Source organism: Jaculus jaculus, chromosome 20 (genome assembly GCF_020740685.1).
Source record: "Jaculus jaculus isolate mJacJac1 chromosome 20, mJacJac1.mat.Y.cur, whole genome shotgun sequence".
NCBI lineage: Eukaryota > Metazoa > Chordata > Mammalia > Rodentia > Dipodidae > Jaculus > Jaculus jaculus.
This window is the reverse complement of record NC_059121.1, coordinates 3,642,528-3,786,270: the sequence shown is the minus strand read 5'-3', so window position 1 is coordinate 3,786,270 and position 143,743 is coordinate 3,642,528. Positions and strand designations below refer to the sequence as shown.

The following is a 143,743-nucleotide window of genomic DNA, read 5'->3' as shown; positions in this document are numbered from 1 at the left end:
CTTCGGTTTAACTATGCTCTCATTCGATGGCTATATTTGAAATATGACTGGTAGTCGAGCGATGGGCCGCCTTTGACCCCCACCCCCCAAAGAAGGATGCAGTGGCTAAATTGTTTTTGGTTTATTATTTATTTATTTGAGAGTGACAGACAGAGAAAGAGGCAGAGAGAGAGAGAATGGGTGTGCCAGGGCTTCCAGCCACTGCAAACGAACTCCAGACACATGCGCCCCTTGGTGCATCTGGCTAACGTGGGTCCTGGGGAACCGAGCCTCGAACCAGCTTCCTTAGGCTTCACAGGCAAGTGCTTAACCGCTAAGCCATCTCTCCAGCCCAAGCCCCTGCTTTTCCAGATGGATTCTCCTCTGTGCTTGGTCTGCTCGCTCCTCATAGGACCCACGGCATTTACCCTGGACTCTCTTGACTGTCCTGTGGCCTCTTCCCTCCCTAGAGGTCACTCTAGAAAGTTTCTGTGGCTCAGTGTTCTTCTGGAAGCCCCCAGAGTTCTACCTCCTTCTTTCCCTACTGTCCTGGGAAAGGGCACCAGAGCCATGAAGTTGGTTTCTTATTGTTGCTATGTTAAATTAAAATAAACTTAGTGGCTAAAACCCAACATGGGCTGGGGGACCGTAGCTCAGTGGATGTGGATAAAGTGATCGCTGCTCAAGCCTGAATGCCTGAATCTGATCTCCAGCCCCTCACTTTAAAAATAAAAGGCTAGACTCTGGGATAGAGACGAGGCTTAGTGGTTAAGGCACTTGCCGGCAAGGCCAAAGGACCCAGGTTCCATTCCGCAGCACCCACGTAAGCCAGATGCACAAGGTGGTGCATACATCTTGAGTTTGTTTGCAGTGGCTGGTGCACCCATTCTCTCTCTCTGTCTCTCCCTCTCTCAAATAAATAAATAAATAACATATTAAAACAAAGTTATATTTCGTGTAGCTTCTGTAATCCCAACAAGCTGATTGTGAGATGGGAGGTAGAAACAAAAAAACAGTTCTATTTTCTCTTCTTTCTTTTTTTTTCCTCCGAGGTAGGGTCTCACTCTAGCTCAGGCTGACCTGAAATTCACTCTGTAGTCTCAGGGAACTCATGGCGATCCTCCTACCTCTGCCTCCCGAGTGCTGGGACTGAACATCCCATTTTCTGAAAGGTTGCAGCAAGCACAAGGAACAAAGCAAGATCCAGAGAGAAAAAGCCTGTCTCAAAGGAGGGGTGTGATGAAAAACAGCTCCTGAGACGTTGCCCTCTGACGTCCCCACATGTGCTTTGGCACATATGTTCCTGCCTTCACACAAACACACACACATCACACAATACATATGCACAGAAAAATGAAACACAAATTATTGTTTTACAGCTTTAGAGGTCAGAGGTATCCCTGGGCTAAAATCAAATTGCAATGAAGGTGTCCTACTTTTGGGGGATGCAAAGAGAAATTTTTTTCTAGCTTGAAATTTTTTTAAGGTATTTCTTTTTTATTTTATTTTTTGTTTATTTTTATTTATTTGAGAGCAACAGATGGAGGGAGAGAGAGAGAATGGGCATGCCAGGGCCTCCACCACTGCAAACAAACTCCAGACACGTGCGCCCCTTGTGCACCTGGCTGACGTGGGTCCTGGGGAATCAGCCTCAAACTGGGGTCCTTAGGCTTCACAGGCAAGTGCTTAACTGCTAAGCCATCTCTCCAGCCCTATGGCTGGGTTTTAATTTATTTTTATGTTTATTTGAGACAGAGAGAGAAAGAGAGAGAGGCGTGGTGGCTTGATTCGGGTGTCCCATATAAACGTAGGTGTTCTGAATGCTAGGCTCCCAGCTGATGGAGATTTGGGAATTAACGCCTCCTGGATGGAGTGTATTGTTGGGGGAGGGCTTATGGGTGTTATAGCCAGTGTCCCCATGCCAGTGTTTGGCACACTCTCCTGCTGCTATTGACCACCTGATGTGGGCCAGGGGGTGATGTCCACCCTCTTCTCATGCCACCGGTTTCTCTGCCATCATGGAGCTTCCCCTCTAGCCTGTAAGCCAAAATAAACCTCTTTTTCCCACAAGCTGCTCTTGGTTGGGTGATTTCTACCAACAATGCAAACCTGACTGCAACAAGAGGAGAGAGCATGGACATGTAAGGGCCTCTAGCCACTGCAAACGAACTCCAGACACATGTGTCCCCTTGTGCATCTGGCTTACATGGGATCTGGAGCATTGAACTTGGGTCCTTAGGCTTTGCAGGCATGTGCTTTAATGCCTAAGCCATCTCTTCTCCAGCCCTGTGTATATCTTTTTATTTATTTATATGTGAGCATAGAGAGATAGCAAGAAGAAAGAAAGACAGAATGGGCGTGGTAGGGCCTCCAGGTGCTGCAAACAAACTCCAGATGCATGTGCCACCCTGCACATCTGGCTTTACACAGGTACTGGGGAACGGAACCTGAGTCGTTAGGTTTTGCAGGCAAGCGCCTTCTCTACAGCCCTGACGGTCACACTTTTGCTTAAGCGAGTTTGAAGAGCGTTTCTGCTCTCTGAAATGGTAAATGTTCTCTCCGTCCCCACTTTTCTGACTGGCTCATGTGCCAGTGTAGAGACATCCTTTCTCTTCTCAGAGACACCTTCCCATATAAAGCAAGCTCTGGCTTTCCCAAGTGGGAACTCCAGCCCCATTTGCTGACCCGAGTGATGGTAACTCCTTCATGTGTGAAATTCCTGGCTGAAGTAATATTGTACCTCTTTCCCATTTCCTAAGAAGCAAGGGTCGTGGTGCAAGGATTACAAAATGCTCCTCTCTGATTATAACCCTGAACTACTACATACAGGCAAACAAAAACAAATGATCAGTGAACAGAAGTTGAAACAGATAGACTGGATATTGATTAGCATCGTGACTTGCACAAGAGAGAATGGCCCTTGCTTTTCTCCACTCCAGTGCTCTTTCTAGGTAACTCGTGGCCTTCTTGAATTCTCCAAGCATGAGTTTGGTCCTTTGGAAAGAAAGACCTAAGGTTTTGTGGGTTTCCCCCTGTAGAGATGACAGCTGTGCGTGGACTCATGTACAGTCTCTCACTTGTCCTCTGTAGGAGTCAGAGAGGAGGCCTGTAGGAGGCCACTGCTTGGAAAGAGGTCAGTGCCTGTGGCCATGGAATCGGACCACCATGCAGGTCCACTGAGGGTCAAACCGCCACCACTGACCTCAGCTCCGGGCCTTAACCAACGGTGCCAAATTCAGACTATCGCCCAGGCAGAGTTGACCACAGTTTGATCTGACCTGAGCTGATCCCTCTGTTCCCCACAAATCCCAACATGCGATTCCTCAGAACTCCCTGAATTGACCAAGCGGGGGCGTCCAAACTTAGAACTGGTCAGTGGCTGGGAGGTGGAAGCCTCGGGATTTCTTCAGCTTTGACCACAACTGTGAGTCAGTGGATAAAAAAGTGAGTTGTCTCCAAAAAGTCCTTCTGGTACCAGGGCAGGAATTCAGGATGCTCTTTTTAGGGGGGGAGGGGGGATAAGATCATACTTCACTGAGCACAGAAAGTCAGTTTCCTGAAAGAAGTCAGCTTCCAGAAAGCCCATTCTTCACTGACCACTTTTATTTATCCAAAACAACACATGTGCGCATCCTACGTGAACGTGGGGAGTTGTCATAGACAACGGTGAGGCTCAGTTTCTTAGTCCTGATGGCTTCCGGCGCAAAGACGTTTGAAATTTCTTTATCTAATAGACCAAGGCTGGAATATGTTCCAAAAGGTTGTAGTTCTTCGTGTTGTGTTCTAATAGCACGTGACTTGGGTTAAAAGAACTAGGGTGCCATTGACAGTATTTCTTGGAAAAAAAAAATCTTATTTTATTTATTAGAGAGAGAGAGGTAGAGAGAGAGAGAGAACAGGCACACCAGGGTCCCCAGCCACTGCAAACAAACTCCGGACACATGTGCCACCTTGTGTATCTGGCTTACGTGGGTACTGAGGAATCAAACCTGAAGCCTTAGGCTTTGCAGGCAAGCACCTTAACCGTTAAGCCATCTCTCCAGCCCTATTGATGGTATTTCTTGAAACTGCGGTTCTCCCTTATTTCTTTTGTTCCTTCATTGTTGCCCTCCCTTCAGTCCTCTCTTCTACCCCCTCAGCAATGTCAGTCTCTTCCCTCCCTACCTCTACCCCACACCTATTCAATACTTCTTTGGAAGGCATGGTCCGGGGCCAGCTACATCAAGGAGCTCGGTAGTTCAGCAGAACTTCAGGCCACACCCCATACCGCCTGAACATAAATCTGCACTTTAACAAGATGTCCAAACAAAGCCAGGTGTGGTGGCACACATCTTTAATCCCAGCACTCAGGAGGCAGAGGTAGGAGGATCGCCATGAGTTCGAGGCCACCCTGAGACTCCATAGTGAATTCCAGGTCAGCCTGAGCTACAGTGAAACCCTGCCTCAAAAAAAAAAAAAAAGCAAGATGTCCAAACAAGATTTCTAATGTACACTGTGGCTTGGGAAGCTCTGTCAAAGAAAGGAACATCAGTTGGCTACACAATTTCAACTCATAGTCCCCCCCAGTAGGGCTAAAGGGCAGAAATTAAGCAGCTCATACTGCTTTTTCGTGTGGCAAATGAGGGAAGGAAGAGATTCTAGGGCAATAGGTCAAGAAGCAAGGATGAGAAAATATCTACGAAGTTACCAACAGTTACCAAGGACTTAGAGGTATATACATTTGTGCCTGAATTTTTGTTCAATTCTTCATTTTCAGCTCCCTTAGGAAGGCTACAGTAAAATGATCATTTAATACAAAAGAATATTACCCTACCCTTATTCAATGCCTCTTGCTCTACTTCTGAGCTCTCCTGTATGGTTTCACAGCCTATGCCGACTCACATCCTCAAAGTCCACACGTAGATGTCATCACTGCACAGTGACACCACAGATGATTGTCATATTTTACTTCCTTTTATCTATTGAAACAAATGGTCTCAGGTAATTTACTACTTTGATGATGATCATTATTCACACATAAACTAAAAATAAACAGCCCTTAAAAAAAAGAGCTGGAAAGGTGGCCCAGCAGTTAAAGATACTTGTTTGCAAAGCCTAAAGGCCTGGGTTCAACTCTCCAGTGCCCACAGAGAAAGCCAGATGCACAAAGTGATGCATGCACCTGGGGTTTCTTTATAGTGGAAAGAAGCTTTGAAGCACCCATTCTCTCTCTCTGTGTCTCAAATAAATAAATAAAAATATTCAAGAAATAAAGATTAAAAGTTGAGTTCTCCATAGGGAAGAGAACATGAAATTCTTTTGTCCTTCTGGTCCTGGGCTACCTCATTCACTATAACCTTTTCCTGCTCCATTCATTTTCCTGAAAATAATCAGAAGTTCATTTTTTGGTTTCCAGCCCTTTATCTTTTTTATTAGAATAAAAAATATTTAACAACACTTGCCATTCAACTGAGATTTTATATGAATAATTCAGTGGCATCATGTATAGCAATGATATTTTATACCCAGCAACACTATCTATGTCCAGAATTTCGACATCTCCCAGATGGAAACCCAGTACCTATTAAACATGAATGTTCTGTTACCCCTATGCCCTAAACCCTAGTAAATCTCTATATATTTATATCTCTTGTTCACTTGTTTCCAATGGCCTTATTCTTTGATAAGTACTATACACATTATTCTACTCTTTTGCTGAGCCAAGAAATGATATTTGTTTTTCTGTTGCTGTCAGAACAAAGAACCACCACCTTAGTGGTTTAAATGACACAAATGTATTATCTTACAGTTCTCTGCTGCCAAAGTCTGATATGGGTCTCACTTGGCTGACACTGGTATTAAAGTTGCTACATTCTTTTCTGGGCTCAGGAAAGAATTCTGTCTGTGGTCTTTCCCAGAAGTCAGAGGCTGTTCTCAGTCCTTGACCCCTCGCCTCAATTGTCAACATCAGCCCTATGTAGCGTCATGCTGATTCTCCTGTTCTTGTCACGGCTTTTCTGTGGCTCTCCCAGAGAAAAGCTTCCCTTAGTCAGTTTGGACCATCTTTGTGAAGATACTGGGTCTACCCAGATAATTTCCCTATTTTAAGGTCAGCAGATTAGTTATATTTTTTTTTCAAGGTAAGGTCTTCCTCTAACCCAGGATGACCTGGAATTCACTAGGTGGTCTCAGGATGGTCTCAGACTCACAGCCTTCCTCCTACCTCTGCCTCCATAGTACAGGGATTAAAGGTGTGCACACAACAACCAGTTAACCAATTATTTTATTTATTTTTATTTATTTATTTGCAAGTAGACAGACAGAAACACACACACACACAAGGGCCTTTAGCCACTACAAATGAACTCCAGATGCATGTGCCACTTTGTATATCTGGCTTTTCATGGGTACTGGGGAATTGAACCCAGGTTGTTAGACTTTGCAGGCAAGTGCCTTAACCACTGAGCCATCTCCCCAGCCCCCTCAGATTAGTAGCTTTTATTCCATCTGCAGCCATACTTCTCCTTTGTTATATGACAACGTAGTCACTTCTCTGGGGACTGGGATGTGGACACCTTTTAGGGAGCCATTATTTTCTCCATCAGTTTCTAAATAATGTTGCTCAAGTATATTATAAAGAGATATAAAATTGTCAAGGTTAATTAGTTGGGATGATGCTGCAGTTGATATTCAGACAGTTGCTTTTCTTTTAGTGGCCGCAGAACTTTCTTGCCTGTGCATTTGAAGGTCTTTTTTGAAGTAGATTTGTCTGTCGTTCTTTTGGAAACACGCCACGCTAAGATGGGTTCTAGGAGCCCAGTGTTGCGCACAGGTTCACATTGCTGCCAGAAAACGTTTGACCAGGAGCAGCTTGTGGGAGGAAAGGGTTTATTCTGCCTTAAAGGCTCGGGGGGAAGCTCCATGATGGCCGAAGAAAATGTGACGTGAGTGGAGCCTAAGTATCACCTCCTGGCAGAGATCAGGTGGACAACAGCAACAGGAGGCTGTGCCAAACACTGGCAAGGGGGAGCTGGCTGCAACACCCATAAGCCCTCCCTCAATGAGATATGGCATCCAGGAGGGGCTGGGGGCCTAGCATTCAGAACACATAAGTTTATGGGGGGGGCACCCAAATCCACCCCCACAGCCAGCTTTATGCTTCTTGCAAGCGAATGGGCAAGTAGACGCTGCCTTCCTGGTCAGGGCCCACGTTGACTCTGGTCGGCAGTTACGCTTCGGAAGCCTTGTTCTCTGAGGCGGCAGCTGAGAGGAAGGCCAGAATGTTCCACAGCAGCCCAGAGGGGCGTTCAAAGCAGAGCTCTAGGTCCTGTGCTGAAAGGAGCTGGGCCCCAAGAGCAAGGAAACATCTGTGCTGAGGAGGAAGGCTGTATGAGGGCAAGAAAGTGGCCCCGACCCTTGACAGCAAACAAGATGGCAGTTCTTAGGCCCAGCGTGGTGGCACACGCCTTTAATCCCAGCCCATGGGAGGCAGAGGTAGGAGGATCGCCATGAGTTCGAGGCCACCCTGAGACTCCATAGTAAATTCCAGGTCAGCCTGGGCCAGAGTGAGACTCTACCTCAGAAAAAGAACAACAATCACAAAAAAAAAAAAAAAAAAAAACCATGTGGTAGTGTTGAGCGTAAAGTGTGTCGTGTGTAACGGACGTGTTTGGCCACAGGCTGCCTCTCCCTTTACAGCTGGACCTCTGACAAAAGTGCTGCTATTGGCCAGGCGTGGTGGCGCATGCTTTTAGTCCCAGCTCTTGGGAGGCAGAGGTAGGGGGATCGCCGTAAGTTCGAGGCCACCCTGAGGCTACATAGTGAATTCCAGGTCAGCCTGAGCTAGAGTGAGACCCTACCTCAAAAAAGAAAAAAAATAAAACACATGCTGCTATTGACTGCATACATTTGGCATTTCAATAAAACCCAAAGGACATTAAAAATATTTTATTTATTTATTTGAAGTAAAGTGACATAAAAAGAGACAGACAGACACAGAGAGAGAGAGAATGGCCATGTGCAGGCCTCTAGCCACTGCAAAGAACTCCAGATGCATGCACCACCATGTGCATCTGGCTTTAGGTGGGTGATGGGGAATCAAACGTGAGTTCTCAGGCTCTGCAGGAAGTGCCTTAATGGCTGAGCCATCTCTCCAGCCCTTAAAGTACATTTATTTATCTATTTTCTTTTTGACAATTTGAAAGAAATAGCCATCTTTTGAGAAAAGTTTCCCTTGGAAATAAAAAAAAAATAAAAAAAAAAACACAGAGAAGCACAAGTCAGATCCTACAAAAGAGGGAAAGAAATGCCTGGCTGATTAACGACGTCAAAAGATTCTTAAAACTGATTTCCTTATGAGGCCTTGAGGCAAAGTGATCCTTCATTTCGTGCGCCATGACTGAGTTTTTGCAGGGCTATTCTGATTTAATTATAATAGGCCTTTCTCAATGTGTCTTCATTTGTAAAATTCATGCTTTCCTATTCCAAAGACAATTACGAAAAAGTGGTAAAAGCATACGTAAGCAACGGCAGGATTGGGGAAAGAAATGCTCATTTTCTGACATGACTACTTTTAAGAATACATTGAATAAAAAAGTGTGTATTGGGCTGGAGAGATGGCTTAGCGGTTAAGCGCTTGCCTATGAAGCCTAAGGACCCCGATTTGAGGCTCGATTCCCCAGGACCCACGTTAGCCAGATGCACAAGGGGGCGCACGCGTCTGGAGTTCATTTGCAGTGGCTGGAGACCCTGGTGCGCCCATCCTCTCTCTGTCTCTCTATCTGCCTCTTTCTCTGTCTGTCACTTTCAAATAAACAAAAAATAAATAAATAAAATTTTTTAAAAAAATTTAAAAAGTGTGTGTTCAAATGGGTTCACTCACTTTAAAAATGTTCAGAGCTTCCCTGGGCTTTATTGCAAATTCATGAGCACACCGATCACAGGCAGTGCGGAGCTGTGGGATGACCATGAGCCGGAGTGAAAGGTCCTCTTCTTTCGCTCACTGTCAAGATGAGGTTTTACGGCTTTTCTGTTTCAGATGGTCCTTGATCATATTTACTGTGCCTAGGATTTATCTCAACAATAATGTCAAGGGAACACAGAGGAGTTACATAGTATAATGTGTCCTGGGTCCTGCAGGCCTTGGCTAGAGGTATTTTTCTCTGGGGTCCAGGAGAAAAGTAGAAGGGGTGGGTTGAACCATAATATTGCAATAAAGGAAGTTTTTTTTTTTTTAATTATTTATTTGCAAGTAGAGAGAGAGAAAGAGAGAAAGAGGGAGAGATAGTGAGCACACCAGAGCCTCTAGCCGCTGCAAACAAACTCCAGATGCATGCATCACTTTGTGATGTGAAATCTGCCTTTATGTGGGTACTGGGGAATTGAACCTGGGTTGTTAGGCTTTGCAGTCGAGTGCCTTAACCACTGAGCTATCTCACCAGCCTAGTAATGAGGGAGTCTTAAAGAGCATGTGAGAACTATTGCTCTGTGGACGGCAACTTATTTCAATGGATTGCAACAACTTAATCCCACACATGATTGTCTTTTTCCTATTGGAGATGGGTGTGGTAGTATCACCACAGATACCTCAGTCATTATAATACATCTTCCTGAAGTCTAAAGAGGGCAAAAATACTTCACAGAGACATGAGGTTATTGGCGTAATGTCATACAATCCAAGTAGAAGAAACTTGAAGACATAATACTGACACTTCAGACTATTTTGGGCGCCTAAGAATGTAAATAGACAAAAGTTTCAAATGGAAACATCCCCAACCTTCCGATATCAAAAATAACAACCTTGCAACAGGCAGCGTATCTGGGATCTCTTCCTGGCAACAAAGGATTTCAGGGTAGGATCACAGACTATAGTGATGAAATACAGACCCAAAATAACAGCTTCCACTATTTTTAGAACTCTTTTCTCCTAAGGAGGTCAGCATAATAAAGATGTTTGATCATTTTTCCAGGCCTGGCTGGCCTTGAGAAGGAAGTGTAGACAGGATTGGGTCAGAGTAGGGTGGGGAAGTGATTACTTGATGAACAAGTTTTTTCTTTTTCTTTTTTTTTTTTTTCTTTTTGTTGCATGGCTGTTGTGTGTAGGGCACAGTTCCTTGGTTAAGTAAAGACATTAATCCACCAGCTCCACTGCTCTCTACCCTCAAATGACCTACTGTTTCCCTGAACTGCTTCCTTAACATCACAGAGGATAATGGCAGGATCTGCCTTACAGGGTTGCTGTGAGAATTGATTAAAGCCCTTAGTGATGCAGGTGCCCCCAGAGGCTGGCTCTAGGACCCCTTTGGATAACAAAGGCCCCACTCAAGTCCCTCACAGGCACTGCGGAGCTGCGTTGCATAGACAGCTGTCCTCCTCCTGTATATTTAAATCCTCTCCGAATCACTTACAGTATCGAATACCATAGCAGTTGTATTCGGGGGGGGCGGGGGGAGCAATAAGAAAAAGTGTCCGCTGACATATTTATTTATTTGTTTCCCAAATAGTTTCAGTCTGTGAGTGGCTGGGTCCTCAGGTGAACAGCGCACAGGTTCGATGGGCGGCTGAAAGTGACATGGAACAGACACTCAATTGAACGGTAACCCACCGGCTGTGGTGGGACACGCCTTGAACCCCAGCACTCAGGAGGCTGAGCCAGGAGGTCCCCGTGAACTTGTAGCCAGCCTGGGCTGCAGAATGAGTTCAGGTCAGCCTGGGCTATAGTGATAGCCAGCTTCAAATGGTACCAACTTGACTGTATACACTGAACAAAATTAATAATTTAAAAAAAATAAAGATGCCCTCCTCAATAATATTTACTGAAAGTGTTGATCACCCACCCCATTTTTAATCTTCCCTTGTTTGTTTCCTATCATCTCCCTAAGGCAACAATTTATTGTCTTTCTGTAATTATAGATTCGCTTTCATTCATAATTGTTTCGATAGTCTTCAAAGTTGTGGAAAAGAGTCACTTATTTCTTTTTATTGCCAAATCAATGGCATGGGTAAAATACATGACAACTAAGATTGTTTCTAGTGACAAACTAAGATATTTTGAGTTGTTACTAAAAAAAAGTTTCTGTTAGTATTCATGCCAAAAAAAACAATATAATGATGTATTTCTGGGCTGGAGAGATGGCTTAGTGGTTAAGCGTTTGCCTGTGAAGCCTAAGGACCCTGGTTCAAGGCTCGATTCCCCACGACCCACGTTACCCAGATGCACAGGGGGGCCGTACATGTTTGGAGTTTGTTTGATGTCTGGAGTTTGTTTGCACTGGCCGGAGGCCCTGGTGTGCCCGTTTTCTCTCTATCTGACTCTTTCTCTATGTCTCTTGCTCTTAAAGAAATAAATAAATAATGTATTTCTAGCACAGCGTTGTGACGAAACTCATACAATGGTTTCACTGATTCATGTAGCCAAATACTGAGTCTATAGGTTTCTCTATAACTGGCACAAGGTGAATAGACAGCCTTAACTTTCCATTAGTTTTATGGGATTAAAGTCATGGCTTCTTGCTTTAAAGATGTGTATGTGTGGTGGCGCACGCCTTTAATCCCAGCACTCGGGAGGCAGAGGTAGGAGGATCGCCATGAGTTCGAGGCCACCCTGAGACTCCATAGTGAATTCCAGGTCAGCCTGGGCTAGAGTGAGATCCTACCTCGGGGGTGGGGGGGGGGGAGATGTGCATATATAAACTTGTGTATATAACACAAGTTTAAATTCCTCCAGTGACTTATGACTTGATATGATCACCTTTGCTTCCAAAAACAAGTTTAAGTAAATAACAAAGAAGTGGGAAAAACAACAACCACTAAAAAAATACCACCACAGCTTCAGGTAGAAGAACAACTGTAAAAACAGGCGGTGTGGACATCAAATGGGATGGTTGCAAGGGCGAAGGAAGAGACAGAGCTGTCAGGTAGAGTGGAAGAATTCCCCCCAGAAGGAGCAGGGTGTGATGGAGCCCTGACACAGGAATGGGCAGAGGCAGTGTCAGAGATCACGTGAGCAAGATGCCCTAAAGAAACCCTTCTGGCTTGGGTAGTGGGTTCTGCTGTGGCTCTCACCATCTTCCCGCCCCCTCTCCTGTGGCAGGTGGGTTTTTTTTTTTTAATTTTTTTATTTTTTAATTTTTTTATTTTTTTTTAATTTGAGAGTGACAGACACAGAGAGAAAGACAGATAGAGAGAGAGAGAGAGAGAGAGAGAGAGAGAGAGAGGGAGAGAATGGGCGCGCCAGGGCTTCCAGCCTCTGCAAACGAACTCCAGACGCGTGCGCCCCCTTGTGCATCTGGCTAACGTGGGACCTGGGGAACCGAGCCTCGAACCGGGGTTCTTAGGCTTCACAGGCAAGCGCTTAACCGCTAAGCCATCTCTCCAGCCCTTTTTATTTTTTTGTTTGTTTTTATTTATTTATTTGAGAGTGACAGACAGAGAGAAAAAGAGACAGAGAGACAGGAAGAGAATGGGCACTAAGCCATCTCTCCAGCCCGGCAGGTGAGATTTATTTATTTATTTGACAGAGAAAGAGGGAGAGAGGGAGAGAGAATGGGCACACAGAGCCTCCAGCCACTCCAGACACATGTGCCCCCTTATGTACCTGGCTAACATGGGTCCTGGGGAATCAAACCTGGGTCCTTTGGCTTTGCAGGCAAATACCTTAACCATTAAGCAAACTCTCCAGCCCCCAGCAGGAGAGTTTTAAGCCTACTTTAGTGATAAGCTCTTAGGAGCCTCTGGATCTGTGCTTTGGTGTGTGTTGAGTGTCCTCATGGTCTGATTTCTGTGCCCTGGAGCTTATTGTCAGGCTCACCGTAGGAGCAGCTCTCTTGCTCGTCTTTTGGATCTTCATGCGCTGGGCTCTACCCACCCAGACCCCCAAATCTGCTGCTTCTTGAGAGGTGGAGCTCATCAAGCAGATGGGCGACCACCTGACCAATCTGCACCGACTGGCCAGCCCTTGGCCAACCTGGGAGAGCGTCTCACCCTGAGGCACGACTGGATCCTGCTCAGCCTCCCAGGGGCCCCTCTGCCTCAAGCACCCTCGGGACCTCCTCCGCCCCAGCCACTAGGCAGCTTGGGGCCACCCACATCCCCTCCAAACCTTGGACCAAATGAAATAAAAGTCTCTCGTGCAGCAACTCAAAGAAAAAGAAAAAAAAAAGAACCCTCCCTCTTTGAAAAACAACAATCATAGAAGAAACATCAATAATGTCTTTCAGGACACTGGACTCCAAAAGCTCCCCTAAAGCATGACATGCAGACCTGAGTGGACGGAAGGCTGCTGAACGACTCAGCAGAACAGCCAAGGACAATGAAGAGTCTGCACAGAAACTCCCAAAGTAAGCCAGCTTGCCGGTTGGGATCTGAAAAGGAGCCAAAATTGGTGCAATTCGGTACTAAAATTATGAGAAGAGATGGGGGGTGTGGGGGAGGCTGGAAAAGGTGAGGGATGGTCAATGATGACGGAACAATGACTGAGGCTCACCCTGACCCTGCGCGGTCAGGAGAGGAATACTTTCAAGAGAACCAAATTCCCTTGTCATCTCTTATTTATTTATTTATTTTTTCTTTTCAGGAAACTATTGGAGGATGCACTGGCCAAAATAGGAGATGAACTAAGGAAGAGGAAGAGAAGGATTGTAGGCAACGGGACAGCACACAGGACGGAGGTGAAGGGAAACCCTAGGATGACCGCAAGGGGACTTCCCACAGCTGTAGAGTACAAATAAAGAGGTGACCCAACGTGGGGCCGGAGAGAAGGTTCTAGAAAGACACTGAGTCTTAGTTACTGATGAGCCTGAAGATGTGGAAGGTTTTGTTGAAAGTCATTATACATCACCTTTCAAGAACATGGTATCAATTTTATTAAAAACCAAAGAAAGCCGGGCGTGGTGGCGCACGCCTTTAATCCCAGCACTCGGGAGGCAGAGGTAGGAGGATCGCCGTGAGTTCGAGGCCACCCTGAGACTCCATAGTGAATTCCAGGTCAGCCTGGGCTAGAGTGAGACCCTACCTCAAAAAAAAAAAAAAAAAACAAAAAACCCAAAATCAAAGAAACTTTAAAATTAGGTAATAACTAGATACAGGAAGAAAAAATATATATATGGAAATATAAGCAACCATTGGCTTAGAAGTGAACTGTTACCATGGATAATGGAAACAGAGAATACAGATGTGATCAAATCATGATAATTATGTTGAAGGAATATGGGAGCTAAATTGTTTATCTACCAGAGTGAAAACGTCACAACTATAAACCAAGAAATATTATTTAGAATTTAGTGGTAAATATGCAAAGATACACCTCAAAATACTGAAGGTAGATGGCTCTGAAGAGGAGGACAGTGAGGTGTGTGTATGTGTGTGTGTATGTTTGTGAGTGTGTGTGTGTGTGTGTGTGTGTGTATATGTTTTGTGAGTGTGTGTGTGTGTGTGTGTGTGTGTGTGTGTGTGTGTTTGGAACCTGCAACTTATTTCATTCTAAGATTCCTAAGTTTCATTGTAAACTTTCCTGAAGCAAAAGGCCATAATGTTAAGTGTGTTGATTCTAAAGAAGAAAATAAAAGAGAGCAAGGTCAAATTCTATTGCCACTGCTAACAAGCTCTATGACCTTGGGAGAGTCTCTGGATCCCTGTGACCATCAGGGCAAGGCAGGCGACATGAACAGAGCAAGTCTCAGGGCTGTGCTGAGTTAAATGAGATAATCCTTGTAAAATCCTTAGTTTGAGGTCTTTCATGAAGGAAGCACTCTGGAAATCTTAGTCACTATTATTTCCCTTTAAAAAACAAAATCACGCTTGGGGCTGGAGAGATGGCTTCGTAGTTAAGGCACTTGCCTGTGAAGCCTAAGGACCCAAGTTCGATTCTCCAGGTCCCACATAAGCCAGATGCGCAATGGTGGCACATGCATCTGGAGGTCTTTTGCAGTGGCTGGAGGCCCTGGTGCACCCATTCTCTCTCTGTTTCTCTCCCCCTCTGTGTCTCAAATAAATAAATTAAAAATGAAACCTTTAAAATGTATTTAAAAAATCACGCTTGAGTATTACTTTAAGAAAGAAATAATAATAAAGAAAAAATTTAAATAAGAGCAGAGAGCAAACAGAGGTTCTTGACCAAGAAGCATTTGGGAACCCTCCTACCCAGATGCTCCATCCTGTGGTCAGTAAAGGACTCCAAATGAGTGTGGCTTCTTCTGAACTCAGAGGAAGGTAAGGATGGTGAGAGTGTGTGTATGTGTGTGTGTGTGTGTGAAAGTGAGTGTGTGAGTGTGTGTGTGTGTGTGTATAAGTGAGTGCTTGTATGTTTGAGTGGGAAAGGGAGGGAATGAAGCTTTCTCGTTAGTATCATTATTAAAAACAGATTGGGGGAGCGCTAGAGAGATGGCTTAACGCTTGCCTACAAAGCCAAAGGACCCAGGTTTGATTCCTTAGGACCCATATAAGCCAGATGTACAAGATGTTTGCAGTGGCTGGATACCCTAGCGTGTACCCATTCTCTCTCTCTCTGTCTCTCCCTCTTTCTTAAATAAATAGATAAACAAAATATTTTTTAAGTCAGACTTGGGGACTGGAAAGATGGCTCTGGGTTTAAGGTGTTTAACCACAAAGCCTAACCGCCTAGGTTCAATTCCCCAGTGCCCATGTAAAGCCAAATGCACAAAATGGTGTATATGTCTGCAGTGGCTACAGTCCCTGGAGTGCCTGTTCGTTCTCCCTTTCTCTCTCTCTGCTTGCAAATAAATAAAAATATTTATTAAAAAAAAAAAAAAAACAGAATTAGGTTTGGGAACATGACTCGGCAGTTAAAGGTACTTGCTTGCAAAGCCTGACAACCTGGGCTCGATTCCCCAGTACGCACATAAAGCCAGATGCACAAAGCGGGGCACGCGGCTGGAGTTCATCAGCAGTGGCGGGAGGCCCTGGCGAACCCATTCTCTTCCTCCTCCTCCCACTCTCTGTATGACAAATAAATAAATGAATATTTTTTGAAACAACAGATTTAGGCTGGAGAGAAGGCTTAGCAGTTAAGCGCTTGCCTGTGAAGCCTAAAGACCCCGGTTCGAGGCTCGATTCCCCAGGACCCACAGTAGCCAGATGCACAAGGGGGCACACGTGTCTGGAGTTCATTTGCAATGGCCGGAGGCCTTGGTGCGCTGTTCTCTCTCTCCCTCTCTCTATCTGCCTCTCTCTCTCTCTCTCAGTCACTCTCAAATAAATAAGTAAAAATGAACAAAAAAAAATAAAAATTAAAACAGATTTAGACAGAAGAGATAACTTAGCAGTTAAAGCATTTGCCTGCAAAACCAGAGGACCCAGGTTTGACTCCCCAGGACCCACGTAAAGGCAGATGCACAAGGTGGCACAAACGTCTGGAGTTTGTTTGCATCGGCTGGAGGCCCTGGTGTGCCCATTCTCTCTCTCTCTCTTTCTCTTGCTCTCTCGAAAACAAACAAATAAATAAATATTTTTAAAAGCAGATTTGTTGCAGTATTAATTTATCATCTCTGTTCCCCCACCCTGCAATCGATGACGTACAAGGAATCCTTCTCCAGACCCTGCATCCCCTGGCGTGGGGGGGTTGTGTGCGCAGGAGGGAGCGTTTTCCTGATGACTCACGGCTTGTCCTGTTCTGCCTGGCTTTGGCCTGGGGTGGGGGGGGGTGCGCAGGTGGGCTTTGAATTTTCCGGCTCAGGATGGGGTGGTCTCCTGCAGCTCTGCCTCTCCACACGCCCCGGTGAGGACAAACGACCAGTTTAGCTGGGAAGCAGCCTGCGCTCCCTCGGGTTGCTGCTTTCACTGCTATTAATCAAAGCGGCTAATTGGTACCTTTCCCAACTCACACTGGGTGCAGCCAGCCGATCCAGCTGGAACCTGGCTCAGAGCTCCCCCAGACAGGTCTCCCCGCGGGCTCCTGATAGAAGCAAATAGCATCGCTGGCTCACTCGGTTCCTCAGCTTTCCAAGCCAGCACCTTGCTCCACAGGCTGTCCACATGGGGCCTGCTGAGCTCTGTGCGTCTGGAGACCAGCTTCTTTGACTCTCTACCCCTGGGGGAAAGGAAAAGTCCATCAGTGCAGGGTGTGGTGGCGCACGCCTTTAATCCCAGCACTCGGGAGGCAGAGGTAGGAGGATCGCCGTGAGTTCGAGGCCACCCTGAGAGTAAAGAGTGAATTCCAGGTCAGCCTGGGCCAGAACAAGACCCTAGCTTGACAAAAAAAGAAAGAAAAAAAGAAAGAAAGAAAGAAAGAAAGGAAGGAAGGAAGGAAGGAAGGAAGGAAGGAAGGAAGGAAGGAAGGAAGGAAGGGAGGGAAGAAAGAAAGAGAGAGAAAGGGAAAGAGGGAGGGAGAAAGGAAGGAAGAAAGGAAGGAAGGAAGGGGAAAAAGGAAGAAAGAAAGAAAAAAATGGCCACTGGTGTCCCTGAAATGTCACTACCTTCACAAAACTATATCCCCAATCAATCACTGGAAACTTGACTTAGAACCTCAGGTTCTGCCCCTTCTATTTCTAACCCAGACACCCACTTAGCCTGGCTCCTCACTCTGAACACTTACTTATGCCCGAATTGGGTAAATTCTTTCTTTTCTATCCATCAGTCCATGGTTATTTGAGGCTTGGTGACCTAGGTTGCGGATGACTTAAAATGTGAATATCCAAGGGTCACAGTTGGCAGTGCTTTCAAATTCTTTGGGCAGTGAAATTGTTAGCAGTGGTTATGTCTCGAATGGTTCTCTTCCTCTCTCTCTCTGTCTCTCTCTCTCTGTCTCTCTCTCTCTCTCTCTGAAATTCACTTTAAAATCAGAATCTGGATGCAGTGGTATTCAGAAGTGAGGCCTCCAGCAGGCAATTAGGTCTTAAGGGTCCACACTTATGAATAGGTTGGGCCTTATATTAAAAAGAAAGACTTGCGGGCTGGAGGGATGGTTCAGTGGTTAAGGCGCTTGTCTGCAAAGCCAAAGGAGCTCAGTTCAATTCCCCAGGACTCACATTAGCCAGACGCACAAGGGGGCACACACGTCTGGAATTCACTTGCAGTGGCTGGAGGTCCTGGGGAGCCTATTTTCACTCTCACTCTTTCTCTGTCTGCTTCTCTCTCTGACTCTAATAAATAAATAAAATTTTAAAAAAGACTTGAGGGATTGGAAAGATTGCCTAGTGGTTATGGTGCTTGCCTGTAGCACCAAAGTATGGAGGTTCGATTCCCCGTTACCCATGTAAAGCTAGATGCACAAGGTGGCGCATGCGTCTGGAGTTCATTTGCAGTGGCTAGAGGTCCTGGTGTGCCCATTCCTTCCTTCCCTCTCTGTCTCCCTCTCTCTCTGTCTGTCTCTCAAATAAATACAAATAAAATATTTAAAAAGAGCTTGAAAAAAGACTTGAGGGAGTATGTTTTCTCTTTCTGCCCTGAGAGGACACTAGCTGCACTGTCCAGGAGAGAGGGGGTGATGTCCAACTGCGGAATAAGCCAGGATTTTGCTATTGGACTTTCAGTTTCCAGAAATGTAATGCAGTCATTTCCATTTCTGTGACTTGCTCTATGGTCCCATAGCAGTCCAAGCAGGGGAATCCCATTCCTGCATTGTTTTTGTTGTTTTAAGAAATCTCCGTTTTTATTTATGAGGTGGGGAGGGAGAGATAGAGAGTTGGCGGGGAGAATGAGCACGTTGGGGAAGGATTCCAGACTCACGCAACACTTTGTGCATCCAGCTTTACGGGGGTTCCAGGGTCAGCAGGCTTTGCATGCAAGCACCTTTAACGGCTGAGCATCCTCCCTGCCCCGTTCCTGCCTCTGTATGTCAGGAAAGAAGTAGAGAATTTGAAAGCTCAACTAGCGTTTGGGAAGGTGGGGCAAATATCCAGAGTTTTGGCAAGAGAGCCACAGGCGCTAGGCAGCATGTTGACAGGTGAAGGGTGGGGAATGTGCCACCGTCATCAGCACACAACGCTGTTGGCATCCGTGGATGGGCTGGTAAAGAGGCTTCCCTGCTCACCCACTGACCTTTGGCAAGACACTTATGCTATGGTCTTTTGAGGTCCTCATTTTTTTAGTCTTTTTATTATTTATTTTGAGAGAGATAGAGAGAATGGGCATGCCAGGGTCTCCAGCCATTACTGCAAAGGAACTCCAGATGCATGTGCCACCTTGTACATCTGGCTTACGTGGGTCCTGGGGAATTGAACCTTGGTCCTTGGGCTTTGCAGGCAAGCGCCTTAACCACTGAGCCATCTCTCCAGTCCTGTTGTCCTCATTTAAAAATTATTATTTATTTATTATGGACATAGTATGTACACATGATGTGTTGGTACCTTTTCTTCCCTTGTCCCTGCCTCCATTCTGTTGGAGACCCTCCTCAGTGGGGTCGCAGATATTCCCCATGGGGTTATAGTTTAGGCATTGTAGGAGCAGCAGTGATTTTGGGGGGAGGCAGTGCCTCTGGGCATGATGTCCGAACCTGTGGCTCTTACCATCTTTCCGTCCCCTCTTCCGCAACACTCCCTGAGCCTTGGTGGGTGCGTTTGAAGTCTTCTTCAGTGATGAGCTCTTAGGAGCCTCTGGATCCTGCCTTGGCGTGTGATGAGTGTCTTCAGGGTCTCTCTCCTGCATCCCGTCACCGATTGTCAGGCTCACCATGGAAGCTGCTTCTTGCTCATCTCCCTCTGTGGCTTCAGCTGGGTCTTGGCATTTTGAAGTGATAATAACGTTAGAAAAGGGTGAGAATTATAAAAGACCCCAGAATTGCCTAGAAGAGCCTTGAAGAAATGAGAGCCCTTGGTAGCACTGTATTACTGAGGGGGTGAGAGGGATAAACAAGAGGTCACGAACACCAGCGTCACTAGCGGTCAGGTGCCTTTCAGTGGCCCGTCCTGGAGACTGGAAATCAAGGCAGAGGGAAGGTGACAAGGGAAGATGATCAGCTAAGACGTTCAGCCAGAGACTGGAGTGGGTTTGAGCATCGCTAACGTCAAAGGCAATGGCCACCTCGCCCCCTTTTGGGGCACAGGAAGCAGCCTTCTGACCGCTGCTGTGTGAGCATCCTGTTCTGCTGCCACAAATTAAAACAACACAAATCTGTCATCTGGTGCTACAAGCTAAAACCAGCGTCCTGGCAGAGCTATGTTCATCGCCGTAGGAGGTTGTAGGGAACTGTTTCCTGTTTCTTTTCTATATTTTGGGGTCTCCTGAGACTTTGCTTTGCGGGACCCCCCCTCTCATTGCTCCAACTTTTACTTTTTTCAGCTGTGTTCCTCTGCGTTTTTTGCATCAGTATTCACTCGTTTTAAAAAATACTTTATTTGTTTATTTAAGAGAGATAAAGAGACAGACAGACCGTGAGAATCGGCACGTCAGGGCCTCCAGCCACTGCAAATGAACTCCAGACTCGTACGCCACCTGTGCATCTGACTTTACATGGGTACTGGGGAATCGAACCCAAGTCCTTAGGTTCTGCAGGCAAGCACCTTAACCTTTGAGCCGTCTCTCCAGCCCCAATACTTGCATTTGCAACTACACCATCCCCTTCTGAAATAATGGCACGGGCGTGATCACTAAGTACATCGGTATCCCACAATTCACAAACTGTGAACAAACTAGTTTGCGTTACTGTCATCAGGACTCTGCCGTTCGTTCGCAGGGTTGTGGTCTCATTGAAAGCCAGATAAGCCAGATAACCAGTAATCTATTGTGTCCATTTCAGTCTTTCACAATGTCCCTGACACCTCCTACAACTGAAAATTTGCCATTGGCACTCAGAGGAATAGTCTCTCTGCTTCCCAGACCACTCAGCCTTGAAAGCGGCTCTCTATCCATCCTCAATGCAATGCCTTGAGTTCTCCCCACCCCACCTTTATATTCTCTGGGCCAGCAGCGTCCTTGATGTTCATGCACAATGACCAGGAAAAGTCTTGAAATCGATACACTCCTCCAAGAGAGCAAAACACGCATGAATCAAAACATTGTGCTGTTGAAAAGGTGGGCAGCGGTTTCCACTCTTGCTAGAACCGCCCGGGAACGCTTTGTTTTCAAATACCGGCGCTAAGGTCCAGCCCTATACTAACTGTAGAGCAGTCTCATGGGAAACCGTAGATGAGTCCCTGGGGTGTGCTTCTCACAGCGGTCTCGAGTTCAGTGCATGAGCAACCTCTGGGACCTTGCTCAGGCCTGCCTGGACTTTCTGAACCTGACCCTGAACAAGACCTGGGGTACTTCGCATGTCCGTCAAAGCTAGAGGAACACACATCCTTGCAGAGGGAGCGGTGGTGGCCAAACTGGCCAAGCCACCTGGGTGACCCCCTGTGACATAGGTGACTGGGTCCCGCCTCAAAGTCTGAGCGTCTGATTTGATAGCTCTCAAGCGAGTCCTGGAATCTACCTACCAAGTTCCTAGGGAGCCACTTCTGGAACACCCCTGAGGTAGAACATTAGGGATCGGGGAGAACTTTCGGGGAGCCATACTTCCATCGTGCCTTCTCCACTGCACAAGGTATGTGCTCACCTGAAATACATAACAACTGGCCTCCATACTGAAATCTCTTTGGCCATCTCAAATCAGCTGCTTTTAGCTCTGCGTGGTGGCACATGCTTTCAAAACCAGCAATCAGGAGGCAGAGGTAGGAGGACTGCCGAGAGTTTGAGGCCACCCTGATACTCCATAGTGAATTCCAGGTCAGCCTGGGCTAGAATGAGTCCCTACCTCAAAACACCAAAATAAAAAAATTAAAAAAAAAAAAGCTGCTTTTAGCTATTCAGGGAGATCATCGTGTGAGTATATAGCACATAAACAAGCCAGCACCCCTCTATAGACTGTCAGGACCTCTCATTCTTTTTAATTTTTAAAACATATTTTATTTATTGGAAAGCAAAAGATGCAAGTAGAGAGAGTGAGTGTGCCAGGATCTCCAGCCACTGTGAACGAACTCCAAATGCATGGGCCATCTTGTGTATCTGGTTTTATGTGGGTCCTGGGGACTCAAACCTGCATCCTTAGGCTTTGCAGGCAAACACCGTAACTGCTAAGCCATCTTGCCAGCCCAGAGCAGATTTGATGAACTTTATTTTTGGTTGTGGCATCCACTGCTAACTTACTTACTCAGAATTACTGGACAGGTAGATGCTGAGACCTGGTTACTAATCACACATGCATCTGTCCATTCAGGCTTGCTTGCTTCAGATTTTCTTTTGGGAGAAAGTGCTACTGAGGTGAGTGGAAAGGGACAAGCTAGGATGTGGTCCCCAGTGGGCAGGGAAGGATGGAAAGGGTCTGGTTCTTGCCTTTTAAGAAGGATCCTTCATTACCCCTGCAGGTGGATCTTCAGCCCTGTATAAGAAAGTGTGGTTGGGGCTGGAGAGATGGCTTAGTGGTTAAGTGCTTGCCTGTGAAGCCTAAGAATCCCAGTTCGAGGCTCGATTCCCCAGGACCCACGTTAGCCAGATGCACAAGGGGGCGCACGCGTCTGGAGTTTGTTTGCAGTGTGGCTGGAGGCCCTAGCGTGTCCATTCTCTCTCTCTCTCTCTTCCTCTTTCTCCCTCAAATAAATTTAAAAAAATATGTATGTATATGAGCAGGACTAGGGTTACTTTCTCAGGGTAGTTGGGGGGACAAATGCTTTTCTTTCTGTGACTCAAAGGAGTTAAATGTATCACGTTGGCCAGGCACTCTCCTTCTTGCTCTCATCATTTTGTCTACTTCCCTTCTACCTGCAGGCTGCTCCCTCCTGTCTTTCCCTAGCAATGGCCAGTATTATTCTCCAGTGGTCTGATTCAGCCATCTCTCAATATGGCATGCCCAGGATAACTTTTTTTAAAATTATTTATTTGACAGAGAAAGGGGAGAGAGAGAGAGAGAAAGAGAGAGAGATAATGAGCGCACCAGGACCTCCAGCCACTGCAGATGAACTCCAGACGCGTGCGCCCCTTGTGCATCTGGCTTATGCGGGTCCTGCGGAATCGAACCTGGTCCTTTGGCTTTGCAGGCAAATGCCTTAACCATTAAGCCAAACCTCTGGCACAGGATGAAGAAGGCCATAGGACTCTCTTCCTTCGTGGTGAATACTGGCTGCACTCCCTGAGATTGGTTCTTATCCATGTCTAGAATTTAGTGGGCACTTTCTGTCCATTAGGCACTGTGCTGACGTCTAACCAGAGTCCTTTCCCATTACCCCTCTATGAAGCAAGTAAGATCGCCATTTTAGAGATGAGGAAACTGAGTCATGGAGAAGTGAGAGTTTGCTGTTACAACTCACGGCTTTCTAGAATGATATAGCTGACTCCCACTGAGGGCATGTCAAGGGCAAGTCACTCCAGACCCTGATATGGTCAATTTTCACACTGCTGGTTTGAGGTGTGAGGGGGCCGAAAGAGAAGACACTCGGGGTTACCTGTCAGCGGGGTGACGGGCGCGGGAGAGCATGCCAGGGAGCCCACGGTGCCCAGCCACGGCCTCGGCTGCGCTGTCAGCTCTGAGAACTTCTTTTGCTTTCTTACTCTGCAAAGAGCAACGGGCGGGCTATCGTGCTTCCAACAATTCTAATTGTTTTTTTTTCTTTTTAATTATGTATTTGTGAGTGGAGAGATAGAGGCACACCATGGTCTCTTGTCACTACAGACAGACTCCAAGTGCGTGCGCCACTTTGTGCATTTGGCTTCATGTGGGTACTGGGGATTCGATCTGCCACATCAGACTTTGCAAGCTAGTGCCTTTAACTGCTGAGCCATCTCGCCAGCCCCCAGGAATTCTGTTTCTTAAGTATTCTTTTAATATATTTTATTTATTTATTTGAGATAGAGAAAGAGGGAGAGAGAGAGAGAATGGGCACACCAGGGCCTCCAGCCACTGCAAATGGACTCCAGATACATGCACCACCTTGTGCATCTGGCTTATGTGAGTCCTGGGGAATTGAACAGGGATCCTTTGGCTTTGCAGACAAATGCCTTAACCACTAAGCCATCTCTCCAGCCCCTATTTTTTTTAAAAAAATTTTTTATTGATTGATTGAGAGAGAGAAAGAGAGAGAGGAAGGGAGACAGAGAGAAAGAGAGAGGAAGAAGCAGATATATAGAGAGAATGGGCACGCCAGGGCCTCCAGCCATTGCAAACAAACTGCAGATGCATGCACCACCTTGTGCCTCTGCCTTAGCGGAATTGAACCTGTGTCCTTAGGCTTCCTAATTGCTAAGCTATCTCTCCAACCCAAGAAGTCTATTTTGACTGTGGTAAGTATGCAATTATCCAAAGACAACATGTTTTAGAAAAGCTAAAAGCCAGTTTGGCCTTAGCCGCCTGCTGTTCCTTGTACACATGGCAGCGCTCCTATCCGTAAGACAAGAGGATGACTGGGGTCAACTTGGACAGCCCGGGGCACTTCGCCTGGGACTTGCTACCACGATGCTGGATCTCAGCCACAAAGGGATGGCTGGACTTCTTTATCGCCAGCCATACGGCTATTTTAAATCTCGTTTGCTTGTCCTGCAGTCAGGAATGGCTTAGAGCTCTCCTGTGCTCCTTCCGACGTGGTCCATGCGGGATAAATTTGTCTCACTTCCCAAGGCAGAAAAGCTGCTGCCTCCTAACCAGGCAGTTAAGAGAGTGGGGGGTTGGGGGTGGGGTCTGAGCTCCTAAAACAAGAGATCTGGAAGTGGAGGTCTACTGGAAGAAGGCTTCGGTGGCAGGGGTGAGGGGAAGACTGAGAAAGAAGGAAGAGACATGGCAAGTGTGAGCGTTTTCTACTCAAAAACTTTCTACCTGAACCTTGACTCCAACTGGCTGGAAAGTTCTAGAAACGTGGGAGAGCGGCACACCAAGGGTGTAACTGGGAGGTAAACATCATCTGGAAACATCAGCTGCCCCTCATTGCTTTAAAATCTTTGCTCTTTTTTTAAAAAAAATTTTTATTTATTTATTTATTTGAGAGCGACAGACACAGAGAGAAAGACAGATAGAGGGAGAGAAAGAGAATGGGCGCGCCAGGGCTTCCAGCCTCTGCAAACGAACTCCAGACGCGTGCGCCCCCTTGTGCATCTGGCTAACGTGGGACCTGGGGAACCGAGCCTCGAACCGGGGTCCTTAGGCTTCACAGGCGAGCGCTTAACCGCTAAGCCATCTCTCCAGCCCTTTTTTTTTTTTTTTTTTGAGAGAGAGAGAAATGAAGATGGTCAGCGGAGATTACATAGGTTTTAAGGATGAATAGAAGAATTCCAGTCTGGCGAAATCATGTAGATCTCCTTCCTCTAAACCACAAAACGTGGCTCTCAAGCTTGGGACAACCTTGGCACTGAGACGGTGGCTGTCTCTGACCCAGTGACAGGCCCGGGTTCGAAGCTGGCATTAACTTCCATGCCACTCAGTCTTAGTGGCAGCTAGGCCAGTGGCTCACTGTTCTGCACAGGCAACGAAATGAGAACCCCGTGGGTGCCTTCCTCATGCCCCACTGGCATAGTGGAGGCCCGCCGTAGACAGCATCCCAAAGCAGAAATCAGATGGCAAGAAACTGGGCAGTCCCAAGCAGTATTAGAGACATGCTTTGGGCCACGTGGCCTTGTCTCCGAGGCTGTATTTCATCTGTAAATGTAGATTCTGATCCTTAATCCCCTCCTTTCATCCAGGGTGGTCATGTGCACCAACTTAAATAGTAAATACCGAGATAATGAGCATGCTGCAGACTAACGACTGGTGGCTTTAAATAGCTAGGGACACGTGCCATGCCACAATGTTTCAAAAGGTCAGGAATTAAGGGAAGTTTAGCTGAGTGATCCAAGTTCAAGAACTCTCGTGGAGTGCGTCATCAGAAGGTTTAATTGGGGCTGGAGGATCTGCTCCTAAGATGGTGGGCAAGTCGATGCTGGCTTTTGTCAGGAGGCCTTAGTTCCCCATCACGCGGACCTCAACCCAGGACTGTTTCAGGGTTCTTGTGACTTACAGCCAACCATGCTCCCGGCACGCCTTCCCTATGAAGCATCAATCGATTCTGTACTGTGTGGAAGGGACTGTATACAGGAACATGAACACCAGGAGCCAAGGATCGTTAGGGACATCTGTGAGGCCACTACCTAAGCCTTACTGTGTCTGTCATCAGATTTATTGTATCTTTTGGAGATTGTTGTAAATTGGAACTATTCTTGGCTTAAGTGATGACTTTGGCTAACATGCAGGCTGTCTCCCCGCCCAGCATCTCTTTCTATCCTCTAAACTTGTGACTCCAAAAAGCTCTTTTTGAAAAAAAAAAAAATTTATTTATCTGAGACAGAGAGGAGAGAGGGAAGCAGAGAGAGAAAGAGAGAGAGAGAATGGGTGGGCCAGGGCTTCTAGCCCCTGCAAACAAACTCCAGGTGCGTGTGCCACCTTGTGCATCTGTCTTACGTGAGTCCTGGGGAATCGAACCTGCTAGATCCTTTGGCTTTGTAGACAAGGGCCTTAACCACTATGCCATCTCCCCAGCTCCAAAATGTCTTTTCTAAGGGTCCTCTGGGAGTGGACGGGAGAGTAAGGATGAGTGCAGATGCCAGCTAGGACAAGGCCAGGGAATGTGGATATTTTGAAGTGGCAGGAGAAAGGATCGGTTGAAGGACTTACAATGGCTTTGGGGCCTTAAGCCAAGTGTCATGCTCAGCCTTCACTGTTGTTGCTGGGAGGAAGCTGAAGTAAGGGCTCCGAGGCCTTTCCAGCATCAGAGACGACTGTAGCCAATAGCATCGCATTTCCACCCTCGCTGAACTGCCCTCTGCCTTGCCAACCAAAAGCAAATGCAAGCTTTGCATCCTGTGCCTTTTCCTGTCCAGTTTCTGTTAGGGGTCAGCCACGCTAGCCATGGTTGGAATAGGCGGCCAAGGCAAAGTGTGGGCCTACACCGGTCCCTCTTCCATCACAAGCAAGCTTTTGTGGAGTTCCATAAAGTTTTTTCTTTAGTGTGTGTCTGCAACTAGATCTTATAAAATAGTGTCAGGAGAAACAACTGCATTTCTATGGTTTTTTTGTTTGTTTGTTTGTTTCATGGTAGGGTCTCACTCTAGTTTTGGCTGATCTGCAATTCACTAGTCTCAGGGTGGACTTGAACTCATGGCGATCCTCCTACCTCTGCCTCCAGAGCACTGTGATTAAAGGCATGCACCACCACGCCTGGCTTGGGTATGCTTTTTTTTTTTTTTTTTTGCTTTAGAGGTAGGGTCTCACTCTAGCTCAGGCTGACCTGGAATTCACTATGTAGTCTCAGGGTGGCCTTGAACTCACGGCGATCCTTCTATCTCTGCTTCCAGAGTGCTAGGATTAAAGGCGTGCGCCACCACGCCCGGCTGGTATGTGTTCCTTAAAAAATATTTTATGTATTTATTTATTTGAGAGAGAAAGAGAGAAAGAAAGAGGCAGACAGAGATAGAATGGGTGCACCAGGGCTCTAGCCACTGCAAATGAACTCGAGATGCATCCAGGCGCGCCCATTCTCTCTATATATATGTCTGCCTCTTTCTCGCTCTATTTGTTGCTCTCAAATAAATAAATAAACAGGAACAAAAAAAAAAACCCCACAAAAAATAGAATTTTCATTCACACACGCGAACCGTAATACTAATGGATTTTTAGATGGTATTTCCACACATGGACACAGTGTGTACTGATGAAATCCAGCCTTCCTTTCCTCATCCCGTTCTTCCTCTTCCTGGTCTCTAGCAGGAAATATTCTACCTTCAGGTCAACAATTTTTAGCTTTTACATGTAAGAGAGAGTGTGTGGCTCTCATCTCTCTGTGTCTGCCTTGTTTAATTTAGCACAATCTCCTTTGCTTCCATCTCCTTTGCTGTCATCTCCTTTGCTGTTTATGGGTGAATGCCCTGTGGTTTATGTGGAGCACTTTTTCTTCTGTATTCGTCTGCTGTGGTCACTTGGGCTGAGTCCATAGCCCATCAGCGGTGTGCAGTGCTGAGAGATAAACGGGAATTCAGGTGTCTTCTTGTCATGAGCAGTTCATTTGCTGTGCACACATATAAAACTCCAGAGGTAAGCCAGGCATGATGGCATGCGCATTTAATCCTGGCACTCTGGAGGCAGAGGTAGGAGGATCGCCATGAGTTCAAGGCCATCCTGAGACTACATAGTGAATTCCAGGTTAGCCTGAGCTAGAGCGAGACCTTACTTCAAAAAAAACAAACAAAACTCAGTCAACAAACGCTGATATTCATTTCGGTTCTTAGAGCCCTATCTTCTTGTTTTATTGCTATGACTCTGTGGTATAATGTGAAATTGGGTATTGTGATCTCTCCAGCATTGCTTTTTCTATTCGGGACTGCTTTAATCTATTTTGGGTCTTTTGTGCTTCCACATGAACTTTTTTATATTTTTATTTATTTCTTTGGGAGAGAGAGAGACAGAGAGAATGAGGATGCCAGGGTCTCCAGCCACTGCATGGGAACTCCAAACGCATGTGCCAGCTTGTGCACTTGGCTTCTGTGGGTCCTAGGGAATTGAGCCTTGAACCAGGGTCCTTAGGCTTCACAGGCAAGCGCTTTACTGCGGCATCTCTCCAGCCCTGAACTATTATCTTCTCTGAAGTCCTTTCAGCCTCCTTTCCCTTTCCCCTCTTGAAGCTAGTGGTTGGTTCATTCTTCCTATGCATATTGTCTTGACAACGGGAGGCTATTGAAGGGCTTGCCTGTCCTGGCAGACGGACCTTCTCCCTGCAAAAGGAAGCTTGATTCCCAATGCAGCAGTAGCTACTTAGCATCACCTACCTGAATGAACCCATGAATGTCATCAAAGGCTTAAACTCATGGGCCCAAAGGTGGGGGGAAAAAAAATCACTGTTTCCTACAACCTAAAGGTCTAAACCACATGGTGCAGGGCCACTCTACAGATGACAGTAACTATGACAGAAAGTGACCAGTCCATTTTTACCACTGTGGCAAAGTTATCTGCATGATTTGCTTTGTGAGGGTTTGGACTCTAAATTGGTGAGCTCAGAGATGAAAACTCCACGCATAGAGATGAAAACTCCATGCATAAGTCGGTTCTGGAGGGTTGGGGCCCATGACAGACGCAACGTTTTCCAGTCAAAAATGTAATTTTAATGAGCCATCTTGGTGATGGATGGAACCACCTTGGAAATTTGTCCTTAACGTAGTGAGTGGGGGTGGCGGGGCCCTAGAGCTTGAACCTTCTGTTTTCATATTATAGGCCAAATATGCTGAGGTAAGTATACTTTTAAAAAATTAAGTGTTTTGGGCTGGAGAGGTGGCTTAGCAGTTAAGCGCTTGCCTGTGAAGCCTAAGGACCCCGGTTCGAGGCTCGGTTCCCCAGGTCCCACGTTAGCCAGATGCACAAGGGGGTGCACGCGTCTGGAGTTCGTTTGCAGAGGTTGGAAGCCCTGGTGCGCCCATTCTCTCTCTCTCCCTCTATCTGTCTTTCTCTCTGTGTCTGTCGCTCTCAAATAAATAAATAAATAAATTAAAAAAAAAATTAAGTGTTTTTATATTTTTTATTTCTTTGCAAGCAGAGGGAGAATGGGCATGCCAGGGCCTCTTGTCATTGCAAACAAACTCCAGATGCGCATACCGCTTTGTGCATCTGGCTTCGTGTGGGTACTGGTGAATTAAGCTCAGGCCATCAGAATTCGCAAGCATGCACCTTTGACCACGGGGCCATCGCTCCAGCCCCTGGATTTTTGTTTAATGGCAAGTTAAGCCCAAGGTCATGCTTTGAACCGCTGTGGTCAAATGCAGACAGACGGGCACGTTGGAAGTGACTGCTCTTAGTTTTTTCTCTAAAAGCACCTATGGTTTTCTGTCGAGTTAGTTTATGGCACCAATACCAAACTGGAGGTTAAGAGGGTGTGTGTGTGTGGGGGGGGATCTTTTGAGAAAACCTGAACTTTGGATAGGGAACAATCTATTTTCTCTATTTATTCCAAAGATACCACAACAAGATTCTCATTTCTAGGTAAACATTGCCAGAAAAAAAGTCCAGGAAAAACAAAAATGCTTTTAAATGGGCTCACACTGTCAGGTTTTAACAGATTTTACTAACCCCCACCCCCAACCCCGGAGGATTTAGTGGGGCCTCGGCTATAGGTAGAGAGTGAGAGGTCATTTCCTTGAACGCTGCCACCAAGTTTGGCTTACCTGAGAGTAAGGTGTTAGCAAGACCACTAGACTCGACTCCAGGGCTATGAACGGCCCCTCAGCGACCTCGCTGATGTTTGGGCGGGCAGTCCACCCCAGAGGCTACCATCGCCCATTATGACGTGGATTCTCATGGTGGCCAGGTTTTCAAAGGGAGAACTGGGGAACAGAGTTGTGCCAATGAGTATTTAGTCTCAGTCTATGCTCTAGAAGGGGACTTAAGATCCCCTCCGAACCCAGACTTGGATTTCAGAGGTGACCTGGAGAGGTGACATGCGTTGGCCAAGTTCCCATAACTGCCCTAAGGGATTGCTGAGTTTCCTCCATCGCCAATCAGTCTGTTTTCTTTCCTCCGTGGAGTCTGTGATAAGAGCATCCATGGCACCATGAAATAACCTTTCTATCACTCATTAGTGGTAACGCTTCTTAGGGGGAAAACGCTATTCTTGGGGTGACCTAAAGCGGTAGTCTTCAAACGTTAGCATGCACGAAGATACCTGCAGATCTTGTTGGACCAGGTTGTTGGTTGCACTTGAGTTACGGGATCAGGTTCAGAGCCTGTGAAGTGGCATTTCAACAAGGTACCAAGTGATGTGATGCTAATGTTAGCCTGGGGACTGCATACACATCCGGGCCTCACTGGTCTGAAGCAAGCCCATATTACTTCAGGCCAGTCATTCTTGACTGCTGTGTTCTGTCCACCTGGTGAGTCACATGGTTATCTCACAAGCAGGAAGAGTTACTAATCTCTTTTCTTTGAGCTGTCCCCACCCCCACACCTTTATTTATTTGAGTGAGAGAGAAGTAGGCAGGGAGAGTGAGAGGAGAGAGAATGGGTGCACCAGGGCCTCCAGCCGCTGCAAGCAAACTCCAGATGTGTGCCCCCTTGTGCATCTGGCTTACATGGGGGTCTTGGGGAATTGAACCTGGGTCGTTTGGCTTTGTATGCAAGTGCCTTAACCACTAAGCCATCTCTCCAGCCCTCTTTGAGCTATTTTGTGTGTTTCCATTGAAGTGTGGGGGAATGCTCTAGCTCTGAGCCAGATGGCCTGTAGAGCAATATCGTACGCGTCACGACCTTGAACAAGTCACATTGCATCCAGGCTTGTTTTCTTGTCTATGGAATGGGGATAATATCTTCTAATTCATAGGATCGGGGGAGGATTAATACAGATAAAGGAAGAATTTAACGCTAACAATCATTTGGTGTTTCAGCCAGCGGCCAGTCAGAAAAGAAATTATAGCTATGAGCCATTTAGTGACATTTCAGCCAACTGTGGACCACATATACACAGTGGTGGTCACACAAGATTAGAATGGAGCACACCACCTTACTCACTGAGTGTGTGAGGCCGGTAGAATCCTACTGAGCTTCCAGACTAGAAGTGTAGCCAATGAAGCACTGTTGCTGGTTTATATAGTTCCTGTACTTTCTGTGGTTATTTTCAATATTTTTATTTATTTGAAAGAGGCGGGGGGGGGGGGAGAGGGAGGGAGGGAGGGAGGGAGGAGACAGATAGAGAGAGAGAGAGGCAGAGGCAGATAGAGAATGGGCGCACCAGGGCCTCCAGCCACTGGTAACGATCTCCAGATGCGTGTGCTTCCTTGTGCATCTGGCTTAGGTGGGTCCTGGGGAATTGAACCTGGGTCCTTTGGCTTTGCAGGCAAGTGGCTTAACCACTAAGCCACCTCTCCAGCCCTCTGTGGTTATTTTAGAGTGTATTCCCACTTATATGGTTTGCTGTAAAGCAGTATCACGTCAGCAGTCGCTCTCATGTTCAAGGTATCTCAATTGCATCGTTTGCTTTTGTGCTTGATCCAGTACCATGTTCTTTCATCCAGTGGGGCCCTAAAAGCAATGGGCTATACCACAGACATATGCTACAGACAGCCTAGGTGTGTAAACAGGCTATGCCAGCTAGGTATGTGGAAACACACTCTGCAATCTTCACAGGGTGACAGAAATCAGCTAGGGATTTGTTTTTCAGAATGCATTCCTGACATTCAGCAATGCATGATGGTACTTACTTCTTAAATGACCAATTAAATAGAATTACACAGCTGATGAAAGAATTTTGAAACAAAAAAAAAGGGGAAAAGAGGGCCTGGAGAGATGGCTCAGCAATTAAGGCACTTGCCTGCAAAGCTAAACAACTCAGGGTTCAATTCCTAGTACACGGGTAAAGCCAGATGCACAAGGTGGCACATGCATCTGGAATTTGTTTGCAGTGGTTGGAGGCCCTGGTGCACCATATTCTCTCTCTCTCTGATTGAAAACAAATGAATTTTTTTTTTTTTTTTTAAGGAAAGCAGGGGTTTTGTAGCAGCATGAGGCTATGACCAGCTCCTGGTCAGAGGCCTGGCTAAGAGCTTGTGCACACAGGGTCAGCTCAGACTGAGAGTTTCCATGTGGTGAGGGTTTCAGCATGGGAGAGACTCAAACCTAGAAGGCAGAAAGCACAAGATTTGGGGAACTGAGTTCTCTAATATGAGAGTAGGAACACGGCAGAGAAGGAGCATCTAAACCACTGCTTGCCATGACAGTAATTATTCGTGGGCCTTCTGACCCTCCTCATTCCCAGACCCTATCTTTTTCATATCTAGGAACTTGACCGTGCCTATTGTGTGTGACGTACAGATGGAAGGCAGTGTGGTCCAAAGTCTTATCAGCAATAAAAAACCAATGGAAAGGGCTGGAGACATGGCTTAGTGGTAAAGGTATTTGCCTGCAAAGCCAAAGACCCTGGTTCAATTCCCCAGAACCCATGTTAGCCAGATGCACAAGGGGGTACATGCGTTTGGAGTTTGTTTGCAGTGGCTGGAGGCTCGCGGCATGTCCGTTCTCTCTCTCCCTCCCTCTGCCTTTTTTTTTCCCCTCTCTCTCTCTCAAATAAATAAATTAAAATAAAAACAACTAAAAAATACATTTAAAAATGGGAAAAGTTATTTCATAATGAGAGCTATCCCTTCACTGGGAGGTGCAAAGTGTTTGAAGTCTAGGTTAACCCTGCTCACAGCCCAAGGCCATTCCGCAGATTCTGTCCTGATGGTATGAGTTTGTAAGAAACAAAGCCAGAGACCACCAAAACCACTGTTACGAAAGGATGGCTGTGAAGGTTGGGGAGAATGGAGAATAGAGAATGTTTTGTTTCATTTTTGAAAAACCTATTTTATTTTTAGTTACTTGAGAGAGAGCAAGAGGCACAGAGAGGAAGGGAGAGAATGGGCAAGCCAGGTCTTCCAGGCACTGCAAACGAACTCCAGACACATGCCCGCCTTGTGCATCTGGCTTGTGTGGATCCTGGAGAATCAAACCTGGGTCCTTTGGCTTTGCAGGCAAGTGTCTTAAGTGCTAAGCCATCTCTCCAGCCCCTTGTTTCTTTTTTCTTTCTTTTTTTTAATAATAGCAAAGACATTCCCCAAAATGAGATCACCTAGGGATATTTCTTCAGGAAATGTAGTGGTTTGATTCAAGTGTACCCCGTAAGCTTACGTGTTCTGAATGTTTGATCCCTAGCTGATGACAATTTAAGAATGGGAAGCTTGCTGGAGGTGTGTTGAGGGTGAGCCTATGGGTGTTACAGCAGCTTCCCCTTGCCAGTGTTTAGCATACCCTCCTGCTGGCCGTGTCCACCTGATGTTGGCCAGGAGGTGATGTCCAGCCTCTGCTCATGCCACAGCGACACCGGCCATCATGGAGCTTCCCCTCGGGTCTGAAAGTCAGAATAAACAACCTTCCTCCCACTAGCTGCTTTGTGCCAACTGCAAGAAGGGTCACTGCCACATGAAAGACAATTAGGTTTATAAATAACCCTGAGCACATGTGTGACCACTTAGGAACCTCAGTTTACAAAAATGAACTGTTACCATGAAAAGAAAAGAGAAAAACAAGGGATGGATAAGAGGCCATGGAAACCAAAGCATTTGTAATACAGAGAGGGGGAGAAGGAAGAAATGAGGGAGGGAGAGAGAAAGAGCGCTCTTTAGAAACATCTTGGATGTTAACTGAAATTTTAAACTGGCAACGTTAAGTTTCAAAACAACCTTTATTCTGTTTGAAGACCTAATACAATGCATTAAAGCAACTTAATACATAGCTCCACTGATTCAAGAACTTGGACAAAGTGACAAGGAGGCACTCCCTCCCCCTACCCCAGCTGCCTTGTAAAGGCAAAAATTTTCAACTGACCATGACATCTTCCCTCTCGTCAAAAGACCGACTTTATTTTATCAATGTTATATATAAACAGATTTGTAAAAACATTGAAACAGATCATAGCTTTAAAAAATACACACGTATAAATGAGCTTTTTTTTTTAAATTTTGCTCCCCCCCCCCTTAAATAGCAGCATCCTGGACAGGCAGCGCTATCTCATGGTGACAAGTTCAATATGAAGTCTGTTAAGTCTTTGCAACTGACCAATTCCATTCCCCGCCACACACCAACCATAGAGCCAGTGGTCTTTTGTAATTCTAGATATTTTTACAAAATAAGAATTTGGCATTTTGGAACTTTGTCCCATATGAGGCACTGCGCTTCAAACTGCCCCTTTCTTAACGAAATGACCTTCAATGCAAACAGGTGCTTGAGGTCGGCTGCCCAGTGACTTGGATACCACACGTAGCAAAAGCACAGTTGTGGAGAAACGGCAGAATTTTAATTTTGCTCCCCAAGAAGGAACATCATCAGTAGGGCTTCCCAGACACGCCACTAGTTCACAACCAGCTACAAGACAAAGCACTTGGCTCCCCACAGTGACAGCTGACATCGACACACTCCTGACGACACACTGAAAACAGGGCTTTTCCACCTAAAAGCGAGTCATCCAGACCCCGCTCCCTAAAAAGGAGTCACTTCTAAAAGCAGAAGGAGAAAAGAAAAAAAAGAAACAACAAAAAAGCCAAACACTTAGGAACATCTCACTTCACTTGCAAACGATTTTCACCTTGATCGGACTCCTCCACCCCGGGAGGAAAGAACGCACCGGAACACATCTATAAGGACCACACTAGACATCTGCTTGTTACAGACTTGAACTCAACCACTGTAGACCGTTTCAGCTGAAGGGTAGAAAGGAGTCAACATGTCCGTGCACATATACATATATACATAGATCAGGGCCATGGAGTTCTCAAATGTTGCAAACACATGCTAGTTGCCTCCCGCACATGCCGATGACCTCTCTGGGGTGAAATAGGAGGCACCCACCATTTCCTCCCTCTGTAGCCCCCCCTCGGCCTCTTCTGGGCGTCTGGCTGTCTTTACCACGCTACTGGGGTACCTCTGCTCCACCCATCTAGGCTCATGAGCCACTCGATGTTGCTAGGGCTGATTGAACTCACAGAACCTTGGTGGCTCAGCTCCTTGAAGTACAGACTCGGAGCACATGCCAAACTCCTGCCAAAACGCTGAGAAGAGGCGCCGTTGTAGCTCCCTGTCCTATGCGCTGGCGAATGACTCCGGCCTTCTGGTTAATGGAAAACCTATCGCGCTTAAGACTGGGAGAGGCGACCGTCTAAATGGCACGTCATCCTGCAGACAGTGTCGAAGCAAACAATCAAACAAAAAAAAAAAAACCCACACAAACAAAACAATCATTTAGTGAAGCATTCAACCTCAGGACTAGTTAAAAATGAAAGTTACAGCATACATGATGTGCTATCCCCCCACCAAAAAATAAAAAAAATAATAATAAAAGCAAGACACAAACGTAACATACAGACAATGATAAGCTGTTAAGATTTATGTGACGCAGCACGACGTCGCCACCGAAAGTCTTCAAGCAAAGTCATCGTCTAACCCAGAGAATTGGCACTTGTCTGGCGATGAGGAGGGAGGTGGTCAGATCAGAAGAGTGAAGTTCGAGGGCTGTCAGTCTGACTGGAGACTGACTTCTGCTCCTCAGGATGGTAAGTAGTTTCATGGAAAGAAGGGGAAAAAAAAATACATTCTACGGACGATGAGCTCAGCTGCTAGGCTGAGCATTCCAAAAAATTTATATATATACACATACATACATACATATGCATATATATATATATATATATATATATGCATACACACACACACACACACACACACACACACACAGAGTCATCAAAAGGCAAACTATGAAACCCCTCTCACCTTAGTATTTAAAGGGGAGAAATAAAGCTGTGAGCCTGTCTGATGTTGAGAAAGGACTGACATGGAAGATCCCCCTTTTAGCTCCCCAGGGCGGTGACCACGGCTGTCACCAGCCTCCCTTCTTCCCAGCACGATTCCTGCTGCCACGTGTACACCCGGGAACCAGCCCCTTCCTCTGCGCACCGTGGTGCCCAAGCATTGGGGTGAGTGAGGGCTACCACCTGGAGCCCTGTGATGACCCGCAGCGGTGACCCCTCTGCTTCTGTCCACCCGCTTCCTGCTCGGAAGTGAATGGAAAGCTCCAAGAGGGCGGGAAGATCCAACTCAAAATATCCTTTTGCTAAAACGAATGTCGGCTGGTGGTCGTAACCAGTCTCGTGTTAAAAATGAAAGAGAACACATCTGCTAAACGCAGCGATGAAACCTTGAGACCCCCACAAAAAAAAACAACAAACAAACAAACATAGCACTTCATAAGAACTGAAATACCTGACCAGCCGTACTGGGGTTAGAGTCACAGGAGGCTTGTAATCGCTACAGGGAGAAAACCACCAGCAAGTCCAAGTGGCAAAAGACTGCAGTAAAAGTCACTTCACTTCACAGTTGTCACCACTTCTCTGGAATCCAAAGAAAGTGCACTCCGTCTTGCCCACCCCTCCCTCTGCGCCACCTGCTCCCGCCCTTGGCTGCAACCCCCCCCCCCCCGCCCAGACCCCTCCCATCAAGAAGTTCACGATTCATTATGCAACAAACATCGACAGGTACCGTATTTCAAGAGTCTTAAAACAACCACGGTTGGACTCAGCAATACTGTGTCATATTCATATATCTTTCTTTTTTCTTTCTTTTTTTTTTTATTGAATAAAGCAGCTTCGAAGCTTATCAGGCACGGCCCAACATTTAGTCCAAAAAAAAAAAAAAAATCTGTTATGAACTTTTTAACCTTGGGCTAGTAGCCAAGTACTCTGTACAAGAAAAACTGTAAAATATTTCATAGTTTTAATTCTGAAGCCATTTTCTTTGCTGGCGTTCTGTACATCTCTTTAAAAAAAAAAAAAAAGGTAAGAATAACAAAATGAATATTAACCAAAAACAACAACAACAACAAACAAACAAACAAGGACAGTATCTTCAAGCAACAAAAAGTGGGGGTGAGGAGAGCTTATTCAAACCAACAACAACTGAATGAAAATTAAGAATTGCATAGCGCTGTGCATTGTAGCCTTAGCAAAACAAAAGAGCTATTTGGTATAGATACAAATCCACCTATCTGATAGTTAGTCATCCAATGTTATGTACAGATTTTTTATATACTGAATGTCGTTTTCAGTTCTGTTGCCCACACTCCGGGTTTCTTCCGCTGGCGAGTGAGTTCTGCGGATCTGACTTGACCACTTGAGACGAAAACGCTTTCCGGGCGGCTTTTGCCGACGGCGCGCCTTTTCCTCCGAACGAACCCGGGCGAATGTTCTCCCGCAGCATCCCGCGTGCGGACGCGCCTCCCGGCGCCGCAGGTCCCTCCGCTAGCAAATGAAATGGCCCGCAGGGCGACGTGCCTGGGTCCAGCCCGCCCTGCGACGCCCCGGGCCGGCCCGACTCTCCAGGCGCAGGGGGGGCCACTCAGCCCTGTCTGCCTTCTGGTTCCCAAAGTCCCGGCTTTGAGCTGGTAAAGCTTTAGAAAGCATGAACAAGCACCATGGTAGAGGCCTCCTTGTCCCTGCTTTTCTTGTTCCGTGTCGGTTGTGTGTGGTGGCTTTAAATTAAAACAGAAAAGGAACAGGGGGGAGAAAAGGGGGTGGGGGAGCAGCTGACGAGAAGCTGTCTAGTCATCCGGCAGCCCTAGGCTGCGTGTCTTCCCCGACTTGACTTCTTTTTTTGTTCAAGAAAGCTCTACTAGTCCCGTGTGCAGACAAGCCGGCCTGGCGCCCGCAGCTCAGTTCACAGGGCGCCTGGAGGAGCCTTTTGCTTGCCAGAGGCCTCGGGCGGTTGAAGGTCAGGAACCGGATCCCAGGCAGCGCTCATCGCCTCTGCTGTGCATATACGGGGTATGCGAGCGTGACGTTGAGGGAGTCGTTGTGCTGGACCAGGGAGGTGTGCTGGTAATGCAGCACAAGCTCCTTCAGGGAGCCGTACAGGTTGTACGGCTCCGCGAAGCCGTAGCCCGTCGCCGTCTTGTTGATGACGCAGTGCTTGACCTCGCCGTCCACCCTGCAGGGGAGGGGAGGGGACAAGGGTCTTTGAGATGCTCCCGGGACTCTGGGAGCAGACAGCGAGAGCCCATCTCAACCCCTGCGAAGCAGAGCCCCAAATGCCCAGGAAACTGGGGGCTGTCACTTATTGACCAGCCCCAGTGACAGAGGCAGGGACTGAGTTCTGGGGCCAGCTTCCCCGAGCTGCTGGTGTTATCTCTGCTTTAAAATGGTTTAGAAGGACGGCACTTAGGCAATAAAGGTTCCTATGAGAAAATGGAGAGGTGGCCTAGCGGTTAAAGCATTTGCCTTCAAAGACATAATAAGACCCAGGTTCGGTTCCCCAGAACCCACGTAAGCTGGATGCACGAGGGGGCACATGCGTCTGGAGTTCGTTTGCAGTGGTTGGAGGCCCTGGTGTGCCCATTCTCTCTCTCTCAAATAAATAAATAAAATAAAAGAAAATTCATGCCCATTCTATCTACCTCTTTCTCTCTCTCTCAAATAAATACATTTAAATACATACATACATACATATATATGTATATATTTAAAAAGAGAAATAAAATGGAATGATGGAGAAAGACATGGTGTCACCCATGGTTAAGTGGGCAACAGATTGGTAGTTTTCAACCTGCATTACAGGTACTGCTACCAGTGCCACTGTGGGGTCCGCGTGGCAGCTCTAGCCCAGTCACAATCCGCAACAGGACTCTTTCTTCGCAACTCTCCTTGAAATGTCTCTGCAGCTCTCTTAGTTGGCATCTACTCTGCATCTCCTGCTCCCTGGTCCTCCAAATCCTTGGCATGTCTTAGACGAATAGTTCTTAAATTCCACAAAGAGGTTTGGGCTGGACATGGCGGTGCACACCTTTAATCCCAGCACTTGGGAGGCAGAGGTACAAGGATCACCATGAGTTCAAGGCCACCTGAGACTACATAATGAATTCCAGATCAACCTGGGCTAGAGGGAGACCTTCCCTCAAGAAATCAAACAAACAAACAAACAAACAAAAAGAGGTTGATAATGGAATACAAGGTACTTGTATAATCTTTCCCTACTGGAGGAGCCTTTTCTGTATTTCTCTAACCCAAAGGGGTGGCTGGTGACTAAAGTCTCCCCATTTGCCTTTTCTTTGATAGGGTCTTGCTACGTAGCCCAGGGTGGTCTCGGACTTACCATCCTCCTGTCTAACCCTCCTGAGTTCTAGGATTACAGGCTACACAGCCATGTACAACCTTCAACATTTTCTTATTAAAGTTTTCCCCCAAGTTATTAAGAAATAGGCAAAAAGAAAACAAACACCCATCAAAACACCGGGCACAGCGGTGTACATTTGTGATGCTGGTACCAGAGGTGGGGGGGCAAGGAGGAATCCCTGGGACTGGGGCTAATGAACCCCCTAACTCGACGGGTAAGCTCCAGGCCAATGAGAACCTGCCTCTCCCCCCAAAAAATATGGGGCTGGAGGGATGGCTTGGTGGTTAAGGTGCTTGCCTGCAAAGCCAAAGGACCCAGGTTCGATTCCTCAGGTCCCACGTAAGCCAGATGCAGAAGGCAGTGCATGCGTCTGGAGTTCATTTGCAGTGGTTGGGGCCCTAGTTTGCCCATCCCCCCCCAAATAAGTAAAAATTAAAAAAAAAAAAGGTGGACAGTGTTCCTAAGAATGACACTCGAGGCTGTCCTTTGGCCTCTCTAGGCACGTGTGTGTCCTCACACAAATACTAATGATTTCACTATTCTCGAACCGGAACCCGAACCCCAGCTGTCCTTACTCTACGGCAGGCTCCTTCCTTTAAATGTTATTAAACAGATACTTTGGCTGGACTTAAAATGATGCTAGTAGGCTGGAGAGATGGCTCAGAGGTTAAGGCACTCACCTGTGAAGTCTAGGGACCTAGGTTCAATTCCCCAGGACCCACGTAAAGCCAGATGCACAAGGTGGCCCATGCATCTGGAATTTGTCTACCGTGGCTGGAGGCCCTGGCCTGCTCATTTTCTGTCTGTCTGTCTGCCTCTCTTTTTTTTACAAGGATGCTACTACATTACTGTACCATGACAGATATAACTTTTTTTGAACAACAGCCAGCTAGCTGTCTGGATACGCACACCACGGAGCAGGCGTAGCAGCCCGGCTTGCTGCTCTCCCGCACGAGGAAGGTGCCGTCCCGCCTCCCCCGGAGCAGGCTCTCGGCGCGGTTCCGGTTGCTGCTGCCCACGTTCCACGTCTTTTCGTCCTGGTGCGGCAGGTCGTCGTCATCTTCCGCCAGGGAGTACTGGCTGCTCAGACGGGGGAGGAGAGGAGAGGAGAGGGTCTGCTGAGGCGCTTGGGAGACCCCTCTTGTGCCTGTGCCCACCCTGGAACGGGCACCCCGTTACAGCCACGCAGGCCAGACCAGCCAGCGTGCAACTGGGCCCCGAGATTTCTCTCTCATGTCACCCCGCGGGGCAAGAGGTTAGCCGTAAGTGACACCAGCTCCGCTTTCAAGTTAACCACCGCCCCGAGGCGCTCGGGCAGAGGGCAAGGGAGTTATTAAAACAGTTTGGTTTACCCCAGGAATTAGATTTTCGAGCAGGGAAATTAATTGAGCAGGAAAATGACCAGTTCTCAAATAGTTCCAACCAGACGTATAGCCAACCTTCAAAATACATCTAAAGATAACTGATGTTTTTCCTCTGATTGCTCCAAAAATTACTTGGGGATTTTTCAGAGGGTAAGGGACATCACTGTGGACACACTGGGTCAATTTACAGAAGTGTGGGTACAAAGAAACTTCAGTCCTCCTCAGCTAGGCTCTCCTTGTATAAAATTTTGGCTGATGACAATTAATACATTGTCTCCCACGAAACATCCCCAATACTTTAGTTTCCCGACAAGCCTTGACATCGACTTACTCTTCCATGTTTTCGTTTCCCAACCACTCGTTCAGCTTCTTTTGCCGGACACCTTTTTGAGTCAACCACCTGAGAAAGTTTAGAGAAGAAGAAAAAACACCATTACTAACTCATCTTTAATCTTAGCAACGGTCCGCTGTGCACCAGGCGGTCCAGACTCACATCAAGTACTGGTCTCGCGTCTTCCTCAGCTGAATGAGGTCGGGCTTGATGCTGTTCATGCGCTTGTCAATCTCCCGATACTCAGCCGCTTGCTTCTTCAGGTCTTCCTCCAGCCTCCTCCTGCTGTCAATGATCTCGCTGATGCGGGACTTCAGCTTATCATAGTTATGCATGATCCTGCGGGCGAGGCAAAGGCACTTGCAGTTAGCTGCATGCACCAGGCAGGCATCCCCAAGTTTAGGCGACTCCGCTCAACGGACGCCACGGCAGCTTCCTTGGCTAAACAATATTTCCTCTTCCTGCCACTTAAAAAAACAAAAAAAATCACTCCAATCACAGAATGCGAGATGATGTGCATAGGCGGTTTGAGGAGGTTCCTGTTGCTATTTGCAGGTCGGACACGCTCAAGGTGCACTCCCTCACCTTTGAATTTCCTTCTCATTGCCTTCGCGCTTAAACTTCTCGATGTATTCCTTGCTGTACCGCTCCTGGGTTTGGCACTGCTCTTCAAATATCTTTATGGTTTCATTAAAGGCTTCAATAGCTGTTCTTTTCATTTGGATTTCCTGCAACAGAAATGTCATGCCTTTCAGGGAGAACGATTTGCTACTGGAAGACACTGCACCAGCACAGGTGACTCTTGCCACTAGTTTGCAAGTATGGGCATCTCTGGGCATTGCCAGTTCCTGCCTCAGCTACCGAGATGCACAGGTGTTTGGGCTCCTCGTGTAAAACACAAGGCCATGCAGAACTCGGTCCTGCAGGCTTGGAATCGTCTCTCGCTCATGCCCACCGACGCAAGACACGGGCTGCAGCCCTACGGTGTGGTAGGGAATGGCAATGGGCTAGGCATGGAGGCAGTCTCTCACGCGCTTGTGCAGATCAGAGCCTACGGACGGACGGGGAGGGCTGGGTGTGAGGTCATGAACCCCATTAAAACAGTGTCATAGAAACAGGCGTTTCGGTGGGGGGCTTTTCTCAATCTCTGGGGACTGATCTTAGCTTTTGTCTATGCGCCGTGCATGCTGTTCTCCAGCAGAGCCAGACACCTAACGGGCCGGAGGGGCACGCGTGCTTCGGCGCAGTGTTCACAGGCCCTCCTCCTCTCGGCAGGGCGGGTGGATGGAAAACCTCCACGCCGGAGGCTGGCTGCTCATGCCCAGCCTCGACCCAGTCTCCAAGGTGGCTGACTCGACCAAAACAGCTCACGGCAACCCCTTCTCAGTGACGTGACGTGCACACTTAACGTATGATTCTTATGACACTACCCTAACCCACTGCAACAAGTGACTCCTCCCCCTGCATCACCAAATCTTGGCCTTTTAAATTATTATTTTTTTCTTCTTCTGAATCTGAACACATGGGTTAGGATCCAGCCGCAGAGAAATCTGAATGTTAGTCCAGAAAACTGACCTGGGAAGTGCGAGTATATTCTTCATATAATCTGTCATACTCCCGACTTTTTTCTTGAAATTGAGTGTTATATTCATGTAATTTTTTCCCTACAGCTTCAATATTATCTTCTTTGACAACCTGATCCTAGGAGGAGGACAGACAAAAATAATTCAGTTGATAAGGTCTTTTATGAAATAACAATTGTTAAATAAAGTAGCCCGCATGGGGGAAACATTTTTATGTTAACCTTGTTAGCTGATTTGGAAATCACGTAATTGTAATTTTGTGGTCATGGTGTTGAGTTTGTCAAACCCAATTTCATCTGCTTCTCATCTTCCTAAACTGGAAAGTGTCACGTGTCTACCTTATGGCAAGGTCAGGAGTTCCACGTGGATTTACCTGTTGGTATTTGGACACTGGGTAAAGTAACCTCACATCCAGTTTGGGGTTGTACTGGGCCAGCGACTCATTCCGGTAGTGGTTTATTAGCTCAACCACAGAGTTGAAGGTTAATGGGTCTGAGAAGCCGTATTTCCCATCTCGGTGAAATATTTTAATTAATTTGTTATTTCCTCCTTTCCTGTAAATACAAAACAAAAGTAATGGCGTAATGGTTGTCTTACTGGGGAGGAAGGAGGAGTGAGAAAGAGGGGGAGAGAGTAGGGAAGTAGAGAAGAAGGATGCGTAACTCACATACGTATGAAAATGAATCCACCTGAAACCCAGGACTACTGTGTTCTCCTTAAAAGCTAACACATCTCTCGGCTGGAAATTGTCTTTTTAATTTCAGGTCAACCCACACACCCCATCTGAGGCTGCATCCCCTGACTCACCTCAGTGTAAGAGTATAATCACCGTGCATTTTCGTAGATGCATCTCGTACCAGAAAGGTGCCATCAGCTGTATCTCGAAGCTTCTCATTCACTTCTTCCCTAAATGGACAGAACACAGCGCCATGTGACCTCTGGCACGTCAGTCACCAAATACTTGTTGTTTTTTTTTTTTTTGGGGGGGGGGAAGGTTGTAAGAGGCTGCACTGGGGATTGAACTCAGGGCCTTACACAAGCTAGCAAAGCCCTCTCCCACTGAGCTCTAATAGATCTTGTATTTTAAGACAGTGTTCCTTGGGATCATATTGAAAGTGAGTGGGAAGTACATAATTTCCATATATTTACCTCCTGCCCTTGTAAGATGACATGCAAGTATTACTAATAATTTCTCCATTATATAGGAATGTTGTCAGTTCATTTCATGAAAAAACTGGTGCACGGTTTGTACATATGTGTACACACACACACACACACACACACACACACACACACCACTTTCATTACTGGTAAACCCACAGTACAAGTTTTTAACAGCCTCTGCCAAAACAGCACAGGAAGTCATGATCTACCAAAGGCTTCTGTCAGCCCCTCACTACCTTCCCAAAAAGCTTAAAAAAAAAAAAATGCCACTGTGATGTTAGTGCACTTAAGACAGTAACCGTAATTCTTAAAGCCCTGCTTAAGAGAGGGTACGTCTGGGCAGTGCCCTGCTCCCTTGCTGCTGCCCTGGCATCGCTGCCCGTTCAGTGCTGCAGCTTCCTGGGCATTTAATTTCCTGTGGCGTGTGCAGCAGCCCCCACAGATCTCGAGCGCTCAGTGACTTTCTGGTCGTCTTTGGACGAGAACCAACTGTGCTTCATGCTTATGTTGGATGATTTCCTAAAAATGCAACTTTGCAAGCTGGTGCCTTTCTTCGCTGTACTCAAAACCTCCCTGTAGCTGGTGCGAACCAGGGGCTCAGTGGCCTTACCTCGAGATATCTCCCCAGTACCACTCAGCATCCTGTAAGGACATACTGTTGTTCATGCTGCTGTTGCCTACGGTAGTGGGCTTGGGCGGCTTAGGGGGCAGTGCTGTGGGCAGAAGAAAAAGAGAGAAGTTGTGTGCAGTCCCAACTCAAACTGAACATTTAAAATTAGACTTCAACCTCTTCAATGAATAGCATTTCCATTACAACAAAGACAAAAAGACAGACTAACCCAGTAAATTCACAGTTCCGTGGAACATGTGTTTCTTTAAAAGATAATCTTTCAGAGATGAGCTCAAAAAGAAATGAAAGTGAAATGGTGAAAAAAAGAGTGACAGACAGACAGACACCACCTTGGAGAGTAAGAAATAAACGGGGCTGGCCATGTGACAACACAGAAAAGCAAATCCAGAGGCACAGCATTTTCTCCCTCAAAATAATCCTGGCTGTATTACAGTTGTGTGCCCAGTCAAATCCATCTAAAGTAAGAAACTAGGAACATCTGAGCAAAAGAAATGAGAGGAGTTGGTTTTAATTTCCTCTCATTTAATTACAAAAGACAAATTTGGCCTCCCTCTGTCCTGCACAAATGCTGTTGCAGTAATAAAAAAAAAATAAAGGAAAGAGAAGAAAAAAGCTTCCTCTGCAGCCATAGACTTCAAGAGGAGGAACTGGGTTTTTCTAATCTTAGCATGTCAAGCTGCGTTCAGCCAAAGGCTACTTTAAGAGACTCATCTGTGACCTGAATCTCCTCAGCAGTCCTGTTAACATCTGCTGGGCAAATGCTGCTGTACAGGTCAGGTCTCAGTTAAAAACCTGTTCCCTTCCTCAATGTCACATCCCACGTTCACATATGAACTGGTGACAAGTAAAAACCCCACACCGTGCCGGAATGTCTTTATTGGAGGGAAGGCAAAAATGTTGGAGGAAACGACAAGCGAATCTAGATTAAGTTTTAGCCAAATTTGAAGCCACAAGTTTTAAAGCACTGTTACTACTTCAGTTTATGCAGAAAGGATTTCAGGGGTCTATCAAGGCTATTTCTCACAGATGAGGGCTGAATCACGGAACGCCAGCTTCGTTTCTCACTACGGAGAGCGAGAGAGAAGTCTCCACATCTGATTGGCAAGAGCTGCAGGTCATGCAGAACAGACTTTCAATCACTACTACGTGGTACATGCTTCCCAAAGTACCGGGTGTCACAGCAAAGCCCCACATTGTTGCCACCCACTGTCAAACCGAGAGAAGGAACATAAAGGACGAGTCCTTTGAAATAAAGAGACAATATGCAGCAAGACAGCCTCAATAGCAAAAGACCAAGATTAACAAAAGACCCCGGTGAGAGAGTGGAATCCAATTCCCACTCCATTCAGCAAGAACCAGCATTTTCCCCACACAGACGGAGCTGTCGCTTCCACAGGCAAACAATCTAAATTTTAACAGTGAAACCAGTGAGTAAAAATAGCAACCTCAAAGAGGATCTGTTACAGCCGCTTTCAAAAACTAAAAAAAAAAAAAAAAAAAAAAAAAATTAAAATAATAAAACAAAACAAAATTTAAAAAGCCACAAAATTAACTAGCTCTCTTCGTTAATACTGCAGTATTACCTGGTGGGTCCATTTCTATATAAAACATCAAGTCTGTGCCACAGTTTATATCTGTCTTGGCATAGTCTAAATCCAGGTCTTCCATAGTCCAAACAGTGGTGTACATTTGTGCGAGAGTTTCCTTGGCTGAGCTCAGTTATAAGAAAAGAGTCCGGCTTTCTTTGTAATGGTGTCTTGGAATTCATTTTAAAACCTATACGGGGCTGCACTGTAACCTATTACATCACACACCCCAGCCAATCAAGTCAGAAAAATGTCACCAGACCACTCCTGTTTCATCAGATCTCTCCGATGCCAGCTCCACACAGTCCCAGCCTCGTCGAGAGCCTACATGCCAGGCAGCCGCAATGCCTACGCGCTCCTCGTGTCCAAAGGTGTTTAATTTGCCTGCTCTCCTCTGGTAGTGAGTTCTCGAATTCCTCTTTGATTACTCCTTGCAGCAGGGCATGCTCTGCTGTTGGCAGACTGACAAGAGCTGATGTGCTGCAAGCCTGCGGCTCTCTCCCCTCGGTGCATCTGGTCTTAGAGACAGCCCAGGTCATCGCTTGGTGTAAAAATCTTAAGACGGCATCACAAAGGTATCCTGAAGCTGTATCTCACAGCCCTTAGACATCTCCCATATATGCTAGCAGCAGGAAGGATTGAGAACTCTAAATATTAAAAGCCAATCCTCCATAATTCACTGAATGCTCAGAACTTAAAACACCGTCATAAATGTGTCACATTAGAAAGGACAATTAAAAAACGTAGGCGGTGCCTTCTACCAAACATTTCAAGGTCAAGACCAAGACTCTGTAGGATAACCATGAAAATTCTGCGCAGGAATGGAGACATTTATTGTCAGCAGAAATAAGCCAACCGGTAACTTGATGGAGGATTCTGATGTTATTGTCTAACAAAACTGGGCATCAACATGCTTCTGCCAAAGACACGTGGCCCGGGAGCAGGGAGCAGGGCACAGGGGATCTTGGCAGAGCAGAGAGCCGGGCACAGGGGCTCTTGCTAAGTGTTTCCTGGAGGAGCCCATTTTCAGCGCTGGCTGCTTGACCAGGAGGGTGATGTCATCTTTTTCTCTCTCTCCAGCTCAGTGCCTGGCTCTGGGGACAGATCTTCCTTCTTAACAAGATTCAATATCAAGAAATCGATTTCCCTACCAATGGAATGATTAATTTTGGTTCTTTCAATAGCTCTGCATGTAACTCTGGCACCGTCAGTGAATGATAAACAATCCCACCGTGAGCCAATCTCGGGAGATATTCACAGTATTATGAGGAGGAGACAGGGACCCCCCCCCCCCCATGGAAATGCGGCTCATTTTAAAATGAGGGTGGGCTCTGCGAGTGTTAAGTTCTGTACATGTGGGATAATTTAAGGAACACACAAGCCTACCAGATTTGGAGTCACACAGTATGTTAAAAAGCAGCGCAAGGCATTCTGTTACCTGGCCTTTACCCACCGAGTCTCCTCCTATCAGGGAAGTCAAGGCAGGCTTCCTCTATTGCCTCCCAAACTCTCCCCTACCCCAGAGTTTCTATTTGCCTAAGGGTTTAAGTAAATGTAAACTCATATTCAAGCAAAATAAAATGGTCAAAGTGGTAGTGAAGGAGTTATGTCCTGATAAGGTTCAGGGAAAAAACAAAAACAAAAACTGGTAGTTGAATCAAAATGTTGGCTCTTCCTCCCTCCAAAAGCATGCAGACAAGTTCCCTGGCAGTGTGGCATACTGGTCAGCCACCCACGTACCTCGAAACACTTGCTGCAAGCCAGCCTGTCTAGAGGCAGCCATGTAGCTAGGTGACCCAAGGGGGTGGGCAGGGTGTGTGTGTGTGTGTGTGTGTGTGTGGAAGGGATTGGGGGGGACGGGACACACAGGTGATTTTCCATGGTCTTTGCAAGCCCTGACTTCCTGGCTAGCACTTTCTCAACTCCCAACCTAGATCCCAGCTCTTCCGGGCAGGGTCCCCCTGGAGGCCGGGAGGCAGCGTCGCGTCGCTCCACCCCCTCCCCTCATCTCCCACCTGACCTCGGCGGGCGGCAAGCAGCGCTCAACTCTGAGCCAGGGGGCAAGCTACACACCAAGGACGGCTGGCAGATAAAGAGAAAAGGCAACTTACTTGGCAGGTTATGCATTTCAACGCTTTCACTTTGTATCCGACCATGGGAAAAAAAAAAATTCCAAAAGAGCTGTTCTTACACCAACTGTCCCCCCCACCAAAGCTCCCCGGGAAGCGGCTGTGCCAGGCGGGAGGGGCGGGCGACCCTCGGCGGGGCTGGCTAGCTCGCAGGCAGGGACACCGGCGGCGGCGGGGCAGGCTTGCTGTCCCCCCCCACACTGGCCACCACCGGAGACACCGCTCAGCTGCGGCCCGTCCCTCCGCCCCACGCCCCGCCCGCCGCAGGCCGGCCCAGCCCCCTAGACAGAAGTGCTCAGGAGCCTCGGCGGGGGCGCCCATGCGTGGTGGTGGAGCTCAGATAAAGATCTCGGCTTCATGATTAACTTGGGCAGGTTCAAATATTTGCTGAGCTAGGGATTTCGGGAGGGGGAGGGGGGGAAGAGGAAGGGTGGAGGGAAAGCTCGGGTCAAAGTCAAAGTTGTCATCGGCTGACAAGTGACCCATGCAACACTGTACTTGCTCCTTTTCCTTGGGGGAAATGACAAGGCCCTTGTAAGGGGACTGAAAATAGTCCTAACTGGTCGCCTGCTGTGCGCTGATGGCTGGTGTGTGTGTGGGGACTCAAGTGGACCATAGTGAAGCAAGGCAGTGGCCACACAGGAAGTGGCTGAGCTAGTTCAGGAAAAAAAAAAAAAAAATCAAAGCCATGTTTGTCAAGGCCTGGGGCTCTCAGCTTTCAGAATGGCCCAGAACACCAAGCCTCCTGTGTCCACCTCCTCCCACACACTTGCAGGAGGAGTCAGTGCAACCGCAGCTCCGGCAGGACAGGCCAGAGCTCACCGTTCTGCACACCACACGGGCTCAGAGCCCTCTGGGAGGGATCCCGCCAGGACACCGGGCAGTGCAACTCACATTCAAAGGGCCGGGTGCCTTTCCGATCATTCAAAGGTGTGTCTGCATTTGGGTCTGGGAGCTGGGAGGCCAAGGACAGAAGGAAAGGGCATACCTTTCCAGCAGGGTGAGCCTTTGTCTGAAAAAGTCGCAGCCAACTAGGTTTGGGATCGTTGGCTGCCTTGCAAAGAATGTCTTTGGCCTACTGCTCCTGCGTGGAATGGTCCACTCTGACCCCGAGAGCTGTAAGACGGTGTGAAATCACAGAAGCCTACCAGCTGCAAGTGTAAGAGGATTTTGGAAACCATAACCAGTCCAATTCCTTGCAGGCTACACAAAACTGTAAGGCAAATCTGCTGGCTTGGTCCTGGAAGTTTCTCTCTGCCCATTACCCCTAAATTGGCAGGTGAAACAGAATTTTATTTCTTCTAGGTCACATGCAATCACCATCATCATCATCACACCTATAGCAAAACTGATTTTTTTTTCTGTTTTCTACTTTCAGTTTCCAGTGTCTTGAGAGGGACAACAGCCTGCTTTTCTTATTTTACTGTGTCAGTGGCAAGAGGGCCTTGCACACCCATGCTCCCCCTCACCTCTCTTGAATAAACACCGTCTTCACTTACACAACGTGCCACCTCAAAACCTTTGAAAAGATGAAATTATGTAAATGTGGCAGTCTATTTTCTGCTCGAGAAGAAACTGACGCGCCACATGGCTATGAAGCCTTGTTTCGTCACGGTTTACCACGTTCCCTCACTGGGTATGATCACCTACCTACCACACAGGTGCTGTTATATCACTGAACGTGTGGGCTCTACCTGAATTTTCAGCATTTGAAAAGCGATGTGTAAGACATTCTCTTCATTAGCTTAGAGAGGGTGCCCTCTGCTGGCAGAACAGAGTAACTCCGGCTTGGGAGACACCAATTCACTTTGGGTTACTTTATACGTCTCACGCTATATCCAAAATGTTCCATAAACTAACAAACATAACTGACACATTTTATGTGACATGCAAATAAACTAAAGCATCAATGTCATGAGAGATACGCTGTGAGGCTCCTGTAGGAAGAAAATTTGGATTTTAGTGGCATTTACCAAGGGACCTCAAAGGCCCTCATCCATTGGGGCAGGAAATCTGACACCCATATACTGAACACTTAGTTCACTGGCCTTTCCTCAAAGCAAGCCCAGCTCATTTCGGGGGGGGAGGGGGCAAGGCATGGGTTCGCGGCTTGGCGCTCAGAACTTGCTCACTGAAACATGCGGGTTCAACAACAGGGCTACGGGCAAAGAGATCAGCACCAGGCAGCGCATGATCCACGGTGAGCCTGCAGCCTCAAAGGCTTGCTTCTGAAAGGGTTTTGTGGGCCATCATTAATAAACAAATGCCATTACAAAAAAAAAAAAAAGGCAATAGGAGAAAAAATTAAATGATCCAAATCTTCATTAAAGCGTGAAATGAACGAGTCTCTTCATGATCTTCACTTAGAGACAACTCAGACATGACACAGAGATTCACAGACTCTTGCACTGAGGAATACCTCCATTTCAGGTGATAAATACACCCAGGTGTTTACATACGCAGAAAACCAGACTCTGAAGACCCTCTGCGTAACCAAATGCCCGCTCCCCCACCCTGTCTCTGGAGAGACTGACACTGAGAAAACAAAAAATAAAACTGCCCCTGACATGCTCACTTCTGCAGAGACAAGGGGGGCGCGCCTGGCCTGTTGACTTTGACCACGCTCAGGACACCCCCACTCCTCCAGAGGATTCATTTCTCACCTCTGCAACAACCCTCTCCTGTCAGACCGCATTTAAACCCAGTTGAAAATAAATATACCAGAGAAAAGTACAACTCTTTGAACGTCACTTTCCTCTAGTACCTGCTTGGGTCTCTGCTGACGACCCAGGCCAGGGCTCTGAAAACAAGACGCATGAATCAGGCTGTTCAGGAGGCAAGTTTTGTTAATGTGCCGGTGGTTCAAAAATGTAGCCCTGACAGGTGCAGGAGGCCGGGGAGAAAGAGCCATTGATTTCCTACTTCAAGCTCGAGGGCTCACTATTAAGACCTCAATTATGCCGCCTTAATGTTTCTAAATACATCCATAAAATCTGAAATGTGTAAATACGCTTACAATGGGTGGCATTCAGTGGACCTGTTTGTACTGCGGTCACCCTATAGGAATATTTAGTGCCTCCACCAAGTCTCACTAGGGTTAGGCCAGCACAACACGATTCCAGAAAAGCCACTGCTGGGCTTCCTACGCGCGGAAGACGTTCAGTAATGGAGCACAGACAACCAAGTTCAGAAAACTTCCCATTGACATCTCATCTCAGCTCCGTTACTTCCTATAACAGAAAGGAATCTTGGGCTGGAGAGATGGCTCAGTGTTTAAGGCACTTGCCTCCAAAGCCTAAGGACCCAGGTTCGATTTCCCCAGTACCCACATAAGGCCAGATGCACAAAGTGCCACATGCGTCTGGAGTTTGTCTGTAATGGCTTCTCTCTCTTTCTCAAATAAATAAATAAATAAGTAAAAAAGAATTTTTTATAATGTTCTTTTTTAAATTTTTTTTTTCATTTTTATTTATTTCTTTGAGAGTGACAGAGAAAGAGGCAGAGAGAGAGAGAGAAAGAGAGAGAGAAAGAATGGGCACGCCAGGGCTTCCAGCCACTGCAGAACTCCAGATGCATGTGCCCCCTTGTGCATGTGGCTAACGTGGGTCCTGGAGAATCGAGCCTCGAACCGGGGTCCTTAGGCTTCACAGGCAAGTGCTTAACCGCTGAGCCATCTCATCTCTCCAGCCCAAGAATTTTTTAAAAGAATCTTTACTTTGCAGGGCTGTTGGGTACATCAAATCCAAAGAAATTCATTTGTGATAATTTTCTGAATGTTGGAAGTGTATTACATGTGTGTGTGTGTGTTTGCATGCGTGTGTTAGGCTATAACCAGGTAGGTCTATGTTAAGAAGAGATCCAGGGCTGGAGAGATGGCTTAGTGCTTAAGCGCTTGCCTGTGAAGCCTAAGGACCCCAGTTCAAGGCTCGATTCCCCAGGACCCACATTAGCCAGATGCACAAGAGGACGCATGCGTCTGGAGTTCGTTTGCAGTGGCTGGAAGCCCTGGCGCGCCCATTCTCTCTCTCTCTCTCTCTCTCTCTCTCTCTGCCTCTTTCTCTCTGTCTGTCACTCTCAAATAAATAAATAAAAATGAATAATAATAATAAAAAAAGATCCAAATGAAACGAGTCTGTCCTTCCTTGCCTTTCAGAAATGTGGACGAATGGATGAAACAAACAGGAACGTCTTCCGGGTGGTTTGGTACCGGAGGGCAAGGGGTGAACACACGCATACGGAATGTGCCATTTTCACCGGCTGGGGCGCGCATACAGTGGAGGGCACTGCTTGGGGAATTCCGTGTACAGACTAGTACATCTCGTGCCCTGTGCAAAGGCGCACTGGCAAGGTGAGAGGGGGCAGTGGCTCTGAAACCAGGCCGGCCACGTGGCTCACTCGGCGTCAGCGCATTTCCTCCTCACGACCACCTCAGAGGAGAGGCTCTGGACTCCTAACTGCGCATCTGGCCGGGCGATGCTGAGCCTTACTCCTGAAACTCCAACACCAACCCCGCCCCCCCCCAAAAAAAAATCCGCCCAAAACCTAGACAGCAAAGGCAGAAGACAGGGCAGGGTAGACTCCCCCGGCCCAGAGCAGCTAGTAGGCAAAGCCAGAGGTCGCACACCCTGGGCAGATAGCATAGACTGAGCCTCTCATCTGCTGAGGGCCTCCAGCTCTTTTTGTCCCCTGTGATCTCTTAAACAGTCTGTCTTGCATATGGGAAGGGTGGACATGTCTGGTAAAACCGAATGTGGGAGGATGTGCAAACATCCTATGTAATAGCACAGCCTGAGACACGCTGCAAAGCCCTCTGCTAGTGTGTGAATCAAAATGCTGTTTTCAGCTGGGCGTGGTGGCGCACGCCTTTAATCCCAGAGTGCGGGAGGCAGAGGCAGGAGGATTGCCATGAGTTCAAGGCCACCCTGAGACTACATAATGAATTCCAGGTCAGCCTGGGCTAGAGTGAGACCCTACCTTGAACTCCCCCCCCCAAAAAAAACAATAAATAAATAAAATAAAATAAATGCCGTTTTCTCCTTTTCCTGCACAAAGTGTACCTTTCTTCAAGGCTCTTTTCAGGATGTATTTCTTTCATGAGCTTTTTCTATAGACTTAGTAACCTAAAGCCACCAAGTATATCTCTAAAGTTCTTAGGGTCTCACTGTAGCTCAGGCTAACCTGGAATTCACTATGTAGTCTCAGGGTGGCCTCGAACTCATGGCGATCCTCCTACCTCTGCCTCCCGAGTGCTGGGATTAAAGGTGTGCGCCACCATGCCCGGCTAAAAGTTCTTTTTGTACTTAAGAATAAGAGTAGAATTTTAATTAACAAGTATTTAACTAGCTACCACATGCTCATGGTCCACATTAAATGGATTCCTCCAACATTAGCAATTTTATCATTTCAAGTTCTACCTGCTAAAAACTAGAAATGTTGTCTCCCTGCTCCGTAACATACACTTCACTTTTGGTCCCCATTTTTCCAGATCATTCCTGTAACTCATTTCTGTTCACAGCAGTGGCTTGTTACAAGCAACTGGTTTGGTCATTCACTGGAGATGTGCGGGAGTTGTGCAAGGTGACGGGGACCCACACTGCTAAGACAGTGATAGAGGAACCTGGGGAAAAGGTGCATTACTATCACACCTAAGACATTATTTCTTTACCCCAGAATGCATGCCAATCTTTGCACTGGAGCCATTCTGGAACCCAAAGGTGTTTGGGATAAGAGCCTTCAGGTGGGAAGTGATGTGAGACTCTGATTCATTCAATCTCAAGGGACCCATGCGACTTTTAGTGCCTGAAAGACACCACACGAAGTTGAAAGTCTCAACTAGGGTTGAAAAATTACTTGGGTTTATTGTTTTCTGAAGAGGCTGCATGAAGCCTGGGGCAACCCAGCAAATCCTCAGGTTTTGTCAGTCGGTCTTCAGCAGAGCTGACGGAACCAATGGATTCCTCTGAAAGCGGCGCAATGGTTTCTCAGTGGAGGGGCCCAGGAATCCTGGACGTACCAAGAAGCATCAGGAAAACGGCTGATGATAGATACCATTTTCACTTATATGCGTCTCCATCTTACAAACGGCATTTGCTCAGTTTATACCCAACACCAGCAATGAGGTCATTCCCGCCCTCCCCCACATCACAGAAATTCTCAACCATGAGCAATTTGTCAATAACAATCTGTTTTTGAGTTTCTGTGCACCCTCCCCTGGTTGGGGAAGACAGGCAGTGCCACTGAGAAGACCAGAACAATGCAGAGCCCGTCAAGGGCAAGCAGGGCTCAGCTGCTGCCTCTTCCAACACTCAGCTCTTAGGGCTCAGCTGTTGCCTCTTCCAATGCTCACTTCAACACCGGTGGTTGTGAGCAATCGCAGCTCAGATCTACGGCTCATGGCTGGCCTATTCTTACTCCTCTTCCTTCTCCAGCCCTGGTGGTTAGTCTAGGGGTACTCGGTCACTAAGGCTCACATTAATGTTCCCTGCCCCACCCCCATTCTTTCCCTCTGCAGCCAAGCATAGCTGTAGAGTGAAAATCTTGAGCTCCCAAATCCACGACCGAATGATCCAGGTGGGATGGAACCTTTGGGTTTCCCCTTGGCCTGAAGTCTCAAGCTACGATTGTAGCCATCTCCTCCAATGGATTCTGCCTGACTTCCCCAACATCCCTACCAAACACCCTGTGTGCTGTGGTTTGGAAACTTCAGCACACAACATACTTGCCTCTCTGTCATAACTATGCCTCTCTCTCACTTTGGATACTGTATTTTTGGAGCTGTCCACAAAAGCTCTTCCCAGTCCCTCATCTTGAATACTTGTCTGTGCCATCCCCTGCCCCATACTTAGAGGTGGGCTTTATGCCCAAGCCCTTAACTCACTCAGGCTCCATCATTAAGACACAAAGACCATACCTGGCTCTATAATGATCCTCAGGAAAGCATAACATAGGGTTCTCTGTGTGACACCGGTAACTAGGACCCGGTGGCTGCTGTGACAGTCTGCATGAGTTACCCTTGCAAATAATAAATGCACAATGCTTCATTTAAACCCTAGGCCTAAGTGAAGATTACAAAAGACACTCTCTGTTGGTCCTGAGACTTTAACTACTGGACTCTTTGTCACCCTTCTAAATGACCAGGCTCCTGTAGCCAACTGTGACCACAACACAGGTTGTCTGGACTTCTCCATGACAGAAGGAAAATACATCAGTTTAAATTAAACCCGCTGCTGTATGCAAGTCTACGTTTCCTGCTTTGTTAAATGGCTCTCTGAATGCCAGCCTGCTTTCAAAGAAGTGTCTGGCTTGTTCTAACTTGCTGTAGTGAACACTCTGCCTTCATACTGCCTGCATTATGAGAACGTTTATTTTGACAGACATTTCTCCACATACTCACTTCCAAAATACATAGTCCAAAATACTTGAAATTATATAGTAATTATAAATCCCCTACTTTATACGTATTAGAAAGAAAAACAAAAATGTCAACAACTCAAATGACCTCCATAAATTTATTCAGCAGAAGCCCAAGAGGCAATGGGACCAGGACACACTCCCAATTCTCACTTAAAGCCAGGAGGTAGAGACAAGAAGACTGAGAATTCAAGGCCATCCTTAGCTACAGAGTGAGCTCAAGGCCAGTCTGGGCCACACTGTCAGCTAAGAAATGAAATACAAATGTAAAACTAAAACCAAGGTGACTTAAAATCCGCCAGTGCCAAAACAGGAATGGTTCAGATACAAGTCAAAGGAACGTGGATTACTCTAGAGTGTAATTATGCCAGAAACTTCAGAGGAGACTTAAAATCACATTTCCAAGGCTCAAAGAACTGACCAAGGAGCGAATGTCAAGTCACGATGCCTTACCTGGTGCTGGCTGTCGTTCATTCCATTCACTTGAGATTAAGGTTTCTACAACCTTCACGAGGAACTCAGTATTATCCGAGCTGCAAGAAAGGGGGTTTATGAGAATGCTTATCCCTAAAATCAATCCTGTTTTCATCCACTGACATCACCCAAAACACGCCACTAGGTGTGATCCGGCATGGTTAGAATATACTTAGTGACCCAGCCACTCAGGGCCACCCTCATTTCCCTCAACACCCTCCCATCCACGGCTTTTCTGGTCACCTACCTGGCAGCTGGGACTCTGAAAAGCAGGGGGCTGAAAATTTCAGAGAGCACTCTTGCACTCAAGAGATTTTTGCTGGAGGCTTGAGAAAGCTTGAAGAAATGTTTTAGCAAATACTGAAGCGTAAGCCAATACTGGTGAGGTATATTAGGCGACCTAATTAGCTTCTTCAACAGCTGGATTTGGTCTTCGGGGCTTTGTATCTCTACGAGTTAAAAAGGACAGGTACCATTGAACCAGGGCTGCAGCCATGTCTGTTCTCAACCACGAGCTGTGAGGCTCTTACAAAGCCTTTTGGAGGGGTACAAAGGACATCTGTCCTTCTCATTAGAAAATGCATTGTGACAAAATAAAGATCTCAGGTCAAATGGGAGTGCACGAGACTTGCTAAAAAAAAAAAAAAGAAAAAAGAAAAAGAAAAAAAGAAAAGAAAAACCCACAAGATGTTCAGGGTGTGCTCACAGAAACCTGCCCTCCATTGAGCAGCGTCTTGATCATTGGCTGCTTCTGCAGAGCACCAGATACGTATCGGAGGTTTGACTCTGAAGGTCCTAAACCACAATTTCCTGTCCCCGAAGCACTGAGCAGAGCCTCAGGTCCTGACGCAGAGCCCTCCTTGCCCAGCACGTTTTTGTCATGGGCGCTTGGGAAAATGGCAGGAGCCCCCTGGCCCTGGGGCTCCAAAGCCAACGTTCCAACTTAGATGACCACGTCCTTCCGAGGAGCAGTGGCCGTGGCTACTCCTAATCAGAGTTAACGGTGAGCCAGTTCGACACATGGACGGCCTTCTACGCCAACAAGAACCTGGGTCTCATGTGCCTGCCACCCGATGCCCTGGTACGGGAAGCTATCTGGGGTGGTGGGGAGGGAGGGGCGCGGTTTACTGTTTTTTCAGTTATCTCCCCGTAATGTGGATCACTCCCAGGATTATACTCCGGGAGTACAAGCACGTCCACATTGCGGCATAAGCTCAGTGAGGTCTGAGAAGAGAGAACCAACCTTGGGCTAAGGAAACCATCTCGCTGTGAACAGCTACTGGAATGACGGGATGTGGTAGGTCCAGGAGATAGCGTTTGAAGGCGTCGGCTAGCACCTGGACATCCACCATTTCAAAGTCCACCGAGGCAGCATCTAGGAAACGGACATTTAAGAAATCTTTTAGACATTTGCTTTACACCTCTGTCGGGACAATACTCCAGAGGCAGGCTTACAGGTTGATACAGGCAAGGAAGAAGTGAGAGGAGAAACAAAAATGTGGCATATTTTTTTCTATGTTTTCTTCATTTATTTGAGACAGACAGAGTCGGGGGCGGGGGAGAAAGAGGCAGATAGAGAGCACGAGGATGGGCATGCCAGGGCCTCTGCACCATTGCAAACAAACTCTGGACACACAAGCTACCTTCTGCATCTGGTGTCACATGGGTACCGGGAAACTGAACTTGGGTCTTTAGGCTTTGAAAGTAAGTGCCCTAACCACTGAGCTTATTCTCCAGCCCAGACATGGCGTATTTGCTAGCAGTGTTTCTCACAGGGCTTGCTACTCAACTCTTGATAGAAGAACTTTTCTTGGTGGATGTCTAGCCCACATACCGTGAGCATTTGGCGTGCCTGGCCCTCACCTTAATGTCCCAGACCTCAGGGCGACAGAAAGTAATTTCCCTGTTATGGGTTAGATTTCTAGCCTCCAAAACTAGGAGAAATATATTTCTTTTTCTCTCTCTGTTTTTTTTTTTTTTTTTTTTTTTTTTTTTGTCGTTTTGTTTTGTTTCTGAAATCATCCAGTTTGCTTGAATGGTTCCTCCTGGTTGACAGAAGAGGTCCAGTCAGACAGGCGACGCTGCCTAAAAATACTGGGAGATGCCAAACGGAAACTCCCAGGTTTCTCCAAACTTGAGTTGATAAATGTCGCATCTCAGAATTCATGGAAATTTAACCTCAACAGAGCAGCAGAGTGACCGCTAAGGAAGTAGAGAATTCTGGTGACCCATGCCCAGACCACTCACAAAAAAGAATCAGACCTGGGGTGGGGTGTTTCCCCCCCGCCTGTGCTCATCACACTAGCCCAGGAGAAAGAGCAGGTGACTACATCTCCAGGAAACACCCCGGGGTGGAAGAGAGGTCACACAATTCAATAAAGGGGTGACGCTAGTTAAAAGCACTGTGCACTCACAATGTACGGTGCCCTGAGTCCTCAGGATAAAAAAAGAAGTGACATTCGGTGGAAAGCGGGGTGCTGGCTATGGGAATGACAGTGTGCATTCAGAAGGAAAAGGCTTTTAGGTCCCACTGCAGGGGACGCGCTGGCTCTGGGCAGAACTTCAGGGCAGTGGTCTGGGGACCTGTGCGCCACGTACGGAAGGAGCAGGCAACAACTGGAGTGTTGAGGAGTTTGCCAGAAGGCAGATGGGTGGTCTGGAGATCCAAGGTGAAGGAGTGCTCTCTGGGTACTAGTACAGGGAGTTGTGAGCAGGGTCTGATCAAGAAATAATGTAGGGCTGGAGAGAGCACCTAAGTGGATAAGGCGCTCGCCTGCGAAGCCTGAGGACCCAGGTTCGGTTCTCCAGGTCCCACGTAAGCCAGATGCATAAAGTGGCGCAGGTGTCTGGAGTGCGTGTGCGGTGGCCAGAGGCCCTGGTGCACCCATTCTCTCTTTCTCAAACAGAAATAAAGAAATAATGCATCTCAGTGCCTGACCTCCATGGGCTGTGGCGTGAGAGAGAATAAGAGAGCAGTAAGCGACTCTAAGGTAGGCATGTTATTCTGAGGAGACGCCGTGGCTATCCCTAACTAAACATGACAGTGAACAACAGCAAGGCTTCTTAGACTTTTTGCCAGACAAATTCTTTGGCACATATAAAACTTTACCATTTATGAACCATGAAAGCAAATTTGCATTCTAATGAGATGGACTCTGCTTATTTATTTTTACATGAAGAATTTAATCTTGGCTGAAGAGTTGATACTGCGGGATGTAGAGTATTTTAAATGTTTTTCAGTCGATTAATGTTTTCATTTTACAATCATCAGTGCAGAGAATGGTGCGTCACACACCTGTGTAGTACTAAATGACAGAAGTACGTTTATGGCTAATGTGGGAATTGCTGGAATGTCTATTTTTATCACAGTTCAGAACTGACTTAACAATGTTTTACGAAGCTCAAGTCACCAACTCAAACAACAGCTTCTAAACCTCAAACATCCTAACACAATACAACACAGAGATATACTAAGCATCTAACTTTGTGTATGTGTATATAAATATGTATACTTGGCAGGTGTTTGTACGTATAACGTACCAAGGGTATAAATGCTCAGGAACGAAGGTAGGAAAATATTAATCCATGTTTTCCAAGATTAAACCATAGTGTCTCTTTAAAAGTAGACAACTTCCATCCATCCTCCTACCCTCTCCCACCCCAAATAAATAATTTTTTAAAAAGGGGCTGGAGAGATGGTTTAGTGGTTAAAGCATTGGCCTGAAAACTCTAGGGACCCAGGTTCAAGTCCCTAGTACCCACATAAGCCAGATGCACAAGGTGGCACCTGTGTCTGGAGGCCCTGGTGTGCCAATTCTCTCTCTCTGTGTGTCTCGTAATAAAATATAGTTTCAGAAAGAGAAGCCAGGTGTGGTGGCGTACGCCTTTAATCCCAGTACTTGGGAGGCAGAGGGAGGAGGATTACCCTGACTTCCAGGCCACCCTGAGACTACAGAGTGAATTCCAGGGCAGCTGGGGCTAGAGTGAGATCCTACCCAGGTAGGAAAAAAAAAAAAGGAAGAAGAAAGAGAGACAGACAGACAGCTTTGCATGTATCATCAGAACGCTGTAGTCCGGGAAAGAGGGTATCTAGACTGGAGCTGAGCTGTCTCACTCAGGGTCCGCTGGCACTGCATGCTGCCAATGGTACAGGTGGTGCAAAGTGGGCCGTGTTGTGCATTTGGAACCAAGGCAATACTGAAGACATGACAAGGACAGACTTCCAGACACTTCTCCTCAGGTTCATTATGTGTGTGATTCTGAATTAAATTTTTGGTTCAGAAACTGCCAAATTTTTCATGAGTGCCACGTTCAATTAGACAACCCCACCTGAGGGTGTGACCCAGAGCTTATGAAGATGTGGTTAAGCACTAACTGAGGCTACAAAAAGTTCCGTGTGCACATCATTTCAATAAACCAAACCTGTCCTACTAAGTGGGTGGATGTTATGAAAGATCCATGCCCCATAGCAAGAAAAATCAGTACCAAATATGCATAGGTTCTATTAAGGAGAGGAACTGAATGTGAAATGGTGAAGATGTAAAATCCTATAGCAACCACTTAGATGCCCAAGAAAGAAACAAGCAGAGACACACAGCATTGCTACCAAGTCTGCAAAGGCATCGGAGGCATAAAGGGTCCCCATACACAAGTCTGCAGTGATTAGTGCAAGGAAACAGTGAAATAGTATATGAAACACGTGTGTCCCTCCCGGGACATTCCACGGTCACATCAACTATTCTGCACACATCCCGTCCCCCAAACAGATCTCTTCGTATGCCTCATTCAATGTCTCTTTGCCAGACAAATTAATATCACAGAATTTGCTCAGTCCGAAAAATGTGCTGAACTATTTGGTGAGGTGCAGAGACATTAAGACGATCCACTTGCACACCCTTCTCTCAGGCACGCCCCCCCCCCCAGTGCACCTACAATGCCCATCATGAGAAATGCCTCCACTGGGAGTGCAGTCTGACAACCATTTTCCTTCCCTCCAGAATGCGGGGACCTCAAGGGCTGTGCCCGTCACCTGCTCTTCCTGCTTCCCACCCAGGGAATATGACAAACGTCTGAGGAGCGAAGCTCTGAGCGGTGCTCGCTTCCCATGCCCTTTCTAGAACACAGAGGGAAGCGCCCACATCAATAAAGCCAAATAAAATGACCTCGCTCGGGCCTCGGCAAATGTCATCAGAGGTTCCGATAAGGTTTGTTTCCTATCTTTTGTGATGTCAACTTTTAATGTTTCTTGGGGGCTCCTGTAAGATTTCTGTCCTGTATTCGCACTTTCCTAATGCCTCGTCCTTTAGCCACCTAAGGCGATCCTGTGCCGATTTCAAGGAGCTACATATAGTCTCCAGTCTGGGCTTTTACTTTCCGCCCCTCTGCATCTGATGGGTAACCAGCTCCTTCAACACTTCACTGCTCACGACTCTGGGGGAACGTCCTCCCTCTCTCTCTCTGGTTTCGTGGCTCTAAGGAGTGGAGATGGAGTAGGAAGCACCTGGCACTGTCTGGGGATATTCTTGACCGCCACGACCGGGGGAGGGCGCTGACGGCACCCAGTTGAGTCGAGAGGCCGGCCAGGGAGGTGGCCAAGCCGCGTACGAAGACAGACGTGATGGCTCACTGTTCTTCTAACAACTTATCTATCCACACGGACACATCAATAATGCCCAGGCTGAGAATGCCCGATTTAGGTTAAGAGAAGGTGAAAAGCATCAAGGCAAGATTCCTACTATTAAAACTGAAGCGATCGGGCTGGAGAGATGGCTTAGCGGTTAAGCGCTTGCCTGTGAAGCCTAAGGACCCCGGTTCGAGGCTCGGTTCCCCAGGTCCCACGTTAGCCAGATGCACAAGGGGGCGCACACGTCTGGAGTTCGTTTGTAGTGGCTGGAAGCCCTGGCGCGCCCATTCTCTCTCTCTCTCCCTCTATCTGTCTTTCTATGTCTGTCACTCTCAAATAAATACATAAAAAATGAACCAAAAAAAATTAAAAAAAAAAAAACTGAAGTGAGATAAAAAAGACAAGCAAGAAATAATTCGTTTTAGGGCAAGATGGAAGCCGGGTGAGAAAGACAGGACTTTTCACATTTCAGAATAATCTGGGTGCAAGTTGCGGCGTCTGGGGCGTTCGGGTAATGAATGCTCTATCATAAGGATGATGTGTCGACAAGGTAAAATAAGAAGAAAAGCGGGCTCTATACCTACTCAAACCTGCTCAGCACGGTGGAAATTCACGTTACTTAAAGCTGTGATTCTTTTTTATTTTCATTTTTCCCATGTGTAACTTGTACCTTGGTATACCCTCTAGCATATTCTATACCACCTTGATGTGCTGAAAACTCTACAAGCTAGAATCAAAAGCTTAGATAATGATCCCTCTTTTGTTGACTATAACAAAATCACTTTGGGGGCTGGAGAGATGGTTCAGTGGTTAAGGCGCTTGCCTGCAAAACCTAAGTACCCAGATTTGACTCCCCAGTACCCACATAACGCCAGATGCACAAGGTGGTTTTTCCATCTGGAGTTTGTCTGCAGTGGCTGAAGGCCCTGGGCCATCCACTGTCTCCCCGTGTCTCTCTCTCTCTCTCTCTCTCTCTCTGCTTGCAAATAAGTACACTTTTTTTTTTAAATCCACTTTTTAAAGTACAGAATCCTGATGAGATCTGCGTCCTATGGGTGCTTGCTTTGCTGTCACTAAGGAAGGAAAGCTACCTGTCAATATATATTCTTGACGAAAATCTTGTTTATTTCACCTCATGGGTGGTATGAGAAAACATAGTGTTTCTTTTCTTTTTTTCCCCTTAAGCTACCTTGCATCATTTTGTATTAGTCACGTTTACAACTTTAACCACTAGCAACTTCCATTTCCTTGGTGTCTGATGTTTTAACGTTTCCCGTGATTTTTTAAAAATGTGACCAAGTGTCAGGCCAGAACGTGCACCTCTGTTCCAATTAGCTAGGGGCAAAATTTGGGGTTTCCCTAACACCCTGGAGAGGCTGTTAGAAATTGAGAAATACTCGCCTTTAACTTTGGATTTTTCTGCCAGTCAACTTCTAATGACCTCCTTGAAGGGGAGGAACGGCGGGGGGGGGGGGGGGACAAAGGCACCTACCATAGTAGGCTGACTCCAACAGATGCAGGTAAGAGGACACTCAATTGTGCTCCCCCCCCCCCCCAGTTTTTAAAATACTTTCATTTATGTGCAAGTAGAGAGAAAGAAAAGAGAGAGAGCCAGCAAGAATGAATATGGGTGTGGCAGGGCCTCCATCCACCTGCTGCAAACAAACTCCAGGTATATGCACCCCCTTCGTGCATCTGGCTTTCTGGGGTTCCTGGGAAATGGAACCCTGGTTGTTGGGTTTTGCATGCCAGTGCTGTAAGTACTGAGCCCTCTCAATAGTGTTTGGGTTTCACTTTTTGGGCAGTACATTGTGAGAGGAAACTATTAACTGATAAATATCAGATCTAGGCCACTGCTCCAGAAACAGCTTCTGTAGAAAGTTCCCTGAAGCTGCCTTCCTGCCTGCAGCCCTCCCCTCCGAGTGCAAGAAAGAGCAACTGCATGAGAGCATCCTGCAGCAGGAGCTCCTTTACAGCTGCAAGACAAAGACCACGCCTCTTTGGTTCAAATGCCCAAATGCAGTTAAAATGATGTGAAGCAAAAAAACAACCAAAACACAAAACCTATACATACATACATACACATACATGCATGCTCACACGCACGCACGCGTGTGCATACACACACACACACACACACACACACACACACACACACACGTCTATGTAGGTTTTTCAAGGTATGGTCTTGCTGTAGCCCAGGCTGACCTGGACTTAGTCTCAGCCTGGCCTTAAACTCAGTGATCCTCCTACCTCAACCTCCTGAGTGCTGGGATTAAAGGCGTGTGCCACCATGCCCGGCCACAAAAGCTACTTTTAACCACCAAACAGGAGTGCTATGAGAGGCTGGGCGTAGTGGCACATGCCTTTAATCCCAGCACTCGGGTGGCAGCGGTAAGAAGACTGCCAAGAGTTCAAGGCCACCCTGAAGACTCCGCTGTGAATTCCAGGTCAGCCCAGGCTACAGCTAGATCCTATTTTGAAACTTTTTAACTTATATTTATTTATTCAAGAGTGACAGACAGAGAGAGAAAGAGGCAGATAGAGGGAGAGAGAGAGAGAGAGAGAATGGGCATGCCAGGGCCTCCAGCAACTGCAAACAAACTCCAGATGCGTGTGCCCCCTTGTGCATCTGGCTAACGTGGGTCCTGGGGAACTGAGCCTCGAACCGGAGTCCTTAGGCTTCATAGGCAAGTGCTCAACTGCTAAGCCATCTCTCTAGCCCCCTATTTTGATAAAACAAACAAACGAGAGTGCACTATGAGAGGGAAGGGCCGGACAGATTCTAGAAGCTCTCATGACAAGATGGCTTGCTGGAATGACAGGAAGGAAGTTGATTTATATCCCCCCCCCCCCAGTACGGTAAAGGCAAGGGGATGGTCCATATAAAGCTACCACTGGGCTGAATAAATCAATATCACTTATGCAATAGTGTGCGGGTACTGGCTCAGGGGCCAAATGTTCTAGATGTTTCCCAACCCCACATTCAGTGACATTATGTCTGTTAGCTTGAAATCAAACACAGTGGGGACATTCTTTTCACAGAAGTGGCCAAAACATATCAAGCAGTGCCTTATCTTTCCAAAAATTGGCGTATTACCTAACACACCATTGGGGGGAAAAAAAAAAATCAATGTCATGATGTCACCTGGCATATGTAAGGCGTGAAAAACTTTATAAGCAGGCAAGCAAGGAAAATGGCAAGGCCGGGCGTGGTGGCGCACGCCTTTAATGCCAGCACTCCAGAGGCAGAGGTAAGAGGATCAATGTGAGTTCGAGGCCAGCCTGGGACCACATATGGATTCTAGGTCAGCCTGGAGTAGAGTGAGACCCTACCTCAAAAAAAAGTGGGGAGGCTGTAGAGATTGCTCAGCGGTTAAATGTGCTTGCCAGCAAAGCTGAAGGACCCAGGCTTGATTTCCCTAGTACCCACATAACCCAGATGCACAAGGTGGCATGTGTGTCTAGAGTCTGCAGTGGCTAGAGGCCCTGGCACGCTCATATACTCTCTCACTCTCCCTTTCTTTCTCTCTCAAAGAAATGATACACACCTTTAATCCCAGCACTTGGGAGGGAGAGGTAGGAGGGCCACTGAGAGTTTGAGGCCAGCCCGAGACTAGTGAATTCTAGGTTGGCCCAGGTTACAGTGAGACCTTACCTAAAACCAGCCTGCCCACCCAAAAGCATGCAAGTCAGATGGGAGGGAAAAGGGAAGAAAATGGAAGAGGCGAGGAAAACAAAACATAGGAGACACTTAAATGACAGGATATAAATACTTTCTGAGTGATCTAAATGAATCACATGTGGCCCACACCAGGGTCAAATTACAATGGGAGAAAAATCCCAATTGTTTCTCTCTGCGATTTCTGCAGGACCCAACGAACGGTTCATGGCTGTGAAAATGGCCTGCATGGCTGCGCTCAACCCAAACGTAAGGGACAGATACCACACGTTTCCATGGTCGCCGTGACAACGGGGATCTGGGAGTTCCTGAAGGCTGACGATGTGGCAGGCATCATCAGAGGCAGAGAGGGAAGATCCCCGTCCCGTCTCGCTGGCGGCTCCGTGACACTCACCGCAATCAAGAAGCTGTCGTAAGTCAGCAGGGTTGCTGGCGCTCGGGGTCCGGTAGAGAGTCGAACATTCCAGTCCTGGGACACAGAACAGACCGCGTAGGCAAAACGCTGCTCTCTGGAGAACCCGGGAGCTTGCTGCCTGAGGCTCGCTCCGCTTTCTAGCCTGCTCCCGTTCTAGGTGTGTACCAAATACACTTGGAAGCCAGCTCTTAATCTTATCTAATGTGTCCATAATTTTGGCAAAACCAGCTGGCTGCTAAAATGCCAGTTAATTGTATTTACCAAATTACGGAAAATTCCATTGTTTCCATACTATAACTACATGTTAATCTAGAATCAGCAATTTTTAGCCAAGATTGCTTGCCTAGTATAGAGACCCACCTAGTTATTACGTCTATCTGTGGCAGGTAGGGAGGCATTAATGTAATGAATGCCTCAGAGATACTAGAAATAACAACAATCATGGAAGGGGGGGGTGACAAACTGCCTGCCTGTGGCAGTCTGCTTACCTTTCTTTTCAAGGGTTTCCAGGAGCTTGATAAGGAGAGGCGGGGCGACGTCAGGAGGGGCGAACTGCTCGGCCAGATCAGGAAGGGTCAAAGCTGAAAAGAAACAGAATGGCGCCATCAGCCAAACGCATCAGACCTCAGGGAGGGGTGCTCAGGTGCAGGGAATGTCATTATAACCGACCCCAGCAAACTCAGGCCTGACGAAGGAGCAAGAGACGTTTCCAGGCAGCACACTTCCAGGGCCACAGGGACATACACATCCGTGGTGGCTCTCCAAAGACACGCCCAGTGCCCACCCAGAACCTCAGGTTTCCTGACCAATGGCCTCCTGGGTTTCTCCACTAAGGACACACTTCCATGCCAGGGACACCTTGGAGCCTGGAGGCGGTCTGTGCTTGGGCAGGAGGGGCTGGCACTGGATGGGACTTCTGATGGGCAAGGAGAAGCAGGAATGAAACCACACAGTGCCTCTCATTACCATGCGTTGGGGGGGCATCTTGAGGAGCTGATGGGATTTGAAAGCCAGTCTAGCCTCTTTTTACTAGGCAAGAATTGCTTCCCAGGGAGGAGAGAGAGCTGGACAAGTGCATTTATTTGGGTCCATAGTACTTGGACTGTCTTTTGTACCTTAGCCCCAAGTGCCACCAACTCAGGCTTGGCTACAGCACAGTGTCAATGACCACTGCCTATCAAATTAAACCCCTGTGTAACTGCTGTTGAAACCTTTTCTTTTTTAAAATATTTATTTTATATGAAGGGGGCATGCTAGAGACTCTAGCCGCTGCAAACGAGCTTCAGACACGTGAGCCCACCATGTGCATCTGGCTTGAGTGGGTACTGAGGAATTGAACCGGGATCTTTAGGTTTCGCAGGCAAGCGGCTATGCCATCTCTCCAGCCCTGAAACCTTCATTTGCTCGTGTGTATTTTGGGCAGTTGATAGGTGAACAAATGGGGTGCTTTTGTGAATGGTCTCCATGTGTTACTCAATCTAATTGCGTGACATTCACAAATAACTGTCTTTGAGAACATCATGTTGGTAACCATATTCTCACTCAAAATAAAAACATTTTCAATAGTTTTTTTTCTTAAACTTTGCCAAAAGAGGGAGCTAAATAGATTTACTATAAACTTCTTAAAACTTTTCAAACTCCAAAATATAGGTATATGAATTTTATTTATTTATTCATCTAGGTTTTTCAAGGTAGGGTTTCACACTAGCCCAGGCTGACCTGAAGTTAACTACGTAGCCCCAGGCTGGCCTCGAACTCACAGTGATCCTCCTACCTCTGTCTCCCGAGTGCTGGGATTAAAGGCATGCACCACCATGCCCGGCAAGGAATATAAACTTTCACTGAAGCTTCTGATGTAAAATTATTGACAAATAATGTCAGATGCTTAAGATCTATCATTTGCATTCTTGGCTAGGAACAGGGAGTTCATATAATCGCCTATCTAAGTCTCTGCCTAGCTTCTAAAACCACATGAGATTATAGACTGGTTCACATAATCCAAGAAAGAGCAGTCACAATTTGTTTGAGACTTTAAGGTTGAACACATTTTCAAGAAACAAGAGTCGACACAGAATGACAACAGGTTCACATAGAAGTAAAACTGGCCAGGTGTAGTGGCATACACCTTTAATTTCAGTACTTGGGATGCAGGGGTAGGAGGATTTCTGTGTGTTCAAGGCCACCGTGAGACTGCACAGTGAATTCCAGGTCAGCCTGGGCTACAGCAAGACTACCTCAAAAAGCCAAAAGAAAAAAGAACGTAAAATTGCATTATTAAACCATGACTATAGGTAGAGAACTAACTTTGACTTCCTTAAGTCACCTTGCAGACCCTGAGCCCCCTGACCCAGAACGCTTTGCAGATGTGACTCGGCAGCTACCACAACCAGCCGCTGCAACCCCCTAGGATGATGGGAGAAGAGCCAAATTCCGTTAGAATAAAGGCGTGTGCTAGGATTAAAGGCGTGCGCCATCACGTCCGGCTTTTTTTTTTATTTAATAAGTAAGTTTACAGATCTTTTCCTAAATCTTTTTTGCAATATTTTATTTCTATTTATTATTTATTTGACAGAGAAAGAGGAAGGGGGGGGAGAGAGAGAGAGAGAGAGAGAGAGAATGGGCGTGCCAGCCACTGCAAATGAACTCCAGACGTGTGCGGCCCTTTGTGCATCTGGCTAACGTCGGTCCTAGGGAATCGAACCTGGGTCCTTTGGCTTTGCAAACAAGCGCCTTAACCACTGAGCCATAATTTCCTATGCAAGTTGATGCAGGCTGAGATCATGGTGTGCAGGCAGTGTACACAGTGCAGTCTGGTAGCCCAAGCAAGCGCAAATGTCACCAGTGGTGCGTAAAAGGGTCGTTGGTCAGCGGCCACTGCAGACGAGGCCACGAAACCCCTTGTCATGACGTACAACGCGGGACTGACTGTGAAAGTGACCGCTCGGTTTGGTCCACGACTCTGTCCTATGACAACATCACTCTCACCTCCTCGTCAAGGCAGAGCAGATGTGCTAGTAACTTTCCGGGAATGAAGGCAGTGATCTGTTCTAGTATTAAGTTTTCAAACTTAAACTTTTTTGGTAAGAAAATCCACGTGGGTCACGTCTCTGGAAAACAATCCATCAATGACATCTGCAAGCCCCTAAAAGTTAAAATGTGTCTGTGTTTTTAAAAGCAGTTAAAAGACAAATGTCTTTAATGCTTTATACTCATTTGTTTTGTTTGGGGGGATAGGGTCTCACTCTAGCCCAGGATGACCTAGAATTCACTATGTAGTCTCAGGCTGGCCTTGAACTCACAGCAATCCTCCTACCTCTGCCTCCCAAGTGCTGAGATTAAAGGCATGCGCCACCACACTTTGCAAGTCTATAACAATTTAAATTAAAAACACTGTAAAAGAAAAGAAAAAGGATTACAGGCCTACAATCCCACCACTTGAGAGACTGAGGCAGAAAGAACATAGGTTAAAGGCCAACCTGGCCTATGCATCACAGATCCTGCCAAAAAAACAAGAGAAATGAATTTTAGAAAACAAGAAGAAAAAAAAAAAAAACACTACAAAGTCAAAGAGCACACCATTTCATTTCCTTTGATGAACTACAAACCACTTCCCTTGGCCTTAGATCTTCCACCAGTGAAAGAGTCCTCTCTCACAAGTACCCAACCTTCTACGCTCAACAGAACGAACACCACCCTGTTTGCAAATGTACCAGAAAGAAGACCTGAATACAGAAAAATGTTTCCAGTTGGGATCTGGCGCGGCGCCTTTCCTTACTGTCTCCGGCTAAAGGCCTTAGCCTAGCCTCTACCTCAAAAGATTTGAGGGTCAGGAAGTGTAGGCCCCAACACGCAGAGCCATAGGGAACATGCGCAGTGAACAGGCCAAGTCCCCTCCCCTCCCCTCCCCTCATAAACAGCACCCTTCAACACTGGCACTGAAAATAGAATTGCTTAATAAAGTTTTATCTCCTCTAAGAATCTTATCAACAAGATCATTTCTGCAGGCAAATATGAAAGTTAAATTAAATGATAATTAAAGATTTCATCTAATTGTGATTGAAATATGCACCCGGCAGTTGTTACAGGGCTGGGTTGGCAAGTGTTCCCTTTCTCTTTCTCTCTCTCTCTCTCTCTCTCTCTCTCTACTTCAGCTGAAAAAAAAAAGTGTAAAAAAGTAAAGCTGCCTTATTTCTCTCTGTCGTTCCCACATTTCTCTAGCAAAAATCACTTAGTTTGCCCAGAGTTAAACCTGAGCTACAAAATGGCTTTCGTTTTCCTCACTCACACTGGCGAGAGATGAGGTTTCGGAGCATCACCGTGATTACCAGCTATCTGTGCAAACACTGGTCTTTCCTCAAAAGGCACACGAGAGTGTTAAAAAAATGACACATATAACAGGAAGCAAAGTCTTGAGAATGCATTGAGAGTAAATTTCTGACTGCATTTTTTAAAGCTGAGCATTATTGCTCAAAGGTATGAATCATTCCAACTAGTCAAGATTTTGCAATAAGAACTTTCAAAGGCAAAAATATACAGATTGAAATAACTTTTTAAAGTCACAATTGCAGGATTTCCTATCCGCCTAGTAAAACTGCTCTGATTCATTATACTTTCTCTGGACTATTTAGATATAGGTAATATGGCAGTCTTAGCTAAGATGCTTCTAAGTTCATATCAGTACTGTGGGCAATAGGATTATCACTGGAATTCTAAAAAAAAAGCATTATAAAACAAAATGTTACCTCTTTACAACAATCCTAAAATCAACTATTTCATTAATTTCACTAACTAGACAATGTCTGTTTTCGTCATGATAAGAGATTATAAGAGATTCCAAACGGAAGTGACAGGTACTGGCAATGGCCAAACTTGGTAAAGTGTTCTTGACCAGTCCGTGACAAAACATTACATCACAGTCTCAGTTCACAGTCTGATGAAAAAGAACTGAACTTGGGCTGCAGAGATGGCTTAGCGGTTAAGACACTTGTCTGCGAAGCCTAAGGACCCATGTTGAACTCCCCAGGTCCCACGTAAGCCAGATGCACAAGGGGACACATGTGTCTGGAGTTCGTTTGCAGCCCTGGAGTGCCCCTTTCTACCTGCCTCTTTTTCTCTCTTTCAAATAAATAAAATAATAAATATTAAAACAAAAGAAGTCAGTATTATGCAAGGCAAAATAAATGGAGTCAGCAGAGCTGGAAAGGGTGAATCCAAGACCTAAAATACTTCCTAAGAATGGAGGACCCATTCAGTCTTTAAGACAAGACAAGAGGGCTGGAGAGATGGCTTAGCGGTTAAGCGCTTGCCCGAGAAGCCTAAGGACCCCGGTTCGAGGCTCAATTCCCCAGGACCCACGTTAGCCAGATGCACAAGGGGGCGCACACATCTGGAGTTCGTTTGCAGTGGCTGGTGGCCCTGGCGTGCCCATTCTCTCTCTCTCTCTCTCTGCCTCTTTCTCTCTCAGTCTGTCGTTCTCAAATAAATAAACAAAAAAAAAATTAAAAAAATAAAAGACAAGACAAGAACACCAATGGGCTGGACCGGGTCTCCCAGGTTCTAGAGAGAATGTCTGGGGGGGCTGGGGGGGGGGAGCGAGCTGCATTTTCCAAGCATAGTCACCATCCTCCTTGGCCTGGTGACAGCCAGTCTCACGGAACGGAAGAGAACCTTCTTTCCAAGCTGAAGCCCTTCCCAGGCGGTGGCCGTCTGTCCTCCGGTGCTGCAAGACGCCGGCGGCGTCGAGCCAGCGCACAGCTGCACCTTTTGGAGGCGTTCTCCATTTAAAAGAAAAATTCAAAAAAGAAAGACATTTTCAAGTTAGTGCCTGGCCGGGCTGAGTGGAAACTTTAAGCGGAGAGACCAGGACATGGAGCTGGCCGAGCCAAGGGTTTTATTACTGATGGAAGCAGCTTGGAAGTGTGAGAAGTGCTCTTACCTCTTCAAGTGAGCACCAAGCACACGGAAGAAGTGTGTGTGCAAACGTGAGCCCACATTAAACCAAGACGTTCACACTGCCCGGTGACCGCCGCCGAATCCAAACACTGTCTGAAATAACCTCTCTCATGGCTCCAAATGAAAAATGGGGGCAAAAATTGAACAAATCCCAATTCTTTCTTCAAATAAGCTTTCTAAACACAGTCATACTTTCCACCTACAATGGCTAATGCCCTGGGCTTGAAACTTCCTCGGCTTTGCGAGCTGAAAACCACATCAAAAGCTGGTGTGCCCCTGGGGTAAGACAGTAACGTTAGAAAATACAAACAAAGCAATAAAAATGAGCCACGGTCTGCTACTTTTGGGATACGCTTGTTTAATCAGGAGTGCGTAAGTCATTAGGAGTACAGGGTTAGGGCTGGACAGACAGACAGTTGTGCAGTTCAAGGTACTTTGCCTGCACAGCCAGATGCACGAAGTGGCACGTGTGTCTGTAGTTCACTGGCAGAGGCAGAGGCCCTGGCGTGCCCATTCTCATTCACTCTGTGTCTTCCTCTTTCTCTCTGTCTCAATCTCTTTCTTTCTCAAATAAATAAATAAAATATTTAAAAATAAATAAACAAAAACACAGGTTTAAGTAAGGCCAAAGAGAGCTGGGTTTTAACCCTAGTTTCATCATTTACTGAAAATAGTGTTGGACAAGTTAATTAACTAAGACACGAGTATTTTCATCAGTAAATTAAAAATAGCGATGAGGGAGTAAGGGAGGATATAAACATACATGGTTGACACAGTGGCCAAGGTGCACAAAACACAATCATCATAAATACTACATGTGCATAATATTTATTATCACTATTATTACTAGGAGATTGTTGAAATACCCAGGCACAATGGAAACTTTGAATTCTTGAAACTATCACATTAAGACAGAGTCTGCGGACTGGAGAGATAGCTTAGAAGTTAAGGCGTTTGCCAGCAAAGCCCAAGGACCCTAGTTCAATTCCCCAGGCCCCATGTGAGCCAGATGCACAAAGGGACGCATGCGTCCAGAGTTTGTTTGCAAGTGGCTGGAGGCCCTGGCAAACCCATTCTCTCAAATAAATAAATAAATTATTATATTTTTAATTTAATTATTTTTTTTTTTAATTTTTCGAGGTAGGGTCTCACTCTAGCCCAGGCTGACCTGGAATTCACAATGGAGTCTCAGGGTGGCCTAGAACTCATGGCAATCCTCCTACTTCTGCCTCCTGAGTGCTGGGATTAAATGCATGCGCCACCATGCCCGGCTTTAATTTAATAATTTTTTAAAAAGATGGAGTCTGCTCAACACTTCTTATAGTAGGCAATCTCAAAGCATATATGGCAGGCACAGTAGACTTTGACATCTTGCCTTTTCTTCTATAAAATAATACCTAGTACCTTCTCTGTAGCTAACTCTCATATCCTACGACTTTCAATTTAGCACAGTTTCCTGCAATAAGGACTGAAGTACTAATCTGTTTGAGTTATTAGACTTCAGTTTTCTGAATGTGAAGGGAAAATGAAGATGAAATGATTGTGCAAAATAAATTATATTAAGCTTGACAGAAACAAGTATTTTTAGAAGAGGAGGAAGAAGAAAAAAATGGGCAATGAAAAACGAAAGTAGGTATGAAAACACAATTTTCGGGCATAACAGCATTATCTTCAGAGATAACTTGTGGGGGGAATTAAAGGAGTTGCCAACAGATTTATGCTACAAGTCTGCAAACCTTTTCTGATACGGTAAACTCATTAGTCCTTAACATCTGAGTTTACCTCCCCCGACTTTCCTCTTCTGCCACCCAAGTTGAGGAGGATTTGGGGCCCTTCCCACTTCCCTTTATTCCTAGACAGCAGACTGCCACTTTCTTATGAAGCTTCACTTAAGCACCTCTTCTGATGGCCTCAGCAAAAGATCTTGGAAATGCAACGTTACACTGAAGTCTTTGACAGGCAACCTAATTAGCTGTGACTCTTACAGCCTAAATTGGAGTCTGATTTAAAGATGGTAGGTTACAGGGCACTTTCCAAATTCAAATGCCGGGCAGGACGTAAACGGGGTAGGTGCCCATCCCTCAGACAGTACTTCATAGTTGGGCCCAGTGATTTACAAGGAGGTCGGTCTTTTGGTCTGTTGGCTTACAAAGACTTTATCCGGAGCAAGACTCAGATACCCCAAACAGAAAGTTGGAAGAGAGATGGCGGTGGAGGGGGGAGGGAGAGGGTCTCAGTTCACTTAGGCAGTTGGCTCTTTGTTGAGGGAGTGAATGAGGTACCAGTCAGGGGCCACATCTCCACGTTACTTTATACTCGTGATTCTATTTATTTTTCACAGAAGTTCACCGTTACCCACATTTGGCCAATGCCACGATCCTGTAGGCAGCGCCTGTGGGCACGTGCCTTCTACCCATCTCTACCGGTACCAGGCTATCCAAGTCCCAGTCAAGGAAGAGACCTGCGATGTGCTTCCCAAAAGTTCCTTTCCAGGCGCCCAGAAATGCAGTGAGGGGTTGAGGTAGCACACAAGAATGTGACGCAATGGTCACAATGCTCCGAGGGGCTAAGGGACAGCTCTCTTGGTCACTAGTACCAGTTTTTGCCTATGCCCTCCCCCCAAATAAGACAGCCAATGCAGTCTCCTCCCGTCAGCACAACTGTGCCACGCAGACAATCAATAAATACTAATCAGTGCAAAGCAATGTTGACAGCACACAGGGCCGCGGGGGCATTCCAGGAGAAAAGAAAAGAAAGAAAACAACAAGCAACCTGTAGCTGCGGGTGAGCTGGTGGAGACATCTCTCTCCTGTGTATGTGGATAATACATTGCAGAGGCCAACGTATAAAACCTCATGCTATACATGCTTAAACACAATGGGGCCAAGTTTTAAGATGTAATTTGAAAAGTCCCAGTGGATAGAGAGAAGGAGAAGGAAAAAGAGGAGAACGGGCAGAAAGTTGTCACAGAAGGAGGCTTCTGACCCCAGGCTGGTCCCTTGCTGACCAGCCAGTGTGGAAGCAGGTGTTGGAAAGCCACGGGAGAGGAGAGACTGGCTTGAAGAGGCAGAAGCTGCCAGAGGCAACGTGGTCCAGTCGAACGGTCCAGGCAGTTTTAAGAAAACCTGAGCAGGAGTCAAGAGACCACAGACAGAACCACCGCATGCATTCCATGGTAATAATTCTGAACAGGGTTGCGGGCTTTTTATTTTTTAAATCTATGATATTTTAAAATACACTGAATTTTAAAGAATTATTCAGTGACTGACTACCTGGATATATGTTCCACCTAGATCCTACAATCAATGTTTTGCCATTAACGTGGTTATCCAAAAACTCTTCTTTTCTGATGCATTTCAAGTTAAGGTGCTACTGACTGAACTGTCTCTCCCATAACTGAGTCTGAAGACCTCTCACCCAGCCAAAAAAGATGGCATGCAATTTGGAGGCGGAGCCTCTGGGAGGTTAATGTGTTTAGATGCGATTGTGGGGGGGGGGCTTCACAACGCAACTGTGCCCTTGTTCAGTTAGTGACACCGGAGAGCCCCCACTTGTACCCTGGTCTCGGATTTCTGGTCTCCAGGACTTTAGAAGACCATTTCTGCTGTTTAAAACAGCAACCTAAACTCACCCCTCAGCAGGCACCCCCAAAAAGAACAAAAAGGGATGTGTCAGGATAGCTCTGGGAGCAGCGGCGGTTGAAGGGTGAGTAACACTTCTCGAACTTCCACGTGTCACAGAAGTAACCCAGACTCAGGAAGCGCGATGGGGTGGCCGGGGATTCGGCCCGTCCCCCAGCTCAGGGGCCGCGAGTCTTCACCTCCCTTTAGGGAGCAAGAATTGAGGACGACTATGCCAGCCCCGGAGGGAAAACCCGGACGGTGCTTGTGGAGTCGGCATCTCGGAATTCCCCTCTGAACTGGCACCTCTTGCCCGGTGCGCTAGGCTTCACTGGTGGGCTTTGCACAAGACCCCAGCAGCCAGACAACGAACCCCGTTGTTGGGCATATGCTGCTGAAGTAATGGAGGGCCTGGCTATCACCCCGAATTAGGTCGGATGTTCTGTAATTACGATTCAAGAGAGATGAGTCATTGGAGGGTCTTACTGCTTGGTGCAGCTGTGTGCTGTGGGTAGAGAGTCCCAGCTTGACCCAGCTAAGTTCCAGCCCGGGAACAGACTTCTGGGAGACAGGCTGGTGACAAACTGCTTGCTACTGCTACCAGTGAGTCCCGAGTATTGAACTCCTGGCGTGGGAAACTGCGCTTCGTGTCACCTCATGTCATCTGTACCAGCCGGCGAGGGCTCGTAACTGTCCCCATGTCACGGATGAGGAACGTGAGAGCAAGAAGCATGAGGAGATTCAGCCACGTCGGGCAGCAGTCGTGAACGACCCAGGTCGTTAGGCTTTGCAGGCAAAATGCCTTAACCGCTGAGCCATCTCTCCAGCCCAGATGAATGCCAACTCTTCATGGCACGAGGGCCTGGCAAGGCTGACGTGAAAAGAGCAGAGAGCCACGTGTGTCACGAAGCCAGCGCGCAGCCGAGAGCGGTGGCCGAAACCTCTCTGCAGGACATGCAAGGCAGAGCACCTCAGCCTGGACTAGCAGACCCGCTTCTCAGCATCAGCTCTTGGTTATCAGGATGGAACTCCCGCCAGCCCACTCAGCCAGGCTAAATATCTTCAGGACAACATTTTTTCTCATAAGAAACCTAAACTAAGCACATTCTTCTCCAAGCATGTAATGGGGTTTTTATTCAGCTAAAAATAACTGGTCAACTTATCACACTCTGCAAGGTACAGGGGACTCTTCTGGCTGATCTTCAGGTGGAGGAAAGTTCTAGCAAAGAAAGAGCATGCTATCCAGGGTATCAGAGGGCAAAGGGCAGGGGAGGGGGGACTGAACTGCATGTGGGATTGCCAAGAAAGAGAAAAAGGAAAGAAAGACACAGCCATGAAACACCGCATGGAAACTATCTGCAAATGCAGAATATATGTGAGGAATCAGTTAGTTTATTTTTTTTTTATTAACCAAGTGTTAAAATTTCACTAACAGAGTAAGTTACATATGATAAACACTAAATGTTTTGAGATAAATGCAAATGCTTAAAAATATTTTTATTTATTTATTTGCAAGTGGGGGGGGTATACAGAGAATGGGTGTACCAAGGCCTCTAGCCGCTGCCAAGGACCTCCAGACACATTCCCCACTTTGTACATCTGGATGGGTGTTAGTACCAGGGAGTCAAACCAGAGTCTTAGGCTTTTTAGGCAAGCACGCACCTTAACCACCGAGCCATCTCTTCATCCCCAATAAATTCAACTCTTAATGGCATGAAGAATCACAGTTTCATAGTAATCACGCAATATATTTCATTAGCTCCCAATGGAGGCAATTGCTTCTGGTGGAATGATAAGTTCTTCTGCCTCACAACACACCACACTCATCAAGGGAATGAACAAAAGGTTATTCATCTCTGCTGAAAGAAATGAAAAGGATTGGTTCTGGTTCTGATTTTAAGAATTTTAAATGAGTCAATTGGGGCTGAACTTGAACATGGTCCAATTTCTTTTCTTGTTTTTTTTTTTTTTTTTTTTTTTTTTTTTAAGCTCTGGGTGGGCTGGAAAGATGGCCCAGCAGTTAGAAGCACTTCCGTGCAAAGCCTGAAGGCCTGAGTTCAATTCCCCAGGTCCCACAGAATGGCAGCTGCACAAAGTGGCTTGCGTGGACGGAGTTCGTTTGCCCCGTGACTAGACCTCTGCGTGCCCACTGCCGTTCTCTCCCCTTGCAGATAAATAAATACAGTTATAAGATAATCAACGGAAGGCTCTGGGTAGCAGTACCAAGCTAGGGAGATATTTTGTTTCACACAGACCTTTTGTTTGTAACTCCATTAGCAGCAAGCACACAGGACGGTGGCGAAATATCAAGTACATATCGATTACATCTGTCCTTGCTCCAAAGATTCTCAGAATAAATAAATTAACAAACACAGGGAGATGATATGTAAGTAGCACATGTATTTTAATAAGTGCTTGAAAGTCAAAAGGGTAAAATGGTTATGTCAATATAAAGGAGCTAACTGGTGAAAGAAGTAAAAAAAAAAAAACAAAAAACAAGTGAAGTCAGGTAGGGAGCTACTACCCAGTTAGTCCTTCTAATCAACACCTTAGCCTCTTGATGGAAATACACTGGAAACAACCTGTGGACAGAACATAGCTCAAACTTCCTGAATGCAGTGGGACCTGGTAGGAAAATGTTGGTGTCTTGTAAGTGGAAAGAGGTAAGATGTTAATGAGAAAGCACCAATGACTCGGGCACGTGGCGGGCTGAGGCGTCGGCATTAGCATCTCCGTGATGACCTTTCTCAAAGACCATGGTGATCTTGGCTGCATTTCCCGGCCAGGCTGAAAGGGAGGCGACAGCCCGCACCCGGCAGGAGGGAGGGTTGTACACTGTGTTCTATCAGATTAGCCTCAGTAACTTTATGAATTATGACCTGTCAACCCCCTTTTCAACTGCTGTAGAATATGCTTCTTAGAAATTGTGGCTATAAATAAAACAACAGATGTTTCTGATTGGCTCTAATAGAGCTTGGGGATTTTTTTTTTTTCTTTTTTAAGGGGAGAATTCATTTGAAAGACTGCACTGGAGCGCCCCCTATCGGTTAGTTTCTGCATCGGCTTTCTGACATCAGGATTGTTCCCATTCATAACTTATTTGGGGCCACTTCCTGAGGCCCACTAGGAAAATCAGAGGGGTTTATACAACTGTACCCTTTCCATGCCACCTTTTACACAGTAGGACTAACTAGCGTCCCCCAGCATGACTGCTATTATGTCTCCTGCCAAAAAAAAAGGGAGAAAAAGCCATTGTGCAGCAGGAGGGGGAAAAGAGCCTCACCGTGCAGAGAGATGAGTGAAGGCGTAGCTGGCCATTCTAAATAGCTTTCCCAGGGCTGGAGGGATGGCTTAGTGATTAAGACATTTGCCTGCAAAGCCAAAGGACACAGGTTCGATTCCCCAGGACCCACACTAGCCAGATGCACAAGGAGGCACACATCTCTGGAGTTTGTTTGCAGTGGCTGGAGGCCCTGGAGTGCCCATTCTCTCTCTCTCTCTCCCTCTTCCTCTGTCAAATAAATAAATATAAAATCTTTAAATAGGGCTGGAGAGATGGCTTAGCGGTTAAGTGCTTGCCTGTGAAGCCTAAGGACCCCGGTTCGAGGCTCGGTTCCCCAGGTCCCACGTTAGCCAGATGCACAAGGGGGCGCACACGTCTGGAGTTCGTTTGCAGAGGCTGGAAGCCCTGGCGCGCCCACTCTCTCTCTCTCCCTCTATCTGTCTTTCTCTCTGTGTCTGTCACTCTCAAATAAATAAATAAATAAAAATTAAAAAAAAAATAAAGAAAAGATAACTCCATGTTCTCCCTCAGTCACCATGTGCTGTAAATGTAGGAAAATGTTTGGAAGATGTCTGGCATGGGCACCAAGCAGAGATTATTCCAAATATGTGGAGGAAAGGGAGGAACGAAGATGCCATCAGGCTCCAACCACACCTGAGTTCTAACCCAGAGTGGGAGGGGCTGAGGCAGTGTGAGTGAGTTAGATGCGAATTTCTCACTATGCCCAAATGAATGGTGCACTGGAAAAGACTGGAAAAGTCCTGTGACTGCTGTGGGTGGGCCGCGAGGATGACAAGGTCGTGCCTGACGTGTCCTCCATGGTCGCATCAGAGGCTGCGACCTGAGACAGGGTTCTCTGTCCTGCGACTGGCGGGGAGGAGGGGGAACGCCGCATGGAAAGCAGCGCGGAGCCAGGCAGGCTCGCGGAGGGCGGGAAGCGGAGTCGTGCCTGCCCTGGGTACCACACGCGATGCTTGGGCACACTTCCTGGAGCCATGGCACAACCTCACGCACGTCAGCCTCGTTCTGGGTGTGGGGCAGACAGTACAACTGGGTGACTGCGCCAATGGCCCCTGCCAGGCGCCTGGCACAGCGGAGGTCACAACCGCAAGCAGCATTCTCCTTCCACAACGCCTTTGGTTTCCCTTTCGCCTTCCCACTTTCCTCTGACTTTCTCAATTAAGTCATTTGTCAATGTAAATCTTCTCTAAAGGGTTTAGGTGTTTTTTTTTTTTAGTTATTCATTTATTTGCAAGCACGGAGGGGGAGAGAGAGAGAGTGGGGACAGAAGGGGGAGGCAGGGAAACAATGGGCAGTCATGACCTCTAGCCACTGCAAATGAACTTCCAGATGCATGTGCCCCTGGCTCTATGTGGGTGCTGGGGAATCGAGCTCGGGTTGTTAGGTTTTGCAGGCAAGCTCCTTAACTGCCGAGCCATCTCTCCAGCACTGCCAGGCTCTGAAAGACGGGCAAGTCAGGGGCAGGGCGCTGCTCTGAGGAAGATTCTCTTTTCCTCTAGTCCTTGACCTTCAGCTTTGTAAGTTTATCCATTCCCAAGGGATCTTACCATTTAGTTTTTTGATTCTGTGAATGGTCTCAAAACTGATAAAGGAAAATATATATATATTTATATTTTTATATTTTATATATAAGTATGTATTTTTTCCTTTTATCAATTGGTATAACACACATACACACATATCTGTGATAGTGAGAAATAATTCCAAATCATACAAGATCAGCAATAGCATCTTAAAGATGGCCCTTGGTATCAGAGCCCTCTGTACCTACGTCAATAATCGTGGCGAACATTATGATGCATTTAATATGTGTTAAATTCTGTGTCTGAGTGGCTTTATTAAAATGATCTCAGACTACAGTCTTTCTTGGCATTGTGAGGAAAGGGACTGCCACATCCTCGGGTTTACAGTAGTGGGGGGGAAGCTGAGATCAGGAGTTTAAAGGATTTGTCAGGGCTCTGACCAGTCTGAGCCAAGACCGGACTGAAGAGGGATCATCTGACTCAGAAAAGATAAATGCAATTCCCTTCCAGGGGTCCTGCTGGACTAATTAAGCGCTTTGAAACACACCATTACAAGGCACACCACTGCACTGGAAATGGTTCTGCAGCAGACGAGCAGACCTGGGAAGCTGGCAGCCCAGGATCATCCACGTCTCCACTGGCCTGTTTCCCACTGAACACACTCTTCTCCAGAGATACCCAAAGCTCGACGCCCCCACACTAGGGATAAACACCTTTGCCCACTGTTGAAAAGCCAGAATGAGCTCAACTGTGTCCATGGTCCCGTCTGCTGCCAGCTGACGATTCATGTTCGAAGAAGGAAAAACCAGATCCCAAAAGAAATCGGAGGATACAACACCTTCCCTCCCCCCCCCACCCCCAGCAGACTCTGGACCAGGAATTCAGAGGAATAAGGACCTTTGTGGCTCTGTAAACAGTGGGTGTCTAAATGGAACATAGATGTAACTTTGCATTTTCTTGCGGCCACATGACAAAGTAAAAGTGAATCTGATGAAACTGAGTCCTGTTTAATCTTACTTGCAAAGTATTACCACTTCAACACGCAACCTGTAACAGGACCAGAAACCGTGCAGCCTTCATTCCTGCCTAGGTCCCCTCAGCCCATGCTGCTGCTGGCTTCACGTGGCCGCAACACGTGGTCGGCGAGCCTGTTAGGTGACAAGGCTGTTTCAGGTAAGTTTTCTGCTTTCCCAGTGAGGCTTGGGTTATCCGGAGAATGGATCCATTTTGAAATCAAAATCACAGACATACAAAAGAGGGGCAATATGCCGGCCTCGCAGAAGGGTCCAGTACGAGCCCTGTGCTCTGGCCTATTTGCAGTCAGTGGCAAAGATGACTCAGTCCTCCTGGGAAGATGTTTGGTCTGTGCCATCTGGGAGGTGGGAGCCACCTGCACCATTCATCACACGCAAAAAAAAAACTTGCTGAGGTGCTAAGTCAGGCATCAGTGCCTGTCGCAGTTGTCCAGTGTGGGGTCAGGACATTAGGCAGGTCTGTAAGGAAACAGTGTGATTAATGAAATGGTTGCCCCCACGGCTCTCCATCCATCTGCTTCTGGCTCTCCTTACAATGAGCAGGAAGCTCGTCGGTGCGCCTCCAGCCAGAGACGGTCTATGGACGGCAGAAGACAAAACGTTCAGTTACCAGGGAAGGCCAGCGTGGCTTCGCTTTGAATCGGGACGCCAATGGTCTCCTTAGGGACAGCGTGAGCTGCGATGATTTCATTTATAAAACTGGGGTCACTGCCATGCCTCACATTGGCTGTAACAAATGGGCAGAAGATACTATCAAAAGGGCAGAGGTAGAGCTAGCTACCAGTGGTACTGGCAGAGAGGCAGGACCCTCCTCCGTGAGCTCGCTGCCTGATAAGATGGCCAGGTGGTACACGCTCGAACAGCACGGCATCCTCCAACCCAGTCTCCAATAATGCTCTCTCCAAAGCATCTGGTTCATGAGCCCATTCTTACGAGAGCGTGGGAACTGCTTTTCAGCAGCGCTGGTTACAACATTACATGCTTTCTAGGCCACACACTTGTGCTAAAAGGCGGCTGAGCGACGTTAGCTACACCTCACGCTGCAAAGTCACCAGGCTCTGTCCTACAGCCACACTCGCTCTAAATATGTGGCGGGTGACGCTTCGATCCGGCGCCGAGCGGTCAGCTGGAAACAGCTTGAGTGCCTGCTATCAGTGTGGCCCTTTCCTTTGAGGGGTGAACTGCTATTGCTTTCTCCCAATACAAGATGTTTTTGGGGGCTGGCATCAGTTGGAAGCTGTAAACAGTTCCCAACTCATATATGCGACTGTCTTACACATAACTCAAAGACACTGAATCGAACGGCAGATTCAGGGCAGGAGCAAGGAAAGAACAGGGAGCTGTATTTCCCACAAGGGACCCCTGGGAACCGCCACGTCCCGGGCAACGTGCTGTGCGCACCGAGTGCCTGAAAAGTCAACCTGCACAGAAGGGGGAGTTACGATGCCAGGCATGGAACCTCCTTTATAAAGGTTAAACATGCTAGAAGGTGGGCGTCTGTAAAGGTTCGCGGAGGGCGCTCTGCAGAAACTATCTAGCGCAGGAAGGACATGATTTTGCAGCACATGAATAGCAGCAAGACATACTCCATTCCAATGGCCTGTCACAACCACACGTGACAGCACACGTGAGCAAACCAACCGTGATCACAATCGAGAGCCCGGCCCTGCCGGCCACACTGCCATTCCAGAGGGCGTTTTTTTGTAGACACGGAGGGTTTAAAGTCTCAGCAAAATGTCATGGCTCCTTCCGAATGCCCAGCTCCCCCTGTTTCCTTGAATTCTGAATTCCCTTACTTGATCCTGTAATTCCAAATGCTAAAGTGGGGGGGGGGGTGAGGAGAGTGGAAGAAGCCCAGGTGTGGGGGTGAGCTGAGCCTAGAACTCTCACCTCTTCTGGGGTCCCTGCTACACGTACCACAGCAGTGGCCAACTCCCGGAAGGCTCGCCTGCTCTCTCCCGGCAGTGACAGAACGCTTGACGTTGCAGGACAGATAGCAATGTTCCCCGTACCCGCTGGGTCACCATGTTGTGACCCACGACCAGCCAGAGGAATGCCATGACAACGCAATAGGGCCAGGCCCATAAAACGAACAAACAGGAGGCATGTGTTTGCTGGCCATCTGCCCTTTGTTTTCCGAACTTGGCAAGTTTTTCCTTCCTCCACACCATTTCCATCTCTTGCTGACGATCCACTCAGTCCACAAAACACCTCAGGGTTACAGGATCAATTTAGCCTTTTATCACCTAAAAGCCAGCCTCCTCAACTGACTGAAAAATCCAGAGAGAGAGAGAGAGAGAGAGAGAGAGAGAGAGAGAGAGAGAGAGAGAGAGAGAGAAAGAAAGAGTATGGGCATGCCAGGGCCTCCTGCAGCTGCATGAGAGTTCCAGATGCATGTGCCACTCTGTGCATCTGATTTTATGTGGGCACAGGGGAATCAGACCAAAGTTGTTAGGCTTTGCAAGCGAGCGCCTTAACCGCTGAGGCATCTCCCCAGCCCCAAACTCTTCTAATTGTAAAAAAAAAAAAAAGGAAATTGTGGAAAAAAAATTCAGGGGCTGGAGAGATGGCTCAGCGGTTAAGACGCTCGCTTGCAATGCCTAACAGCCCAGGTTCGATTCCCCAGTACCTACACAAAGCCAGAGGCACAAGGTGGCGCACGCATCTGACGTTCATCTGCAGCAGCTAAAGGCCCTGGTGCACCCATTTGCTCTCTCTCTCTCTCCCTCGCTATCTTTCTGTGTTTGCATACATATATATATATACATTTATATACACATACATACATACATACATACATATACACACACACATATATATTTTAAGAGTTCAGTTACAGTCTTCTTTAACAAATGCCACTGATCATGAATCACTACAAGTGTCCAAATGAAGATTACTTACATGCTCCGCGTGGTACTAGATTCCGTGGCGGAGGTCAGATGACCATTCAGGATACCCGACCACGGTCACGGGTGGTGTCGCCCCCCCCCCCGGAAAACAAGCACAGCACGGGTGCACGGAATGTATAGGTCACGGAAGGTATAGGTCGCCCGCCAAGATTACAAAAATACCTGATGCAATTTTTACAGCCTCCCGAAACAAAAGTGAGAAATCCAGCAACTAGCTTAAGAGAAAAATAAGAGTGCACCGGGCCCAGGGGTGGGGGGGGTGGGGGGGGAGAATTATGCTAAAACCTAAGTTCAAACTGTTCTCATTAAAGGACAGAAAACATTTAGCTGGGGGAAATCAAAGTTACTTTGAACTCTGGGCATCAAGAGATTCACGTTTTTAAAGGCTACTGTGACTCCACCCCTGTAAATTCATGGCCCCGCCCCGTGCAAGCAGATGCTTTTGAGAAACAGCCTAAACCGCCCCTCAGGCCCGGGGTTACCAGGCCTGCAAAGTCCATCACGCCCCTGTGACTTGGGAAAACATTCCCAACGTTTTAATGGGAAATGTCTTGCAGAGCAAAGATCTAACCGAGCAACACTTCTTGGGAACCGGGCGAGGCCCAACGTACCGAGCAGCGTTAGGACATGGTGACTCCCTCCCCGACAGCAGTGTGTGACCGTGACACCCCACTGGACAGGGAGTCGCTGTTTCCTACGTCGCCGGGTGGGTTTCACTTCCTCCCTCAGCAGCAGCACAGAGGCCACAGTGAGGCTGCCACACAAAACATACGTGCACAGAGAGAGGCAGAGACGAAGGCAACGCTTCCTTCACACTAATTAGGGACACGTTTTGCTCAAGGACTATTTTTCAGGGCATAGCTTCACATGAACTCCTGGTCCGCAAGGGTTGCAAAGAAGTGATTCTGTTTGCTCCACTGCTGTAGCAAAGCCACAAGACTGCACCAGACAGGGAAGGAAAGAACGGAAAACTATTCCCAAATAGCTTGGTCAAGAATAAATACCACGCTGAAGAGATGGCTCAGCGGTTAAGGCACTTGCCTGCAAAGCCTAAGGACCCAGGTTCGATTCCCCAGTACGCGCATAAAGCCAGATGCACAAGGCGGTGCACATGTCTGGAGTTCGTTGGCCGAGGCTGGAGACCCTTGCATACCCATCTCTCTCTCTCTCTCTCACAGCCTCTTGCTCTCCCTCAGTAAGTAAATAAATAAAATATTTGTTACAAAAGAATAAATACCAACAGGCTTTTAAAAACTCCTGAATTCAAGCCGGGCGTGGTGGTGCGCGCCTTCAATCCCAGCATACTTGGGAGGCTGAATTCCCGGTTAGCCTGGGCTAGAGTGGGACCCTACCCCTAAAAACCAAAAAATAAAAAAAGTCCTGAATTCACCATTTTTATTCCCTGAACATACAAATTTCCCCCTTTCACAAGAACTGCGGTTATTCCTTCCTCATTTGTGCATGGGGAAAAAAAAAAAAAATCTTTGACAAAATTTTTGAAGACTTAAAAAAAAAAGAGAGAGAAGATCTTTTGCTAATCAGGGACTGATGATGATTCCCTAAGAATCTTAGAAAATCAGATGCCGTTACATTTCATCATCTACTTAGAATTCACAGAAGTTCTGAAAAGCTCTGAAGCAACCCCACAAACTGCGAATCCCAGAACTTTCCAGAATTCTTCCCTTCAGAGGCTTTGTCTCCCCAGAAGAGCGGCCTCAGCTCGGCGTGGTGTCCATCCGCACACTTGTGGCCAGACTTGTGTGAACTGGGAACAAAGGCGAGAGAGGGCCACAGAGGCTACTCATGGAAAATTTAGGAACAAGATTCCAAAACCTCAGGAAGCCCTGATTTAATTTAAGATACTGCTTTGTCTGCCTCAGTGAAGAAGGAAAAAGGAAAAAAAAAAAAAAAAAGAAGACAACCCTCCCCCTCAGATTCTATAAAATTTTAAAACCTAAAAGAAATAGGTAGGGCTATGGTGTATGAAAGGCAGCTAGGAATTTCCAGAGATGTCTTCCCTTGAATTATATTAGAATTGGAAGAGCTAAGTTACAACTGGTGTAACCGAGACATTAATCCATCCATTTAAACAAGTTCTAAGATTAAAAACTACTTGAAGTATTAAATCAATAACACATCATAACCCTACCCTAAGAATCTTGATTCAGAGTCATTTTTTTTTGTTTTAGTTTTAGAAAATTGTTATTTATTTATTTATTTATTTATTTATTTATTTACTTGAGAGAGACAGAGAAAGAGGCAGAGAGAGAATGGGCATGCCAGGGCCCCCAGCCACCACGAACGAACTCCAGATGCATGTGCCCCCTTGTGCACCTGGCTTACGTGGGTCCTGGAGAGTCGAACAGTGGTCGTTTGGCTTTGCAGGCAAACGCCTTAACCACTGAGCCATTTCTACAGCCCTTGTTTGGTTTTCTGAGGTAGGCTCAGGCTGATCTGGAACTCACTCTGTAGTCTCAGGCTAGCCTCAAACTCACAATGATCCTCCTACTTCTGCCCTGAGTGCTGGAATTAAAGGTGTGTGTTACCACACCCCATAAGATGCTCTTAAAAATTCTTTTTAAAAATCATCGTTAATGGGCTGGAGAGATGGCTTAGCGGTTAAGCGCTTGCCTGTGAAGCCTAAGGACCCTGGTTCGAGGCTCGGTTCCCCAGGTCCCACGTTAGCCAGATGCACAAGGGGGCGCACGTGTCTGGAGTTTGTTTGCAGAGGCTGGAAGCCCTGGCGCGCCCATTCTCTCTCTCTCCCTCTATCTGTCTTTCTCTCTGTGCCTGTCGCACTCAAATAAATAAATAAATAATTTTAAAAAAATCATCGTTAAGAGACCAAGAAAGAAGCAGAGAGGGGGGGAGAGAGGAAAATGCCTTAACTGCTCAGCCATCTCTACAACCCAAGACATGCTTTTTTTTAAAAAAAATACTTTAAAAATTTTTTTGTTCATTTTTATTTATTTACTTGAAAGTGAGAGAGAGAGAGAGAGGCAGATAGATAGAAAGAGACAGATAGACAGAGAGAGAGCCCGCACGCGCCAGGACTTCCAGCCCCTGCAAACAAACTCCAGACACGTGCGCCCCCATGTGCATCTGGCTAACGTGGGAATCAAGCCTCGAACCAGGGTTCTTAGGTTTCACAGGCAAGTGCTTCACCACTAAGCCATCTCTCCAGCCCCCAAGATACGCTTCTGAACAGGGGCTTGGATGAGCCGGTGCTCACTGGAGAGATTCCAATGTCCCAGCACGACACACTTTGGATTTTTTGTTATGTGTTGGCGGTGGGGAAGGATAGTGTACAGTAAGGCTGGCTGGGGCCTACTGTTCTTGCCACAACTGAAACCATGACTCAGAGTTCCTTCAGTCAACTTTCGCTCTTCTCTTCCTGGCGATGGAGGCAGCAGCAGAGGAGAGGGCGGGCCAGGCAGAGCAGTGATGCACCAGAGGAGTCTGCAGAGCACCAGCTCTGTCTCTCTCTCCGGAGTGGGACCCAGCGTCGCTTTGTGTTTGTAACGGTGCCACGTGAAGACCGAGCACACGGGAGAATCCCCTGAGCTTCGCTTGGGCACTGTCGGTTGAGTCACTATGTGTCACACTAACTCGCCTGTGCTGGCCACACTGAGGCAAAAAAACACCACTCAAAACACATCACTCAAGACCCCAGAAAATGGATGCAGGATGGCTCGGCAGTTAAAAGCCCTCTTTGCCTGCAGAGCCTAAGGACCCAGGTTTGATTCCCCAGTACCCATGTAAAGCACAAGCCGACACATGCATCTGGAGATCGGTTGCAGTGGCTAGAGGCCCTGGTGCACCCATCCTCTCTGTTTGCAAGTAAGTAAAAACACTTTTTAAAAATTTTTTTTAAAGATACTCGAAAAGCTATAAAAATGCAAAAGCCAATGTTGGGATCCATGGGGGGAGGGGGGCAGTTACTTAATAGTTCATTCTTAGAGTGAATAGAGATGGGCTATCTGGCTGAATCAGCTTTCCACCTGCTCGGTCAAGTGCTGAGAGAACAGGACTCCTCCAAAGTAGGCAGGAAGCATGTGTGGCACTTAGCATAAAGACCTCCAATAAGGCAAATGTTTGCAGCTGGGACTAACTTCTACCAGGCTTCGTCAAAACCTCTGCTCATGGGAGATTTCTGAATCATGCCTTAACTTAACAAAATACCGCTCTATTTAAAAGAGGATTCTGAACATTTTTCATAAGCACTGCATCCATTTATTTTAAGTCAAATAAATAGCCCCCGAAATAAATTTAAACTTAGCTCTTTTACAAACAGTAATATTTCACATTGAATGTGCTCCCGGGGCCAGGGGAAACGTTCTTTTCCTTTCCTAAGATTTGGAGCCAAGTACTCACAAACGAGTTGCTTCCCAAGAACGTGTGTGTGTGTGTGTGTGTGTGTGTGTGTGTGTGTGTGTGTTTGAAATTTCTCGGAACCCAGTTTTTAAAAGGCTGGAACCTTTCACAAGACAAAGTAATCCCATTTGCTAGCTGGCGTCTTCTCCAAACCCAGCTTGGACCTGATGGGACACATAAATTCTTGTCCACGATGTGGGGAAAGTGTCATGGACCCTGGTAAGCCGCGGTTCCAAGCAGACAAACAATGCAAAACTGGCTCGGAAGCCAGACTCCTGTAACACAGAACGTTAACTCTGGAGGGTCCCGAAGCCAGTCACGGAAGAAGTGTCGTTTATTTACTGTGGAGGGGGGAAGAAGAGCAACCAGATAAGTGGCACTGTGGGGAAGAAGGAACAAGGCTGCTGAATTCATATTCACTCTGAACTCCTTAAAGCAGACACAGAGTCGAGTTTGCTTGTCGAATATCATTGCAGGGTTACAGCTCAACCAACCACACACACACATATATATATGTATGCATGCATACATACATACATATATATATATATATACACACACACACACACATATGGTGGTACAGTGCATGCTGAGTATGCGTGAAGCCCTCGGTTCAACCCCATGCACCAGGAAAAAGCAAAGAGATAATTTGGATTAAAAAAAAAAAAAAAGTTGACAAGTCTTTTTTTTTTTTTTTTTCCTCAGCTACTGTGCTGTATAGTTAATCACCACTGGATGGCAGTGAGGTTTCAGTTAGCAAAATTGCTAAGGTAAAAGGAATTATTCCATGTTTTCTCTCCATGCTAGGTCCCAAGGCTTCAGGGAAATAGAAAAAAAAAAAAAAAAGTACAAAAAGTTACCTCTTAAACTGGGTGTGGTCGCTCAGGCCTTTAATTCCAGCACTCGTTAGGCAGAGGTAGGGAGGATTGATGTGAGTTCAAGGTCAACGTGAGACTAGGTAGTGAATTTCAGGTTAGCCTGAGCTAGAGACCCTACTTCAAAACTAACAAACAAACAAACAAAAAATACCTGTTCTCCTTAAAAAAAAAAAAAAACAAAAAAAAAAAACCAAAAGCATGGAAGGAAGAAAGGAAAAAGTTGGGGACTTCCGGCCTAGAAATCACAAACCTGTGATTTTCATGAAACTTAACTCATTCGGAGTACAGAACTGGAGGGCTGAAACAAACTAGAGTCGCTAAAAGCCATGCCTGGGGTTTGAAAATCTGAAAAACGCACACGCACGCAGGCCTGCACCCTTGCAGATTCTCCCTCTGAAATACCATCATCTTGCGCCTAGTAAGCAAATTGAAACCACATTTTATTGCACTTTTTCTTGTACACTTTGTGGCCTCGCCACCCTTATAAATGCTGCACACTCCCCTCCACTTTCTTGGCGTTTAAGCCCGTCTTTCTCCCACCCCCCACCCCCAATCCTCCTTGGTGAAACCAGAGCCATCGCCAGCGACAAGCGTTGCTTTCAGTGAGCCAGCGCATCTGCCAGCTTACACGGCACCTCCCGGGCGACGGGCTAATGAAAGACACATGGACATCCTTGCCATCATCAGGTGCAGCTTGAGCCGGCCTGACACGGCCGGCCGGGCCTGGAAGTCAGCTGGTCTCAGGTTCAGGCTGATGTGGCCGGACAGTCTGGGACGCCCTCAGGCTGCACTGGAACGGGGACTAGGGAACGGGCCTAAGGGCCTCTCTGGCCTCTGCTGGGTTTCTTCCCAGCACCACTGGGGGACCGAGGAGGGATTGCTCAACCGCTTGGCACGGGGGACAGTCTGGGGGCTGCGTCCGCCTCGCGCCGGCTAGAGAACCGAGATGTCCCGATGCAACGGCACCCGTCCAGCCCGTCACCCCAGCACGTGGCCAAGGCTGCCCGCACCCCGACCGGGCGGCTGATGGCCCGCGGGCTCCTGAGGGCGACACGCAGCTTCTTCCTCCTTTCCTTTCTTAGAGCGCTGCGAACTGCGGGCTTTCCTTGGTGCACGTAGACTCCGAGGCGCGTGAAGGTCTGAAGAAGGGGAAGGAACGGAGGGGCTGGGAAGTCTGGGGGGAAGACTGAGGCTTGTCGTTCCAGTCCACCAGGAAGCCTTCTGCCGCCCGCAGCAGCTGGGCCCAGGGTCCGTCCGGGATCGGTTGGTGATTGATCCGGTCCACAGGAGCCCCGCCCGCGCCCGCCCACAGGCCCCCTAAGGATCAAACACAGGCCCTCCTGCATAGGAGGCAAGCATTACATCCTCTCCTCACTCTTCTAGTTTTTTGAACATTTTACTTATTTGAGAGAGGCCGACAGAAAAGTAGGCAGGCAGAGGGAGAGAGAGAATGAATGGGGGGAGGGGGCTCCAAGGTCTCTAGGCACTGCAAACAACTTCAGACGCATGCGCCACCTCGTGCACCTGGCTCACGCGGGGTCCTGGGGATCTGAACCAAGGTCCTCAGGCTTGGCAAGCAAGTGCCAACTTCTCAGTCATCTCTCTAGCCCTCTATTTTTTTTTTTTATTTACCTTTTTTGTTTTTTACAACTTTTGAGACATGGTCTCACTAAGTTTCCTAGGCTGGCCTTGAACCTGTGATCCTTCTGTACCACTAAGACTTGGCTCAGCCTGGTCTGCTCCTGGTTAGCTCAGGCTAGTGACAATTTCAATAGCGACAGGGGCTCTTAAAAGACACATTCATTATAAAAATGATTATCTTATTATTTCAAAACCCACTCTAGACTTTTTTTTTTTTTTTCCTTCTTATTTTGAGACAGTTCAGGCTGGCCTGAGCTCACCATATAGTTTAGGTCAGCCTTCAGCTCATGGCAATCCTGCGCCTCAGTGGCCTCCACCCCACCCCGCGCCGCAAAGCTGCACTTACAGGCATGTGCCAGTATATGTGGCTTAACACATGTTCTCACACACAGATGGGCCTTGAACTTCACATGGATCCCTTGCCAGCCTCAAATCTGCAACCCTCCTGCCTGTGCCTCCTAAGTGTTGGGAGGCGCACTCCAGAATTTTCACTTCCACAGGGACAAAGGCAATGAGAGTCAACACAGCCACTGTCTCCTTACCTTATAGAATACCCTTGGCGAAAAATAAACAAAACAAAAAAGTACATGGCAGTGCAGGCCTGTATTCCCTGCACTTGGGAGGCAAGAGGAAAGAGGGGCTCAAATTTAAGGGTGGCCTCAGCTACACAGCAAGACCCTGCCTCTGAAGCAGGAAAAAAGTAAATTCTAGTACAGTTCTATCAGTTACATACTGTACGCCATCAGTTTTGAAAAGACATACTTTCTGTGAAAACACGAAGCTGGTTTCCTTTAGCTCTGTGGAACTGATAAGCCCAGCTCTGAACTCTCACGAATCTAAGAACTTCAAGACAGTCTGTTCAAACCGGAGGGGTGCTGCTCTGTGTGGACAGGGAGGGGGGGGCACACCCCATGTGCTCACAAAGCGGGCCCACCCTCCACTGACTGAGCCTCGGAGGCATCCAACCTTCCAAAGCGAACTGATAAGCTGCCTGTGCAAAGCCCAGGGCACGTTTTTCTTTTTCCTCCTTGAAATGTTATCTGTGACAGTTAGGGCCCCAGATCAGACCGCCTAAGTCCACTTCCACACACGCGAGACTCTGAATGACACTGGTGATGACTTCAGGTGGACACAGCTGAGTGACATTAGGGATGACACAAATCTCTGTGTCTTGGAAGCCCCACTGGCTTCTAGTCTACATCTCATCTCATCGCAGCGAAGCCAACGAGGATAAATCGGCCAGCCTTCTCCCCGCCCCTTTCACAGCTGGCGTCAGAGGCAAGGAGGTGAGGATCTGGCTAAGTACAAGGGGTGGAAAGTAAGTGTGACAAGGACAGATAAGACCACCTGCCTCTCCCCCCCCCACCCCCGCTGTTACTGAGGTCCATATTCCATGAGAGACCCCTGGCCCCTTCCCGCCCCAACCATCCAAGGCGGGGACACTTAAATCCGAAGCCACTGGACGATGAAGAAAAATAAAAGCGCAGGCAAGGGGGAGAGGAGCGAGCGGCGGCCAGCCAAAGACACAGCCTGGGAACTGAAAGGCACCTGTCCGAGCAGGACGACATGGGTGCTGGCTCAGCGCTTGGCACAGACTCAGTGACCGCCAGCCGGGGGATGTCCAGAACACACCATCAGTTCTTTAAGTAACTTAGGGTCCACGGCACAAAACCGGGTGCTAATTTGCTCCTCCGTTTATCCTCTCCCAACTGTCTTTTACATGGGGACCTGCAAAGGACTGCTTGGAGGTGGAAACGCCCTCCCGCGGTAAAACTTTCTTTTCCCAGCAGTTTTCGTTCAGCGAGCGCTTGAGATCCTTAGTAAGCGTTGCCTATAAACACCTATTAAAATGTAGTTTTATGGGGAGGTTAAATCATTGAATTGGTAGCACAGAAATGCAGCGGGTAATGGGACGGTCTGCTGGATTGGCCTAAGTCATTTGGAGAAACGGTTTGGTTGCAATGATGCCTGGTGGCCTGTTTCGATATTCCCTTTAAGATGAAACTGAATTTAACACACATGCATGTACGTGTTTCAGTCCCCAGGTACCGTGACAGGACCGTTTAGTACCAGAGGGCACAGTCGGACCAGGTACGGTGGCAAAAGCCAAGGCCATCTGCAATTATGCGAACGTGGTGGAGAAAAACGCCAGCAAGAGGGACGGCAATGCGGATTTGAGGAGAAAATATGAGATAGACAGAAAAATGTAGAAGATCAAAGAGGGACAAAAATTTCACATGTACCTAATCCAGTTCTTCTTGAATGGGAGGAAAAGTAACTGGGACAGGAAAATGACTTTGAATTTTAAATAATGAGCAAGCTTATATTCCTTGTCGTAAAGGAAGGGACAAAAATAGAAGAGAAAGAAGGTATCATTACTGGTAAATGGGCAGGTCTTTGCCGACGGAAATTACACAGCCTGACTCTAACAATGCATTTCAACTCCCCCCCCCCCACACGAGGTTTGGTCGGTTTCTGCCAGCGTCCACAAAGCTGCCTTTTCTTTCCCGTCTCCTCAACACCGCCAGGGACAAGCCGCACGCTGACATTCATACGGATCTGCTGGAAAATATAAACGCGCTTCACTTCCTTCAAACGGCATCTTGCTTTTTACTGGCCTCGCTCCAACCATTCTTCTCCCTGGCTCACGCTTGTATTAGGCACTCTCATTTAAATTCACCAATACGCTGCTCTGTAACAGTTTACATATATTTTTCACACACATATAGGTGCACGAAGTAGAAACTGAAGCAAATAACATATGCGTCTCACAATTTCCCTCGAAGCACCTTTCTTTAGTTATCATAGTACATAATTCCCAGTGGAAGAGAAAGAAATCTTGCTGAATGAAGTGACTACAGCAGCCCCAATCCTATGAAGAGGGATCCAATCATTATTATTTGGGTAGTTTCTAACATTAAAAAAAGCTTAAAATCTTAAATATGAATAGACACATGAATAAGGAACAAGTCCACCTTGACAGAACGGCCGGGGTTTTATTCATAAGCGTGTTAGTCTGTCTACCAACACAAGCGAGGGAAGGATGGAGAGAAGGGGAGGGCGCATGCCTGCCTCTGGTGATGTAGCTTATAAAACACCCATTGTACGTAACTTTTAATTGTCTCAATATCTGTAAGGCACAGACATCGAGGACAAAAAGGGGAAGTAGGGGCTAGAGAGACGGCTTAGCGGTTAAGGCGCTTGCCTGTGAAGCGTAAGGCCCCAAGTTCGATTCCTCAGAACCCGCTGTAAACCGGATGCACAAGGTGATGGATATGTATGTAACCTGGACCCTCAGCGCTGAGGTGGGCGGAGACAGGACGATGGTGGGGGCTTGCTGACCAGCCCACCTGAAAAAGCCAAGCTCAGACTTCAGCGAGAAGCTCTGCCTCAATAAATAAGGTGAAGAAATAACAGCAGCGGACACTTGATATCCCCCTCTGGTCTTTACACACGCGCGCACACATGGAATTCGACTTTGATTACCACCCAAATGTAACATCCTTCCAGTGTTACTTCCTTTTTCTCGCCAACAGGTGGCAATCTTTATTGATAAGAAGCCTCCGGCCAAGTTGCTTTCGAAGACTGCCTCTCCTTCCATCCAAGGCTTAGTACTTTCTCCTGCCACGAATGAGCCATTTCGTAATTGATTAGTAATCATGAAACCAAAATATTTGTAGGTGGCTTTCCCGCCGTGCCTCCGGCTTTGTGAAGAAACGTGTCGTTCGAAAAATGACAACGTTCCCAGAAAGAAGCACGCTGAGGAGCTATGACACGCACGACGAAACGGCACACGCACCCAGGTACAGGCACGATGGCACACGCCTGAAATCTCGTCACTGGAGGAGAAGGGCTGAAACAGGAGGACGGATGTGAGTTAAGAGGTCAGCTTGGGCTCCACAGTGATACCAGGTCTGTCTGCCAGGGCTACCCAGCAACACCCTGGCTCAGGGAAAAAAAAAAAAAAAAAAAAGAGCTGCAAGTAGGGAAGACCCAGAAAGCACAAAGAATATAGGCGAGTCTAGCAGAATTTATCTTTCAAGGACCAGTTTCTTAAACGCAAAGCGGAACTGCCTCAAGAAAATGTCACTATCCCAGTGGACTTCTAAAATTTATTATTATTATTATTTTTTTTTAATTTTTTTAAATTTATTTATTTGAGAGCGACAGACACAGAGAGAAAGACAGATAGAGGGAGAGAGAGAGAATGGGCGCGCCAGGGCTTCCAGCCTCTGCAAACGAACTCCAGACGCGTGCGCCCCCTTGTGCATCTGGCTAACGTGGGACCTGGGGAACCGAGCCTCGAACCGGGGTCCTTAGGCTTCACAGGCAAGCACTTAACCGCTAAGCCATCTCTCCAGCCCTAAAATTTATTATTTTATTTATGAGACAGAGAGAGAGAAAGAGAAGGGGACAGGAAGGAAGAGAAGGGAGGACAATATGACAATGAATGCTCCAGGGCCTTCAGCAGCAGCAAGGGAACTCTAGATGCATGGGCCACCTTGTGTATCTGGCTTATGTGCTTACTGGGTAATTGAACCTGGGTCCTTTGGCTTTGCAAGCAAGCACCTTAACCACTAAGGCATCTCTCCGGCATCCCCAGTGGACTTTTTATCTGGAAAAGCAAGAGCACTGCAGTTGAGCAAAGACACTCCACTTTCCATGGGAAGTGAAGAGAACTGGCCATGATAGAGAGAAGTGGCCAGGGCACGCAGGGTGCGGCCTAACTTAGGCAACTCTGTTGTAATTCACCTTAATTCTTCTTTGGAAAGCCTCACAGCTCGGGGAGAAGAGTTCCTGACTATTCAGAGAGCAGAGCTTCAAGTAATGGCCAAGTCTTTCTTTCGATCGGCCCTTGACCTTTATTTCCTGTGACCAGACCATTTCAGCTCCTCTCACGCTCTTCAGGCTTTAATGTCTCACTAAGTCTAAGTGGTGCCTGCCATCACTCGTTGTTTTGGAAGTTATCTCTGAATGCCAGGTTTTAAGAATGCCAGTGTTTGCGAGGGGCTGACATGATCATGATGCCTCTCCAAAGTCAAAACCTGGTCAAGCTGTACCCGTTCTCTTTGACAGATGGGAAAGCCAAGGTACGTTACCATCTGTGGGTCACAAAGCCAAGTCAGACATAGCAATGAGGATTGATAGCTGGCAGACTGAACATGGCTAAAACTGCTGCGGTCCCTGGCCTGGCCGCAGGTACTGATACACATCAGCCAGAACCATAAGAGACACCAAACAAAAGTTTAGTGATTGATTCGGTAATCTTATAACATCAGTGAGAAAAAAAAACAAAAAAACAAGAAACGGTTTTTCTACATATCTTCCACCTGCCCCAGAGAACCTACACAGTCAATCATTCAAAACTGAGCCAGTTAAAAAATAAAAATAAAAATAAGCCTATCTCTCCAAACTCCTAAAGCTTCCCAGAATCTACGCATATTGTTGAATATGTTCATTTTCACCAAGACTTGTGAAACACAATCAGATTTGCTGATACAGTAGGAGCAGCTCTTCTTGGTGAGAAAGCGACGTGGGAGGGGGGCTGGTTCAGCGCACTATGGTCTGATTCCCCATCTCCTACACAGACAGCTGGGCAGCCTACCTGTAACCCAGTCCTCCGGGGAGCCACAGCCTGGAGTCTCCCCGGGGACTGCTGGTCAGCCCAGTTTGACAGAAAACAGCAGCTCCGCATTCAGTGACAGGTTTCTGATTCAAGGAGAGCCAGAGATTGACGCTCTCCTCTGGCCTCCTCAGGCACGTGCAGTGTGTGCGCGCACATCTGCACACACATACGCATCCAGGACACGCACACGTGCGTGTACAAAAGACGGCGAGAGGTGGATAATCGGACCACCTCCCGTACTGCACACTACATTCTCCGGGGAGCGCAGAAAGGCAGATTTTTTGCCTTGGAGACGGCAGCTGCAGGCCAGCCTCCACCTGAAGCAGCGATCCGGCTGCCCGACTCACCACGGTTAACTCTGCGTCACTTCAGTCCCCCACGCTGCCCCCTCGGTAACAGAAAGAAGCACTTCTTGTGCCGACAGAAGGTGAAAGGGCCACAGTGGACTTCTGAGATATCACTTATAAGGCCTCGTGGGATGTCTTGTGCAAGAAATCTCACAGATGGGCTGGAGAGATGGCTTGGCGGTTAAGCGCTTGCCTGTGAAGCCTAAGGACCCCGGTTCGAGGTTCGGTTCCCCAGGACCCACGTTAGCCAGATGCACAAGGGGGCGCACGCGTCTGGAGTTTGTTTGCAGTGGCTGGAGGCCCTGGCGCGCCCATTCTCTCTCTCTTTCTTTGCTTCTTTCTCTCTCTGTAGCTAGCTCTCAAATAAGTAAATAAAAATAATTAAAAAAAAAAAAAGAAATCTCACAGAACCTGTGGTGGTGCTCAGCGAAAGGCACCATTCCTTATTCTAATCCTTCTGACTCATATTAGATCTGAAAAGTCAAACAAGTACATTTTTTTCCAAAGCACAGGCTGCCTTGTAGCTATTATTGGAAGACAAAGAAAGAGAATTTAACAATGGGTATGACCAGCTTACCACCCTACAGCCGTGAATGAAGTACTGAAGAGGACGACGTTCAGCGTGAGTTACGATGGTGGTTACCGCTTGAACCCTTCTTTGTGCCTGGAGAAATTCAACTTACTACTTGACAAATATGGAATGAAGAAAAAAAAAGCTTCCTAAACCGGGCGTGGTGGCGCACGCCTTTAATCCCAGCACTCAGGAGGCAGAGGTAGGAGGATCGCTGTGAGTTCGAGGCCACCCTGAGACTACAGAGTGAATTCCTGGTCAGCCTGGGCTAGAGCAAGACCCTACCTTGAAAAACCAAAGTTTCCACAAAGACTACTGAGTCAGCTTAATACTTCCAATTAAAGTAAACAAAGCCCGGAGGCCCACGGTGGGAGACTTTCAATAACTTTCTGCTAACTGCCACTGAAGACTCGGACGTCCTGTCACTCAGTCCTCTCTCCACAGAAATACACTCCTTACAACTGCTTTATGCTTTCTCGTGCTTTCTTTTTTTTCCTCTAGGTAACCAGAAAAAGAAAGTCAAATTAGATTATTTCCACTGCACGAGGTTTTCAATGTATACAGTAAATTAAAAAGGCACCAAGGATTGGTGGTTAACAGAATTTTGCTTATCCTAGATAAGCACAGATTGCTACTGGCATGCAGCTGTCAACTCCACCGGGATTTAACCTCAGTGGAGACTATAATTAATACAGCCACAGGACACTCCAAATTAACGCTGTGATTTAAACTACAGCTGGTTAATCTTCTCCTCGTCAGAGAGCAGACGACTTCGCCCCGGGAGGCAGCGCGCCATCGTCCGCGAAGCCAAGCGACGTGTCGTGCCCATGAGGTGGCCCTGCGTCCCCCAATCCCTGGCCTTGTGCGCGGGGCAGCTTGTCCAGAACTGAGATGGCCAAGAAGAGGAGGTGTTTCTGCTCCTGATTAAACAGAACTCCGGGCGCAACAGTCGCTGGAGCTCACGGCTTCAGGTCTGCAGAGCTCTGCTGTTAGGGCCCTGGACGGCCCGGATGGGATCAACCCGTCCACCGCAGGTGGTTGACATTTATTTATTCTCTGTGAGCCATCGTTTTGGGGCTATCAGTGCAAATCCCTAGAGGGGGGGACCCACGCTACCTCTTCGCTCCACTGTGAGCTGAATTCTGATTTCTGCACACCCGTTGGTTACAAATGACAGATTGCTCCGGCTCATGGCTCCTTCAACCAGCTGCCCCAGGACAGAACTTTGGGCTTCCTGATCCCGCCCTCTTTTTAATTCACTGCGACTTCCTTTGAAGAGTTTTCTAGGTTATGACCTCTCTGGATAGCTCTTCACAGAGCCAAGTTTTCTCTGAGGAAAATCCTCTCATCTACAAGTTCATAGGACAGCACCATTAAAAAAAAAAAAAAAAAAAAAAAAAAAAAAAACAGGAAACGAACACTAAAACCATGCAGTTTTATGTGTCTGGTCACAGCAGTGGAATCTACCTTCTCTTAATCAAGATTCTCCTCCAGTGGTTGGTGTCCAGCATGTTTCACATGCATGACACAGAGGCCCAATATACAACAATTCTCCCCGTTGTGAGAAAAGAAAACACGTTTCCCATAACTCAAGAAGCAAGGGTTCAAAATGGGCCTTCCTCTTTTCCTAGGGGCCTTTTGTAAAAGCTGCAACAGTGGGCCAGGGGGAATCCTGGCAGGAAGAAAGCCCCAACCAAAGACTGACTTTTTTTTTTTTTTTTAAAGAGCTTCCTTCTGCAGAAAAGGCCTTTTCCCGTTACGTGGTGTCTGGAGAGGGCGGGGAGGGGGAAAGCTTCCTTCTATGTTGGTAGGCACTGGGATTTACAATGAGTCATGCGAGGCACAAATGAAAAATGTAAACCTCAGAGACAGGTGACAGCACATTTTCTCCCCGCTTAGGCCCAGTTTGCTCTGCTAAACCAGGGGCTTTTCCCTGGGCAGGCACAGAAACGGAACCCAGAAACTCAAGGCCAGGTTCAAAGGCAGCAAGCTCAAGAGGCCTCCACAGCGGGAAACTCTCGTGGGTGCTGGGCGTGTGGGCAGGCCTGGGGGTGCCCTAGACTCAATGTGCCCCCCCACACACTTCACAGGAGCAAGACGGGCTCTCCCGGGGAATACCCTAACACGGGGAGCAACCCTAACTCCGCAGGGAGGGTGCAGGGCTCCGTCCTGAGGGTACAGCATCATGGGGGAAGAGTCTCTTGGGCCCGGAATGCAAAACCATTTAAGAGCCTCTGGCTTTCCCTGCCTGGGTGAATCGTGCTTCAGATGCAATCCTGAAATCTACCTTGATGACCCACTCCATGGATCGAACTCAAAACCGAGGAATTAGGGATTCATGCATTATTGTCCACAATGTGGACCAAAGTCTAACCATCACAGTCTCTGGGCAAGACCCAAGAAAATCGCATGAAGAAGAGTCACTCCGTGGCCTGGGGTCCAGCCCTGAGCGCCTGAAATTGGAGCTGTTCTCCTCCACGCACATCATTCAATCAGACAAAACGCAAACATCCTCTTTCAGTGAGAGGGCTAGGAAGGGTTTCAAATACAGGCTCTAAAGCTAATAATACACTAAGAGCACAATACTTCTGTCTAAACACAATGGGGACACTGCTTTAGTTTATGAAATTTCATACGCCACTGTCGTCACTGCAAGGAAACTGTGAAAGGAGTTCATGTAGCTTATAGGAAAGAGAATACCGACTGCTTTCACTTAGTTCATGCTTCAAGAACATGATTTTTAAAAATATCTTATTTGTTTACTTGACAGAGAAACAGGGAAAGAGAGAGAGAATGGGTGTGCCAGGGTCTCCAGCCACTGCAAACGAACTCCAGACATGTGCGCCCCCCTTGTGCATCTGGCTAGCGTGGGTTCTGGGGAATAGAACCTGGGTCCTTTTAGCTTTGCAGGCTAAGCCATCCCTCTAGCCCAAGAACATGATTTTAACATAAACAAGATATCAGCAATCAAGCACTGTGACTGTCCATAGGTATGAGATCTTTTTTTAATCTAGGTTGAGGGTAATAGGAACATACATGCATTACAGAAAAGTAAAACTGTATCTAAAAGCCAACAATTTAGAGGCTATTCCGTCCTGGTAGTTAACAGGACTTCTCTTCCTCCTGCCTGCTTCTTTGCGGGTAGAATGTGTGGTATGAAAACACACCTTCAGAAGCTAGTCTGCTGTGCAGACCAGATCTCCTCCAGCAGTGTTTGACTCCAGCACCTTCCCCTTTCCCTTTGCCTTTTATTTTTAAATTGACAACTTACATGATTGTAAACAATACCCCATGGTAATGCCCTCTCTCCCCCCACTTTCCCCTTTGAAATTCCACTCTCCATCACATCCCCTCCCCCTCTCCATCAGTCTCTCTTTTATTTTGATGTCATCATCTTTTCCTCCTATTATGATGGTCTTGTGTAGGTGGTGTCAGGCACTGTGAGGTCATGGAGATGCAGACCATTTTATGTCTGGAAGAACGTGCCTTTCCTTTCTAATCCTCAACCTGTAAACAGGACTGGGGGAGAAAAGGCAGAGCAAGGTGTCCACCGCTCCACCTATGCCCTGGGCACACCTGCAAACGTGTGACAAGAGAGCTGTTGAAAAGGCCTCAAGTGTTTCATTTCAGAGCAACACCGTTTCCTCTTACATGTTTTTATGAAAAGAAGGTACAATCTAGATATAATGAACTGAAAGCACACATGTAAACAAAAAAAAAAAAAAAAAGGTAGTTAACTACTCACAAATACAACCTTAACAGCAAATCAAACACAGAATGGAATTATTCAATTTCACACCCATAAATGAGAGGTCCAGATTAAGGCAACAAAACAACATTAGAACTCACACTGCCCTTACTGAAAACATTAACTCTCCTCTCCGTTTCTTAGGGAAAAGAAAATTGCCCCCATGTTAAAAGGGTTTATTGAGCTGCTCTCCCCACTTTCTTCTGTTAGGAAATTACACGTTACATGGGAAACAACAAACTCTGAAAATTACTAACTATGTGTGGTAGGATGTAAAACTTACAGCATTTCAATTGTGAACTAAGATATAGCACCTGACGCTAGGACCAGATGGCCCCTCCCACAGCCACGAAGCCAAGGGGCTCTTATCTGAGTAAAACCCGCAATTAGACTTTCAGTGGAAAACCGAGACACGCGGGTCTGCCCAAGAGGTCAGGAGGCACAGTGGTTCTGCAGCTAGAAAGGGAACACTGGGAAATGGAGCCATCCTCTCCCAGGGACGCAAGGTCTAATAACCAGACTGACAGGGAAGAAGTGAAGGAGGGAGGGAAGACGGGCTGCCTGCCCCCATTTGAAAAAAAAAAAAAAAAGATCATTTACTCAAAGAATTATCTTCTAGTTTTTAGAATTAAATTTGGAATTTGCCAAAAATAGTTAATGGCAATAAAAAAAAAAACCAGTGGACTGACTTGACTAAGCTGTGACAGGCCAAGAAGCCATCTCAAATCTGCTGCACAGACCCCGGATCTGGCAAAGAAAACAAAAGTAAACATTTTTTTTTTTTTAAATACTTTTGTGAAACTTTTCCTTAGAGAGAGCCAAAGTTGGAGGATTCCAGCCACAGGGGAGCGAGAGAGATGTGGTCTGACAACACCCGAGTTTCAGTTAAACAACTGTGAACTTGTGGACCAAAATGTTTAAAGTTGGCCTCCTTGAAAAAGCTACCCAGATTTCTCAAGTTTCCCTGAAGGGGAAGATTAGGCCACAAGTGACAGTTACAATGTAACTGTGCCTAAAACTCCAAACAAGGACAGCCAGTGACCCGACAGGTCTTAGCCTGCTCCACGGAGCCAATTCCTTCAGAAAGGTACATGTAGTTCACCTGGCAAAGCCTTTCCCATGACTTTACATACTGAATTACCCAATCTCTCCATGCTTCACTTCGTGTGTAACCTTCGTAAGTACATACATGATTTGTATATAAATCCTAGCGTGTATATAAACATAGGCAACTGCGTGTAGCATGCACACATAAACACACAAATCAATAATGTTATACCGAGCACTGGGAAACACTAGCCAAGCGAGGGCTAACTTGATGGTCAATATTTTTTTGAAATATTTGAGGGAGGGAGAGACAGACAGACAGATGGACAGACAGGTACAAGAGAGAATGGGTGTGCCAATATCTCCAGACACATGTACATCTGGCTTTAGGTGGGTGCTGGGGAATCAAACCTGGACCATCAGGCTTTACAAGCAAGTGCCTTTAACCTCTGAGCCATTTCTCCAGCCCCCTTGATGGTCAATATTTAAGCCATCTAAGACCTACAGGGTTCAACCTGTACGGGGGTGACAGTGCCCTTTAAAAGGAACCGCTTCTGGGCGGCCTGTGGGCCTCGTTTTCTTTTGCTCTAAGGGGAAATGACTCTCATGACGGATTCATACTCAAGTTTTTCTTGAGTCAATTTCCTGAGACAGGAAAAATCCACTTGTCTAACTCACTTCGTCTAGCCAGACCACGTCATAGGTCACTGGCAAACCAAGGAAGGGGGTTTGGGGGCAAAGAATCTACTCTGGGCTCTAGGATACCCTGGCTAGGGAGCGAGAGGAATCACAGTATGACATCACTGCCTACAGGCCCTTGTGCAGCATGGCACACTTGCCTGAGGGCACCATGGAGATCGAACCCCCATTCCTTCACCTGGGGTCACCACTTAACTCGGTGTGAGCTTAAGTGCACTGATAAAGCCATCATCATAGGGTGGTGATGGGGAAATGTTAACATAGCAAATAAAGTGTTGGAAGAGCACTGAAAATAGAGTACGTTAAACACACAAACAGGTATAAATGCAGTTTTAATATTTTATATTTATTTACTTGAGAGAGAAAGAGGGAGGGAGACAGAGAGGAAGAGAATGGGTGTGTCAGGGCCTCCAGCCACTGCAACTGAATTCCACACTCATGCACTACCATGTGCATCTGGCTTTATGTGGGGTCCCCTGGAATCAAACCTAGGTCCTTAGGCTTCACAGGCAAGTGCCTTAACGGCTAAGCCAGCTCCCAGCACCTACTTTAAATTAGCATGTGTGTATACATACAGTTGCATACACATATTTCTTTACAGTTTTCATACATACTGAGTACTTCCCCCATTTACATTTTTTAAACTTTCCTTGCTTTTTAAATTTTACTTATTTGCAAGGAGAGAAAGGGCGCCTCCCGTCACTCCAAACAAACTCTAGATGCATGTGCCACTCTGTGCACCGGCTTTATGTGGACGCTGGGGAATCGAGCCCATGATGGCAGACTTTGGTAGCGAGCACCTGAAAACCCTGAGCAATCTCCCAAGTCCTTTTGCTGTCTTTTATTAGATGGCGGTAGCTTAGGTACTTAGAGAAAATAAACTTTATGTAAAATCTTATTACTTCTGGAAATTAATCCTTAAGTTACTCAAAAGAAAATTTGCTCTGATACGTGCAGATGAGCCTGTGGAGGCTACAGAAATATGTCCTCTCCCATGACTTGCCTGCCTTCCTTCTTCCCTGAGACAGAGCCACTCACTGAACCGGCACCTCCTTGTTTATTGGTCAGACTGGGCTGAGCCCCAGTGATTCTCCTGTCTCCACCCCGTCATCAGGGGCAACAGGCACACGTGACCCACCCCTGGCACTCCTTAAGTGAGTGGTGCAGATCACACTCAGGCCCTCATGCTACTGCAGCGAGCAACGTTACTCACTGAGCTGTCTCCCCAGACCCTCAATATGAATTCAGGCATAAGGATGAAAATAAGGGCTGGAGAGATGGCTTGGCGGCTAAGGCGTTTGCAAAGCCAAAGGATCCCAGTTTGATTCCCCGGGACCCACGTAAGCCAGATGCACAAGAGGGCTATGTGTCTGGAGTTCGTTTGCAGTGGCTGGAGGCCCTGGCGTGGTCATTCATTCATTCTCTCTCTCTCTCTCTCTCTCTCTCTCCCCGCCTTTCTCAAATAAATAAGTAAAATGCATTTTTAAAAAGAATGAAAATAAAACTTTTTAAAAGCAAGTTTTTAAACTTATTTTTATTTGAGACGGGGAGGGAGGGGGAGAATGGGCACACTAGGGCTTCTAGCTACTGCAAATGAACTCCAGACAGGTACTACCACCCTGTGCATCTGGCTTATGTGGGACCTGGAGAATCAAGCCTGGGTCCTTGGGCTTCACAGGCAAGCACTTTAACTGTTAAGCCATCTCTCCAGCCAGCAGATGGAACCTTTTAAGAGGGTCAGTAGTTTCTGAAGACAGGACATGGGTACTACTGAAAACCACAGCTACGTTTTCCCAGAAAGCAGAGACACTTCCCACCTCTGCCCCTCAGAACTAGAAATCAACTTTCACTTGACGTTCATTGCTACAGGGAGAAGGAAGGTCATTCTGCTCCTTGATAGCAAATGTCTTGCTACGTATTTTGGCAAAGAACCTCTATATGATTCTTAAAACTTTTTCAAAAGTCCAAAACATTATCTGGAGATGGCCTTTCATGGGTTTCACACAAAAATGGAGGCATGACTTGCAAATTCGCACGCGGACATGGGGGCTGATTTGAGTGATGGTGTTCTGTTTGGCTTGAAGGGAATTCCTGTTTCCCAACACCTCCAGTTCTCAATCACCTCTCTGGATGTTCTGCTTTGAACCTTTCCCTTGGGATTCTGGAACAGCTGTGTCCTCACACCTCCCTCCCCTGGCACATCGTTATTTTTTGCTCTGTTCGTTCTACTCTTTGCTGGGTCCATGCACTTCTTCCTTCTTTAATCCCATTCTATTTCCCTTCCATGTCATTCATTGGCTTTCTGCTTACAACCCGAGAGCTGGGTCTTGGAGTAGTTTTGGAGGTCTCCTTTGCTCTTAAACTTCAGTACACCCTCCCTTGTCCCCCGTCCTGTCCAGAGCCACGGTTGTCCGTAGGCCTGGTGGGTTTTCTGCTGGTCGCTAAATAATGAAATCTCTCCCAGGCTTGCCATTTGCGCTGAGTTTACCCTCTATTCCCTTCGGTGCTGACTGCAAGTCCAGAGTCGGATGGCAGTGAAATGACCTCTTCCCAGGCAGGTTCCACTCATTTCATGTAATTCTGCCTCGTTTTGAGAGAAAAATTCGCTTCTGCTCCTACTGTCTGGCTTTCTGACCCCCTGAATAAGCAAGAGCTCAGAAATCTGCAAATCTTCAGTCAACGCGGGCATCTCGAACGTGACTCACTCTCGCCATGCTGCCTCTGCGGTGCTTATTCTGGGCCACCACCAGAACACCATGACAGCCCGCCCCCCGGCCCCCCCCCCAGAACACCATGACAGCCCGCCCCCCCCAAAATACCATGACAGCTCGCCCCCCGCCCCGCCCAGCTCAGGCCGGACCACGTTTCTCTTTGGGGACAAAGGCGCACTGTGCAGTCCTCATGCCTGTTTCCCAAATGCTGTGACGGCAGATGTGCGCCACCAAGCCTGCCTTGCCTGGTTACTTTCTGAGTTGTCACCTCCCACAGGATAGAAAGGTGCAGCTGGGAGATAGAAGACGAGCAGGAAAACATCCCAGGGACACATGTCTAAGTCCTGCATGAAAGGGGGGGGGGAACTGGTGGTAAGTGGCACATTTTCACTACCTGTATCTACTGTGCTGACAAACCTGTGTCCATTTAATTTAGTATTTACCTCCAGTTCTGAAATGCTTCGAGGCACAGAGACGGAGGGAGGGAAGAAAGGAAGGAGGGAGAGGAAGAGGGAGAGTTAGTTAACTAGCTAGCTAGTAAGCTATAGTTTTCCCTGGCCTCTTAGGGACCTGCGGTAAAAAGAGAGATGAGCTCTTAGGGACTTACAAAAGAAAAGGCTGTAGCCGCAACTACATTAGGGCCTTGTAAACTTAGGAAACTGTTACATAAATTTCTTTTTCAGTTGAAAACAAAACAAAACAAAAAAAAAAAAAGAAAACCAGAAAGAAAAATAAAAGCATTCAAGAAGTTTTCCTGTTACCCACCACCTTTGAGAGACTCCGTGTATAATGTCACATTGCCTTTTTAAATGCCTAGAAGTCAAACTCGCTTGCGCCCTTCTCTTGCCCTTGTCCACCCTTCTGTCCTTGGAAGTCAGGTAACAGAAATGATGTTTATATTATCAACTTGGCAGCGGATGGCTTTCCTGAGAAACATTCCCAGGAATGTGGTAATTTACTCAGGCCTCTAAAGCGGCGGCGGCAGCGCTTGCTGCTAACCTGGAGGTAACTCTGGCACCAGGCGGCGGAGTCCTGGAGTCCACACGAGGCTCCCTGGACCTATGGATTACAAGCAGTTGCTCTCCACATGCCAAGACACACAATACCTACAGGATTCTTGCTTTGAAGAACAGGGCAGCCGTCTTGGGCTCCATTTTAATCAAAAGAATGGGTCAGGAATATGAAAATGTGAAACTCCGAGACACAGGTGAAGCAACATTTAACTTCCTCAAAAATAACAGAAATAGAAGGCTGTACTTATAAGGCTGTGTAACTTTTGAGTTATCCAGTCAAGATGCATTTCTCCCTGAGGGCGGGAAGAGGGTGTATAAACAGAAATATATTCAAGACTTGGTCTTCCTCTTGAGGTCTTATTAGTCTCTTTGTAATTCAACCCTTGGACATATTTGCCAGACATCAGAAAATGTTGTAAATCCTAAGCAAAGTGAGGCTGAAGAGATGGCTTAGCAGTTAAAAGGCATTTGCCTATGAAGCCTAAGAACCTGGGTTTGATCCCCCAGTACCCAAGTAAGCCACATGCACAGGGTGGTGCATGTGTCTGGAGTTCACTGGCACAGGGGACAGAGGCCTTCATGTGTCCATTCTCTTCTCTCTCTCTCCCCTTTCAAATAAATATTTTTTTGATTTTTTTTTGTTTTTTTAATTTATTTATTTGAGAATGACAGACAGAGAAAGAGAGAGAGAGAGAGAGAGAGAGAGAGAGAGAATGGGCACACCAGGGCCTCCAGCCACTGCAAACGAACTCCAGATGCGTGCGCCCCCTTGTGCATCTGGCTAATGTGGGTCCTGGGGAAATCGAGCTTCGAACAGGGGTCCTTAGGCTTTACAGGCAAGCGCTTAACCACTAATCCATCTCTCAAGCCCTAAATAAATATATTTAAAATACAGAGTAAAAATAAAGCCAGCAGTGTTTAACAGTTTAAAGGTTACTGTCTTATTTTAACACCTGATATCACAAAACTAACACCTTATTCGCACCAGTAAGCAATTTAAAAATGGCCTTCCCCCCCCCCCCCCACAAAGCCAGTTGCAAGGTGGAACTGAGGGCAACCTATTCTCCTCTGAGCCACTGGTCTCACACGTGGGAATAAGATGAGCTTCTCTGCCAAGAAGTGAGCTGAAAGGATGGTGACAAGAGCCTCTCGAGTCACACCGGCTTCACGTCACAGCCCCGCCCCACAGGCACATGCCTGACCTCTTCCCCGGAGTTGAAGAAGTCTGAACAGATAGAGAGTTTGATAATCTGAATGCACAAGTGACAGAACCATGCTCCTTTGCTGGCCTTGGAGAAGTTAAAGAGATCTCCACTCAACGAATCCCCGGGATCTCTGAGCACAAATGATGTCTGTAGCCATGTCACACTACACAGGCGGGGGCACTTCTGTGACTGCCTGGATTCGCTCATGTACTGAGTCATGTGAAGCTTCAGGAGCCTCAGACAATTAAGAGGTCGCGGGTTGGCAGTGCGCCAAGCAGCTTCCATTCAGATCGCGCACTGAGGTCACGAGAGCGCTGCGTCTTCCAGTCTCTTGCTCTGGTCTCTTGTCTCCCCACATTCGTGAGTTCTGGGTAGCAATCCGGGAGAAACACTTCCAGTGAGAACTTAAAACATTTGGAGGTTTTGAACTCTCCAATACATTCTGAGTAGCAATGAGATTGAATCAAAAACATAGCCTGAACTCAGAAAAGGCCATACCTAACTTCACATTTTACAATTACAGAACACTGGCGTTAAAATGGCTAATGTGGGGCTGGAGAGACAGATGGCTTAGCGGTTAAGGTGCTTGCCTGTGAAGTCTAAGAACCCCGGTTCGATTCCCCAGGACCCACGTTAGCCAGATGCACAAGGGGGCGCATGCGTCTGGAGTTCATTTGCAGTGGCTGGAGGCCCTGGTGTGCCCATTCTCTCTCTCTCTCTCTCTGCCTCTTTCTGTCACTCTCAAATAAACAAGTAAAAATAATAAACAAGAATTTTTTTAAAAAATGGCTAATGTGGGGGCTGAAGAGATGGCTTAGCGGTTAAGCACTTGCCTGTGAAACCTAAGGACCCGGGTTCAAGGCTCGATTCCCCAGGACCCACATTAGCCAAATGCACAAGGGGGGCGCACATGTCTGGAGCTTGTTTGCAGTGGCTGGAAGCCCTGGTGCACCCATTCTCTCTCTCCCTTTCTCTCTGCCTGTTTCTCTCTCTCTCTCTGTCGCTATCAAATAAATAAAATAAAATAAAAAAAAAGGCTAATGTGGGCTGGAGAGATGGCTTAGTGGTTAATGCACTTGCTGAAGGGCCTGACTCAGGTTCCATTCCCCAAAGCCCCATAAAGCCAGATGCACAGCATGGCGCATGCATCAGGAATTCTTAGCTGCGGCTGGAGGCCCTGAGATGCCCATTCTCTCTCTTTCTATGTCTCTCTCTCTCTCTCAAATGAACAAATAAAATACATAAAAAGATTAAATGATTATAGGAAAGAACGTGGATTAAAATTTCTGACTGAAATCATGTATCAGAAACAAAAAAACAAGTACTTCACTGACAACTTGAGCCTTATCCCGGACATTAGATTTGCCCAATAAATTACAGATAACCTCTGACAATCTGTAGTAATAAATCCAGTGAGACTTCAACACGCACTGAACTGAGACAGGACAGAATAATCTAGAGGCAATGCATTTAATACTTGCTCCGAACTGAACTGAGACGAGAGAAATGAGTGGAAGCTAATACACTGCAAACATCTCCAGGTGAAAACAGGCCAGGGAAGGTTTTCCTGAGGAAGACAGGTATGCATCTCCGGTGGCACAAGGCCACTGAGACAAAGCTCTCGGTGCGTGACTAGACAGGAAGCTCTCTTGCGTCTTCTGCTTTCACTGCAAAGTTTCACGCTCACGGTGTGCACAACATATTAACACGGTCTCAAGCTATGCATTTGGTTTTTAATTGTGAAGTGGAATGTTAGCAGGGTTTCTACTTCTGTAGTAGAAATGTATTGCGACATGAATTGATACAACAATACATTCATGAAGCATCCTGATAAACAGTGTGTTAAACTCAGGGGAAATGTATCCGAGTCACTGAAGGAAAGCAGATGTGTAAGTTCAGTTTACGCTCCTCCATTTGTATTAGTTTTAATTGAAAGCCTGAAGATCGCTTTGATGTTAAATGTTAGAAATCCAATTAAGGTCTCAAAACACGGCGGTATTAGCCACCACACTTCTCGTTTCTAGCTATCACACCAAGTGTTTCCCTCTGCTCTCCGATCTGTCTTCCACATCCACACAGTGGCCAGCTGCCCTGCTAACATTGGCTTGGTTTGTTCTCTACCAACCAAACTATGCATACGTAAGTGACAATCATATAGTTGGCGACCTTACTTGCCACAGGTACAAAATTTCCACTTCTGGGATGCAGCTCAACAGATGTAAGGCACTAATGGTTGTTGCCTTTCCAAAATTTCTAATGTCTATTTTCTCACACTCAAGCTGACAAGAAATGCATAGAATGTCCCTGCTGAGACATAGATACATTCACCTAGGAATTGGAATGGACACCGGACTCATCCAAGAACCTAGTAACAGCTCAGTTAAAAAATGGGGTTCTGCCTTCTCTTGTCAGATAGCAGTGACCTTGGGATGACTCAGAAAACATCACGGTGCTGAGAAGAAGTGACAGAGGAGTGCTCAGCACTGCAATATCTCTACCACACCTTTCAAGGCTCAGGGTCCATTGCGGAAGAGGTGGCGGAAAGAATGTAAGAGCCAAAGGAAGGGTAGGACTTCTTACTGTGTGCTCCTCAAGACACAAAATGGCCTGGATATCCATGACCTCACAGTGCCTGACACTACCTACATAAGACCATCATAAGAGGAGGCAAAGATCATGGCACCAAAATAAAAGAGAGACTGATTGAGATGGGGAGGGGATACGATGGAGAATGGAGTTTCAAGGGGGAAAGTGGGGGGAGGGAGGACATTACCATGGGATATTGTTTACAATCATGGAACTTGTTAATAAAAAATAAATAAATTTAAAAACTTGGGTTCAGGAGAGTTTAGCTTTTAATAAAGAAAACGGAGAACTTCAAGGTTAACTTAGTTGCTGGCAAGCAAAATGGGCCCCTGGGCTCACATGAGCTTGCACATGGCGCAAAGTCCACAGACTGTAGGAATGCAGACTTCAGACCCTTCATCCACTTTAGGAAGAAAACAAAAGTGTTAAAGAGAGAAAAGTTCAGGCTGGAGAGATGGCTTAGCAGTTAAGGCTCATGCCTGTGAAGCCTAAGGGCCCAGGTTCAATTCTCCAGGTCCCACGTAAGGCAGGCGCATATGATGGTACATGTGTCTGGAGTTTGACTGCAGTGGCTTAGAGGCCCTGGAGCACCCACTCTCTCTCTCTCCCTTCCTCCCCCTTCCTGACTGTAATAAATAAATAAAAATAAAATCTTTAAAAAAAGGAAAGAAAATTTTGCAGGGCATGGTGGTGCACCCCTTTAATCCCAGCACTTGGGAGGCAGAGGTAGGAGGATCGCCATGAGTTTGAGGCCACCCTGAGACTGTATAGTGAATTCCAGGTCAGAGCGGGCTACAGGAAAACTCTATGTTAAAAAACCAAAAAGAAAAAAAAAGAAAAAAGACAGAAAACTTAACAAAGGCACATGAACAACATAGCTTCTTCCCTCTCTGGAGGAGAAAGACCTTTCTTTCAAGACCCTCAGTGGGTGTCTATAACATCACATATCATACCAAGTCATTTTCATCCTTAAATTTATAAACTGAGTCGGTAAGGGAGTGACAACAAAAAATTAGCACAATTAATAAAAGTTATGTGACTGAGGACTGTCTCCTCACTCAAGATGTCTAACTGAACAAGTGCATTTTCATTCCCTAGCTAACCGGAGGGAGCGAAATCCAGGAGTCAAGGCCAGGGATAAAGTCAGGCGTGGTGGCGCACACCTTTAATCCCAGCCCTGGGGAGGCAGAGGTAGGAGGATCACCTTGAATTCGAGGCCACCCCTGAGACTACATAGTGAATTCCAGGTCAGCCTAGGCTAGAGCGAAAACCTACCTCAGGGGGAAAAGAAAGAAAAAAAAAAGTGGACGTGGCAAGACTCAGCCAGGGATCCTACTCAAGATCCTAATCAAGATCACGGTGAGCAGCCTGAGGGCTGTCAGGGCTCCAGGGCAGAGAAACCGGGCCTTCTCCCGAGTCACAGACTTGGAAAAGAGAGGAGAGGGGTGCGGCTCGTGAGGAAGAAAGCCACTGGAAACGCAGCGCTGGGGACAGTCCCGCCTCTTCTCCACGGGATCCTTTTCAAATGATCACGGGTACAGAAATTATTCCTTTAGGGCCCTGTTCCTCCCTTGTATATGATTCTGGGAAAACCAAGATGATACATTTGAAATTACCAGAAAAAAACACAACATTTTAACAAGTCAAGAATTTAGTAATAACAATATACACACTGGGCTGAAGCCACTTGCTTGCAAATTTGGCCTGACGGCCCAGATGAAATTCCCCAGTACCCAGGTAAAGCCGGGTGCACAAAGTGGTACATGCATCTGGAGTTCGTTTATAGAGACAGGAGGCCCCAGCCCACCCACTCTCTCCTCTGTCCGCTCCCTTCTTTAATTTCTCTCGTAAATCAATAAATTTTAAAAAATAAAGAAAGAATATAAACACTATTGCACATGAAGGGAGAGCTACGTTGTAACACGTTAAGAATATGTGAATAATATACTCTGTGGTGTGATCATAAGAAGTTGGCAGAGCCAACGAATTTTTATCAGATCTAAGAATCTCATCTGATTTTCCTCCATACCCACTCTTATAATCAGTTACATTGGTGATATCTTCAGGAAAAAAATATTTCAGCAGACACTTAAGGCTCTATGGAAGTGAAAGAAAGTTCTGCAGTGTTTTTTCTTAGCGATTTTCCTGGAGGGTCAGAAAGCTAGAGACAGAGCTCAATGACTGGAGAACGCACTCAAAAACTGAGACACCCACCTAGACAGTCCTCCAGCTTCCTGGCAAATACTTCACTTCAGTAGAGAGGAAGGCGGGACAGGTTAAGAAAAGGCAGATTACGGTGAGGCTGAATGGGATTCTGCCCTGTCTGCTGCCCCAGGGAGACAGGCTAAGACCACGGGCGCTCGGCCAGGGTGTGTAATTTAGGATCAGGTCACTATTTTCCAGGACCTCCGAACGGCAGGCAGTGCGTGTGATTTATCGCAGCCTTGCTTTCTGGACAAGGCGTGGCAACCGTGGAGGGACACGCGTGTGCTTGGGTGTGAAGCTGACGACGAAGGCCCAGGAAAGCTCCAATTGCACACTCCTGGTTGGGTTCTGTTTAGAAAGGTTTTGATCAAAATTTAAAATAGGCCAAGCCAAAGGATTGTTTTTTTTTTTTTGTTTGTTTGTTTGTTTTTTGCTGTGCGTCTGAAACTGCCTGGGATCCACCGTGGACATGACCAGTCTGAAAGTCTGCATGCAGCTGGAGCTGGGGGAGGGGCGTGTGGGCCATGTCACGTGTACTGGCTCTCTCAGGTGACACGTTTTGTGGCTCTGGACTAACTCTTCTGCTCTCCTAAGACTATTCGATGATAGCATGAGTAATTAAGCGAACTCAAAGCAAGGCATGGAGAGATGGCTCAGTGGTTAAAGGCACTTTGTTTTGCAAAGCCTGTCTGACTAGGGTCCAGCGCCCCATGCCCACATAAAACCAGGCATACCAAGTGACCCATGCATCTGGAGTTCATTTTCAGGGAAAAGGGGAGCTGGCATACCGAGGCTCACTCTAGCACATGCCCTTTGTGTGTGTGTGTGTGTGTGTGTGTGTGTGTGTGTACTTCTATCGAACAGATAAATAAAAATACTTTAAAACCCCGTCTTAGAAATAACCCCAAAGGCAACTTACATGACAGAAGTGTATTTTTACTCCCCACCCCTAAATCTTCACTTCCAAACCATTTCCTTTCCTTGTATAGAAGAGGAAATATGGGAGCCCAGAAAATTAAGGTTGAGTTAAGGGAATGGAATGCCAGCACCCCAAAAGCTAAGGCAGGAAGAGCAGACTCACCCCGTCTCTAACAGGCCTCTCCTCAAAGGGCTAAACATACACTTTGTGTACAGGACTAAAACAGAGAAGAAAAAAAAAAATTCTCACGAAAGATGGACCACAAATGGGATTTCACTGGGCTGTGAGAAAGTGAAATAGAAACCCAATTCCTGGGCTGGGAAGACGGTTCAGTGGGTAAATCACACGTCACCCAAGCACAAGGACGGGAGTTCAGATCCCCGGCCCCCACCGAAATGCCAGGTGGAGACGTGGCCAAGTCAGGATACCTCTGGGTCAAGCCGACTGGCTACACTAACCAAAGCAAGAGACTCTGCCTCAGTTAATATGAAAGAAGGAAAGAAAGAAAGAAAGAAAGGAAGGAAGGAAGGAAGGAAGGAAGGAAGGAAGGAAGGAAGGTCGGTCCCTGTTTTTGCAATGTCAGCCACAGAGCAGAGGAAAGGAAATAAAACACAAGGTAAGGAGGCCACAAAATCTTGCTGGCCGGGACACGCCTCGCATGTCCTTGTCACCTCTGCGCACGCTCCCGGCACCTGCGCCCCAGCACGGCTCTCGGGAAGACCAAGCCTGAGGGGTGCCTCCAAGGCCAATGACGACGCAAGAGGGCAAAGACGCAGGATGCTCGGAAGCAGGTTGCCCCACCGAGCCTGGGCACCCACAGGGCACCTGTGGCTGGCTCCGGAGCTGCCCCTTGCGTCGTGGCTGCGGGGTCCGCCCATGCCTTCGCTCATTTGCTGGGACCCGGCCTCCCGCCCCTCGTGAAGCCCACACTCCAGCAAAGGGGGGGGGCACAAGGCAAACCCAGTGAAGCGGGGGGGGGGTAATGTCAAGACAGAAAGGTGGGTGACAGTGCGAAATACGGGGAGCAGGGCAGAGAGGGGCGGCCAGGCGGGTGTCCCGTGTCCCCGTGTCTGGGAAGGGCTGGCTGGTGTGAGGGGAGGATGGGCGACTTCATCGTTTCTCCGTGCTTTCCAGCTGTAACAGGGCCTCGGTTTCTTTACTGAACTAACCGATCACCTTAAACTCAAAACTGTCCGACGAACAAACACTTTCAGGGGCCAGCCGGGGTACTGAACAACGGCTCACAGAATGTATTGGTGAGCCGGGCGTGGTGGCGCACACCTTCAATCCCAGCACTTGGGAGGCAGAGGTAGGAGGGTCGCCGTGAGTTCGAGGCCACCCTGAGACACCTAGTGAATTCCAGGTCAGCCTGGACCAGAGACCCTACCTCGAAAAAAAAAAAATGCATTGGTAGAAAGTACATTTTCCCGACAAAAACTGTTGAATCTGATGTTCCTGTGTTGTTTTTCCACTCCAAAACTAATCTCTCAGCTTCCTCTCCAAGCACAGGTAGCCCAAGGAGAGAGAAAACTGGATTCTGCTGTGTAAGAAGAAACTTCTCATAAATAGTCTACTTTGAAACAGAATTTAATGACACTTTTTAAAATACTTTATTTACTTATTTGAGAGAGAGACAGATGGAGAGAGAATGGGCGTGCCAGGGCCTCCAGCCACTGCAAACGAACTTCAGACGCGTGCGCCCCCTTGTGCATCTGGCTGACGTGGGTCCTTAGGCTTCACAGTCAAGTGCCTTAACTGCCAATCCATCTCTCCAGCCCCATGTTTCTTTTAAACACAGAGGGTAGCCAGGGATGTTAGTTGGGAGGCTGGGGTGCAGGGGTGACTTGAGACCAGCCTAGGCACCACTGTGACTCTCTCAAGAAGACATGAACAAGGTGATGCACGCACAAGGTCGCACATGCACTCAAGGTAGCACAGGAGGTCTGGAGTTCGATTACAGTGTCAGAAGGCCTTGGTGCACCAATTCTCTCCTCCTCTCTCTCTCTCTCTCCTCCCCTCCTTCCCTCCCTCCCCCCACCCGTAACAAAAAAGGCCAGTCTGTTAGGCTTGCCTCAGGGAAGAAGAAAGAGAGATGAGGAAGGGAATTTACCATGGGATATTGTTTATAATCATGTAAGTAGCTAATAAAAAAAAAAGAAAAACAATGAGAGATGAGTGGGAGCTCTCCAGGACACAAGAACCAAAAGTCATGGCTGGAGGGATGGCTCAGCGGTTAAGGCATTTGCCTGCAAAGCCAAAGGACCCAGGTTCGATTTCCCAGGACCCACGTTAGCCAGATGCACAAGGTGGCGCATGTGCCTGGAGTTTGCTTGCAGCAGCAGCTGGTGGCCCTGGCACGCCCATTCTCTCTCTCCCTCCCTCTTTCTCTGTGAAATAAATAAATAAATAATACAAAAAAGAAAAAGAAACAAAAATCAGCCCGCAAGCTTTCTCTCTCTATGCTGACGTCCATTAACAGGGTGCCCAGTGGTCCACCAGAGAAAACTGCACATGGCTTAGATCTGGGGGTGGGGGGGGTGCCCCGTGAAATGTAGAGTCAAGTGTAGAAAACAGGTCATGTAAGGCAGAGGAAGTTAAAAGGCAGAAGAACTAAAGAATTCAACTGCAGAAGAGGAGATAAAAAGAATGATCTTTTCATGTGATCACACAGTGATTCCCTAAAAAAGCTTCTGGGCAAAAGAGAACAGTACGTCACAGGTTCTAGAAAAATCTTTCCACCTGAATACTACCCATATTAGTTTAGCATAAGGATGTTCCACTCCACAGAAATCGTATTTAAGTAAGAATAAGCCTAACACTGCTAGAGAGTCTAACATCTAGAAAATACCCTCCCTGTAAATCCCTCCAATGCCTTCCACCTCTTCCTAATTTCTCATCTATATTCAAGCTCTCTTTCTAATATCCCCTTGTGCATTACCACTGGCCTTTCTCTTTCTTGAATTTGTGCCAAAATTTTTCATTTTACTGTCTTACGTATTAAAAAGAAAAAAAGCCGTTAAAAATCTCAAAGGTCATAATACACGGAGAAAGCTAGTGTAATAGAATACTTGAAAAACCTCAAAAAGAGACCATCTTTTCTTTTTTCTTCTGTAAGTCTTGCTCTTCTGAGCATTTTATTCAAATAAGCTTATCTCTGGTAGCAGTTATCTACTGCAAGTTTGTTTGGAAACTGTTTTCACACAATCTTTTTCAATCTTTTCAGCACTCCTTCTACCTTCTGCATCATCTTCTTATATTTAACTGAGATATTTTTATGATTCTACAGCCCTTTGACATGACAAGTCATTTTGCTTTTTTTAAGGAAGTGTTTCTTAAAAAAAAAGAAACAAAAAACAAACAAACAAACAAAAAAAAAAACCCCAGGCTAAATGGCTTAGCGGCTAAGGCATTTGCCTGCAAACCCAAAGAACCCAGGTTCAATTCCCAAGTATTCACACAAAGCCAAATGCACAGCTGACACATGTGTCTGGACCTTTTTTTTTTTTTTTTCTTTTTGCAATGGCGAAAGCCCCTGGTTTGCCCATTCTCTCTCTCTCTCTCTGTGCCTCTTTACTCTCTCTTTTACTCAAATAAAAAATAAAATAAAATTTTTTAAAAACTTGAAAAACCCCAGAAAGTCATATGAAAAATAAGTAGTTTGGTGGAGAGAAACAATTATGTGTCATCCTCAAGCTGCTCAATGACAATGTGTGTCACAGCCTTCTGGCTTTTGGATTTACTTGCAAAGATAAAATTATTTTTTTTTAAACTATACACTTAAGATACATCAATTAGGTATTGCTACAAAATACAACCTAATGTATGTAAAACAAATACTCTCCCTTGGGGCCCAAGAAGGAAGAAAAATTGAGCCCCCCCCACCCCCGTTTTGGTGTATTCCTAGTCAATTCCCTGTGAGTTTTACTGTAGCTTCTCAATCCTGTCAGCCAGTGTGTCCCCCAGCACGCACTCCCGACCTCATTCACTGGACAGAGCCCGGCACAAGCTCTCAGAGACCCTTCCAGAACACACTCCTGGGGAAGCCCCATTCAGTCTGCACAGTGTGTCATCACAGCCGGTCAGCTGTACCTGCTGCGAACATACCTTCTTTGTCCCTAAATCTCTGAAGATGATTTAACAACAACAACAACAAAAAAAAAACGGACTACATTATTAGGAAAAAGAAAACTGGGCTTGAGCTTTACTGGTGAGAAAGCCAGCCGGGGACAAAAGTGACAGCCGAGCTGAGCACGTGGCTTGTGGCGGTCAGACACTGAGCAGAAGACCCGTCTAGGAACAGCTGTGCCCTCTACTCCCCCGGGCACCACCATGCCAACCGGCACAGAGGGGACTCGGCTGGACGTGGTTCCCACGCCGAGAAGCGCGCGGTGAACTTCAGTCTCCTCTCAGGAGGGCCCAGCAGATGCCAGGCATTAAAACCCACAAGTGACAGCGGCCACGGGGGAAGGGAACCCCTTCCTCGACGCTGACTCCCCGGGGACTGCGTTTCAGTTTAAGCCACAGCGTTCCTGCCCAGGAAACCACAAGGCAGATACTGGGTAAGAAAACGGTCCGTGTTAACGTTAAATATACCTGCATTACCCGCACCCTCTCCCTTCCCCGGGTGATTATTCACACACACAATACCAATTATAGGAATAACAGTGCAACAGGTGTTTCATTCAATGGCGACTATAATCCTAGTGCCTAAACCGGTTCTGAGATACCATCTCCTCATTCTTACAACAACTCCTCACAACCCTGAAGAAAAAAAAAAAAAAAAGCAAACTTCTGGCCATGTAATGATTGACCGAGCTTTTACGCACCACCTATCAATTCAGGTCAAGTTGCCAACATGACCTTTGCCCGGATCATGACACCCTGGCCCAGCTCAAACCTGATGCTTGACCAGTTAAAACAGAAAAGGGTTGGGGTGGAGGGGAATCATTAAACGACCCCCCACACACACAGCGATGCTGACCTGGCTGCTCGGCGTCCGCTTCGGTTTTGGAAGAACCCGGGGCGACGGGAAGAGGTCGGGGTGGCCGGGGCTTTGGGGTGGGGGGCGAGATTTTCTTCCTTCCAATATACTCGACGTAAGTTCCCGGGAAGTCTCCCCTTGCCCCCGTGGTTTCATTGTAGCCGGTGAGCCAGCCGATCTGCTCGGGCCGGGCTTCTTGCCCCTCGCTGGATCCGATGGCCACCAAGGACCCTTTATTGACGGTGAGGATGTCGCCCGGGTGCAGGTCAATGTCGTTTTCCCGCTCCTTCTTGTACTCATACAGTGCTCGGTAGCGGTACCCTTCCGTACTCATGCTGGCTCACCTGTCACCATGCGATCTGGGGGTTGGGGGGGGGGCCTGCTTCGGACGCTGCAGTCTTATTTCACGTCTCAACGGGAAGCGAAGTCAGGGCGTGCGTTAAAATCCCCGACAGACGTCCAGGAGAGGACAAAGGAGCACTCTCCGAAGGTTTAAGAGGAGAGGTGGCTGGCCATCCGGCTGTCCTCCATCTGTCCTCCATCAATGGTGTCACTGAAGGCGGGGGTGCTCCACTCCCTCTGCGGGCCACAGTCGTTCTCCCCGCCCCCACCCTTCCCTGGCTTCCTTTTCAGCAACTTGTCAACACCTTGACTCGGGGCTGACCCTCCCGGCGAGGCCCAATCCTCTCTGACGCTCCCGTCACACCGTCCATCTGTCGTCTGCTCTCGCTGCCGCTGTCCACACGCAGCTTCACCTAGCGGGGGGGGGGGGGGGAAACAAGGCTCGTGAATGAACGTCACCCCGGACCATCTGCGTGCAGTTGTTTCCACTTCCATTCAACAAGTCCTTAATCGATCCGGCAGCCCGGCACAGGCCCGTGTGCTTGACACAGCGTGTGCTTGACACAGCACGCGCGCGCACACACACACGCTCACTCACACACTCGAGATTAGTAAGACGGCCCCTGCCTTCTAAGAACACAGGGCGGGGGCCAAGAGGACAAGTGCTGGCATGTGGCAATGTCCCGGAGATAAGACTGGCACACAGCGAACCCAAACACGAGGTGGCACAACAGCGGCAGACGCTTCGCCCCTGCGGGGTGCGAGTGAGAACGAGACCACATCTAATTCCAGGAATCTGCAGACACAATGGAATGCATGGCATGATCCTGGGGACAGAAGAGACGAAGCAAATGTCATCTTCTGGCAAGCGCTCCAGCACAGGCAGGCCCATCCATCTCGGGCCACAGGGAGCAGCGCGGGTCTGGGCTGGAAGGACAGGGAGGGGCTGTCTCACGGCGTGGTGGAGTCAGGATGAGAGCGGCTCGGGCGTGACCAACGTGACCAGGGTGCACAGGAGGGTCCGGCGGAGGGTGGCAACGGAGATGAGGGCAGCTGAGAGGTGTACGGGGGTTGGGTTTGCAACGGGACCAGGTGGCCAGGACCAGGGAGATGACTGCGGACGCAGAAGGGACAGTTGAGTGGCAAGGCAGCCGGGGAATGCATGTATGGAGAACGAGAGAGGAGGGGCCTGGAGAGTCGGCTTGGCAGTTAAGACGCTTGCCTGCAAAGCCAAAGGACCCAGGTTCCGTTCCCCAGGACCCATGGAGGACAGATGCACAAGGGGGGCGCATGCATCTGGAGTTTGTCTGCAGCGGCTGGAGGCCCTGGCACACCAATTCTCTCTTGCAAATAACTAACTAACTACACACACACACACACACACACACACACACAAAGAAAGGAAGACAGGAGAAGAGTTGTGATCCTCTATTACTGAGGAGAATTTTGTGTCAATACCAGCCAAAGGGAGGCCAGGAACCCCAGTGGGCTGGTGGGATGCAGGCATCCACTCGCAGGGGGGCTAGTGATTGGCTAGGAACTCAAGCTGAAATTCAGAAGTGTGTGAACATCACATTTCATGATCAAAAGGCAGGGCACATTGCAGTGGGATGGGGAAGTAACCAAACACACACACGCACACACACACACACACACACATGCACACCCCAAAACACTGACGATCAGGATCAGTGAATGTGAGAAGGGAAAAGCCAAGGGTAAGAGGCAGGCAGTGTGCAGGAAACAGAAGGGTACGGGGGATCCGGCAGGAAGAGGTGACCCCTGGGACACACAGGGTGGATCGGTCGAAGCCGCATCACCCCAGGCTCTGCTCAGCCTACGAGAATCACTGACTTCTTGATACCACATTCAGTAATGAGGGTGACATTCGATTCTAGAGAGTTAGGAAGTGAGAAGGACTGGGGGACGGCGCAGTGGTTAAAGGCACTTGCTTGCAAAGCCTGACAGCCAGGCTTCAATTCCCCAGTCCCCACGTAAAGCCAGCCCGTAAAGCCAGCTGCACAAAGTGAGGAGTGCGTATGGAGTTCTTTGCAGTGGCAAGAGGCCCAGGAGTGCCCATCTTCTCACTCCCTCATAAATAAATAATAATTTTTAAAAGAGTAAAAGAGGGCTGGAGAGATGGCTTAGCGGTTAAGCGCTTGCCTGTGAAGCCTAAGGACCCCGGTTCGAGGCTCGGTTCCCCAGGTCCCACGTTAGCCAGATGCACAAGGGGGCGCACGCGTCTGGAGTTCGTTTGCAGAGGCTGGAAGCCCTGGTGCGCCCATTCTCTCTCTCTCCCTCTATCTGTCTTTCTCTCTGTGTCTGTCGCTCTCAAATAAATAAATAAAAATTAAAAAAAAAAAAGAGTAAAAGAAGTAACAAGAAGCTGGGTATCGTAACAATGCCATTAACGTCAGCACTTGGGAGGCTCAGGTAAGCGGACTGATGTGACAGTTCAAGGCCAGCCTGGGCTACAAGAGTGAGTTCCAGGTTAGACTGGGATAAAGCGAGACCTTGCTTTAAAAAAAAAAAGCTGAAAAGAGAAATGAAAAGCAGTAAGTAGCAAGGCTTACTTGCTACAGAGCCCTGTGAAAAAGCTGGCTTAGTAAAAGGAAGGGAAATGGGTAATGAAAATGTGCCCATCCTCCCTTTCTTTCTATTGTTAAGTATAATGGAGGCAGAGCAAATTAGTGGGCCAAAGATTACCTTGGGTAGGTCAGAGCCAATGACCAATAAGACAGCATGTACACATATATTGCTCTTCATTCCTCTCAATGTCATCTTTATCATAAAGTCTAAAAGCGTGCTAAAGGTCTCGGGTCAGCAGCCTACATCACGAAGCACTAGAAACTGCCACTCAGTTCCACGTTTAAGGGTGAAACACTTCAGAAACTCTTCCCTGTGGGCATCTCAAGAAGCAAAAATCTAATCACAGGGTAATTGTTACATCAGCATTCAGAAGTGTACAGTGTTCAACATTACGTAGCTAAAGCCTTTTAGCCGTAATACAATAACACTCACAGAAAGGTTGCATATTAAAGGAAGCGAAAACAAACACTGAGAGTCTTTGTGTAGCAAGAATATTAATTTGGGAGAGCGCACTATTCTACATTGCAGGCATCAGGGAAAAAAATTAACACAAGAGTGGATGAGAAAAATAAGCTATATTGTGCTTGAAGAAAGCCTCTCCTTTTGAAAAAAATGGGGGGTGATCAAATTAAATATTCATTGCATAAATTCACACACAAAAAACGCAGAGTTAGAAAATCTCATCTTTTAAGATTAATGTGCTCTGCACAGGAGACACAGAATTCTAAAGAACATGAAAAATTTACATATCCCTAAATGCTTGGAAACCAGGCAATATGCCTACGGATCATTTAATTCCTCCAAATCTGCCTTGAAATTTTTGTTAGCATTTCCTGGCAATGTTCTGTCTTTTTTGGGGGGGCGGGGTAATCCTAAATCAGTAGCCTGGTTTTTATGCCAATTGCTGCCTAGCACTTCCTCAATCTCCAGCACCCAGAGGACCAGTCTGGTGGGGCAAGTACAATGATCCTCCTGCCTCCAAACAGCTAAGCAAGCGCCCAGCACCCCTGCGTGGCGTTCCTTCCAGGGGACACCGGAGTCAAGGAAAGCTCTGCGCCTTGCCAAGGCCTTACCAAAGAGTTGCCTGAGGGGTAAGGCGAAGCAAGCAGCAGAAGACTTATACTGCTGGACTCGAGAAAAGCGATCTTTACCCTACACCCTGAGACCCAGCGGCCTCCACAAAAGCTCTCTCTGCCGCTGTTAGGACAGCCTTACTTTCTGTGCAAGAAATGTGGGTTCTAGTCAGATAGAATCCTTGGGTCTCCTGTAACTCAGGGATTTAAGTACAGCACACCACTCCTGTCTTCTGAGAAACCACCGCCAGGGCTGGGAAGGTAACTGCAGACAGAACAGGTTAAAGAGCCAAGATTCAGTGTCTGAAGTGACTTGAGAGCAATATTACAGGAGAAGGGAGCAGACAAGTTGTTTATCTGGGTGGAGACTTGATCCCGTGGTGCTGAAGTCCAGAGAGACCAGGACTGGGCGGAGGAGGCACAGAGGTGTCTGACATATTTCAATAAGGCATCATCATCATCTAACCATTCTGGGGAGTGCGTCTGCATTAACCTATTGACCCCTCAAGATAATCATGTGGGAGATGGCAGGTATGATCTACTTCTCACTTGAAGGAGGGGTCAAAGTTTAGTAGTAGAGCCAGCCCACTTTAACCTACAACGTCACAGGGCGTGCGCGTGCCTTCCCCGCACACCTGCGCAGAAAGGAGCAATGGTAACTGGCTGCCACTCACCAAGCCCAAGACCCTGAGCCTTGCAAATTTTCACCCAAAAAAGTTTCCATTACAATGCATCATCCTTCTTGGGGCTGGAGAGATGGCTCAGCGGTTAAGACGCTTGCCTGCAAAGCCCAAGGACCCAGGTTCGAGTCCCCAAAACCCGCATAAGCCAGATGCACGAGGTGGCACAAGCATCTGGAGTTCACTTGCAGTGGTTGGAGGCCCTGACGCACCCATAAACTCTCTCTCTCAAATAAATAAAAAGCCTGAAAGAGAAAAGAATGTATCCTTCTTTAAAAGTCTATAAACTTGTGAGTAAAGCAATTCTGGACGTTCCACCTCTGGAATCTTGCCCATTTCTGCCCCGCAGGTTGGCCTCCTGCCACCTGTATCCCTCTTGGCACCTGTGGCCCTGTGGCCTTGCTGCCTCCTGAGCTTCGCACTGCACGATTTCCAACAAGTCAGACCTCGGTAGGGAGGTCGACGTGAAGTCTGCACCCAGAGTCTCGAGGACGGTGGCATCTACAAACACTGGCAAGTTCTTTTCACCCTGCTACAAATCCCCACGGCCTGCGGTCCCTGGCAGAACCGGCGCCCCCCCCCCCCCCCGCCCCCGCCAAAATCAAGCTGGGGCTCAGGCCGCCTGGGGCTCTTTCGCAGACTCCCCAGACGATGTCTCCATCCTCTCAGGCTATGTTCAACTGCCCACTGAACAAGCTCGACCTCCATCCACACAGTGGAAGCTTCTAATAGGAGGATAATTTGCACCATGTACGAGTTCCCGTGTTCAAACAGCCAAGGACATTTTGCAACATAAGCTGAGCTAATGAATGCGTAAATTACTGCAACATGAAGTATAAAGGAAACCTATGAAGAAGCCACAAATTAATTTTTTTTAAACTGTTTTGTTGACATTTTATTTTTATTTATTTGACAGAGAGAGGAGAGAGAAAATGGGTTCCCCAGGGCCTCTGGCCAGTGCAAATGAACTCCAGATACACGTGCCACCTTGTGCACCTGGTCTTACATGGGTCTTGGGAAATCGCACCTGGGTCCTTTGGCTTTGTAGGCAAGCACCTTCATCACTAAGCCATCTCTTGAGCCCTTAACTTACTTTTTACATCATATGCAAGCACCCGAAATTTCCTTACGGAGAACTATTTTGTTAACAACTGTGTGCAACATCCCACTAACGCATCTTCATCTGCTAATACCTCGCTTTGTCGCCAAAAATAAGACCGTTTCCGATACTTGACAAGTTTGAGCCTGCGACTGTCTAATGTTCAATGACTTGAAAACAGATTTTCCAGTGTAGCCTCCTACCCCTCAGACATGACAACTGAGAACCAAACGGAATTCTTCGAAAGGCCTTTGGAAAAATCAGACTGACAAGATGATCTCAACAACAAGTCACAATGGCTTCAGTTTACTCTGACGGAGTCCAGATGAATTCTTATGGCCAGAGTTCTGCCTCATTTAAAAGAGGATGAAAAAGACAGGCTCAAGTTAAGCCCAAAGTTACCCATGTCAAATATCGTCAAATACTGCAATTCGTCTCAAAACCAACAGGAGCTGACTAGAATGCGGTGCCATGCTCTGGGCCAGCGGATGGCTAGGGTGGGCAAGGGGAGTGGGTAGGCATCCATTCCCCTGCCTCGGGCCCATGAGGGGCACACAATCCTTCCTGAGTTACAGAGCTCTACACAAAGCAGTCAACCACCTCTGAACTCGAGAGAAGGACTGGTCAGTGGCCTGACCATCCACAGCTGCCCGGGGGCACTCATGAGTCATCCTAGGAGGCTTAGCGCGGGCAGGAAAATGTGCCCAAGTGAGGGACAGGGGCTTCCCGGGCGAAGTCACACTGGGGTTCTCCCATCACTGCTGCGAGAGGCTGAGGCGGCTCTGGAAGGCGAGGACCCCGACAGAGAGGGGAAGGGGGAGAAGCCGAAATTGCCTTTTCCTGGGATGCGGCGATGCCGGTTCTTAAGATCAGCGGTGGGAAGGGTGGATGCTGCGTCACAGGCAGAGGCAGCGGCCTCCATGGAGCAGAAGCGGGACTCTGGGCAGGTCCTTCCATCACCTTTGAGGCCGCCCTAGGGATCCGGGCAAGCACGGGACCTGCGCCTCACCTGCTCCATTCGGCCGACTAAAGGCAATTTACTCACACAAAGCACACAGCGCCAAGCCTCTTGGTGAGCGCTTAATGTCCTGACACCCGCCCAGGGGCGCAGGGCTTGGACTTTTCCACGCGTCCCTCACAACCACTCCAGGTACAGCTATCACCCCGCGTGGCGGATGACAACCTAAGCAGAACAGTGTGTCTGCGGAGACAGCCGGCTGCAGGGATGGTTTCCTTGTCACTGCTCTCGCTAACGCCCGGGCTCGCGGGGACGCTGGCCGCGATTGTGTCCCTGCCCTTTCCACGATGTGGAGCGCAGACAGAAGCAGACAGGTGTGGGGAACTCTCGCCTGCGCTGCCCCTGCATGCTGCAAGTGGTTCTAACAGAAGCCCGAAGTTACCTAAAATAAAACGCTGCCGGAAGTGACAGGCAGATCAAGCCTGCCGTGGCCTCTGCCCAAGGGTTTCTCTCTTCAGACCCAGGGCGGAGGGTGGCTCCGCAGAGGTCAGGGCAACGGAGACGGGGACGGGGGAGGGCGAGCGACTGTGCCTGGCATGGGAGCAAGAGGTGGGAGTCAGGGGTGTGTGTGTGTGTACAGGTGTGTGTGTACAGGTGTGTGAATGTGCCTGGCTGGGAGGTGTGAGTCAGGGTGTGTGAGGGTGTGTGTGTGTGTGTAAGGGCATGAACATGCTTGGCTGGGAGGTGGGAGTCAGGGTGTGTGAGGGTGTGTGTGTGTGTGTGTGTAAGGGCATGAACGTGCTTGGCTGGGAGGTGTGAGTCAGGGTGTGTGTGTGCATGTGTGTGTGTGTAAGGGCATGAACGTGCTTGGCTGGGAGGTGTGAGTCAGGGTGTGTGTGTGTGTGTGTAAGGGCATGAATGTGCTTGGCTGGGAGGTGTGAGTCAGGGTGTGTGAGGGTGTGTGTGTGTGTGTGTGTAAGGGCATGAATGTGCTTGGCTGAGAGATGGAAGTCAGGGTGTGTGTGTGTGTGTGTGTAAGGGCATGAACGTGCTTGGCTGGGAGGTGTGAGTCAGGGTGTGGTGTGTGTGTGTGTGTGTGTGTAAGGGCATGAACGTCCTGGCTGGGAGGCAGAACCTGAGAGTCACAATGCAATACTTCCGAGTGTGGCGGCTGCTCCCTGGGCTGTTCTGAAGGAGGGGAAAAAAAAAAAAAAAATGAAGACAGTAATACAATGCCCCAGGGAGTGAAGGCAGCTGTGTCCTCAAGAGACAAGCCCAGTTCTCAGGACCACTGAGGCATTCTGGGAGGAAGGCAAGGGGCAAAGGTGAAGCCAGCAGCAGGGGTTTTTGGCGGGGCTCCTGACTCTGGCCAGACTCCTGTGCCTTCCACGTCTCTCCCAGGTGATTATTAACCAGAGCACTATTTTGACTACAGGTGCTTGCGGATATTTGGTTTGCTTGAAAGGTAACAATGGTGGCAGAAAAAAAAAACAAAAAACACCTCTCCAACAATGTTTTCACAGTAGACTTATGCTTCTTGAGTGAAACGTGTACGACATTCACTCCACCTTTCCCCAAAAATAAAAAAAATAAAAAAAATAAAAGTCCCAGGGCTGGAGAAATGGCTTGGTGGTTAAGGGCAAAGCCAAAGGACCCAGGTTTGACTCCCCAGGACCCACGTAAGCCAGATGCACAAGGGGGCGCACGAGTCTGGAGTTTGTTTGCAGTGGCTGGAGGCGCGCCCATTCTCTCTCTCTCTCCCTCTCTCTACCTGCCTATTTCTGTATCTGTCTCTCTCTTTCTCTGTCAAGTAAATAAATAAAAAATAAAATATTTAAAGAAGGAAAAATAAAATCCTAACATAAGCCAAACAGACAAGTTTATAAGTAATTACACAGTCTATTTTTCAGCTCATTTGGCTTTATGTACATAAAATGGCCTTTAATTACCACTCCTTTAGGCAAGTGATTTCAGTAAGTGCTGGCAGAATCATAGCAAGTAATCACATCAGGGTGGGGGAGACTAAACTACGGAGAAAAAATGCAATAAACAGTGAGTGATTTAAAAATTAAAACCCCCTGTATGTCAAGTTAAAAACAAACTCTTGATATAACTTACATTCTGTATTCCCAATAAAACATGAGACCAGGTCTCAAAAGCCAGAGGGGAGGGGGTAAAAAAAAAAAACACTAAATAATCCTTCCATTGATATGTAACTTTCCAGTCCTGACAGATTCACTAAATGTTCATCTTCTGGCCTTTCCATGCAAGAGGGGGATTTGTGCTTGGGATTCTAAAATGTGAAATATAGGGATATTTAACTACTGCTCATGTCCTCTACATGCATGTGTATGCCTTAATCATGATCGAATTAAAAGTAAAAACTCACATGCAACGTCATCTGAGCTGATTATAATTGTCTTATCCAATAAAACACAGTTTGTAAATCACAAAATGCCAGTACAAAAAAAAAAAAGAAGCTGGACTAGAACTGTTTCTGTTTTAACCACCATGTGGGAACTCTTTCACAGTGAATGCCTTTTTTACAATACTCACCTGTCTACCTAGGAGGGAAAAGAAAGAGAGAGAGAGAGAGAGAGAGAGGGAACTGTTTCTGTTTTAACCACCATGTGGGAACTCTTTCACAGTGAATGCCTTTTTTACAATACTCACCTGTCTACCTAGGAGGGAAAAGAAAGAGAGAGAGAGAGAGAGAGAGAGGGAGGGAGAGAGAGAGAAATTTCTATCCATACACACCAACTTAAAAGTTACATGGTATTCATGGGGAAAGTTTCAGTTAAAGTCAATGCTTTTAATTAATGTTTGGGTTTGTAAACAGGTTTTCACTTAAGATTCAAAGCTTCTGGGGAGAGGGCTAGCTGGAGAGGGGAAAGGAACGGTGGGGGGGGGGGGAGGAGTAAATAGTCCATTGTATATGCATATACATATTCAAGTCCATTGTATATACACGTATGAAAATGTCATGAAGAAACCGACCCCGTTTTGTACATGGAAAAAATACTAACAAAAACGGAGTCACCTCCTTAAAACAAACTTCAAAAATAACTGAAGCATGATATTTCCAGAAGATGAAGGTTTTACCACCGTCAGAAACCAAGAGAGATATTCCTTTCAACTGCCAGTAACATTTCAGGTTCCCCAAACTAACTTTATAGTGGAAGTGTATTAGATTCAAAAACTAGCTGTGTGAGTGTGTGTGTGTGTGTGTCTAATCAATGGGCAGATAAGGGTTGCCGTACACTGATTACACGGAATCCCAGATGCGAAAAGACACGACGCTTTCATAAAAAAAGAAACAGATCAAACAGCAGATGACAGCGTGTTCAAAACACAGTTCTGTTATGAAACTAAAAATAGGTCCCAAATCAAGACGACAGTTCAAAGTAAACTCACGTGAAAGTTTGAAAGCCAGTGTCAGCTACATGCAACTTTCTTCAGATTCGAAAACTCTACAGAGTCCTACAGAAAAATAGTGTGACCAAACCTCGGATAAGCACCTGCCAGGACACAGCAAAGAGAAGGGGGCACTTCTGTAAAACGGGGAGCCTCCCTGACTGGCCCTTCTGCATATAAACCTCACTCTGACCCAGCACACGTCAGAGGTGAAAAAGAAATTAAAAAAAAAAAAGATCATTTTCTTCGTAATGAACAAAACACTTGTTTCCCACAGTTTAAGTAACTTTGTTTTTTTTTTTTTTTTTAATCTAAGAAAACAACCTGCTTGCTTTCAAGCTGTTTATTTCAAGAACAGACTGATGTGTCAAAAAGTTATGACTCCTGGAGTACCTTTCCTTGTCAATGATAAACGACGCCTGTGGCACCTGGGCGCTTTTCCCCCGTGATTTATAACTTGAAGATCTGTTACTCTGCTGGCTTGTGTCAGAAATAAAACTCATCCGCCTACTCCAAGCATTCCTTAGCTCACGCTTTTAACCATCTTCCAGTGGCCAAGCCCCCTCCCAACACCTAAAACTTGAAACTCAAATCACACCGAAATGACAACCTCATGCTGCATCCAAAACCCGGAACTGCTGTATCCATTCCTACTCCACACTGTCTTTTGTCAGAAGAAAAGAGCATTAAAAAAAAAAAAAAAGACAAGACAGACAGGAGAGAGAAAACTGAAGGAATGAAATTGAAGGAGAAAGAGACAGAGACAGAGGGGGGGGGGGGAGGGAGGGAGAGAGAAAGGAAAGCAAAAAATAAATAAATAAAAAGGAAGGAAGGAAGGAAGGAAGGCAATGCTCAAGTCACCAAACCCTGGCATCCAGCATTAACTCACACCAGGACAGCCCAGCCCCAGCAGCATGGCCAGGAATTAGGGGGTGGAAGTGATCGCTTTCCGGTGTGACCAGCGCCGGGGAGCAGAATCCCCCCCCCACACACCCCCACCATCGCAAGCCTGCCCAGGGAGGTTTTGAACCTGCAAACAGCCGACTCGGCTTCCCACCCTGGCCATTACGGATGCATCTGTCCAAAAAAATTAATAATAATAATAATAATAATAATAAATAAATAAATACATAATAATAATAATCCATCTGTGTGCACGCGTGGGGCCTGGGCACAGCATTTTTTTTTTTTTCCTGCTGCTGCTTTTCTATTCTCTTTGTCTCGTGACGTGCCGGGCAGTTTCTGCTCTTGGGGAAGGAAGTGTGTTCGAGCCGTGTGGCTCCCAGACAATTCCCTTCCCCGATCATTTTAGCTCCGGCTTTGCATGCATGCATGCATGCGTGCTCTCTCCCGCCCCCCCCCCCAGCCGGCTCCATATTGCTGGGCAGGTCCTCCAGTGTCGCCAGGCGTCACCAAAAAAAAAAAAAAGAAGAAGAAGAAGAAGAAAAAAAAAAAAATCTGATTTTCCGGGCGGTGCCTAGACGACCACACCATGGACTAGATACCTCCAGCAACCTGCCCAAGCCTGGCGGGCACCAGACGCCGCCGGCCGAGGTGCACTTCCCCCACCCCGGAAGAGGACGGTGGCAAACTTGGGGGGGCGAGGGGTTGAGGTCAGAAGAGCGGGGGGCGGTCAGAGACGAGCTCCGGGGATCCCCAGCAACCCCCCCTCTCCCCGATCTTCCTCGCGTCCCAGCCTCCAGGCTCACCCCGGGGCTGCAGCTAGGGGTGGGGGAGGAGGAAACAGCGGGCAAAGCGAGAGCGCCCCGGTGCAGAGCTCCCCGGGGCAAACGCCCGGGGTGGGTGGGGACCGACCGGGGAGGAGGAAGAGGAGCCCCGGGGTCCCCGGGCAACTCCAGCAAGCCGATGCGCCGGGCGGCGTGCAAGCAGCAACGGGGCTCCGGCGGGGGCGCGCGGGGCTTGGACGCGAACCCGCGGAGGGGCTGGTGCAGGTTGGCGGGGGTGGCAGGAAGGGGAGACGGGAGGGATGCAGGCGGGTGGACCGGAGCCTGGGCGGTGACCCCGGGCCGTGCAGCGGCGGCAGCGGCTGCCGGTGACAGGAAGAGAGGCGGCCGCGCGCGCCGTGCACCGCCTCCCCCTCCCCGGCCCGCAGCACACCCGCCGCCGCCTACCTCCTCGGGCGGCCGGGCTTCCCGGCTCGGCGAGGACCCGGTGCGCTCGCCTCCGACGCGGTCTCTCGCAAGCAGCCGCCACCCGCCGGCCCTTCGCCCGTCCGCGGCAGCTCCCACGTCTGCCCGGGGGAAGCCGCTTCCTCCAACTCCGCTCCGGGCCGCTCGCCGACTCCTCTCCGGGCTCCCGAGCTCCAGCGCCGCCGGGCGCCGAGCCCCGCCCCGCTTCCACAGCCACGCCCCCTTCTCCACCCCCCCCACCACCACGCACTCACCAATCAGCGCCCGCACACGCGACCAGCGCTCTGAGCGCGCGCCAATCAGCGCCCGCGGGCACGCACCGCCCCTCCCCCCCAAGCGCGCGCCAATCAGCGCCCGCGGACCCCGCCCTCAAGCTCGCACCAATCAGCGGCTGTGGATCCGCCCACCCGTCTAAGCGAGCTCCAATCAGGGCACGCAGGTCCGCCACACTCTGCCAGAGGCCCCGCCCCCTGCTCCTGCCACTCAACCGCGCCGGGTGGGGGCGCCGCGGGCCCTGCTGCTGCTGCTGCTGCTGCTGCTGCTGATGTCGCCGCTGCTGCCGCCGCCCTCGCCTTCCGTCCCCGGTTCCTGGGATGCCCGGGGCGGTAGGGCGGAGCGCTCGGGATCCGGGCGTCCTGATGGCTCCGCTCAGCTGCTGGGGGTCTCCCGGACCAGAGTCGGGGGGAGGGGAGGGGGAGGAGGATCCTTGGCTGGGTCTGGAAGGGGACTTCTTGCAATCTACCAACTTTTACGTCTTTTGCACCCCCCGTGTCTTTGCAAACCGGGTGCCAGTGTGGGCAGGGCAACTTCGGGCCTCCCCGGGGAGCCTTGGCTGGGTCTGGAAGGGGACTTCTTGCAATCTACCAACTTTTACGTCTTTTGCACACCCCCCCCCCGTGTCTTTGCAAAGCGGGTGCCAGGGTGAGCAGGGCAACTCCGGGCCTCCCCGGGGAGCCTTGGCTGGGTCTGGAAGGGGACTTCTTGCAATCTACCAACTTGGGCGTCTTTTGCACACACCCCCCCCCATGCCTCTGCAAAGCGGGTGCCAGGGTGGGCATTTCAGGGCTCCCTGGGGAGCCTTGGCTAGGTCTGGAAGGGGACTTCTTGCAACCTACCAACTTTTGCGTCTTTTGCAATCCCCCCCCCCCATGCCTCTGCAAAGCGGGTGCCAGGGTGGGCATGGCAAATCCAGGCCCTTAGCTGGGTCTGGAAGGGGACTTCTTGCAATGTACCAACTTTTGCGTCTTTGGCACCCCGCCCCCCCCCCCCACACACACACACACTCCGTCCCCAGGGTTCGCCAAAGCCGGGGAGGTCCCTGGCGTTCTTGGCCTCGCCTACTGCACTGCTTCCCGAGTGGGCGGGCAAACCGCGCCACCGGGCGAGGCGCTCGGGGGTGAAGGAGGGGTGAAAGGGTGAACCGGGAGGGACCAGTGCCCGGCAGCCTGCCGCCAACCGCCCCCCACCCCCTTTCTCCTCCTCCTCCTCCTCCTCCCGGGAGCCTGGTACCGCCACCTCCGGGAGCCTGGCGGGACCTAGGTCCCGGAAAGAGTTTCAGGAGGAAGCTGCCCATGTGCCCATCTCTCTCAGTCCAGAGATAGAGGAGCCAATGTAGGTCACTCAGCCGGCCCAGGGGCCCCTGATGCCCTGGGTGACAGTAGCTCCACCGAGGATGTTCAACCTGCCACCAGTAACAAAGAATGTTAGCCTCCGTGTTTGGCTAAGTTACCAGTAAAACATCCAAGGGGTTTCTTTTTGGGGGGCGGGGGAGGGGGTGTTGGTGGGGGGGACACTGAGGAAGGAGATGGCTCAGTGGTTAAAGTGCTTGCTTGCCAAGCTTGATGACCTGGGTTCGATTCCCTTGTACCCATGTGTAAAGCCAGATGCACAAAGTGTTGCATGCATCTGGAGTTCAGATGTAGTGGCAAGAGGTCCTGGCTTGCCCAATTACCTACTTTCTCTCCCTCTGCCTTCCTCCCTGCTTCCCTCTCTCCTTACAAATAAAAATTTAGAAAAAGGGAGGGGGGGTGTGCTGGCGAGATGGCTTAGCCGTTAAGGTGCTTGCCTGCAAAGCTCTAAGTCACTTGCACAACAAGGTGGCCTATGCATCTGGAATTCCTTTGCAGTGGCTAGAGGCCTTGGCATGCCCATATTCTCTCTATATATCTATCTGCCTCTTTTTCACTCACTCTCAAATAAATACGTAAAATAGATATATATTTTTTAAAAAGGCCAATCTGTTGGGCTTGCCTCAAAAAAAAAAAAAAACCACTTTAGCATGCAGTGCATGGTGACAGACATCCCAGCACTCTGGAAGCAGACAGGCAAATTCAAAGCTGGTCTGGACCCTCAGTGAGACACTCTTTTTAAAAAGCCATGTAGAAGCCGGCCATGGTGGCACACGCCTTTAATCCCAGCACTCGGGAGGCAGAGGTAGGAGGATCGCTGTGAGTTCGAGGCCACCCTGAGACTTTGTAGAGAATTCCAGGTCAGCCTGAGCTAAAGTGAGACCCTACCTCGTAAAACCAGAAAAAAAAAGTAAAGAAAAGAAAAGAAAAAGAAAAACAAAACAACACAACAAAAAGCCATGTAGAAATAAATATGAAATTGTCAAAGGTTTTGAACCTACCACTTGAAATGAACTAAACCAGTAACCTAGGACAAAACTGCTGAAGACATTCACACGTGCTTCCTTTAGGTTCAACTCCAAGGACCCTCAAAATGCAAGCCTTATAAGCTATCTCCATTTGTATACCCCAGATTCCTAGAAGGGATTAGGTTCTAGTCCCCTTCAAATCCTCAAATCTGAAGACCCCCACAAAAGCCCTATTGACACTTTTCATGTCCATGGCAAATTATTTCATACATATATATTCTTTGATCTGTTCCATCATATTTAAATACATAGCTTAAGTCCAAAGAGAGTCCCATGGCATGGAAGAATTTATCTGCTCCATTTGTATTAAATTGATACCACCTCATGTATCTCAAGTATTAGCGATTTATTTTCATTTCCACTAGATTTCTATGACATAAAATAAAAAAGAAACCAAACAGCAGTATTCAGACATTTTTTAAAAACTTTATTTATTTATTAGACACAGAGAGAGAGAGAGAGAGAGAGAGAGAGAGAGAGAATGAGAGAGAATAGGCATGCCAGGGCCTTCAGCCACTGCAAACAAACTCTAGATGCATGTGCCACCATTGCATCTGGCTTATGTGGGACCTGGAGAATCGAACCTGGGACCTTAGGCTTCACAGGCAAGTGCCTTATTTGCTAAGCCATGCCTCCAGCCCCAGACTTTTTTTTTTTGGTTTTTCAAGGTAGGTCTCACTCTAGCCCAGGCTGACCTGGAATTCACTATGTAGTCTCAGGGTGGCTTTGAAACCTCTGGCCTCCTGAGATTAAAGGTGTGTGCCACAACACTCAGCTTCAGACTTTTTTTCAGTAACCTTTTTCCTGAGTAAAATCTTTTCTCAAATACCAACATAACTGTTATAAGGCAATAGGCCATATGGTAAGATCAAGGTCCCCATTGGGCCACTGCCTTCCTATCTTCTCTCCCAAGCCTCTAGACCCATGAGACTCTCCTTGGAGTTTACTAGTAATGCAGATTCCCTGTCTTTACAGAACCAGAAGTGTTGGGCTGGAGTACAGAATTCTGTTTTAATAAGCCCCCAAGTCATTCATGTAAGCTTAAATTTGAACAACATCACTGTGAGTGAGACTCCTGGGACAGACTGGACCCCACCATAATTAATGCAATTAGTGTATAAGCCCTGGCTAACACATACTGGGCATAATCTTCGCTGTTGAGTGCTGCCAGCATCAAAGACTTCAAAATGCCAGCCGATGTACAATTTCCAACCGGGACACAGAGGTGTCACGTCATTACGCCCACATCAAAGGTGGTTTGGAAATCGGGCATGGAAAAGTCAAGGACTTGAATTATAAGGAAAGATTTTTTAACATATTTTGGTTTATTTATTTATTCGAGAAAGAATGAGTGCGCTAGGGCCTCTAGCCACTGTCAACAAACTCCAGATGCATGCGCCACTTTGTGCATCTGGGTTACATGGGTATGGGGGGTGGGGGGAAATCGAACCTGGGTCCTTGGACTTCACAGTCCAGTGCATTAACCGCTAAGCCATCTCTCTAGTCTGGGAGAAAGATTTCGAGTGGCCAAAACAAGCTGAGGAAATAGTAAACGAAGAAAACGAGCAGGAGACGCCCATCGGTCATCAACAACGTGGGAGTGTTACAATAAGTTTCATTAGGCTTGCAATGTAATTATGTATTTTAGGGTTCAAATCCAAGTAAATACAGATACCCTACAACCTTGTCATCATGAAGCCGGCGGATCAGCAGTGAGAGGGCACAGGGGCAGCATGCTGGAAATACAGAGTCCCAAGGCCTGTCCCAGATAGCCTTGCTCGCAATGTGCATTTTAACAAGATTGCTGGCTTAGGGCTAGCTATCTTTGGGGCCTTCACTTTCAGCCACACAATTCTTTTTTTTTTTTTTTTCCAAGGTACGGCCTCACTCTATCTAGCTCAGGCTGACCTGGAATCCACTCAAGGTGGTCTTGAACTCATGGCGACCCTCCTACCTCTGCCTCCCGAGTGGGGAATTAAAGGCGTGTGCCACCACGCCGGGCGAACAAGTATTCTTTATTTATTTGAGAGTGACAGACACAGAGCGAAAGACAGATAGAGGGAGAGAGAGAGCGAGAGAGAATGGGCGCGCCAGGGCTTCCGGCCACTGCAAGCGAACTCCAGACGCGTGCGCCCCCTTGTGCATCTGGCTAACGTGGGACCTGGGGAAGCGAGCCTCGAACCGGGGTCCTTAGGCTTCACAGGCAAGCGTTTAACTGCTAAGCCATCTCTCCAGCCCTTAGCCACACAATTCTATTGCCAGGGAAGTTTCTAAAACTTCCAGGGCCTTTCCTTTTTTAAAAAAATATTTTATTTTTATTTATTTATTTATTTGGGAGAGAAAGAGAGAGAGAATGGTTGTGCCAGGGCTTCCAGCCACTGCAAACAAACTCCAGATGCATGTGCCACCTTGTGCATCTGGCTTATGTGGGTTCTGGGGAATTAAGCCTCGAAACCAGGGTCCTGAGGCTTCACAGGCAAGCGCTTAACTGCTAAACCATCTCTCCAGCCCCTTTTCTTTATCCCTAGATTATATCACATCTCTAGACGTGAAACAGGGGCATTGGTTATGTTTTAAGTCTCCTCACATAATTCCGAGGTGAAGTCGCATCTTAAGACCTGTGGCCTTGGAGACCCAGGCAGCAAGGGTCTACAGTGGCAGCTTTGTAGACAGGAATGCAAGGCCTGGTCTCACAGGGAGCAGCTGAAGCTAGAGGTTAGCTAACGCTTGTCACTCAGGACTGTCAGCCCAGGTCTTCCACTTCTTTCAGAAAAAGGCTGGACTTCCAGATCTTCCTGGGCCATTTCCCAATTATCACATGCTGACAATAAAGTCGACGTTTATTTTGGAAATGCAGGTTAGGCCACGTGCACGTGATGGCCACCAATTTGTGGTTTTGTGAGGCTGTAGATATTAAAATGAAGTGGGCAAGGCCAGCCAAAGAAACTCCTGGCTTATTCGCATGCTGACCTGAGGATGGACATACCCACCTGCTCTGCTTCCCGACAGGATGGACGTTGTGGTCCGGGGGTCACTGGAAGTTAGTGACCAGTGAGACATCTCTGTTCACAGCCCTGGGACCAAGCACTGTTTGCCTTTGGCCCAACATTATTTTTTTTTTTTCCTTTTCCTTCTTTCCTGGTAGGTAATGGCAAAGTGTTTGGGGGACAAAACTCTGTGTGACTTAACCTTAGTTTTCACCCATTGTGATTTTTCCAGGTTCAATACATAGTATAGATAACGTGGAGGGGAATTTGGGGGCAGAGGTTTAATAGCAGAGTAAGAATTCCAAAGGCTGGCAATGCTGTGATTTCTGTTGTGATGTTTCAGAACTCCCCAGCATGCTCTGTGCCTGTAGACTGACTGCCTGCATGTGTGTGCGTGCGCGTGCGCGTGTGTTGATGGAGATAGAACCTAAGGTCACATTCATTCTTGGCAAGTACTTTACCACTGTGCCACACCCTAGCTGCCCTTCTCTTTCTGAGCGCTTCCGTCCTTGTCTAAGGCTTACCAAGTGTGAGATGGAAGTGACGATATCCCTTTTGGTTGAGTGTGACTTGAAATCAGCTCTCACAATCACCTTTCCTGAGAAGTTAGGCTTGAAAGTGTAATCTCAGTTGAATAAATAAAATATGAAACATAGCAAGGTTTTGTGTCGTTATTTTCTTGAAAGCAAGAAATGGCTTACCTGATACCTGGTAGATGCTCAGTAAGGGACAGTGGGCAGATGGGCAGAAGGCGTGTTTGGGACCACGGTTGCTCTACATTGCAAGGCGTGTTAGCCAGAGGCACACCTGAGGGCTTGATAAGGAAGAGGCTGATTTGGTGACAGACCAGTAAGGTCAATGTACAAATGGCGTTGACCGTCCCCAAGCACGCAGCATGCGGAAGTTTGTACAAAGCAAAGCGAGCCTCAGCCTTCTATCTCGACCTATGAAGAGTAACTACAAGTGGATCGTAAGCCTAAATTGAAGCAATGAAACTACAAAACTTCTACAAGTTTTGCAAGGCTTGGGAAAGATTTCTTTTTTCTTTTTCTTTTTTGTTTTGTTGAGGTAGGGTCCCACTCTGGCCCAGGCTGACCTGGAATTTCAGGGTGGCCTCGAACTCATGGCGATCCTCCTACCTCTGCCTCTCAAGGGCTGGGATTAAAGATGTGCGCCACCATGCCCGGCTAGATTTCTTAAATATTAGAACAAAAAGCCGGGCGTGGTGGCGCACGCCTTTAATCCCAGCCCTTGGGAGGCAGAGGTAGGAGGATTGCCATGAGTTTGAGGCCACACTGAGACTATATAGTGAATTCCAAGTCAGCCTGGGCTAGAGTGAGACCCTACCTCACAAAATAACCAAATATATATATATATATATATATATATATATATATATATATATATATATATATTATATATATAATATTATAATAATTATAATTATAATATAAAAAATATAAAAATAATTATAATAATTATAATATAATATATATATATATAATATATATATATATATATTAGAACAAAAATAAAGTTGAGGGCTGGAGAGATGGCACAGCAGTTAGGGCGCTTGCCTGCAAAGCCTGACGACCCCAGTTTGATTCTCCAGTGCCTAGGTAAAGCCAGATGCACAAAGGGGGGCATGCATCTGGAGTTCGTTTGTAGTTCTCTGTCTCGCTCTTTCTCTCTCTCTCTGTGCTTGCAAACAAACAAACAAACAAACTTGAACCACATAAAAGGAAAAGAAAAATCGGTAAATTTGACTTCACCAAAATTAAAAATTTTGCTACTCAAATACTCGAAGGACACTGTTATGAAAACAGTAGGGCCAAATCTTGGTAGAAAATATTTGCAAAAGGCCTATTCAACAAGGACTCGTTCAAACTACGTTAGGAACGTTTAAAACTCAATAATAAAAAAAAATAGTTTTTTTCTCAATTTTATTAAACATTTTCCATGATTATAAGAAATATCCCATGATAATACCCTCCCTCCCCCCTTTTCCCCTTGGAAATTCCATTCTCCATCACATCCACTCCCCATCTCAATCAGTCTCTCCTCTATTCGGATGCCGTGATCCTTCCCTCCTCTTATGAAGGTCTTGTGTAGGTAGTGTCAGGCACTGTGAGGTCATGGATATTGAGGCCAAATTTTTGTCTGGAGGGAGCACGTTGTAAGGAGTCCAACTCTTCCTTTGGCTCTTATATTCTTTCCGCCACCTCTTCCACATTAGACCCTGAGCCTTGGAAGGTGTGATCGAGATGTTACTCGGTATTCTAGTCACTTCTTTCCAGCACCATGATACCTTCTGAGTTGTCCCAAGGTCACTGACATCTGAAAAGAGTAGATTCTCTACCCAAAGTGAGAGTAGCATTAATATAAGGGTATGAATATTAAGAGAAGTGCTTACTGGGCAGTTTGATAAGCATAGTATATACACTTATCCAGACATCAGCAGATGTTACAACCCTAAGGCTCATGACTACCCCTGTTTTGAGTTTTCAGTATCAGGGATGTATTCCCTCCCTTGGAGCAGGCCTCCAGTCCAATTGGAGGGCAGTTGATTTCCACCATGACAGATGTGCCACTATTGCACCCATTGGCTCATTTGGCCTGGCTGGCCAATTATAAGGCTTGAAGTGTCCACTGTTGAGTATCTTCACTGGTGGTATATCTTTCTCCCATTGAACTACTTGTAGAATGGCTTCTTCCAGCTTTCTATCAGCTGGTCTACATGGAGGAGGTTATCAGCTCAGTTCTAGCAGGATTTCTCAGTGACCTTGCAGCCCAAGTATGTGGAGTCTTCAGCAATAGGGTCTTACCATCTATTCCTGGTGGGAAACCAAGGGCCTCAGCAATGGCCTATAATGTTTTTGGGGCATCAGGGACCTCTCTGGCCAACAATTCACTGGCCCTGAAAATTTAATAGTTTTTTTTTTTTTAATGGTTAAGATTTAAAGAACATGTCAGCAAAGAAAATACATGAATGGAAAAACCAACTTATGTGCACATCCATGTTTGGGCCATAGGGAAACACAGGCTAAAAACACAAGAGTCAGACCGACCACCCCCCCCCCGCCCGTATCTCATGTTTATAGTTACTGGTTTGCAATGATGTTCATGGTTAGTGGCGCTCAGCAATAACTCTGAGAACCGTAAGTGTGGGAACAACCCGATATTCAATAAGTGGGTGGGTAAACCCATCAGTGTGACATACACATGTAGATACACGTATGTACATATACACATATGTTCTGTGACAATTTCAATACAGATGAGCTTTGAAAACATTATGCTAAGTGAAAAAAAAAAGCAGACCCAAAAGGACAGTTATCTACTTGATTCCATTGACTGAAAATATCTGGAGTATGCAAATTTGTGCAGAGAAAATGTGATTTACAGTAGTAGTGGTGGCAGACTGGGAAAGACTTACAGACATTTCCTTTTGAAGTGAGAGAAAATTCAGGACACAGACAGTGGTGACTGTAGATGTAATTAACATCACTGCATTATATACTTACACTGCTGATGATGGCAAGTTTTATGCTGTATGCCTTTTAACACGTCTTTCAAAAAATATTTTATTCATTTATTTGAGAGAAAGAGGCAGATAAATAGAGGAGAAAATGCGAGGGCCTCCAGCCACTGCAAACAAACTCCAGATACATGTGCCACCTTGTATGTCTGGCTTACGTGCATACTGGGGAATTGAACCTGGATCCTTAGGCTTCATAGCCTTAACTGCTAAGCCATCTCTCCAGCCTTAACACTTTTTTTTAAAATTAAGGACGAAATTTAGAGGTAAGTTACTTTGCGTTTTTCTAGGTTCTCAATAGATGCTTGTTGAGTTAAAGAAGAAAGCCCCGTGGAATAGGGTCGCCCGAGCACGCGCTGGTTAAAACCGTGAAGGGCAATTGTACCAAGCACTGGCAAGGACATAGAACAAATGTCATCCCATTACACTGGCGAAGATGGCATGCAGTGGTTCAATCAAGAGAACACAGACTGGCGGTTTATTTAAATTTAGCATGCATCTACAATAAGAACAAGCTATTTGTAGCACACAGTTTCCATGTTGCTGGGAAGAGCATCCAAGCAGACGGTGCTTACTGGAGGAAGGCAGTTCCTTTCAGCTTATGGATCCAGGGGACGGTCTGGCTAGGGCAGAAGAAGCAGACTCCCTTGCACAGATCCAAGCAGAAAGCAAAATGCTAGCAAGAAAAACACCAGTACCAACAACCAACCAACACACACACACACAAACACACACACACATACCCCACAAAACAGCAAGGGTACAAGCCCACCAGACCTCACACCTCTCTGTACACCTCTTGGCTGGACTCCAGGGTCCACCCCCAATGACACCTCCTCCAGCCAGGCCCAAGTTACAAGCTTTAAAACACGCCCGAGTCGATGGGGGACATACGTTCAAACTACCATCATCCTCCTCCCTGTTGTAGGTGAAATGTAAAATGGACTCCATGGGATCCTGGGTGAACACTTGGTTTCTAGCTGGTAGCCTGTTTGGGAAGGTTGTAGAACCTTCTGGAGGCGCAGCCTTGCTGGCAGAAGTGGTTCAGTAAAAGGCGGGCCTTGAGCTTTTATAGACTGACCCAGCTTCCTGTTTATGCTCTGTTTCCTGGTCATGGACACCTTGTGACCAGCTGGTCGGTCTTGCCTTTCCCAGTCATGGTCGAATGTATCCTCTTGAAATTGTAAACCAGAAGAGGCCCTTTCCTTTCTGAAGCTGCTTCTGGTTAGACGTTTGGTCACAACCCTGAAAAAGTAACTAATATATGCCCCTGAGTATTTGCCCAAGAGAAACAAAAGCATAGAGCCATGCTAACATTTGTGGCATGAGCCTTTAATCCGAGCACTTGGGATGCTGCAGGAGGAGGATTGCTGTGAGTTCGAGGCCACCCTGAGACTACAGAGTGAATTCCAGGTCAGGCTGGGCTAGAGTGACACCCTACTTTGAAAAAACAAAAGAACAAAAATCAAAACAAAAAAAGAAGAAGGAGGAGGAGGGGGAGGGGGAGAAGGAAAGAAGGAAAGAAAGAAAGAAAGAAAGAAAGAAAGAAAGAAAGAAAGAAAGAAAGAAAGAAAGAAAGAAAGAAAGGAAGGAAGGAAGGAAGAGATAAAGGGAAAAAAGGAAAGGAAAAAAATGAAAAATGAGTGTTCATTGGAGCTTTCTTCACAGGCGCAGCATTGAAAGGTGACCGAGTAGACAAGTTTTGATATTCCCCCACAGTGGAGATATCTTGGCTAAACAAAAAGGGACAACTTGTTGACACAAGATGGGTGCATTTCAAAATTATGATGCTGAGAGGGGTGAATGCCAGTCCACAGAAAATGGTACACTTCTGCACTGGTTTAATTTATTTAAAATTTCGGATCACACAAACGAATCTGTAATCAGTGTTTGACGGCTGATCTCAGGGGAGCGGGTATTGGGGGGGGGAGAGAGATGGATGGGATATGAAGAAGACATGATGAAATTTGGGGGCTTGAAGACAATTATCGTTATTTTAATTATGATGGTGGAATCTTGGCTGCAGATGTGTGTCAAAATGCACTACATTCCACAGTCTAAATACGGGCAGTTTATGATGCCAGTTATACCTGGGCAATAATGCAGAAATAAAAGACATTCTAACTTCTATCAGTCAGAAAATTGTTATGATATGCTGATTTTGTTTAGAACAGTGGGAATTTGCACATATCTACCATAAAATTAGGGCTGGAGAGGTTGCTCCGTGGCTAAGGCACTTGCCTAGCATAAAGTCGTCAAACTGTGTGGTCAAATAAACAAAGTTTATTAGTGATATTCCCTTTCATATGCTGCTCTCATCCAGTGCATGGTCTCTACCACCGTACACAGCAGCCTGAACATCTTTTTTCTTTAAATATTTCATTTACTTATTTGAGAAGGAGCGAGTGAGACAGAGAATGGGTGTGCCAGGGCCTTTAGCCACTGCCAACAAACTCCAGACCCCCCGCACCACCTTTGCATGTGGCTTTATGTGGGTCCTGGGGAATCGAACCCGGGTCCTTAGGCTTTGCTGGCAAGTGCTTTAACTGCTAAGCCATCTCTCTAGCCCCTGAAAATCTTTTATGTCATGCTGTCATCTAGTGAAAATATCAGTGCTCATGTTGCTTCCTTCTTTATACTGGGCAAACGTGTAGCTACTGCTCTGAGGAGCTCATCATGTACCCCAAGCTGCCCTCCAACTTGCTACCCTCCTTGTCTTGGAGACTCCTGTTGGATATTTCATCCTGGCCATGAGAAACCTGGCTCTATCCTGCAGGGACCGCACCCCATGGAGACCCTCCCAGAAACTGACTGCCCAGTGTGCTGGTAAACACGCACTTGCTCCTGCTCCACGCTTTCCTAAGCCCATCGTGAGGACTCCACGGTGACTTCACCGGGCCTCAAACTCTTACAGAGCTTGCGTGGAGTTGCAGCTTCCTAAGGTCACATGGCATTCTATTTCCTCATCTGAGAGATTAAAATTTAATCACCTTGTCCGGTCTAAGACGATACGAGATTTTTTAAAAAATATTTTATTAACAGAGAAAGAGGGAGAGAGAAACAGAAGGACAGAAAGAGAATGGGCGCCCCAGGGCCTCCAGCCACTGCAAAGGAACTCCAGACGTGTGTGTTCGCCCCCTTGTGCACCTGGCTAACTTGGGTCCTGGGGAATCGAACCAGGGTCCTTTGGCCTTGCAGGCAAATGCCTTAACCGCTAAGCCATCCCTCCAGCCTGAGATTTTTTTTTTTTTTTTAACCACCATTTATAGACTGCCTCTCAACCTGATTCATTGTGTATTATTGTGTTGATTTCTTTCTCCCAGGGTCACTTTTTTCAGGGTTATGGAGCGGCCTTACCTCAACCCAAGCTCAGAGAGCATGTCAACTGAACTCCAGAAATAATT

The 143,743-nt window shown here is 47.3% G+C and overlaps 1 protein-coding gene across 3 annotated transcripts; it reads right to left on the bottom strand.

Annotated features, from left to right (window-relative positions):
• Positions 1-36,986: 36,986 nt before the first annotated feature.
• Positions 36,987-131,275, bottom strand: Pik3r1 (phosphoinositide-3-kinase regulatory subunit 1). Of its 3 annotated transcripts, XM_004666111.2 has the most exons (16): positions 131,141-131,275; positions 118,854-119,608; positions 66,449-66,541; positions 65,940-66,014; positions 57,484-57,615; positions 56,488-56,689; positions 56,220-56,299; positions 44,621-44,723; positions 43,654-43,752; positions 43,220-43,400; positions 42,839-42,964; positions 41,849-41,991; positions 41,426-41,602; positions 41,264-41,332; positions 40,478-40,648; positions 36,987-38,386 (listed from the first exon to the last, which is right to left on the bottom strand). In XM_004666111.2, exons 2-16 carry the CDS (start codon positions 119,185-119,187, stop codon positions 38,197-38,199), a joined length of 2,175 nt encoding a protein of 724 aa, XP_004666168.2. In that variant the 5' UTR covers positions 119,188-119,608; positions 131,141-131,275; the 3' UTR covers positions 36,987-38,196. The 3 variants fall into 3 exon arrangements, with proteins under 3 accessions (XP_004666168.2, XP_004666170.1, XP_004666169.1); XM_004666113.2 differs by lacking the exons at positions 56,220-56,299; positions 56,488-56,689; positions 57,484-57,615; ... (2 more) ...; positions 118,854-119,608; positions 131,141-131,275 and adding an exon at positions 48,339-48,502; XM_004666112.3 differs by lacking the exons at positions 56,220-56,299; positions 56,488-56,689; positions 57,484-57,615; ... (2 more) ...; positions 118,854-119,608; positions 131,141-131,275 and adding an exon at positions 46,225-46,867.
• Positions 131,276-143,743: the final 12,468 nt, after the last annotated feature.

Excerpts from the sequence above, each read along its gene's own strand:
- Pik3r1 (XM_004666111.2), bottom strand. The coding sequence starts at position 119,187 with ATGAGTACGGAAGGGTACCGCTACCGAGCACTGTATGAGTACAAGAAG. Across the intron at positions 66,015-66,448 it reads GGAAACCCTTGAAAAGAAAG|GACTGGAATGTTCGACTCTC; the intron begins GTAAGCAGACTG and ends TCTGTGTCCCAG. Across the intron at positions 57,616-65,939 it reads ACGACAGCTTCTTGATTGCG|ATGCTGCCTCGGTGGACTTT; the intron begins GTGAGTGTCACG and ends TCCGTTTCCTAG.